Source organism: Adiantum capillus-veneris, chromosome 27 (genome assembly GCF_014529385.1).
Source record: "Adiantum capillus-veneris isolate H3 chromosome 27, ASM1452938v2, whole genome shotgun sequence".
In the NCBI taxonomy this organism is placed as follows: domain Eukaryota; kingdom Viridiplantae; phylum Streptophyta; class Polypodiopsida; order Polypodiales; family Pteridaceae; genus Adiantum; species Adiantum capillus-veneris.
This window is the reverse complement of record NC_140957.1, coordinates 15,489,654-15,633,832: the sequence shown is the minus strand read 5'-3', so window position 1 is coordinate 15,633,832 and position 144,179 is coordinate 15,489,654.

Below are 144,179 nucleotides of genomic sequence, written 5' to 3'. Positions count from 1 at the left end.
GGGAAGAGAGAGAAAGAGAGAGAGAGAGAGAGAGAGGAAAAGGGGGAGTGGAGAGTTCGGTTGGGGGGGAGAGAGAGAGAGAGAGAGAGAGAGAGTTAGAGAGATAATTTTGATATAATTATAGTTCAACATCATGTCCCTATTATAATTTTTATATAGTCTTGTTGTGAACATTATTCTTGGTGTTAAATGACTTGGGTGTATACTTGTCCTCGCGCACGTGTGTGTGTGTGTGTGTGTGTGTGTGTGTGTGTGTGTGTGTGTGTGTGTGTGTGTGTAGGAGAGAGAGAGAGAGAGAGAGAGAGAGAGAGGGGAGCTTTACAAGAGAAGGGAGAGAGACCGTTATTGCTCAAGTGAGCACAATCTTTGATTGAGTTGTGTTAAATATTTGAAAGAGTGTGTATATATTTAATGATTTGGATGTGTTTGTTCCTTGTGTATGTGTGCTCGCCAAGGAAACAAAATCTATGAGAGAGAGAGAGAGAGAGAGGAGTGAGAGAAAAAGAGTGAATCTTTAACTATTAAAGGTTGAGAGAGAAAGAATCTTGTTGGAATCTACTCGTTGGATTCCAAAAAAGTGCTCCCCGTAAAATGCTCACCAAACAATTACGTTCGTTTTCTTGCTCGTCTCATTTGATATCTCATTTGTCTCCTCAATCTTTGGTTACAAATATCATAGAAGATTGGCTCATTTTATTTTTTTGTGTTTTTGTTTTCTAATCTGCTTGAAAGCTTGTCTTCAACATCATTTCCCAAGTCATCACTCTGCAAATCATGGAACTCTTCCTTGTCATTGTCACTCAGATCTTGAACAAAAACCTCATCAACTATTTGTTTGCAATCGATTGTTTTGTTAGGTTTTGTCGTTTTAGTCTCCTCTTCTGGTTCCAAGATAGCATTCACCATCTAGAAGGGTATAATGTCATAACCATCTTTGTTGCAAAATGTTGTGAGGATTATGTCATTTACACAAGCATCTAAAGTCGCCATTATCTGTTCCCAGCTAAAGGGTTCAAATAACTCCTCTGGAAATGGCTCTTCAATATAGTACTTATCTTCTACCCAATGCTCTAAGATATACTCTTTCTTTTCAGGCTTCCACACTTCGATAATCCAAACATGCACTCCCTTCATCAACCAAGCATGCAACTGTGTTCCAAAATTCGTAGTTACATCAAAATCTTCCACTGGGGTTCAATTTACATCTTTGTAACTATGGTCCTTTGGGTTGACCCTCGTTGTTATGCCCTTGTGTCGCAAGTAGAGGTGATCATAGCCCCAATCTTGAACCATTTTGAGTTGACTCATAAATGGATGTTCCAAAATAACCTCAAAATTGTTGCTTTTTCCAAAATCTACTACAACAAAAGTATGCTCGTACTCGATTCCACAAGAGGAGACAATAATTTGTTCAAGAATTTTTAAGGATCTCTCTACAAATCCGTCTGCTAGTGGCAACTTCATACACATTATTTTGAGGGCTAATCTTTCCCACTTCTCCCAGATTTCCTTTGTAGCAATGGCCACCCTAGCCCTGCTATTTAGTATTGCTATCATCTTGATTCCCTTGTACTCTAGTGGTATGGTGATGTTTCCCTCTTCTCCTTCACAATAGTCAAAAACCCGAATCAATTGTACAAGCTCTGCTTTTGGTTTCTCTGGTTGTGTTGCTTCCATGATTTCATCTACAAGTTTATCCTGTGGTGAGATTTTCAACCCCATCTTTTCCTGGCTTTTGCTCATTTGTCCCTATAAATGTGGTATAAGCCTCAGAAGTTCTACGAGAGTAATGGTTCATCTTATAGGGAACAACATCAGATTGTGTATGCTTGTTATGTCCGTTATCTATGGAATTGGATTCCATTGAGATGGCACAACCCTCCCTTTTGGATTTTGTCTCATGTTTAGCTACAAAGGAAAGTAAAGTCCTTAAGGCCTTCGGTTTAATCTCCATGGCTACTTCCATCCCTACATCTTTGTACAATGAATGTATATCCCCAGGATAGATCTCATGATCCATGTTCATTTCTAAGATTGGTGCTGACTGCAGCAGCGTGGCAGTACTGTCTTTTCTATTTCTGATTGTCTCCCACAAGGATTGTGGACACGACTCATCCACCTCAAGAATTTATGGCATCTCATGAGATTTGGCCTCATGCTGTGTTTGCAACCACCCTCGTATCGAATGGCTCTTCCTTTTTCATTTTGTTAGGTTTTCCCATGTTTTCTTTTAGTGCCTTTGCATTCTCCTTTTCTGTCACATGCACAACTTTCTAAGGGATTTTTGATGTTTCCAGCTGCATTAGAGCTTGAACTATCCTTATGAGCCTTCTACACATTTTCATTCATTTGGTTTATATTTTAGGATGCGGATATGTGAACAATTTTTGTTCTAGTGTTTGGTTGTTCTTTAGCCTTGCCCGTAGGCTTGCAGCATGGCATCTAAGTGCTCATTCACTTTCTCAACCAAGACTAAACCGCCTGATATTGTTTTGGGCACTTTTGCTAGCTTGATGTTTTCTTTGTTTTCTTGTTCACGTTTGAGTTGTTCCCTTGTTTGGTTTAGTTCAATCTCCAAGGCCATCTTTTACATCAGTCTCTTTGCTTTCATTCTGTCTCGTTTTGCTTTCCATGATTTTTGTTGAGTCCACATTGATCCACTTTCAAACTTGGTTTGTTCTACAAGTTTTAGCTCGTTTTCCACTGGCTTATTTTTAGTTGCTTCCTGATCTTGAGCTCTCGTTACACGATTTTGACAAGAATTGTCGGCTCTGACTCAGATCTGCTAGAACACGGTAAAACTCCAATGACAATTATAGTTGCTTTTCCCTTGTTGTCTAAATTCTTAGCACAATGTTGGATTAGGTGTGATCTAATGCACGTCTATCATAGAATCCAAAGATTTTTGTTCCCTAGCCCTTATGCCCAATGTTCACCTCCACATAGCATGGACCTTCCGATTGGGTAGCTAGTAGTGCTTCCATTGGCTATCTTGTCCTATGAGTATATCCTCTAGGCTTGTAATTTTGATTTTCTATGAGAATGAGTGTGTTTTTGTCCATTGTGAGCTGGTTTCTTGTGTTTGAGCCACATATTAAGGTTCCATAGCTTCATATGTGCTTGCTCAAAATGGACTATCCTCAGTGGCATATGCTACACCCTCAGGCTATCTCACATGAGGCTCCTTGTATTAAATTATTGATGGCATCCTTGGCTGACTCATGAGTGGATCTAACGATTGCGTGTATCGAATAATTTCTCGATTGTCTTGAGGTAAAGGAGGTTGCTAGCCCATCACCAATTATGGTTTTGTCTTCTCCTTGTGCTGCATTGTTGGGTCCTATATGATACCTCGAAGGTGGTGTAAATTTTTGCATTGTTGGAGGTGTGTACGGCATTTTCCTCGCATAATTTTGGTTGTTAAACCACTCATTCATGTCATGGTTAGTGTATTTTTGTTCAAATTCACACCACTTCAATACTCTTGGAGCATTTGCCGCTTGTGGCGGCATTTGTCATAGTTTGGGATTCTGTTTGTACGTTTGGTTCATTCTTTGGATCACTTCCTTGAATTAATTGATCAAAATTTTGTGTGATTGAAGTAGGAGCACTACGTTTTGTAGCTGACTCACTAATGGCTAAAGAGGTACTATTGGTACTCGTGTTTGCATCTTCCATTACCTCTTCGTACGACTTGCAATTGTCAACTAGGTACAAAGCTTCTCTAGTGACTTGTTTGAATGTGGTGCATGCCTTCAAGCGAAAACCCTTCTTGAAAGTTTCATTTTTAAATCCCTCTATAAAGAGAACTGACAATCGACCATCTTGCGATAACTCTCACATAGGACGTCTCTAAATGTATTGTTTGAAGCAAAGCAAAAATTCCTTCACCTTTTCATTCTCCTTTTTCTTAAAAGCATAGATTTGGAAAACCGTGTTGTGCTTGATTCCTCTTTTAGAGAATTCCTCAGAAAAATCTCGCAAGAGTTGATCAATCTTTAGGAAATGTATGCTACTCAATGGCTAGAACCAAGTCAGCACCGTTCCTTTCAATGTCAAACCATATCATTCATACTGCGTATAGAAATAGCCAACTTGTTTTGAGACTTGCTTAAGGGAAACATTTGCATTGGTATTGCTACCATACATTTGTGGTAGTGATGTGTGTGAACACAATTAGGAACGTCGGGCATTTTTCTCCTAACTAGGAGGTTTTTCCCCCATGCGTTGTATATATGCCCAGCATTCTAGGGCTAACTTAATCTTTCATTGCACACTAAGTAATACTAATATTTTTTGTGTGCCTTGAGCTTCCTTCGTCTTCTCCAAGTTGTGTGTATTTCCCTGCAACCCTATTTCCAACAATTGGTATCAGAGCAGGTTGCGTGCTCTTGGCCTTAGTCATCAACATTGGCAGCACACGCTTGCTCACTTTCCTATATTTTAGTGAGCTTTGGTGAGCGTTAGTAGGTCAAAAAATACTTTGGGTGAGCCTCTAGAGCCCAATTTTCTCGGATTTTCCATTCAGACTCATTTTGGCCTCCGTTTCCACTACATGCTAGTGCACAAGTAATTTTGTCATTTTGTGTAGAATTTTTGTCAGTGTTGTTTTTGCATAATAGGTCCTTACAATATTCTACGGGTTGTGATATATAGCACATGTTGTTCTCACTTTGTTTCTCCTCCTTTCGGGTAGTTTTCACATCAAGTGCATGCATTCACCATGGCTGACAACAACACAGAAGTGTTCAAGATGTTTTCTCTTGAGGATAAATTTAAATGGGGACAATGACCCAATGTGAGCTTACATGATGCAACATGTTCTTGTGCCAAAGGGAATTTGGAATGTTGTGTAGGGCATTGATGTATGTCCTGGTTCTAAGGATGCAGACGATGTTGCAAGCTTTGGTGGAAGGTTTTCTATTGCCTATGGTTGAGCAAGCTCATTGGGATGTTAGAGATGCATAGGCTCATGCATTGATTGCATTATTTGTAAGTGCACTATTACTCCTCACAGGTGTTCAAATAAAATTTCAAAACAGGCTTGGGATATTTTGGCTAGTCTTTATATGCAAGTCGCAATGAGGCTAAAATTGTTTGTTGCGCAGAGCTGGAGTCAAATATTATGTATGAGGAAGATGAAATGGACAATTTCCTTCCTGGTATCAAGGATATTAATGAGCAACTTATTTCTGTAGGCAAAGTCATTTCCCTTGTGCAGACCGTTCTTGATGCTTTGCCAGATTCTTACCAGACTTTTGCTAGTACTTGGACACTTATGACCTAAGGAAATCCAAAAGTTGTCAAGTTTGATGCATTATGCACATTGCTATTGCAAGAGTCGCTTTGAAGAAAAAACATGGCTAAACAGCATGCAATTGAACATGCCTTTATTGCTACTCAAAGAAAATGTGGTAACAGTAATGTAGCCACTTCTCATGCTTCTTCTACAAGTGGGTTTCTTCTACGATTGGAAAATCACATGTTCCTAATGCTTCTTCTGGCAGAACTTCGTCTGGGAATTTTGGTGAAAAGGGAAAAAAGAAGACGCATTGCCATTACTGTAAAGATAATGATCACTTGATCAAGCAGTGTCCAAAATTGAAGACAAAAGAGGCTAAGAAGAAAGAGGCTGGCTTCACTACAAGTGCATCTATTGTAGAGTCTTCTATGAAAGGAGATTGTGATGCTGATGTAGATGCAAGATGGGAATTTAGTGCAGAGTGCACTTATGATCCTTATGTTCATGATGCATGTATGCCACTTGATGCAGATGCTCATGTGTGGTACTTTAAAAGTGGTGCTACAAAGCACATTACCTCTATCATGACTTTTTTTCCTCTATTGAGAATGTCCCTCATGGGAATTCAGCCACTTGTGCCAACAATGCCTCTTATCCGATCAAGGAAGATTGTGCTGACTGTTGTGAATGTCAATCCTTTCACACTTATTGATGCACTTTATGTACCTTGGATAAAAAAGAACCCTTGGTCTATATCTACACTTTCTAGACTTGGTCTTGTTGTCAAATTTGTGGATGAAGATGTAGAGTTCATGATCTTAGTTTTAGTGATGGAATTATTACATCAGGCATTTTATGTTGTGGGATATATACGCTCACTTTGTATGACAAGTGTGGGGAGAATTTTGCAACTGCAGTTGTGGGTTCAAAGGCTGTTTTAGATGCAAAACTTTGGCATGCACATTTTAGGCATTTGAATTTTGCTAATTTGCTACGTTTGCAAAAAATTGATATGGTTTCTTCTTTGTCACCTCTTGAGCACCTATGAAGCATGTTTGTGACGGCTGTATTTTGGGTAAGATGTGGCATTTGAAGTTTCCGAAGGATGGTTTAATAAGGGCTACATGCATGTTGCAGCATGTGCATAGTGTTGTTTGGGCCTATGCAAACTCTGTCCTTAGCAATTTCATGTACTTCATGACTTTCATTAATGATTACTCTAGGCATGCATGGGAATATCCACTTAAAGCTAAGTCTGAAGTGTTTAAGTGCTTCAAGAAATTTTTGGCTCTGGCTGAAAATGTCTCTAAATGTACTATGGGCACCCTCTATTCCGATTGAGGGGGGAGTATGTGTCTCATGAATTCAATGCATTTTTGGCTAGTCGTGTGATAAAACACCAATGTAGAGTGTCGTATACCCCTCTGCAAAATGGTGTTGCTAAGAGGAAAACCAAGTTGCTTACAAAGATGGCACGATGCATGGTCAAGAGTCAATCTTTACAACATGCATTTTGGCTTGAGGCTATCATGCGCGCTACTTATGTACTTAATAGGTGGCCTATAAAAGCTTTGTAGTCTATGACTCCATACAAATCATGGCATGATAGAAAGCCATTTATTGATCACATGTGCATTTTTTGTTGTTTGACTTATGCTTTGGTGACACAAATGTAGCACAAAAATAGGATGATAAGGCTGTCAAATGCATTTTTTTGGTCATAGTACTAAAAGCAAAGGTTACATGCTATACCATCCACAAATGAAGCATATCTTGGTTTCACATGATGTTGTGTTTGTGGAAGATTCTGTTTAGCCTTTGCTATCATGTACTAAAGACAACCTTGTAAGCTCACATGACATTTATGATAGTTTGTTCTCTTTTCAGTGGTGGAAGCTCGAATATTAATTGAAATGAGACAAATTTATAGCATATGGGGGTTTCAAAAAATTCTATGGACTAGCCCATTACTGATGTAGATGTACATGATGTACTTGATGTGGAGGTAGGCCAAAATGGTCAGTGCATACTTTGCATGACAGTGAGTTGTATGCACCTTTGTCTAGTCGTACTCGTTCAAATTCTTGCCAGGCATTTTATACATCATATCATTATGCTTTGGCTATTTCTAGCTTATGTGATGTATAGGAACATGTGTCTTTTAATGATGCATAGAATTCTCAAAATTGGATGGCCACTGTGCAATCAAAATATGATGCACTTATAGAAAATGACATGTGGACTTTATGTGATTTGCCTTCTAGAAAAAAGGCCATTGGTACAAAGTGGATTTACAAGTTGAAATGCAAGCTGGATGGTGAGATTGATCGCTATAAGGCTCAACTTATTGCAAAAGGCTATGCACAGCAGAAAGGCATAGATTATGAAGAGACTTTTGATCCCAGTTGTTGTATGACTACTATGCATTTTCTATGTGCATTGGAAACTCATTTTGGTTGGGATGTACATCAATCAGACGTCGTTATTGCTTTCTTGAATGTGACATGTTTGAAGAAGTTTATGTAATGCAGCCTCGTAGTTTTGTCAAGAAAGGACAAGAGAATAAAGTGTGTAAATGTAAGAAATCTTTGTATGGGTTGAAACAGTCTCCTCGTGCTTGGTATGAGAAAGCTAACACTCATTTGGTCAAACGAGGCTTTCGTAATAGTCCAATAGAAATCATTTTGTATGTAAAGCATGAGGGTGATGTACTTCTCATTTTTGTTTGTATGCGGATGATTTGCTGATCATTGGTCCAAATGAGGCACATATTGCTGAATTTAAGGCTGATTTGAATGCTAATTTCAAGATGAAAGATTTGGGGTTGTTGCATCATTACTTGGGCATATAATTTTATCAATGTGATGGTGGTATTGACTTGTGTCAAACAAGTTACATAGAGACATTGCTATGTAAGTTTGGACTTGAGGATTGCAAGCCTATTGCCACTCCCATGGTTTGAAAAGTTAAGTTTTCATGACGCTGGTGATATTGCCGATGTCACTCTTTACCAAAGTGCTATTGGATGCCTTATTTAGGTATGCAATGTGAGGCAAGATATTCAGTTTGCAGTCTCACAGGAGGTCAACATATTTATGCATAGCCCAGGCTCTAAGCATTGGCAAGCTGTCAAGAGGATCTTTTGCTAGTTGAGTGGCACTTTACATCTTGGGTTGTTTTATCCCAAGGGGGGATAATCGCTACCAAATTTACATGCTTTTTGGACTCAAATTGAACTATTTTTTATGACATGCGAGTGTCCACAAGTGGTTTTTGTTTCATGCTCGACAGTTCATGCATATCATTGTTGAGCAAGAAGCAACCTATTGTGGCCACTTCTAGTTGTGAGGCTGAGTACACGGCAATCTTCAAAGCTATGGTTGAGTGTGTATGGATCAGACGCCTTGTGGATGATTTGGGTGTTGGATAGGACACTACAAACATCATCTACACTGATAGTCAGAGCACATTGGCACTTGCAAGATGTAACATTTAATGGCCTACTAACTTGTGTGTAGCGGAAAATAGCATGAACATAGTGAGCATTTCATTAGAATAGATTCCTCATATGAGAATAGCAAGAGTGTTTGGGTGGAGAGAGCAACAAAAAGTGTAACACCTAGTTAGATAGCATGAACAATACTTCAAAAGAGAGAGAAATTAAGCTATTGACAATAGTTGAGGACCGGATTTAAAATGGAGCAGACAAATGCTCGTGTTGAGCTAAAGAAGTGGATAGAGGACATTCCAATTGGTTCCCACAAATATTATATGATCTATGAGCTCAAAGTACTAGAATGGGACTAGAATTGGCAGCTTTGTTGATGATCAAGTCATATGAAGTGGCAAAAAAATTTGGCCACAAGATGATACCACTTGCACTGATGAATCAAGAAGCCATATTGTATGAGAAGAATCTTTTACCAACATTGGGAGCCAAATGCAAAGGGTGACTACAAAGATGTGCCAATTATCTCAAACCAAGTGCTTTTATCTTGGAGAGTCAGCCCATGTGGAGAAAAAAGTGGTTTGAGAAAAGACCACAAGTTGAGACCATGTATAGAAATTCACCACAACACCTCAGGATCAACCTAACCTATAGTCCAATCCCTAGATGGAAATCCTAGGAGAGCTATTACACATGGAGGAGTAGGAAGCCCACAATTATGAATTAACAAGTTCTTTTGAATCCAATCAACAACTACAAGTTGACAAAGTCTTACACGGTCCATACCATGAAAGCAACGATTGTTCAAATGAGGGATGTGCCCAACACCACATGAGAGATACTAACAAAGATGATAATCACATGTATATAAGCTTTTGAAGATAATGATGTATCTGAATATCCTTGGCAGGGTGTTCCTTAAAGACACCAAAGGAATTGCATGGAACTTAGAGACAACAGAAACATTCTCATGGGGATGTACACAAGAATCATGTTCCTCCCCTTGGACTACATGCAGACATTTGAGGAATCATTTATATTGGGGTTCTTTGAGATGGACTCCACCATCTTCAATCCCTTGAACAAAGATCTGTAGGCAAGATACATAACATACAAGAGTGATGTACTCAACAACCCTTTCAAGGATTTATCAATACAAGCCAACATAGTAGATCAAGCTGCCTAGTCTACTCGCATCACAAAGACATTGGAAAAGTGGTAGTTCGACTACTGAAGAGTACCTGACAAAGCTTGAACGAGGATGTGCAACGGCTAGCAAGGGGGGAGTGTTTGGCAGATGCACTTGATGGGCACCCTCCTAGATGACCACAACTTCTCCGATCCCACAATCTTCATGTAACTCATATCATTTTTCCCAAAAAGCCTTGTATAAAAGATATTATGATTTTTGAGCTACAAAATTGCATTTTGTACACTCACAGATGTATTCTTTTGTCATGAGCCCAAAAAGCCTTGTAAGCCGACCATTTGGCCTTATGAAATCCCTAAGTATAAAGCATTATACCCTTGGTTCGAAGGGGGGGTGGTAACATTATCCAAGATTTTGAAGAGCTTTCTTGTACATACGATTGTGAGCAGCTACTCAGTAACACATTGTGACTTATTTTTCTCTTAATCTGGTAATCAAATAATTGCATTATGTTCCTTGTCTCTTCCTATTTTGTTGAAGTATAATCATTCTCTTTTTTTTTTGTGGTTCACGACTACCTGTTTGCGAGAAAATCTGCAATTTTGAGTAAAAGAATGGTTGTTTTTAGACATTTTGAGTGTTCCTAGACCATATGGCAGCCTATCTCGACTATTTTGTTGTCTTTTTAGGACCTGGACCATGATGGTTTGATATTTTGGTACCTTGTCAAATGATTCCTAGACTTTGTAGGATAGTGCCCTTTGGCCTATTGTAGCTCCTCCTAAAGTTTCATTGCATTCCAAGTTCATTTGGTCGACAAATGGCATGATGACTAGAGCCGTGACATAGGACATATGTAAATATCCCAAATTAGAGAGTGATAGTTTGATGGTGGTGGTGATAGCTGAGTTCACTAGGTTTACTTCTTGAGGTTGACACCCTCAACGAGTCTTCCCCATTTGAGCCACTTCCCTAAGTATTGACATTATTACTGCTAGACAACTATGTTGTAGACGTCCAATTGTGACGACCCGCTAACAATAGGGGACAAGTGAGAGAGAGAGAGAGAGAGAGAGAGAGAGAGAGAGAGAGAGAGAGAGAGAGAGAAAGAGAGAGAGAGAGATTTTATTATCAACCTTGGAGGTCAAATATGACCTATGGGACCAAAGTTACATGTGATGTAGTATGTGTAGGGCTAATGAGGGACTCTTGATGCTCCAAAATTGTGGTGATGAGAGTCGCAATGGAGAGCCCACACTGTGGCTGGGAGAGGAAAGTGTGTAGGTCTAAGTCTTGGCTAAAATGTGAGGGAAGCAAATTCAAATGTGACCAAACGCTAGGAACTCTAGTAGTGTGTGGTACTCAGAGTCTCAAACTTGTAGTGAGCATAATGTGCATATTTGTGTGGGACGATGTCTAACCTCACCATCCTATCTTATTGCAGTATTAGCAAGAACCACGATTAATTTGTCAAACCATGGGACGAAGCTGACTCGACTAGTGCATAGAGGCTACAAGAGGTTATCAATCTCTTGGAAAACAACTAACAACTCGCATCTAACTGAAGCTACACTCAAGTGACTGAAATCACCAAGAGCCAATCACTCATCGGCAAACAAATCACATCCGTTACAGCATCAAATGACATCCAAACGTCATGAAACTTCTAGGAAAAGCTTATAAGACCTAAGCACACATGTCTATGGCCTCAAACCCCACTTTTGGTCAAGTTCCAAAATCGCGATTATTAACAGCAATGGATTTTTGACCTAGTCGTTTTCAACCCAGAATGCATCTAAATGCTTAGCAATGATGCCCCAATACCCCACCTATGCTTAGTTTTTGATTTGAACATGTAAATTCCTAGTTATAATGAAATTAGGCCGCTGGTCGGTGACGCCAAAAGCTATGAAATACTGTGAATGGCTTACGTCAATGCGTAGAGCTCTTACCTGCGGTTGCAATGCAACAAACGCATTCGCAATGTGACAACCGGGGAGGGAGTAGGAAGCGCGAGAAGGAGAGAAGTGAGCAGCTCACACTGTGTATTTCTTATCCAAAAACTTATAAAAAACTTACAAAAATTGGCTTTTATACCTTAGCCAAGGGTTTTGGGTGGTCAAAAGTAATAATCTGGAGTTCTACCAAAGCTGGGAATTGAATGGCTGATACAATCTGGAAGCTTGTAGCCCCGGCTCATTAGTTACAAGGTTTATCAAGAAAACAGGAGTTACAATATTCCTGATTTATCAAAATAATGATTGTTTTTACAAGGAGAACTCCGAAAAATGGTGTCCACGTTATCTTGCTGCTAACATTCCCCCCCTCCTCGCCTGTGTCATCCCTTGACACAGCTTTATGGGCTGAAGTAATCTTCGGGTTGACGGCAGGCAAGGCGGTCCTTTAGTGCTTCTAGTGCTTTTTCATATCTGATTTTGCGTTCTTTTTCTGGCACTTGCAAAAACTGGATGGTGACTTTGTTTTTGAGTTCTACTACCGAGTAGCCTACAAATCTGGCTATGAGGTTGCTTATCACCGGTGCAAATATCTTCGTTCGCCAGGTGAAAAAGCCAGTGTAGAAGGCGTCCTCAAAAGCTAGCATATTATGCGAGGGCAAAAACATGCATCGGGCGTAAAAGCCATAAAGAATTTCCTCTGAGGGCTGCCCACTTAGATCATAGCAGAGGCCTTTGTTTCCATCCAAAAATGAGAGCCATGGGCTCCTGTCTGCTCAGGATCATTGAAGACTTGTATGCAAGTAAGTAGCATCCTGCAGATTTTGTAAAGCATTACGCAGGAGAGATCAAGTAGACTTTTGAAGAATTTCATGGCACCCGTTAGGGTTTTCACCATGTATTCTTCTGTTGCTTGACCTCTCTCGGGAGCTAGCAGCCTGGGAAAGTTTAGCCATGTTGGCCTCTTCTTCTGCAGTGCTTCGTGTGCTTGCCATGTCCTTGCTCGAGGTACAAGACAAAATGTTGGATCTTTCTGTATGGTCGCAGATGCTCTCGTGAATAGAATCAAGTATCTTGGATTATTGTTCAACCAGCTTAGCCGCCACTTCGGGTGGTCTTGATCTGCGCCATCTTCTTGCATATCTTGGTATAATCTTTTCTTTACCTATAAGAGTTCAACCTTGATGAGAGGGTATGGGAGGGATTGTTGGTTCCATTGAGCATTGATCTGATTGGGAGTGACCTGTGTGACGTTGACAGAGTGTAAAACTTTCAACTCCCAATCCATAGATGCCTTCCACTGCTCATCTACCTCCAAGGTGATATTCTCCTTTAGTGCATCTTCTTCAGCCTTTGACAGTTGGACCATCGGCACTGTGTCTTCCTCTGTGACTTGGATTTGAAAATCTTCTCCCCCACTCGGCTCTGCTGTAGACTGCGTCTCAAAGTCAGCAAATGAGATCGAGGGGATTTCCACTAGGGGCGGCTCTGAAGAGCTTGCCTCTTCCTATATGCCTAGCTTTCCATCTCTGAGGAGTTGGTTTACTCTTTTCAATTCTTCAATCTCTTTAAGGAGCTCCTCCTCTCTTTGGACTCGCATGAGCGCCAGGTCTCTGCGTTGTGACTGATCTAGCTTCAACTCTAGCTCTAAATCTCTGTTTTTCTTTTCAAGTGCTTTATAAACCTCATATGTTCCCTTGATCAAGGCCACGGCTGGATTTTCTCTTAATTGCCGCAAGAAAGTGGCATGATCATTAATTCTTTGTTCAAAATACTGCAGAGATGCGTTTGCTACATCTAATTGTACTTGAATCTTTTGAGCTGACAGAGAGGTGGTAAGAAGTTCATTGGTCACTTCTGTCAATTGCTCATCTTTCACCTTGCATGCATGAGATAGCTTAGTCAGGAAGTCACCCAACTCCTCTATTTCCTTCTGCTGGATGTCCATGGCTATCTAATGTCGTTCTGCTTCAGTCTTTAGCTCATGTACTTGATTTTGGAGATCAGTAATTGTAGACATTCTGTCTTCTAGCTCTCCTTGAAGAGCATCGATGACCATTTCTAATTCTTTGGCTTTAGTACTGCGGCGGTTAAAGGCTGCTGAGCAGAGTTTCTCCGTCATGATCTTCATCTGCCTTGCATAGTCGTTCACTTGCAGAATGACTTCATCATTGGACTGCCATTCTTGTTGTCTTGCAAGTTGAGATGGACCAGCAGCCGCTTGTATTGCTTCTTTCTGTGTTGTTATTGCTGGTGTTTCTATAGAGATGGTTGCTTCCTGGCCATCCTGAGGTTTTGAAACCTCGGTAGTTTCTGGCTGAGTGGAGACAAGTTGTGTGGTGTCAACCCTTACAGTTTCTTCAGTTGTAGGCCTTCCTGCCTTCTCAATGTTAGTTTCTTCCTCATGTGTAGTGGTTTTCTCCTTTTCTTTATCTTCTTCTTTATCAGTTTCATCTGTCGGCTTGTGAGTTTCCTTGGCTGTCTGTTCTCGTGCTGGTTCAGCTTCCTTTTCTTCATGTTGCTCGACGTGGTTAGCTCGTTGTGTAGCTTCGGTTTGGTGGGTGAAATCAGACTCTTTTTCCTTGTCAGTCTCGTCCTCTTCAGTAGTCTCTTGGCCTCGGGGTGATGATGGTGGAGTGGGCATGGGATGATCGTGTTGTTCCGGTGGCGGTGAGGTGGGTCGGGGAGATGCCTGGCCGTGCTCTTGAGTTGCTGCTTCCTCAACTTTCTTGGCTGCTTCATTCGCCTCTTTCAGCTTCAAGGCCTCTGCCTCTTGGTGGATTCTTTCTAAATGATCCTTGGGATCCTCGGCATCTTTCCTTGAATGATGTTTCGTTTGAAGTCCCTTCAAGCCGGTGGGTACCCACTTTTTTGGGTCTTTTCCCTATGCTTTCCTAGTATGCTGATACGCCTGTTTTTCTCTTTCAAATCTCTCTTGCTTTTGAGTTGGCCCCTCTTGGTGAGCAGCCACATCTTTTTGCTTCATTTCTTCCCTCCTAGCTCTTTTTTCTTTGTTGTGAGATCTTTCACTGCTATGCTACTCGCATGAACTGTCATCGGATTCATCACCTGATTTAAATGATTGCTTACCAGATCTTGTAGATCTTGGAGAGGGTGGAGCTGCCAAGATCCATGTGTTCTGATCCGGGGCAGGCGGTAGGTTGTCGGCCATGCCGATGGCATGATAGGCTATTCTGGTCAAGACTTCAGGTGCGCCCAAGTAGGTTATCTTTCCCTCCTTCTTGGTGGATTTCAATGTTGTTAACACATATTGTGCATGGTCCATTGGTTGTCTGGTGGTTGACTTCATAACTTGTGTAAAAGTGGTGGCCATGGTGTGATTTGGTGTAGTGTACCTTGGTGGACTTTTCGCCAGGAAATGGAAATGTTGATGGTACAGACCGGCTGGCTCTTCCACCTGCTTGTGGATGAGATCAGCAAATGTAGCTGCAGCTATTTCCTTTGTAAACGTGCCCGCTGTTTTCCTATCTCTTGCCCACATGGTCATCCCTTCAGTGGGCAATCTGAGTGCCTCTACCACTATTTCCTTTGTAATCACAACCTCTACCTTATTTCCTTGGTTGTCTGAGATTTGGGCAGTTCCGTCTTCCTTGATGGTGGATAGAAGCTCGTAAGCTTTCTGGAAGTCTACTCCGCAGGGTTCCATTAGGAAAAGTTTAGAGTGCAAAGTTAGCGGAGTTGTTAGATTTTTCTCTAGAATGTCCTTTTAGACTGAAATGTTGATAATCTGGTCCAAATTGCTTCAAATCAATTTTTGAACAAGCAAAGATGCATAAAATCATGCAAGTAACAAAACTGTATGGGCAAAACAAAAATTTACAACCAAAGTAAATAATCGCGATTATTTACAGCTGGGAAAATTTTCAACTTTTTTACAATTTTGGCTTTATAGGCTTGAAGTATGTGGCAATTACATGCTCTGAGGAAAATTTGGGCTCATTTGGATGTACAAGGTGAAAATGGTACCAGATTTTGGCTTTAGGTCTCTGAAACAGTATATATAAAGGAAATTTGAGATTTTGAAATCCAAATTGACTCAAAATTGGCTAGTGGGCTTATCTCATCATGTACTTTGGATGTATGATGACAAATTTTCAAAATTGCCCCATTTTGGCCAAAAAGTAAATAATCACGATTATTAACTTTTCTTTCCAAAATGACATTTTTTGGCATAGAGTGGTTCTATGCATGGTATAGACCTTGGGTATGAATTATGAGGTGATTTGGATCAAGAAAAGTTGTTCATAACTCAAATTTTTGCTTTCACAGACTTCTTTGCGTTTTTTGGCAATTTTGCAAGTAAAGGGTGGCCATTTTAGCTCATACTTGATTTTTGGCATATAATAGGTGTGTACACATGATAGGCGAGGTGAATTGACAATTTCCATGCAAAAATGTTGCAAAAGTAAATAATCGCGATTATTTCCAATAGTGACAAATACTTTGCATTTCACATAAATTTTGACTTAAACATGTTTCATACACCTAATACAAGTCCTAAATTCAATTTGGTCAAGTTTGGTTATGCCGGCATCACTTTGTGCTCTGTTGACTCTGAATACACCGTTTTTTGTGACTACTCTGTCTGTTGGGTTGGTCGGTCAACTTTGAGGCTTTGGACTTGTCCGTAACATCATCGTGAAGCTAACTGTCCAATTTTGGCTCATTTGGATTCAATTTGGCCACGTATATCGAATTTGACGCTTTGTAACCTTCGAGCCGTTTTCCGTTTTTCGAGGGCTTTACTTGATGGATTTCTCTATACCAATCATATACATTGTATATGAACCTCATTAGCAAGCCATCTGTGGGGTTAGGACGGAATTCTGGCCTTTCTCAAAAAGCCCTAATTCTCTACTAAGGACCCCCTTGACCCCAGCCGAATGATCATCTGATGGTATGGAATGGTTCTATTATGTTAGGGCATGCTATGGTTTAAATCCCATCCGATTTGGTCAAGCTGGCAGGCCTCTATGGTAACTTTTAGGTCGGAGGTCTTCGTGCTCTGCTCGGCTTCTAGGGTTTTTTCTAGGGCTTTAGACTAGCTACCGGCCGTAGCTACCGGCCATACAAAATGGATCATTGATTAGTAAGGAACTTACCCCTCATGTCTCGTGTGAGACAACGTTGAAAAAGGTCAATTGTAGGCTCTGGAAATGACGCGCGAAAGAAGCCAAAATGCTCTCTCTGCAAAGCTCCAAGTGGAAATGAGGTGGTTTTAGCGTACTCTGGCTATCTATACCCGGACTTCCCGAACCAAATTTCCCCAGATTCCCCCGTTAGTCCTATTCGGCCGTGAAATCTATGTTACGCTCAAAAATCTCGCAAATCGGATTCATGTAGCTCATTCTGCAAAAAATTTGAAGAAGTAGGCATGGCCGCCTGCTTCCATCTTTTGATTTTGTTGAAAATTTTTGTGCTTGTACGCCTTGTCTTTCTGATCATCATTGTGTCTTCCGTTTTTCCATCTGAGCTTTCCTGCTAATTATTATTAATTTTTGACCTTTTTATTGGAAAAATCAAAGAAAATAGAAAAATGCTATAAAAAAGAAAAGTGAAAATCCCTTGAAAAACATAGCTTTATTTTTTTTTCTCGGATTTCTCCATTTTTAAGCCTTCCTATATTAAATATGATGAAAAATACCCAAAAAGGGACTATTTTTTATGATTTTCTTATAGTATATACACTATTTACACTCATCGGGAAGATATTATCAGTGACTTTTTCCCAGTTGATGAATTATAAGGGTATTATTAGGTAATTTTGCAAAAATCACATGTTACCATGAAACTTTTTCCTCCCTCTTCAAACATTGCCCTTAATTACTTAGTATTCAGTAGTATCCTTCCACCCCTCCTAGATGGCGTTCTCCGGGGCGACTGTGTACATGGGTTGAACAATTGTGTCTAAGCATAGCCGTGATTGGATCTACCACGATATGAAGATCAATGCAATTCAACTCAATATGTTGTGCAAGAGTTGGGTCTTGAGTAAATAATTCAAGGGTTTCCTGCTGGTGTCTTCGAAAGAGCAAATCTTGTAGCCTTTGTGCTCTCTGTTTGATAGTACCATCAGGGTGTTTAAGCATGCTGAGCCCTTTAGACGGTTGTCGAGATTTTTCTCACCATTGGTAGCTTGGTCTGCTTGATGCATGGTTCTTGAGAGTCTGTTGAGACTTAACTCGCCACTGTTTGATTTGTTTCACGTTGTGTGGAGAAGATAAGTGCTCCTTTTTCTTCCAAACCTTTTTCATGTTAGGTTCCTTGTTAATAGATGCTCGATTCTGTGCTTGAATCCTTGGAACCGTCTTCTGTTTCTCTGGTGAAATTTTAGGCACCCAGATCTGATTTGGTTTATCCACAAGTTGCGCCTTTGGTACCCAAATTTTCCTGACTCCTTGCATGCTACGTATAGCATTTTTTTGTCGAGGGGATGGAGAAGATTTACTTTGTGGATTGGTACTCTAATTGCATCTTTTCCATTCCTCTTTGCTAGGTGCAATAGGAACAATGAGTTGCCCTCCCTTAAGTGATAGCTTTAGCTGATTTGTATCCCAATCCGATACTTCTTTGTATGTACGCATCCAAGGAATGCCAAGAATCATCGTCTCATTCATGTGCTCATCTGGCAAGCATACAAACTGATGCGGACATGAGCATCCATGTACTACCACGTTCAAGTTGACTACTCCCAATGTTGGAGTTGGGTTCTTGTTGCATCCTTTGATTGTCGTTATTCATGTGGTCAATGCTTGACTTGTTGCTTTCTTGTATGTGGATAATTGACTGCATTCACTCTAGCTCCTGTGTCTACCAAATCATTGGTGCTATGATTGTTGAGCTATACTTTGATGCGGAGATCCATTCCATCTAACCAGTCATCATCTGTTGAAATTGCATCTTTAGGTAATTCCCATTGTTGATCATCTAGTCTTAAAGTGTTGATGGGAATCGGTATCTGTTGATTCTTGAGAGCAGCTTTACGCTTGAGCACCCGAAGTCTAGCTTCCTCTTGGGCTTCATCAATAACCTGATGTTGCGTCATCTTCCTTTGTTTGGTTGCATGCATTCTCTCTAGCAATTCATTGGTTAGCGGCAAATTGTATTTCTTTAAACGACATCCACTAATCCAATTAGCCATTGGTTCACCATCTATGGTTGACAATTTTACTGCTCCACTTGGAGATACATCTTCAATGATAAATGGTCCATTTCTCTTTTTCTTAAACTTGGGAATGTGTTGCTTAAGGGAATAGGTTAGAACTAAGTCCCCTTTCCTGAAAATTTTGGTGATTAAGTGGGAATCAAAAAACTGTTTTTATTTCCTCTTTTGTGCATAGATATGAGCTACAACAGTTAGCCTTTGCTCTTCTAGCTTTTTCAAATCTTCTAGTCTTTCTGACAATTCATGTCCAGTCCACTCAAGAGTTTGTGCTACCCTTAATATCGGCAATAGAAATTCTATTGGAAGTATGGCATCAAGACCATAAACAAGGTTAAAGGGTGTAGCATTTAAAGCCGTTTTGAATGAAACTCGATAAGCCCATAGAGTAGCATGGAGATTCATTTCCCAGTCTGTTCTTCCTGAACTAACCACTTTGGTTAGTATCGAGCTAAGAATTTTATTTGTAAGCTCAGCTTGTCCGTTTGCTTGTGGGTGATAAGGAGCTGATTTGTTATGGATAACCATAAACTCATTAAGCAAATACTCTATTACCTCGTTGAGGAAATGAGTTCCCCGATCACTGACAATCTCTATAGGCAGTCCATACCTTACGAATACATACTCATATAAGAATGCATCAGTGGTGGCATCATTCCTTTGAGTCGCTTTAGCCTCGGCCAATTTGGTCAAATAGTCCGTAGCTACAATGATATATTGAGCTTGGGTTCTATAAGCAGGTGGCTGTATCGGTCCCACAAAATCTATACCCCATTTTGCGAAGGCTCTGGCCCCCATCATTGGTCTTAAGGGCATGCTATCTACTCGTGTTGGCATTTTTGCTCATTGACAAGCATCACACCTTCAAACATATTCTTTGGTATCTACAAAAAGTGTTGGCCACCATATGCCTACCATCAAGATTGCTCTTGTGATGGTCTCACTAGAAAAGTGACCTCCAACTAATCCAGCATGTGCTTGTTCTATAATCGGAATATACTCGTTTTCATTTGCACAAAGACGCAAATGTTGATCCTTACCTCTCCAATACAATTGGTTTCCAATGAGAGCATAGTCTCTTGCTTCCGTTTCAATTGCTCTTTGACGGCGTTTACTCATATCCTCATAAAATGTTCGGCTCGATAAGTAAGTAACCAAATAGTTACTCCACGTAGGAACAGGTGACATTTGAAACAATGTCACATGAGGAATGGGTGGTTGTTTTTGACATTGAGGGCAATCTTTTACAAAATATAGAACATCTCTTCTCATAGTTGGCCAGAATACTCCAAGTCGTAAGATTCGTTGCATAGTTTGGTCTTTCGCAAAGTGAAGTCCTACTATGGTAACATGTGCTTGACTTAGGTTCTAATCCCTTTCTTCAGGGTTAATGCATAAAAGCAATATCCCGTCTCGATTTCTTTTATATAGCCTCCCAGCTAGTAATTGATACATAGCCGATTGCTCAATTAAGTCAACTGTGATAGGAAGTGGTGAATCCACTTGAGCTATTGTCATCAATGACACAATTTTTTTCGACCATCTAGGTATCATTTCCACGGAGAACAAATAGACATCTGTTCGATCATCATCTACCCCTTTAGGTGATTCCCCTAAAACAATCCTGGACAAATGATCAGCTCGTTGATGTGTAGTGCCTATTTTAACAACCATTGTGAAATCAAATTTGAGAAGAATGATGAACCATCTCACTATTCTTCCTGTGTTGCATGGCTTGTTGACCAAATATAACAAAGATTGGTGGTCCACAAAGAACACAAACTTGTTGGCCAATAGGTAATGTCTATACTTTTTAACGGCATAGATCATTCCTAGTCCTTCTCTTTCAGTGGTGGTGTAATTCTTTTTTGCCATATTTAATTGTCTACTAGCATAAGAAATAGGAAAGTCAATGTTCATATCTCCTGGTTGGGCTACTATACAACCAATACCAAAATTTGAAGCATCTATGTGTACGTGGAATACTTTATCCCAATCGGGTGCTTTCAATATTGGAGCTGAGGTGAGAGCTTTCTTAAGATTCATGAAGGATTCTTCACATGCCTCGGTCCATTCAAAGTGCGTAATCAAGCTATACATGGATTTTGCAATTATAGCATACATGTAGATGAACCGTCGGTAATATCCACAATGTCCCATGAAGGCTTGTACCCCTTTGACTATTGTTGGTCTAGGAAAATCAACAATGTCATGGATCTTTTTGATATCGATAGCTATGCCATTTTTAAACACTATGTGTCCAAGGATTTTCCCTTGTCTTCCATGAATGTGCACTTTTCCGGGTTTAAGTAAATCCTGTAAAGTCTACATTTCTCGAATAACTTTTTGAGGTGTTCAAAATGATCAGCTCGGATTGACGAATGTACGCATAAATCATCCATGTATACTTCCAAGAATTTTTGAAGATACTCTTTGAAAGCATGGCTCATCAATCTCTGAAATGTGGCTGGAGCATTAGTTAACCCAAACGGCATAACCCGATAGGCAAATATACCCCATTCTATTGCAAAGGCAGTTTTGTGCTGATCTTTTGGGTCAACCAAAAGTTGATTGTATCCGGAAAATCCATCTAGGAAGCTGTAAGCTTCTTTTCTTGCCAATCGTTCTAAAACGTGCTCAATTATTGAAAGAGGAAAGTTGTATCTAATGGTAGCTGCATTCACTTTTTTGAGATTAACGCACACTCGTAATTTCCCATTCTTCTTAGGTACTACCACAATTGGGGACACCCAATCAGTGTGTTCAATTTCGTAAATGAATTCAGCTTCCTTTAGTTTTTCAATCTCTTCTTTGATCTTTCTGGCAAATGTTTTGTTATAAGTGTATGGTCTTTGTCTACTTGGTTTTGTATCATCTCTCATGGGTATGGTATGTTGGCAAATTTCTGGATCAACACCCTTGAGATCCTTGAGATTCTTCTTCTTTTAGGTCATTTGCAATGTAGGCTGGTTTAGGCTCTTCTCCTGGTTCAGCCAAGTCTATCCTTTTAGCGTTTTCAGGTCCTTTGTAAGACTCGCCTTGTTTCCGTAGTTCCCTAACAGGTTGTTCGATTATGATTTTTCGATCTTGGAGAGTATACTTTTTGTAATGGGATGGAACATGCATTACATCCTTACCATCCTCTTCCGTGGTTTCCATTTCGGTGGTGTATATCTCCTTTAGAGCTTTTTTCAACTCGATATTACTTTTTCCGCTCGACTCTGGTCATGAGTGGTTTTTTATCCTAATGTTCTTCTTGAGTACCCTTCCTTGTTTTTCTCAATGTCTGAGACATTTTTGAGTTTTCGTTCGAAGGATATCTACCAGTTATTTTGTCCTTAACACAATCTTTAGCATCTATCTGCATCTAGAATTGTGTTTTACTGGAGACTAATGGCATAGGTCGTGCTTTCACAATTTTAGTGTCCCTCTTTCTTCTATACCATTTTTGTCTTCTTGATTTCTGGTTTGGAAAGTCAAAAAACTTTTCCTCCCTTCCCCTTAAGAGTAGTTGAGCTCTCCTATGTTCTTTTTCGGATCCCGAATCTTCGGAGGTAGCTGAGTGTTCATCCAACTCATCAGTTGCATCGTAATAGAGGTCAGAAAAGACTTGTTGAGCTTTCATCAAGTCCTTTGTTTCCTCATCCTTGTTTTCAATGTTAAGGACTGACATCATTTAGATGGGAATTATGTCATAGCCATCCTCATTGCAAAATTGAGTAGACATAGACGTATTCACACATACATCCATTGTCGCTAATATTTGAGTCCACTCAAATGGTTTGAATAAATGCTCTGGAAAGGGTTCAGGTATGTAGGCTTTCTCTGTACAGTCCCTTTCTAGGATACATTCCTCTCGTCTTAAGCTTCCGTTTTCTGAAGCTCCGCACATCCAAATAGGAGTGTCTTTGTTTAGCCAAGATGGAAGTTTAGTTCAACCGAAGAGACAGAATCTTGGATGGGTGTTTTCAAGATGTCTCTATAGGTGTGGTCCTTTAGATTGACCCTTGTTATAGATCCCACCTGCTTTAAGTACAGATAGTCGTTTTCCCAATCTTGGATAAGTTGTACCTGTTGCATGAAAGGTCTTCCCAATATGATTTCATAGTTGAGTTTTTTCCCAAAGTCTACTATGGCAAAAGTGTGTTGATATTCAATTCCACAGGAGTTGACTATCACTTTTTCTAGTAGCCCTAGCGGTCTTTCAATGTGTCCGTCAGTCAACTGCAATTTCATTCGCGTTTGTCTAATGGCTAGCTGTCCCCAGGATTCCCATACTACTTTAGTGGCTATGGCTATGCCAGCTCCACTATCCAATATTGACATGGTTTCAATGTCATTATATTTCACTTGGAGGGTAGTGTTTCCTTCTTCCCCTTCATAATATTCTCCGACCTTGTTCATAGGAACTGATCGTATCTCTTTGTATTTCGTTTCATTTTTCGAGTTTCCAAGATTCTTAGAGGTTAACCCCGTTATCCCCACCTTTTCTAGGGTTTTCTATAAGTATGGCCTGAGTTTCAACAGTTTTCCCAAGGTAAGAGTGCGTGGGATAGGTGTAGACATGATTGAATGAATGTTGTCTACTTTGAGGGTTTGTTTGGCTCTTTTGACTTGAGCGGTTTTGCAAATGATAGACTCATCTTAGTTATCTCCCAAGTAAGAAGGTAATGTTTTTAATGTCATCGATTTAGATATTCCTGAAGCCTCTGACCCGCAATCCCCGTACAAGGATTGTATATCCATGTTTAGATCAGATGGTAGGTTATCCAACCAGACTTACTCTATAGGAGCTAACTTTAAAGTTAGGCTTCCATCATTGATCTCCCTTACCTTTTCCCATAAGTGTCCTGGCCAGTCTTCCTCCACGAATGGAATTTCGTCTAAGGCATCTTCACTGTCCGGCACCATGAGATCTGGTTCATTTGTTTCAAGGTGGGGTTCTACCACCACATCGGATTTTTCTTTCGTTTCTTCTACCGCCAGCTCTTCCGGTTTTGCAATACTTTCAAGCTTGGGTTTTTGTTTATCCTGCATTTCTTACCAAATTTTGATAAGCTTCCAGCTTAGCTGCTTCCATGTCTGGAGATGGATAGTTTTTCCATCTGTTTTCCATGTTTTGGCCTGCATTTAGTCCGGCTTGGTAGGCTTCCAAGGCAGCATTGATAGGCTTAAAAATTTTATCAACCAAAATGGATCCTCCAGATTTCACAGTTGTTTCCTTGAAGTCACTGCTATTTTCTTTCAACTTGTCCAAGGCTAAAATTTTTGCTTTCTCTTCGTTTTCAACCCGTTGTTTTTGTTTTCTCATCTCATATCTTTTGCTTCTGCTCCTTTTGATTCTTTGAGAAGAAAATTTCGTGTTCTCCAAATCATCAGAGGAATTGTGTTTCTTTTTCCTTGCCTGGCCTCTAGTGACTACCTTGATTGGAACAATTGTTTCGCTCTCTGATGAGCTACTAGGCATTACTTGGACTACGTTGACTACATTTTTTCCTTTGTTCAAAGGATTCTTAGACAATCTTCCGGAAAGTGTCCTCCCTTTTTGCAACATTGTATGCAATAGGCTTCAATTGGTTTGAGGTTTTTGTCAGGCTCTGGACATTCGTTCTTCCAATGGTCATCAGCACCACAGTTATGACAGTTTCCTGTTTTGGGCTTCATCATGCGTCTTCCCATAGGAGGTCTGACACCTTGATTAGCTACATAATACATTGGTGCGAGCTCTGGTGGAGCATAAGTCATGGTTTCCTCCATTGGTGATGGGTGTGGACTATACCAATCTCCCTCTACCATTACGGTAGATGGACTAGGCTCTGCATAGGGTGTAACAAGCACACTAATGCTTGTTCATTTATGACTGCTTTTGAGTGCATGTACTTTACAGACACCGCATTATGTCCTAGATAATGAGGTTGTTGTCCCAACACAGGTTGAGGTCTCTCCATACCCATTGGTGGTCTTTGAACTTGAGCCATATTAGGCTGATATTTGTACATGGGTTGTCCTTGTGGCCTCATGGGCACGTATTGAACATTCCCATCATACTTTGTTCTAAAGTAGCACTCGTGGGTCTCGTGGTTGGTCCATTTACCCTCGATTGCGCACCATTTTTGTGGCCTAATTGGTTGTCCTTGTGGGTATATCCCCTGTCCTGGTCCTCTCATAGGTGCTTTTTGCATATTTGTTCATCATGTCGTTCATCCTTTTTAGCATATCTTCTATGGCTGAGAGTGGTGCCACAGCAGTCGTTCCCACTTGTGCTGGTTTTGTAGATGAAGTCTTCTCGCTTTGGTTATCCTTAGGGACATCCTCTTCATTAAAGATCTCACAATTGTCTCCTAGGTCGATAGCATCAGACACACACGCCTCTAGGGTTGTATGCTTTTTACTATAGAGTATAGCATGAAGTCCTTTGTTTAGAAGTCCCTCCAGAAACAATGAAACAAGTCGCTCCTCTGCAGGTATCTCCATCTCTGGGCATTTGGCAATGTATTGTTTCATTCGAGTTGCACAATCCCGAACAGACTCACCATGCTTCTGTTTGAAGCTATAGATTTGAGCTACCGTATAATGTTTAATCCCCATTTTAGAACAAGCAGCTACAAATCCTTGAGCTAATGTATTCAAATCCATGATTGACCTTGGTGGAATGTTTTGGAACCATGTCAAAGCTTTTCTTTCTAATGTCATTCCAAACCCTTCGAATTGAGTATGGAAATCGAATATACGCTCCGCTCTTAGCACTTGCTTGAAGCTTGCTAAGTGGTCATATGGATCTCCTAATCCACTGTATTTTCTGACCCATTTTTGGAAATCAGCTGCTGGTCTAACACGTCTATTTGGTTCAACTCCAGGTCTTCTGGGAGTTGGTCATGTTCCTAGTCCTTCAAACCAGTCTGTCGGAATTAGTGACTCATGTAGCCCTAGGCTGGCCTTAGTGTCACCCGTTTTTCTACGTGATGAGGTGGTTTCTGGTTTCTTCACATTACTCTCGGATGATCTCTCACGATGTTCGTCTCTTGGAGTGGTTTCTGGTCCTTGACCCAATATCCAATCCCGTATGGAATACCCTGGTATTTGGTTTGTTCTACCTCCTCAGGAGTCATCATAACAAATTTGTTGATATAACAATCCCTAAACAAGTAAGTTGGTAGATCCACAGATCTATTATCTTTGATTTTGAAGATATAGATGATCTTCATGGCCGTTAATTGTCGTGGTCTAGCATGAGAAGTCCACAAAAGATCTTTTATGTTTCTATCTTTCCAACAATAGACTCCGATCCTAGGATTATCCATACTAAGCCGTTTCAAGGGCTTCAAGTCTACTTGATCATATCCCTCGAATTCCAAAGTTGGTGGTCCTTGTTTTGCTGACATATCCGGGATTATAGTGTTCACTTCTAAGCCGCATTTGTCTACCATATCAGGATTTTCAACATGTACATATTGAGTTCCGTTTTGATCCATGTAAATTTTTCCTTGTTTGTTGGCCCTAACTTCTTCTTCGAACTCAATACCATGATCATCAATGTGAATAGCATACTCTTCGTTAGGATCCAAGTAAACCTAGGCTCCATGACGATTAGTCTTGTAAAAAGAGAGTATATGCTTGTAGGGCATTGTCGTTCCGGTTTTCGAGTGAGTCGAGTAAGAAGACATTTCGGATGTTGAATCTGAAAAAGTGTCCGAGACTTCTTCAGGAATTGTGTGGAAGGAATTGCCTTGATTTACGCTTTCTTCAGTGGATACTCTACTGGTGTTTTCTCCAAATAGGCCTTGATTTCCTATTACACGACCGGATCCAAGGTTCATATAGACTTATGAAGCCCTGGATAGAGTACTCACCTTAGATTGACTTATAGTCAATTTCCACTTGACTCAATTGCAACTTTCTGTCAAGCCATTGATTCCTCGTCTACAACCTGATTCCTGTACAAAGTTTGTTAAATTAGCTATTTTTCTATAAGGACATTAGAGCTCTTGAGAACTCCAGTGATTGATCTCTGTATTTCACTTCAATTCGTACTATGGAAGTCGAAATTTTGACTTTCAGATTCAGCTTAGCAAAATCAAAGGTTTAATCTGCAATCTGTAAACTGAGTGTATATGTACCAAATTTGATCCAATTGAACCCAAAACTTCCCAGTGGCCTTATTTTATGTTGATCTAACACTGTATAAGCTCAAAAGTCAAATTTGAAGTCTCTAGATAGAAAAAGTAAATAATCGTTTACTTTTGTCACTTTTTTGCACTTTCTGGATTGGTTTGGCAAGTATACAACTTGTTAAAGCCCTTGGGCAAGTTTCAACAAGTTTGGACAAAATTTGATCAAGTTTACCCACTGTTCCGTATCCGCAGACTCTGATTTCGAGAATCTGGCTTAGGTTTCACTTTTGTGGTCCAAATTTCACCAAAATTGATTTGTGGGGTTCAATTGATGTGCTTGACCTTGTGGTATACTCAAATTTGCAAAATCACCAAGTTCTGAAGCAAATGTAAATAATCGCGATTATTTACTTTTGACACTTTTTTGCAAATTTTTGTCCCAATTTTGACACAGATCTATTAAGCACCTTATATTAAGTTCACTAGCCAATTTTCATCAAGTTTGGACAATTTTTGGTCAAGTGGTCATCAATTATCTGTCCGCAGACTAACTTTGCAATTTTTGCCACAGTTTTCACCCCAGTGATCCAAATCTTACCAAATTTGGTTTGTGGACTTATTACAACATGGTAAAGCTAGTGGTATGCCAACTTGGTCAAAAAAGTTCAAAAACAGGGCAGATGTAAATAATCATGATTATTTACTTTTGTCAATTTTGTAACTTTTTGGTCAACTGAGCATATACACATGCTTATCACCTCAATATAAGCCTATGAATCAATTTTCACCAAGTTTGGATAAATTATTCTTCTATTCACACTCAAGATTTAAAAAGTCAATACAAACTTTAGTTTTCACCCAGTTTTTTGCCAGTTTAGTGATCCAAATCTCTTGGGCCTTTACAAAAGTTGTTTGTATAGATGCAATGAGTCAATGGTATGAGCCTTGGCCAAATTAGAGCAAAAAATTAATAATCGTGATTATTAACTTGAGGCTTGAAATGAGCACTTTTTTGAAATTTTCTCAAGGTGAGTCCTTTTATGATGTGTTTTAAGCCTATGAATCAAGTCAAAACTTAGTTTGTCCTAAAAAGTCAAGAAAAAGTAAATAATTTGAGTTTTGGTCAACTTCTTGAATTTTTTACCTCGAAGTGTCCTTGAGCTTACCCATTGGTTCAGACAACTCTTAGGCTTACTCCCCCGTTGGATTGAGTGAATTCGAATCTTTTCGTGCTATTTCTAGCCGTAGACCTGAAATTCTGCAACCTTACACTTGATTCTTTCAGAGAGAGCAATGCTATGAAATCCATCTTGGATCCTACTTACCCTACTCTTAGTTTCTCATGCAATGGGGTTGTAGAAAGTGTCCACAAACACTCATTTTCTTGTGTTTTTTATGTTTTTCAAAGTCTTGATCTTAAGATTTGTTTCGTTTACCAATCATTCTCCAAATCCTAATCTAAATCAACAATCCTACAATCCTAAAGGTACTCAACAAGTACGATTACTTCCAAGCTACCTCTACACAACAAAAGACGACAATCTTAAGCTATGCGGTTTCTAAAAGAGAGTTTTGAACTCTAGGCGAACCTAAAGGAAGTTAAAGGAAAATTACACAAGATGCTCGTGTTTTTTCCTAGTTTAGGTCTCTTCGATCCCTGGCAGCGGCGCCAAATGTGAGACGCATGTCTAACCTCACCATCCTATCTTATTGGAGTATTAGCGAGAACCACGATTAATTTGTCAAACGATGGGATGAAGCTGACTCGACTAGTGCATAGAGGCTACAAGAGGTTTTCAATCTCTTGGAAAACAACTAACAACTCGCATCTAACTCAAGCTACACTCAAGTGACTGAAATAACCAAGAGCCAATCGCTCATCGGCAAACAAATCACATCCGTTACAGCATCAAATGACATCCAAACGTAGCGAAACTTCTAGAACAAGTTTATAAGACCTAAGCACACATGCCTATGGCCTCAAACCCCACTTTCGGTCGAGGTCCAATATTGTGATTATTAACAGCAATGGATTTTTGACCTAGTCGTTTTCGACCCAGAATGCATCTAAATGCTTAGCAATGATGCCCCAATACCCTGCCTATGCCTAGTTTCTAATTTGAACATGTAAATTTCTAGCTATAATAAAATTAGGCCGCGGGGTCGGCGACGCTGTGAGCGGGATGAAAAACACACAGCGCCTTTATAACGACCCGACACACACTCTTGGAATGATACACACACACACACACACACACACACACACACACACACACACACACTAAGGGGCACCACTCGGCTTACACAACAGACCTGGCCGAGACAGGGAACACACCTCTGGAGTGAGAGGAGAGAGACTATCCACTTGCCCACTCCACACAGACACACACAACACATACCCAAAAAACTCAGCTCAAAAGAGGAGAATTTCTGATGTTTAGATACAATTGAGCTTGGGCCAATACCAATGGGGCAAATAGCTCACACAATATGGGTAAAAGATACCAGATACAATCACAAATTGGAGCAGAAGCTTCGCTCATAGGAGAAACTTACACAGCCAAAACAGTAGAAAAATAGTAAGGAACTTGGAAAAATGGATAGCGCCATCGCGTCCGTAACGGCCCAAAACCCCAGTTTACAATGTCAAAGTGCTCAAATCCGACATAGGATGAGCAGTTTACGACCAAAACAGGCTCCAAAAACCCCAAAAACACACCTGCGGCTGTTCCTCCTCTCTTCTCCACATTTTTTCTGGTCTTCTCTCAGTTTTTTCAGTTCCCACACTTAGCTTTATTAGTTGGGCACCCTTGGCCTTTTAGATGACCTCAAACGGACCCCGAACAGGCCAAAAACTGACCTCGCAGTGCATAGTTGTCACCTTTTTGCATCATCCGCACACCTGGCACTCATTTCTTTTCAATAATGCGTCTCGCAACCACGTGAAGTGGCCCCAACAATTGGTCCTAATGATGACCTTTCTGCATAACTCTCACAAGAAAACACCCACGTTGTGTCCGTATTCATCCACGTGCAAATATTGACCCCGTTCGGCCTCCTGACGCCACTAGATGCCATCTGACGCACCTGCTTACCTCATGTCATCGGCCCGTGGATAGCTTCCTCGAGAAGTTTTACGCGTTAACAACTCCTCTTTATTATAGAAAAAACACAGTGGTACTGGTAATAGTGAAAATCGATGCACTATGTACACCATGTCCTACCTGTACACATGTGGGCATCACGTAACCACCTAGCTCTGAAAAATGGGCAATTCTTTATTTGATGCACCATGCATGGATATGTACATATGCACGATCTCTTACTCCAAAAAACTCCTGACATAATTTGCCCATCCCCTAGCTTGCTAGATCATTCATGATCAGCAGCAGCAAAAAGAGATATGAGGCTCGCCTCATCACAGGTCTCATCATCCCTCACAGACATCACTTGCTCCACAGACAGCTCATCCTACTCCACCATCATCAATCTAGCATGATATAATTTAATACGCAATCCATTTACCCTTGACTTATGTAGAACCCCATCCAGGTTAGCCAACTGATATGTACCATTCGAGAAACACTCCACTACCTTGAAAGGGCCTTCCCACTTAATTTGAAACTTCTTTTGGAAGGTATTGTCCAGCTTACTGTTGTAGCGCAAAACCAATTCATGCTTCTTGATACCCTTAATTTTGACCTTTTCATTTATCTTTGTCAAAGCCTTATCATGCATCTGCCCATAATGCTCCAATGGCTCATCCTATCCAACTGAACCTCTTGTAACTGCAAGAGCCTCTCTTTGAATGCATCACTAGGCGGCCCAAGCAACTTCTCTAACATCTTGACCGCATGCAACTCTACCTCCACAGGAAATACTGCTTCCTTTCCATACACCAAATGAAATAGAGTAAACCCTGTACCTGTCTTCACCAAGGTACGGTAAGCCCATAATGCACTAGGCAATTCCAAATCCCAATTCTTTCCTTGGTGCTCTGTCACTTTAGAAAGAATTTGTACCAACTCACCATTGAATCTTTCATTTAAGCCATTACACTGCAGGTAATAAGGAGTGGTATGCTGGTGCCTAATCTTCATCTTTGTGCATAAGAAGTCTAGCAGTTTAGCTCTAAATCCTGGCCCCTTATCTGAAAGTAGCTCTAATGGCACCCCAAACTTGCAACATATTTCATCATACACAAATTTTGCCACATCATTTGCAGTGATCTGTTTTACTGCTATAGCCTCTACCCATCTAGAGAGATAGTCCACTGCCGTCAAGATATAGCTTTTGCCCCTGCTTGTGATAGGTAACGGGCCTATTGTATCAATCCCCCACTTTTCAAACACATCAAACGCCATAATGGTTTTTCGTAGCTCTAGCTTCAGCACTCTCTTCCCAAATGCTTGACACCTATTGCAAGACCTACACCAATGGTGAACATCCTTGTGCAAACTAGGCCATACATACCCCTCTTGCAAAATCTTATGCAAGGTGATATTTAGAGAAAATGGCCACCACATGCGCCTTCATGATTCTCTTCCAACACTCTGTAAAGCTCCTCCCGCCAAGGTACACGTCTCAACATGAGATCAGCCCCTTTCATGTATAAGACATCACCAATCAATTTGTACCTGTATGCTCTACGCACAAAGCCATACTTCTTAGACTTCTAAATGTCCTTTGGAATGATTCCTGTTAGCAAAAACTCCTCTTCTTGAGCCAAACTTTCTCGGCCATGATAAAGAGGTAAAGTGGTCCTCAACACAAATAGCTCCCCAATCATGCCTTGAGCTGCTTCATGTGCCTCTCCATTTAGAGCACGTTCAATGTGTCTGATGCTCCATGCTTCGAACTTTTTTACAGGCCTTTAATTCTGAAGCACATTTCCTTCAATGAGGTGTTCTTGCTCTTCCACACACCCAGCACTTGCTTCACCACTAACAAGGCATCACCTTTTATGCTCAACCTTCAAACCCCATGCTTCAAAAAAATGTGTAATCCGGCTTCCAAAGTAGCATATTCAGCCTCATTGTTACTATGAGCATCCAATTTGAACCCTCTCTTGCATACTAGCTTCCCCTCTGGATCATAAAGTGCTATACCCCCTGAAGCCGCATCATGGCTCTTTCTGTATGAACCATCAAAGAACAACACATGTGCATTGCTGATCTGTGGCACTTCTTCAACTACCTTTCTCACCACCTCTTCCTTAACAATAAGGGGATTCTCTTTGTAGGTCAACAAATCAGCTAGGGTAGCCCTTGTACTATCTTCCACTAGAAAAGAGAACTCAAATTCTTGCAGCTCAATTACCCATTTCTTGACCACATTTGACATGTTAGTGCCATTAATTAACTGTGGCAAAAAGGCATAACTCGTCAAGAAAACAAAAGGTTGTGGTAGCAAGTAATGACGAAATCGTCGACAAGCAAATATTACACTGGCCATCACTAGCTCTACTTCCGAGATTTTCTCTCTGCTACCTGCTTCACACGGCTTGCACAATACAGTGGCCTCATATAATGGCTGCCCTTCCCCTTTTGCAATAGCATGGCTCCAATGGCATCCTCCCCTACTGATTGGATTTACATAAAACACTTGCTCCCAATCAGGAGCCTGCATGGCTGACAACCCCCCTAACACCTCTTTCACCTCTTGAAACACTTCTTCCCACTTGTCATCCCATTGCAATGGATCATGCTTTGCCACTTGTTGTAATGGATAAAGGAGCTGCGAAGACAATGGAATAAACCGTGCCATGTACTTTACTTTGTGTATAAAGGTTGCCAATTGCTTTGTACTCGTACGTGATGGAAGAAGAATAATAGACTTAACCTTGTCTGGATCAGCCTCAATGCCATTTTCTGGCACCATATGGCCCAATAACTTCCCCTTGGCTGTACTAGATGACATTTCTTTGTATTTAGTTGTCCTCCACATTCATCATATCGAGCCAATACCATCTGCAACTTCTCATGGTGTTCAGCCCTACTGCTATAGACACAGAAGTCATCCATAAAAGCTTTAACAAAAATACCAATGAATGGTTCCAACACCCAATTTGCTCTCTCTTGATAAAAGGAAGGTCCATTTGACAACCCAAACGGCAATACTGTATAGCAATAGCAGCCCCATGGCATAATAAAAGTTTTCTTTGTGCGGTCTTTAAGAGCAATCTTCAATTGAAAATAGCATGAAAAACCATCACACACACTGTACATCTCATAACCTGCCACTGAATCCAAGATCTGATCGATGAATGGAAGAGGATATGGGTTCTTCTTAGTGGCTGCATTTAAGGGTTTAAAATCTACACAAATTCTCCACTTCCCATCCTTCTTTGGATAGACTACAACTGGACTCACCCATTCTGTGGTCTCCACAGGGACTATGAACCCTACCTTCAATAACTTGTCCACCTCTTCTCGCAAGGCTTCCATTTTCTCTTGACCCATCCTTCTTAGCCTTTGCCGCACTGGTTTAGCACCTTCTTTCAGCTCTATATGCATCTCTTCACCCTTGAACCCTCTGATCTCTTCATATGAAGTAATGAACAAATCAGGAAAACTAGCCAGCATTTGCAAATATATCTCCTTCTCCATAGTTGAGAGGTCTCCACTGATCATTTGTGTCATCAATTCCTACTTCTTTGACAATTCAACCTTGGTTTGCATCAGCCCTTCAATCACTTCATAAGTCCCTTCACTTTCATCTTCAACTTCATTCGCAAATGCAACTAAACCAGACTCCTGGATTTCTTTATCCATCAAAAGAAATGAAACATCAGCATCCTCATCACTGCTGGTAGTGTTATCACTGTCCTCATCTGTCACCGTGGAATAGTCTTCATCACTAGACTCATCCTCATCTTCATAAAGCTCCTCTAATCATTTCATTGTGTCCATATTATAAAGCTTCTTGGTACCTGTCTTTCCATAGAGGCTAATCGTACCATGTCGCCAATCTTGAACAGCTCCCACTGCACGTAACCATGGTCTGCCCAGTATAATAAGATATGCTCCCAACCCTGCTGGCATCACATGAAAATCAACCACTGCCTTTGCATCATATGCCTCCACTTCTAAGCTCTTTACAACACCCAAGCATTTTACTTTTGATGGTTTGCCAATCGATCCGAAAACCTGACACCCCAGCCACTGTGAGACCCATCTTCTCAACGCATGAGTCTGTTATGATGCATATTTGGGCTCCGCCATCCACATAACCTTGTCCCAAATTTTTCCTTTTATGCCACACATCTACTATTGGACAAATGTCTGGTAGCTCATCCATTGCCAACACCTTTACTGAACCTCTCTCTGGCTCTTTCTCCATTGGGTTAGCCATCCTCTTCCACTGTCGCTTTAGCTTAGGCACCATCTCTATAAGCTGCCCAAAAGTAACATCTGCCTTCCTGCTTGTCAGATCCTCCTTCAAGTCATAGCTTAATTGCCCATCCCCTAGTGAAAAATCTGAAACATGAAACTTTCGACGAGATCTCCTTTTCCTCTTGGCCTTGACATCCTCGCCTTCATGGCTCTTTCCTTTCTTCTTACTAGGACCTGGGGCACTTCTTCCTTCCTTATCCTCTGTGGTCCTCTTCCCAATAGGCATCACTAATGTATCCTCTAGCTTTGATGCCTTCTCCAAGGTGACTACACTTAGCACTTTTGTCTTTCCCTTTTCCTCTTGGGTTAATCCACTGGTTCCTTCATCTCCCTTAATTTCGATGCCATAATCATTTGACCTAGTTAACACCTGTCTTGGCAATGGATACATGTCTCCCCCCATCCTTGGTGACTTATCACATTGCGGGCTGATGTGACCCAACTCTCCACAATTGTAACATGTGGGCGTCTGCCTCCAAAACCTACCATTGCTTTGTCAAACACCATTCCTAGGCCTTTCTTCACCTCCTGGCTGATTTCCAAACCTCCCTCAACCTCAATTATTTCCCACTTGACCTAGCATGTTTAGGCTGAGATTCTTCATCAAATCTACCACTTGCCTCATGTCTTGCCTTAGCCCATCATCTGGCACCGATGTAGTGACCACTGCTGGCATAACTTGAGTAGTAAGAGGAACCACTGGTTCATGATGAACCCCTGACATGCGACCTTGTAAAGACTCTATAGGCTGAAATTCAGACCTCATGGGCAAAGACTCCACCCCTAACTGGCTCATTTTCCTCAACTTCCACTCTTTGTTCCTTGCTACCTCTAGTGCATCTTCATATGTCCTAGGCTTCTTTAGCTCCACTCTCCAACGTATATTCTCCCAAAGACCAGCCAAGAACCTGTCCTTCTTCATCATGTCAGGCGGGGGTACCTGTGGTGCTAAGGCCTTGCACATCCGCTCCCATGCCAATGAGAACTTATGTATGTACACATCTACTGGCTCATCTTCCTTTTGCACCAAACCTTGTACTTCTTGCCACACTTTGTCAGGATCTTCTATCTTCACAAACTCCACTTCCAACCCATGCCTTAGATTGTCTCAACTCAATCTTATAGGTGGATCCGTTGCACGCAACTCCTCTTCAAATGTTTTGGACCAGACTCGTGCATCACTCTTCAAACAAATTTGGAGAAGACGTAACATCTACGCAGGGTCATGAATCTGGTTGCTAATGCAGGCAACCTCCATCTTTTCCAAAAAATCTTCCACATCCTAATCACTTCTTCCATGAAACTCCGGATAAGAGAAAGCCATGGCTACCCAAGTTACAATGCTTTGAGAACCCCTTTGAACACACGTACAAGAACCCAAAACTTTTATTGACTCAATTCTCAGAAACTTCAATGGAGCTCAACTTTAGATAAGGACAAACACATGCACATCAAATGAGTTTTCATAGTTGATCATCGGAATTACAACACGCAAAGGACATTCCAAGATCCCTCGTAATCTTCTTCGCCCGAACATAAAGACTATATGCTGCTGGAAAAAAATCTTCCTGGACACATGAACATTTATCTGGATTCTTTGAGTTAAATGAAATGGAGTGAATTGAGGGCCATTTTGATCATCCATTAAAGCCAACCATGCAGCTCCCAAGAAGGAACACCTGACTTATCCTCTGATTTTGCCAAAATTTCAGCAACATCATAGTATAAATGGCTCAAAAGACCAAAAAACCATCCATCACAACTCGGAAAAATTTTGGCAGAGTTTCCCCAGAAGTAGAGCAGTAGGAACCCAAAATATAGACTGTATATGTATGCATAAACTGTCAACAATAGAACCCGAGCATCAAATAGGACTCACTAGTACATAGCCTATGGCGAGGTCACTAAAAGGGTGCTCCAGCTACCTGTATCACCGAAAGGATCTCCACATTTGAGAATCCCCCAGCTCAATAAAACCTCACGCTATCGACCCTCACACGAAGGCTAATGCAAATCGCGTATAGCCAAGTCTCAGAAATGACTATCTTCCAGACCAAGTCTCAGAGATGGTGGGACTACCAAATAAAACCATATATGGCTCCACAAAAGAGTACCATGGTAGTTTCCACAAGTAACGTACAATCCAACAGACAATGCACTCAAACAGGCGCCAAGTGATGCATACCCACAACAACTGCAAGTGACACCACTGCTAGTATATCATTGTACTCCAGCTACCTGTACCTGTGTGAATCACCTATACATGTACCTGTCCCTGTAACCTATAACCTGTAACCTGTAATCTGCAACCTGCAACCTGTAGTCCCGAATCTCGAAGCTTGAAGCTCGAAGCAGAAGGTACTCGAAGAAGATCCTCCGTGGGGGCGCCAAAAGAATGTGAGCGAGATGAAAACACACACAACGCCTCTATAACAACCCGACACACACTCTTGGAATGATACACACACACACTATGGGGCACCACTCGGCTTACACAACACACCTGCCCGAGACAGGGAACACACCTCTGGAATGAGAGGAGAGAGACTATCCACTTGAAAAAAGAATGCGAGCGGGATGAAAACACACACAGCACCTCTATAACGACCCGCCACACACTCTTGTAATGATACACACACACACTATGGGGCACCACTCGGCTTACACAACACACCTGGCCGAGACAGGGAACACACCTCTGGAGTGAGAGGAGAGAGACTATCCACCTGCCCACTTCACACACACACACACACACACACACATACACCCAAAAAACTCAGCTCAAAAGAGGAGAATTTCTGATGTTTAGAAACAATTGAGCTTGGGCCAACACCAATGGGGCAAATAGCTCACACAATATGGGTAAAAGATACCAGATACAATCACAAATTGGAGCAGAAGCTTCGCTCATAGGAGAAACTTACACAGCCAAAACAACAGAAAAAGAGTGAGGAATTTGGCAAAATGGACAGCGCCATCGTGTCCAGAATGGCCCAAAACCCCAGTCTACAATGTCAAAGTGCTCAAATCCGACATCGGATGAGCAGTTTACGACCAAAACAGGCTCCAAAAACCCCAAAAACACACCTGCGGCTGTTCCCCCTCTCTTCTCCATGTTTTTTCTGGTCTTCTCACAGTTTTTTCAGTTCCCACACTTAGCTTTATTATTTGGGCACCCTTGGCATTTTAGATGACCTCAAACGGACCCCGAACAGGCCAAAAACTGATCTCACAATGCATAGTTGTCACCTTTTTGCATCATCCGCACATCTGGCACTCATTTCTTTTCAATAATGCGTCTCGCAACCACATGAAGTGGCCCCAAAAAGTGGTCCTAATGATGACCTTTCTGCATAAATCTCACAAGAAAACACCCACGTTGTGTTCGTATTCATCCACGTGCAAATATTGACCCCGTTCGGCCTCCTGACGCCACTAGATGCCATCTGGCGCACCTGCTTACCTCATGTCATCGGCCCGTGGATAGCTTCCTCGAGAATTTTTACGTGCTGACAGCTCCTCTTTATTATAGAAAAAACACAGTGGTACTGGTAATAGTGAAAATCGATGCACTATGTACACCCTGTCCTACCTATACACATGTGGGCCCCACGTAACCACCTGGCTCTGAAAAATGGGCAATTCTTTATTTGATGCACCATGCATGGATATGTACATATGCACGATCTCTTACTCCAAAAAACTCCTGACAACACCAAAAGCTATGAAATACTGTGAATGGCTTACGTCAATGCGTAGAGCTCTTACCTGCGGTTGCAATGCAATAAACGCATTCGCAATGTGACAACCAAGGATGGAGTAGGAAGCGCGAGAAGGAGAGAAGTGAGCGTCGTTAGCTCACTGTTAAGGCGGTTACGCCGCTAGCGGAAGCTAAATAGCGAGAACTCAACCAACAACAGAATTTGTCAGACGAGGACGGAGCTTGACCCGCAGGCGCATGGAAACAACTAGGTGGGTGTCAAATCACCTACTCGACCTTCTAATGACAATCACTACTAAGGAAATCAAATCTAAGTTCTAAAATACGCAAGTGACTGAAATCCGTACTACGAACGAATGCTATACGAAAAGGATCTAGAATCATTGAATCGATCTCAAACTCAAGGGGAAGTCTATACACTAGGTAAGAACAACACCCTAAAGACTTGAACTGCAAAATCAACCTATAACCACTCCGTGCGGCAAACGCGTATGAAGACAGGCCGAAAAATACAGGTGACCGAAACTTGACCCCGATGGTACTAATGTGTAGCTCTACTCGTTGTGGTTCTATAGATATGCTGCACACTCTATTCCGACACACGAGTTGGAAGAAAACTCACACCGAAGCTCGTAGGAACTTACCACACGTAGAAGCCGATAGCGCGCACTCTTGGTATCTGTGCGTAGCTCTCACCGTTGCTAACACAATGGCGGTGTCGCTTCTCCAATGGCGGCCCCGTAGCTCGCGTAGCAAGAAGATAAGACTCTCTCTCTCTCTCTCTCTCTCTCTCTCTCTCTCTCTCTCTCTCTCTCTCTCTCTCTCTCTCTCTCTCTCTCTCTCAGACACAGTCACGGCGCTCAAAAACTCACTTTGATTAATAATTGAATCTCCTTTAGGTTACAAAACTTTGGCTTATATACCTCAGCCTTGGAGGTGAGAACATCTCTAATTATTTACATCAACAGGTGAAATTACTTCGGGATTACAAGCTGGAAACTCAATTGAGTCCCGTTACTTAATGAATGGCTCAAATCAAAATTAATGTCGGAAAGACATTTATTACAATCAATGGTTACAAAATGATGGGTGTGAGCAAAAATGTGGGTGTATCCTCTGCTGGCTCAACACTTCCTCTGCTGGCTCAACACTCCCCCCCTCCGCGTTCATGTCGTCCCTGACATGACTTTTAGGCTTGGTCAATAGAGTCCTGTCGTCTTGAGCATCTGCAAATGTGATTCGTAGCGTAGGTTGCCGATGGTCAAGGTTGGGCCGAATATTTTGCTTTCGTGAGTGAAAAAGCCGGTGTAGAAAGCTTCTTCGAATGTTTGCATGTGGAAGCTAGGCAAAAACATAATTCTTTGGTATAAGAGATGTAACACCTTTGGTGATGGCTGCAATGAAAGATCATACATCATATCCGTCACTGTGTCGGCCGTCGATAGTAGACTCGAGGTCGTGGCTTTATCTGGCGCGAACACTTCAATGCATGCTAAGAGAGTCCTGCAGATTTTCTTTAGCATCTGACACGAAAGGTCAGGAGAGCCAGTAAAGAGTTTGATGGTGCCCGTTAGGGTTTTCACCATGTAGGCTTTACCTATTCTCTCTCCTTCCTTTGGTCCTGGCATCCTGGGATAATTAAGCCAATTTGGCTTCTTTTCTGCAATCCTGCCATGCTCTTTCCAGTTTCTGACTCTTGGCACCGGGCAGAAGGTTGCATCCTCCCGAATCTCCTTTGGAGCCTCTACCAAGTAGATGAGGTAGGCTGGGTATTTGTTCAGCCAACCTTTCCTCCATCTAGGTTGAGAATCTACAATCTTCTTTGATTGTTCATCCTTTGTGATGTCGCCTTCGTAAAGAGCGACATACTGCTCCTCCTCTATTCTCTTTTTCGTCTTTATCACTTCAAATTTCATCAGAGGGAAAGGCAGGCTGGGTTGCATCCACTCTTCATGGAGCACTTTTGTGTCTAAACCTTGAAGTCTAATGGAGATGAGGAGTCTCCTTTCCCATTCCATTTCCGCCTTGGCACTTTCCTCTGTTGACTTTTCTATTTGGTCCTGGAGCCTTTGTTCTTCTTCTTCAGAGATTCCTGAAGTTGAGGCCACTTCTTGAACTGGGGCTGGATCTTCAATTGTGGTTGCCTCTCCAGTTTCTGGTAGCTCTATGGCTGCTCCCCCTGCTTCTTCTTGTGGTGTCTCTGTTTCTCTTCTTTGTTGCTCTTGGAGGTCTTGGAGCTGTTTGCGGAGGGCCTCATTTTCTGTCCTTAGTGTTTGGTTTTCTGATGTGAGCCTCTCCTCTGCAGCCAATGATCCCTCCGCCATGTGCAATCTTTGCACTTGCTCTAACCTTAGCTCTCTTTGCAAACTTCTGACCTGATCTTCCAGAGCTGGTACGAGGGCTCCCTCTTGTTCTGTTCCTGCTCTGCTAGCTCTAGGGGTGGTCCTGAGTCTCGTGATTGTCCTTTCTTGAAGTTCGACTCTTTCCCTTAGCTCAATGAGCTCATCCTTGGCTGCCTCCAGCTCATCTTCTATTCGCTCCTTTGCTTCCTGTGAACTTGTTACCTCTCTTGAAGCTTCGGCTAGTTGGAGTATCAAGCCGTCTCTCTCGTTTTTTGCGTCGTAGAGTGATGCTTTATGACTTTCAGATTCAGTCATAGCATTCTCTAACTTCTTCTGCAACTCTGCTTCCTTTTGTTTTGCTGTCTCAATTGCTACTTCCTTTGCTCTGGATCTTTCTTTAATCTTGCTGAGCAGTTCATGCACCATGTGCATGTCTTTTTCATCTTCATCTGTCAACTTGACAGCTCTTTCTGCCACCACCTCCAATGGCTTTGGCTCTTCTAGTATGTTCTGTTCGTCCATTTTCTCTTCACTCTCCATTGTACCCTTTGTCTTTTCCTTCGTCCCTTTCCGATCATCTTGTTTTCGTAGGGATATCCCATAAACTGCCTCCAGGGCCTCTTCTTCACTGTATCCGATCGCTACCAGATCCTCATAATCATCTTTCTTTTGCTGAACTGGATCTATCTCCTTTTCCTTGGTCCCGGCCTCCGGCTTTTCCATAACTTCTGTTTCTATTTCTATTGTGGTCTCCTCCACAATAATTTCCGTCTTCTTCGGGCTTGGTACATCAGTAAAGGAGGGCTGATTGTCCTCAGTCATCTTGGCTTTCCCTTTGTTTGCTTGCCCGTCTTTCTCTCGAAGTTCAGTAGACTCATCTACTTCCTTCTTCTCCTTGTCGTCCTTTTTCAGCTCAGCTTTTAAAAGCTGTACTTCCTCTTCAGTATAAGGCTCGACAGGTTGCTGCTCCAGTATGGCCTCCGACTCCTCATAAGCTCTAATATATTGATCATATTGATCAACATGTGGCCTGGCTGAGCTGGTTCCGACTTTAGTGGGGTCTGGCACCCACATTTCTTCAAAGTCCCCCTTTAGAGCTCTTTCCGCTCTAAACTGCTCCACCAGCCTTTCCATTCTTGCGGCTTTTTGACTTTTGGTTTGCTTGGGATCAGCCTTCTTCTTCGCTTTCTTCTTGAGCGGCTCGTCCACAGCCTCTTCAGGTTCTGAAACTATTTCTAGTTTCCTGCGTGCTCTTGTGGACGCCCTCTTGGATACTTCTTGCTGTTCTTCCTCTTCATCGGCTTCTCTAAGCCACTCATTCTGGGAACCTTTGGCCTTGATCTCTGGCTCCAATAGCTTCATAAGCTATTCTTGTCAGAACTTCAGCTCCTCCTATGTACTTTGGCTTCTCGTTGTGCATGGCAATTACTTGCTCGTGGATGTATTGAGCATAATTCACCTCTTTTGGCATGTTGCTCTTCAGTGCCCATGTGATGGTAGTTGCAATGGCATGGGGTGGTGTCGTATACTTTTGCGGTCTTTTACTGCAAATATGGAGAAATTGGTTGTACAGTCGGCAAAGGGTTGCCGCTCTTTGGTCTGCCATATCTCCATAGTTGCATTCTGTTTCTTGGACCCATAAACCTCTATAGCCTCCCTTCTTTCCCTGACAGAGCTCCCTTTGTTGTGCAGCTTCAATGCATCTGCAATGAGCTGTGGAGTGATCTGTACTTCTACTTTCTCTCCATCCATGGCTGTCAATGTGGCTTTCCCATCCTTCTGAATGGATGTTGCCAACTCATACACTCTTCTTGTATCCACACCTGATGGTCTCGAGGTGAAGAACCTGTGTAAGTCAGCCCTTTCCAGGTATCTGCTGATGTTCTCTGATCTGCTATAATCCACTAATTCTCGTGGGATCATAGGTACATCGACCGATTGCCCTTGAGGATCTCTGAAAGTCCCCTGGTAGATCTTTATTCCCTCTTTTTCTAGTACTGCTTCCTCCACCCAAGTCTTGGTTGGCTTGAGGGTTTCTGTTGGAATATCAAAAGGTTCTGCTTCTGCAAGAGCATCCTTGATGGTTGGTCTTTTTCTCTTAGTTGCCGATGACTTAGCGGAATCCATGGATCCTGTAACTCCAATTTCAGAAGTTAGCGTCTTTTTAGTACTGAAAGCCGAAATGAAGCTTTTAACTATTCAAATGACTTGAAAATTGAAACATGAGCTATTCAGGGCCTAAGGATGCAATGTAGGTGAAAAAATATGCAAACTGGGCTCAAAAACATGCTTGAGACATCATACGCGTATGATGTCTTTTGTGTCAGAATGACTTCATATTGGTTGTGCTTGTAGCTGATAGTGTATACATGAGTATCATATGCTTGGATTTGAGTTTGGATCCCATTTGGTCAAGTTTTGGCCAGTTTAGTCCAGTTCAGGCTCTTGGCAAAATTTTGAAAGGGAATTGGATTTTATGATCCAAATTGGGTAAAACTTGGTGGATTACTTTCAAATGGCATGTAGAACACTTCTGTTTGGTGGTTGAAGCCCTGAGGTGCCAAAATCACATAGTGAGACATCATACGCGTATGATGTCTTTTAGTGCATTTTTGGACCAATTTTCTCTATAAGCTTGGTTTTGGCTTTAGATAGGCTTATTCAGTGGATTTATCAAGTTTGGATAGAATTTGGACTAAAAATGGCTCTGGAGACATCATACGCGTATGATGTCTTTTTCATCAATTTTTCATGGGATTGGTTCTGTGGACTCTCCATGTGCTAGTGAAGGACTGTTTATACTCAAATCTTGGTTTGGACTTGAATATGTTGGATTTGGGACAAAAATAGGCTTTGTATGAAGGATTTTCTCTTAATTGGGCTAATGGGGTGATCCACTTGACCAAATGGTTCCAAACTTCATATGTAGCATGTATTAGATATATATAATGGATGTATGATGACAAATGAGCATTTTTGGCTCTGTAAGTGCAAATAGACATCATACGCGTATGATGTCTTTTGTGTCAAAATGGTGCTTTTTGGTTCCAGATAGCTTGTAGATGTGTTAATCAACAATCCTACAAAGTTTCAATGAGTTTGGAGTTATTTTGACAAAATTAGGACCAAAAATCAATTTTATGGCCTACTTTGCGTCTTTTTGGTTTTCCTTGGGTTTTCTAACTCCAATTCTCATGATACTTGGTTCATAGGATGTGATTAACATGTGGAATGAGGCTATGCACTCAAATGTTGAAATGGATGTGAAAATCATGCTGTGAGACATCATACGCGTATGATGTCTTTTCTTGAAATGTTGGTCTTTTTGTGCAAAGAATGCTTTGTGCTAGTGCCCTAAGCCCTGCTAACTAGTTTTCAACTTAAAAAGTCATCAGTTTAGCTAAAAAGCCCCCTTATAGGCATTTCAGTCTCCGAAGTCGTCTTTTTGCCTTGGAGTTGAATTTCTTCAACTTTTCTTCTCGAGAGTTGCATTTCCAGCTCATTGGATATGTTGTGAAGCCACCTATTTGGTTGAACTTGACTTTGGCTCCCCGTTCTCCATCTTTCTCCATTTGGTTGCCCGAAAGCGTCTTTTTCACCATCGGTAAGTGAATCAGCTTTCTTTTGGGTTTTGCTTGCAAACATAAGTCATCCATGTATATTTGAAGCTGCTTGTGAAGTTTCATGTCATTTGGTCGTCAATTTTAGCCGTTATGCCAAAATGACGCTTTGTGTGTCCGCACCGAATCGGTTGTTCCGACCTACTTTTGGTGATCCAAACCCGGAGATACTCCATGGTTGCATTGCCCTCGATGTTGTTAAGCTTCCTGAGAAGTTTTGTGTCGTTCCGACAACTTTTTTCTGTTTGCCTCTTGCAGGCTCTGTTGACCTAGGGTTTTTCCAGTCGTTCTTTCTCGAGCTTTGAGTGCTAGAAACTCATCTCCTATACTAGGGTAACCCACCTCTAAGTTCTTGCAAGGTTTGGTTAGGCGGTTGTGCCCCTACCTAGCGTTCCTCCCCATTCCCCGTCTGCTCTTGTTTCTTGGTTTTGGTGAGTTTTCGCGACAAAAGTTAACGATAAGCATCAAAAGCTTATGGCAACGAGTCTACCTCTCATGTCTGGTGTCCTCTGAGCTCTCGTAGCAGTCGTAGAAGGCGGTAGAAGGTCGGATGCTCCTGTGTGCTCTTTGCTCTCTCCAAGAAGGTAATAGTGGAAATGAGCTTGATAGTGAAGTGAAAAATACTTAACTTCGGGCTTCCCGGATCACTTGTTACCAAATTTGACATGTGCTCCTATCTCGTCGTGAAATGCACTTTAGGATTTGAAATTTCTCAATTTGGACTCCGTTTGACCTGTTTCTGAGAAATCTGTCCACTTTGCCAAAATTCTGTCATTTCGGGCTTTCCGCAACTTTTTCAGAATTGTACCCCATTTTTACCATGGGTTGCCCTTGTCATTAGGATCATCACCGTCTATTCTTTTCTTTTTTCCGATCTCATTTCACCTGCTTTTTTATTTTTCTTTTATTTTTATTAAGAAAATCATAAAAAATAAAGGAAAATAGCAAATTGAAGCCAAAAAATTCCAAACATACACGATAAATAGCTGGTAACCCTGTGTATATGAATATACACTTCTTTGTGATTTCTGGACTTGGATTACCACTTTTTTCCACTTTTTAGCTCCAAAAACACTCTTATTTAGTGATATTTACACATCTAGAGACCCAAATTCATCATTTGATCTCTTCTTGTTGCAAAACAAGGTATATAAGGGCATAAATATTATCAATATCCGCAATCAAACATAAAAAATTGCAAAATCATGTAAGACACTGCCCTTGTAATATAATTTTTGTTTTTCTTTGTTTTTTCCGCTTGTAGCTGCTTTGTAGCTCCTGTATACCTCCCCCCCTCCTAGTCTGAGTCCTCCCGGACGACTATGAAGTGTCTGTGGGTGAAGCATTGTAGTTGTTTTGGTCATAAGTTCCCAATGCAATTGTAGAGCGATGATACAACAGTCTTTCCAATAAAGCTGCTCTTTGTTTGATTGAAGGATTGGTGGTCGGGTTTTGGGTTGGTTTTGGCACTTCGGTAGTAGAATCAGTAGATGGATTCTTCGTTACCTTGTTGTCTTTTTTCACAATCCAAATCTGCTTCCGCTTTGCTTGTACTTGCCACAAACTCTTTGCGACCCAAACCTGCTTTGTTCTGTGTGTTGATTTCCTCGCCTTGAAATACCTAGGAGTTTTCGTTGATTGTATTGAAGGGAGTTCCTGTTTACAAATCTTTGGGATCCAAATTTGCTTGCTATAGCTTTGTGCCGTCATGAACTTCTTTGGAATCCAGATCTGTTTCACTGTCCTTGATTGTCTGGAATCACTCTGTTGTCTGGTATTGAAGACTCTGTTTTCCACCTTTGTGTTCTCTGGCACAGCCTTTTTTGGTCTCCATACCAGCTTTGACTCCGTTTTTTTCCCAGGTTGAGCTGTTATATTATTGCTTGTCTTCCTTATCCACTGTTGAGAATTCCTCGTCGAAGAGTAATCCGGTTGTATAGAAACTTTTGGTTGCCATTGCTTCTTCTTTTTCTCTGGTTGTTGTTTACCTTTGTCTTTGGATTCGTCCTTTGGAGTTGGCTCTTCTCCTTTGGTGAACTTAACTGATTGACTTTCACCTTCGTATTTGATAAGCACTGATTTAGAACTCCAGTCAATCATTGCATTGTATTGCTTCTGCCATGGTTGTCCTAGCAATAATGGATGTTGTGTAGCTTGGTCTTCAACCACGTAAAACATATGAGGATACACATATTGGTTAATCTGTATATGTAAAACTGTGCATCCGACAGTTTTGATTGAATTCTCAGAGTAACTCTTTAACTCTTGCTTGGCAGTTTGTAGTTTAGTGTCATTTGTCAATTGTCTATACAAACTGAGTGAAAGTAGGTTAGCTTGAGCTCCTGAATCCAATAGTGCTCTGGCTTTGATTTGGTTGGTTCCTACTTTGCATTCAATGATGGGTTCTTCTTTGTCATTATCCATTTCTGTTATACTGACTGCGTTTATTCGTATTGCTCCTTCATTGCGCTGTTTCTGACGCAGTAGTCTTCTTTTCTCCATTCTTTCCTTCGCCTCGGCTTGCGCTTCCTCCTCAATCTTTTTCTTTTTCTGGACACGCAGCTTTTCTTGATGTATTTTGAGAAGCATGTCTTGTGTTAGCGGCAACAGATACTTTTTCACTCTGCATCCACTAATCCAATTGGGCATTTCTTCTCCGTCTAATGTAGCAAGCTTGACGGCTCCACTTGGTGATAGATCTTTAATCACCAGAGGTCCCATCCCTCGCTTTTTAAGCTTCTTAGCATGCTGTTTCAGAGTGTAAACTAGGACATAGTCCCCAACTTTAAACTCTTTAGTCCGCACATGCTTATCAAAAAATTCCTTTTGTCGCCTTTTTTGAGCGTAGATGGAAGCTACTGCTTTTAGGCGAAGCTCATCTAGCTTTTCCAGGTCATCTATTCTATCAAAGAGCTCGTGCCCTGTCCACTCTAGATCCTTAGCCACCCTTAAGGTTGAAATCAAGAATTCTATTGGTAAGATAGCATTTAGCCCAAAAACCATGTTATATGGGGTCGTTCCTATTGATGTTTTATATGCTACCCTATATGCCCATAATGTTGAATGCAACTTCTGGTCCCAGTCAGTTCTCGACTCAGATACAATCTTCGTAAGGACCGTGCATATGGTTTTGTTTGTTGCTTCAGCTTGTCCGTTTGCTTGTGGATGATACGGGGCTGATTTCCTATGGATTACCATGAATTCATCTAGAAGGATCTCTATCACTTCATTTATGAAATGTGTGCCTCGATCACTCACAATTTCTATTGGCAATCCATATCGTACAAAGACGTATTCATATAGAAATTGTGCCGTGGTCCTGGCATCTGCTTTTTGAGTTGCCTTTGCTTCGACCCACTTTGTTAGATAGTCTGTAGCCACAATGATGTATTGTGCATGAGTCTTATATGCAGGAGGTGAAATGGGTCCGACATAATCAATCCCCCATTTTGCAAAAGCTCTTGCCCCCATCATTGGTCTAAGCGGCATATCATCTCTTTTAAGTGGTACTTTGGTCCGCTGACAGTCATCACACCGTTTAACGTATTCCTCAGCGTCCATATGTAATGTTGGCCACCATATTCCTGCGGCTAAGACAAGTTTTGCTGTCTTATCACCTGAGAAATGGCCTCCACCTACTCCTCCATGAGCTTGCTCCAGGATTATCACATACTCAGACTCTGATGCGCAAATCCTAAGCTGGTTGTCTTTACCTCTCTTATAGAGTTGATCTCCTATTAAAGCGTAATCTCTAGCTTCTGTCTCTACAGATTTCTGACGAGCTTTTGACGTTCCTTCTGGGAAAGTTCTATTTGTGAGATATTCAACAATATACTGACTCCATTCTGGAGCGATCATTATCTGATATAATGTCGAATACTCTGCTGGCGGTTTTGATGAACATACAATACATACAGTGACATATTCATGTACGCTTTCTTTCATTCCTGGCCAATAGACTCCCAATTGTAACAAATTCCTATATGTGTTCCTTCTTGAACAATGAAATGCACATTCCTGAACATGTGCTTCGCGCAGATATATATTATATTCCTCAGGATTGATGCATAGTCGTAAAACATGATCATTTCCCAATTGATACAACCTTCCTGCAACCAATTGAAGATTCTTGGATTGCTGAATAGCAATATGTTTCAGGTTGTATTCTCTTCTATCGAACTCTCCTCCATAGGTTAATAGGTTAACGACATTTTGAGACCACTTCGGTATCATTTCTATGTTGAACAAGTACGCGTCTGGCATGTCGTCATCTACTCCTATAGGGTCTTCTCCATTCGTCAATCGCGAAAGATGATCAGCTCTAAGATGTGTTTTTCCTTTCTTTACTACTACCGTGAAGTCGAATTCCAGTAAGATAATGAACCATCTCACTATTCTCCCGGTATTGCATGGTTTATTCACTAGGTAGAGCAAGGCTTGGTGATCCGTAAAAAACACAAACTTGTTGGCTAGAAGATAATGCCGAAATTTCTTCACAGCATAGATCATTCCTAATCCTTCTCGCTCTGTTGTGGTGTAATTCTTCTCTGCATGTTGAGCTGTCGACTGGCGTAACAGATAGGAAAATCCATGTTTCCTTCTTCTGGCTGAGCCAGAATGCATCCTATTGCATATGCCGAAGCATCTATATGCACATGGAATATCTTCTCCCAATCTGGTGATTTCAAGACTGGAGCAGTAATGAGTGCCTCTTTCAATTTCTTGAACGATTCCTCACACTCCTCTGTCCATTCAAAGTTCACTATTAGCCTGTAAAGTGGTTGGCCTATTATAGCGTACATGTAAATGAATCGTCTATAATATCCACAATGTCCCATAAAGCTCTGTACTTGTTTCGCATTGGTTGGTCTAGGCATATCCACTATAACTTTTATCTTCTCTAAATCCGTGGATATTCCGTTTTGTGAGACAATATGTCCCAGAATTCTGCCCTGTCGGACCATAAACACACATTTCTCAGGATTGAGACAAATGCGATATGTCCTACATTTCTCAAATACTTTTCTTAGGTGTTCTAGATGCTCATCTCTCAGTAGAGAATGTACACATAAGTCATCCATGTATATTTCTAGAAACAGCCTTAAGTATTCTTTGAAAGCATGCGTCATCAGCCTCTGGAAGGTTGCGGGAGCATTGGTTAGACCAAAAGGCATAACCCGATAAGCATAAATTCCCCACTCCGTTGCAAAAGCTGTTTTATGTTGATCTTCTGGTGCTATGGCTAGCTGGTTATATCCTGAAAAACCATCAAGAAAGGAGTATGCTGTTTTCCCTGATACACGCTCTAGAACATGATCAGTTATCGGCAGGGGATAATTGTCCCTGATTGTTGCAGCATTCACTTTCTTTAAGTTGACACACACTCGGAGTTTTCCGTTCTTCTTAGGTACTACCACAATCGGAGATACCCAATCGGTGTGTTCAATCTCGTATATGAATTCAGCTTCCATTAGCTTATCTATCTCTTCCTTGATTCGCTTAGCAAAAGTATCATTATATGTGTATGGTCTCTGTCTGCTAGGCTTTGCGTCTTGTTTCAGTGGGATTGAGTGTTGGCATATCGATGGGTCAACTCCCTTTAAGTCCTTATAAGACCATGCAAACACATCCCTATACTCTCTGAGAAGACTCAAAAGTCTCTCTTCCTCGCCTGGAGACAAATCTGTGGCTATGTACACCGGTCTAGGTGTCTCACCTGGAGCTGCTAAATCAACTTTTTTTGCATCCTCCGGTCCGTCATAAGATTCGTTCTCCTTCCTCTCTCGAATAGGTGGGGTTAATATCACCTTCCTATCCTCTATTGTGAATTTCCTATAGTGAGAGGGAACATCCATGTTTTCCTTGATTTTGGACGTTTTCGTCCTCTCCACTCTCAATTTCTGTCGTCCAAACTTCCTTCAGAGTTTTCTTGAGCTCTCTGTACTTGTTTCTACGTTCTAACTTGGACTCCGTGTATTCTCTGTTGCGCTTGTTCTTTTCTGATTTTTCTGTTTCAGTTTTCGTTCCATTCTTTTGAACTTGATTTCTTGAGCCTCTTTTGTCTTTTCGTAAGCTCTTTTGATCACTGCCTCTCATTCTTCCAGAAATCTTATCCTTAACACAATCTTCAGCCTTTACTAGCATTAGGAATTGATTTTTTCCTCTTATTCTAGGCATCGGATTGGTTCTAACCCCTTTTGTTTTTTTCTTTGCTCTATAGTGTTTCTGGCGTTGTTTAGTTTGGTTCGGAAAATCATAAAATCGGACATCCGTTATAGTTTCTTCGTTTCCGCTTGAATTGTCCGTTGACTCGTTGTCTGCTTCATTTCCCCACTCTGGATGATTGGGAATGTCGTGAAACACCTCTTCTTCATCTTCCTTTTCCAGTGTATCGTTCTTTTCAGTTTCTTTTTCGAGTACAGTTCTCAACATGAAATACGGAACCACGTCGTACCCGTCCTTGTCGCAAAATTTCGTTGTGGGACCATCCGGAATTGCACAAACATCTAGGGTTGCTAGAATGTGTGTCCATTCTAATGGTTCAAACGTGTCCTCTGGAAAGGGTTCTCCTACATAAGTTTCGTCTTCGATAGCCCTTTCTAAAACACATTCTTCTCGTTTCAGACTTCCACATTTCGAAGCTCCACACATCCATAACTCCTTGGGTTTACCTAACCAAGCTGGAAATTCGGATCCCGCCAAAGTAGCTGAATCAAACTCCTCTACCGGTGTTCGGTTCACATCTTTGTAGCTATGGTCTTTCAGGTTCACACGTGTAGTGGTTTCCATATTTCTCAGGTATATGTGATCGTAGCCCCAATCTTGGACCATTTTCAACTGTCTCATGAATGGTCTTCCCAATATGATATCATAGTTATTCTCCTTGCCAAAATCGACAATAGCAAAAGTATGTTCGTATTCAATGCCGCAAGAAGTCACTACAACTTTCTCTAATAACCCCATAGGTTTCTCCATGTGTCCATCTGCTAATTGGAGTTTCAACCTAGTCTTCCTTATTGCTGGTTTCCCCCATTTTTTCCAGATTTCTTTTGTAGCAATGGCTACCCCAGCTCCGCTGTCTAGTATTGCCATCGTGTTCACTCCTTGGAATTCAACTGGTAAGGTTGTATTCCCCTCTTCACCTTCGCAATACTCTCCGACCTTGTTTAAGGGTACAGGCTTAGCGTTCTTTTGTGGCTTGCTCAGCTCCTCTATGCTCTCTTGCAATCTCGATGTTGGATCTTTTATCCCGAATTTCTCCAAGCATTTTCCTACAGTGGTCCACATATGTGGTCTTAGCCTCAAAAGCTCAGCTAGAGTGATAGTGCATGTCACTGGTGTTGACAAAATCTCTATCAATCCTTGCGAGTCCATGACTTTTTCTGATGAGATTTTTCGTGAGGGAAGTGCTCTAATCTCGGATTTTGCTTCATACTCTCCTAAGTATGAAGGTAAGGTTTTCAGTGAATGAGGTTTGCTCTCCATTGTTCTAACAGAGCCCCCATCTCCCCAGTAAGATTGCAGATCCAAGTCCACTTGAGATCCTGCCTCAAATTCCACTATGGGAGGATTCCTGATGTCCTTTTCCCAATTTGTCTGATTAGCTTGGCAACTTAGCTCGTTTGCAAAGTTTGCCTCTCTCACTTGTTTCCAAAATTCATTGTAATCCTCATCTTTCCGTAAATCCTCTGTATGACTGGATGAAAACTCTCTATCTCCTGATCGGTTGTGTTCAATACTATGCGGTCATCCTTTTGTGTATTTTCAGGCTTTTGTGCACTGGGAGTCTTTTCAGCTACCCGTGAAACGATAGTCTCTTGCTGAATTGGGTTTTCCTTTCCACAATTCATTGTTTCTTTTGGTGGTTCTAATAAGGCTTGTGCAGTCTCGATCATTCTCTGGCACATTTCAAGTCTCTGCTTTTCCAATTCCGCGTTTGGGTATGTCATCCACCTCTGTTCTTGTGTTTGGTTGTTCTTTAACCTAGCTTCGTAAGCTCTCATCAGTGCGTCCAATGGTTCGTGTACTTTGTCGACTAGCACTGATCCCCCTGAGCTTAAGCTCGTTGTTTCTTTGATACTCTTTTGTTTCGTTCTTTCCGGGCTCATCTCTCGTTTCCCGTTTTGACTCTCAAGTTTTTCTAATCTATCTTTAGTTTGCTTTAGTTCCTCAGCTAGAATAGCGTCTTCACGTTCTTTTCTCAACTTCATGCGTGCTTTTCTAGCTTTCCATGTGTTTTTCTGACTCCGCGGTCCTTGACTAACCACTTCAGTCGCTAACTTTCCATTCTCAGGTTCTCTAGTGGTTTTCTTAGCTTGAGCTCTAGTAACAACTTGCGTTGGTATCAGAGTTTCATTTTCAGACCCACTGCTGGTAGGAATAGTTTCTAGCATATTCAATGTCGTCTTTTGCACTTTGTTTGGATTCTTTGAACAATCCTCAATGAAGTGAGTAACCCCACACTCAGTGCAATAAGCGTTAATTCTAATGATTTCCGTATGTGGGCAAACATTCATCAGATGGTCACCTCCACACTTGTAACAGGGTCCTAGTGCTGGTCTTGGTCCCATTTGATTCGTCCTTTGTGGATAGGATGGTCTTTGTCCTGTTAACCCTCCATGAGCTATGAACATCAATGTTCTTGCGTCCAAATTGTATCTCTCTTCATCAGAAGCACTTGTAACTGTTGGTATTCCAACATTCCCAATCATGCCCCATGGTTCTGGTTGTTTGGGTTCTTCTGGTGGGTAATACACAGTTGGAGACATGTGTGCACCAGATTCTTCATAATAGGCTTGAACAGGCACTAAGGCTTGTTCTTCCTGATTCTCTAAGGTTGGTGCATATCTAATGCCCACTGGTCTTGCTCCTGGTAAAGGTGGTTGTTGTCCCAATACCGGTTGCGGTCTTTCTATCCCCATAGGTCCTGGTACATTTCCCGTTGGGTATCGAGGTACTGGATGTATCTGAGGTGGTGCTAATTGAGCAGGAGGTGCATACTGGCGCTCCCTTACATACCCTTTGTTGTAATAGCACTCCTCTGTTGGATGATTTGTCCATTTTTGTTCAATAGCACACCATTTCAGTGTTTTTGGCAATGGTTTTTGGTATGGTGCCATCCTTTTTAGAGCATCTTCTATCATTTGCTCTACATTTGGCATGGTTGTTGTTTGAACATTCTTTTTAGTGGTAGTCTCGCTCGCTACGGAGGAGAGCTACTGGATGCAAAATCTGTATCCGCTGACACCTCTCCATAAACCGTACAGTTATCCACTAAGTACAATGCCTCTCTCGTTACTTGCTCGAAACTTGTACAAGCTTTCAAGTGCAAGTCCTTCTTGAGAGTGTCGTTCCTCAGTCCCTCAATAAAGAGAACAGATAGTCTGTCATCTTGTGGTCGTTCACGTACTGGACATCTCTCAATGTATTGTTTGAAGCGAAGTGAAGCTTCCTTCACTTTTTCGTGTTCTCTCTGTTTAAAAGCATATATTTGTGAGACCGTATTGTGCTTAATCCCTCGTTTTGAGAATTCCTCAGCAAACTCTCTTAGCAAATGGTCAATGTCATGGAATCCCCCTATGTTCATTGGTTGAAACCATGTCAATGCAGTACCTTCTAGAGTAAGACCAAATCCCTCGTATTGTGTATGGAAATCTGTTATCTGCTCAGCTCTTAAGACTTGCTTAAAGAGTGACACATGTGCATACGGATCTCCTGAACCACCATACTTCTTTGGCATACACTTGGCTACTTGAGATGGTCTCATACGTCTATGGTCTGCTACCAATCTCATTGCTCCTGTGTCCCGGCTAAAGCTTTCTCTAGCATCATGGACTTCATGGGTTACCCTTGTCGGTTCCCTGCCCTGAATCTACTACTAGGAGGTAAATGTGATGGTTCCGCTTCAAACCTTGGACCTGGAGTGGTATAGGTGGGGATTGGAACTGCACTACCTCGATTCGTATCCATTGACTCTCTGGAATGTAATGATCCCATTGGTCCGAGCTTCGAGTCCCAAGGTTGACTGAAAGAGTCAGCAACCTGAGTTCTTTGTCCTCCTGTTGTCATTGAGTTTTGCACTCCATTTGTTGGTGCTGGTCTTTGTGAGCTAGAAGTAACATAATACTGATGTAGTGGTCCCCCAAAGTATGTATATCCTTCTAATTCTTTCTTGCCCATTGTTGAGTATTGCCTGCCATACTTATCGTAAGCGGCAATTTTCACTTCCGATCCCTCTGTGTAGGTAAAGACATAAAGTCTTTTTTTGTCTGTCAACTCTCCGTGTAGGGTTCTTCACATCTATAATAGAGATCTTGCTCCCCATTATTATATTTGTATAGCCCCACATAGATGTTATCAGTGTTGATCCTTGTAGTTTCATTCTCTCTTCTTAACCTCGCATCAGGGAAGTTCATTATTGGTGCTTTCTCCTCGAGTTCTTCATCTATTTTGGCTTTGGTGCCCATCAATCCCCACTTGTCCACAATGTTAGGGTTTAGGACTACCAAGTACATGGTACCCTCGTCATCTAGATATCTATCTCCGCTATAGCTCACAGGCACTAAGTCCTTGAACTCACTAGGTCTATCTTCTATCTTTACACAATAGCGGTCCATTCCATCTTTGTAGATCTTGGCACCTTGCTCATTGTCGTACTGGTATTTTATGAACAATAGCTTCATTGTGGCGGAAGGGTTTGATGATCCTGCTGCCATATTTTCTCTGTTGTTCAGGTTCAAGTGTTCAAGTGTTCGGTGAAAATCTCGTAAGATCTCTCCGAAGAAGTATCAGAAACACTTCCTTCAAAGATCGGCTCTAATGGTTGCACCCAACTTTGGTTTACACTTCCCTCGGTTGATATGACACTTGCTGGTTCCCCTTGTTTTGGTTGGATTATTCTGGAGATTCCTGCCCGATCTCAAATTCATCAATTCCCCTAAAGGACTTTAACTTTTCCGTCTCGGCAATTTGTTTTCCCAAGTTTTTGTGGTCAGAATTGATCCAAACTGATTGATACTTGGTCAATTGTTTAATCTTGTCAGTTGGACAACTTCTGTTTCATCAAGTGAGAATTTTGTTGCAGTTATGCTGAAAAAGACATTATACGCGTATGATGTCTTTTTTCACAGATTTTGACTATTTTGGTTATGCTCACTCTCAGTGGCCCCCTTATGCTCTGTTCACTCACAAAATTCAGTTTGAACTCTGTTTGAGCAAGTTATGGCTAATTTAGGCTTTTCTTGGCAATTTTCCGCTTTTGACTTGTTTTTTTTGGTCAATTGTGATCCAAATGGGATGAAACTTGAAATATAACCTCTAGACAGCTATTACAATGGATCTGTGTTGGCAAAGTATCAAAATATGTCCAAATTAGGTCAAAGACATCATACGCGTATGATGTCTTTTTCATCAATTTTGGGTCTAAACTTGATATTTATGCTTCCTACAGTGCCTGTAACAATCTTGTCAGGTCAGATATCAAAAATAAGCAGTGGATGTGTCAAAAGACATTATACGCGTATGATGTCTTTTGTCCCAGATTTTGACTATTTTTGGGTTTAAGCCTTCTCCAATGTTTATAATTGAGTTTCAAGTGTTTTTGTCAGGTTTGAATGTAAAAACAAGATTTGAATCCAAAATTTCCTATTCTTTGCGTTTCTTGGACTCCGACTTGTCTTTTTGGGTTTCTTTGAGTGTTAATGCTCTTGTTTTAAGTTGATCTTAGGGTAAAACCCCCTTCTAAACACTCTGGCAATGTCAAATTTTCAATTTTAGTCTCTGTTTAGGTCCTAAGACATCATACGCGTATGATGTCTAAAGTTGCAGATTTCCAGTTTTTCAGCACAGAACTCTTCCAATAGCTCTTTTAAGTGCTCAGCAACAATCAGTTACACAGAAAATTTTCTGAACTTTGTTTATTGCATATTTCACTACCAAAGCGACTTTTTCAGTGATCTAACATGCAATCAAACACATCAAGCAAATAGAACACCAATTGATAGCTCTAGATCAGGATCAAATCAGGCCCTACCTAAGCTACTTCTAATCATAAAATGGATTTTTTGCAATTGAAAATATAAAGAGATTTACTACCACACAAGGAGTAGCAAATGCTTTTTATGTCAACAACCACTTAAACACCATCAAAAACAATCTAATCTAAGCTAAACTAAAAATACTGTCAACACGGAAGACCCAGGAATACCCCACTTCCTAGTATCTCTCGAGACCTTCGAAGTCCACCACTCCTAGATCTTTTCTAACTAAAGTACACAAAGTAGTTTATACGACTCACCTCGTAGGATTAGTCTAAGGTCACCTACTTAGGGCTCTCGTCCCCGGCAGCGGCGCCAAATGTTAAGGCGGTTACGCCGCTAGCGGAAGCTAAATAGCGAGAACTCAACCAACAACAGAATTTGTCAGACGAGGACGGAGCTTGACCCGCAGGTGCATGGAAACAACTAGGTGGGTGTCAAATCACCTACTCGACCTTCTAATGACAATCACTACTAAGGAAATCAAATCTAAGTTCTAAAATACGCAAGTGACTGAAATCCGTACTACGAACGAATGCTATACGAAACAGGATCTAGAATCATTGAATCGATCTCAAACTCAAGGGAAAGTCTATACACTAGGTAAGAACAACACCCTAAAGACTTGAACTGCAAAATCAACCTATAACCACTCCGTGCGGCAAACGCCTATGAAGACAGGCCGAAAAATACACGTGACCAAAACTTGACCCCGATGGTACTAATGTGTAGCTCTACTCGTTGTGGTTCTATAGATATGCTGCACACTCCATTCCGACACACGAGTTGGAATAAAACTCACACCGAAGCTCGTAGGAACTTACCACACATAGAAGCCGATAGCGCGCACTCTTGGTATCTGTGCGTAGCTCTCGCCGTTGCTAACACAATGGCGGTGTCGCTTCTCCAATGGCGGCTCGGTAGCTCGCATAGCAAGTAGATAAGACTCTCTCTCTCTCTCTCTCACTCACTCTCTCTCAGACACAGTCACGGCGCTCAAAAACTCACTTTGATTAATAATCTCAATCCCCCTTAGGTTACAAAAACTTTGGCTTATATACCTCAGCCTTGGAGGTGAGAACATCTCTAACTAATTACATCAGCAAGTGAAATTACTTCGGGATTACAAGCTGGAAACTCAATTGAGTCCCGTTACTTAATGAATGGCTCAAATCAAAATTAATGTCGGAAAGACATTTATTACAATCAATGGTTACAAAATGATGGGTGTGAGCAAAAATGTGGGTGTGATCCTCTGCTGGCTCAACACTTCCTCTGCTAGCTCAACACTCACGCTGTGTATTTCTTATCCAAAAACTTATAAAAATTGGCTTTTATACCTTAGCCAAGGTTTTTGGGTGGTCAAAAGTAATAATTTGGAGTTCTACCAAAGCTGGGAATTGAATGGCTAATACAATCTGGAAGCTTGTAGCCCCAACTCATTAGTTACAAGGTTTATCAAGAAAACAAGAGTTACAATATTTTCGATTTATCAAAATAATACTTGTTTTTACAAGGAGAACTCCGAAAAATGGTGTCCATGTTAGCTTGCTGCTAACAATTTGATTTGACTCTTCTTCATTGCCCCAATGCCCTGTCTCGCATCGAAGGGAATGGGAGCTAAGTTGAATGGCTGCGATAGTGTGTATGCCGACAAGGATAGGCTCAAGCATGTAAGTGTGAATACAGTTTCCTCTTTCAACGAAGAACATGATTTTGTAGTTGGAGGCAATATGGGTGGTGTAATGTATGAAGTGTGATCCACCGGATTTCTCCCAAACCATAATACATTGGCATTGTAGAAAAGATTCATTCACTTGGGAGTCAATTGAAGCATCATGTAGCAAGTGTAATGCATCCCATCTCCTAAACCACTTCTTTATGTCTTGCATCCATCCCATGCTCAAGATCTTGCTTCTATGCATCTCTTAAACTTTTTTGCTTGCTTCCCATGCAGTTGTAGGAAGCTGATGTGAGGGGTTTTGACGCATCTTTATCATGTACTCCACAACCCTTTCCATGCCCATAACCTCAATTGGAAGACATCCCAACTCAAGAAGTAGGAGCATATATGGTGTTTGTGTCTTAACTTTGAGAAAGTTCGTAAGAAAATGCTTCTGGACATTCTCAAACTCTTTCCAAGTAGACTTTGAGATGCTCCCGCCCCACACTTCAACTCCATAAAGAAGAACCAGTGTCACCAATGCATCAAAAAGGTACTTCTTGAGAATCCAACACTTGATGTTGCCCGCAATACACATGTTCTCAAATGCAAAATATGTTCTCTTTCCTGCTTCCAAATGATGCATAGCACATTTATGCCACTTGTGATTGGACGGAACCTCAAGGCCAAGGTACTTAAAGCTCTCAAACAACTTTAAGTGTCTCATGGTTGTACACAATGCATGGTTTCTTCTTATGGTTGTTTTTCACAAGAATAGCCTTTGTTTGGATTCATTCATAATTAGCCCACTATACAAGCAAAAGCTCTCAAGGATAACCATAAGCTTTTGTGCATCTTCTAAAGTGTGTGCTAGAAGCACTACATCATCCGCATACAAGAAAAGCATGATTACCGCATTGCAAATATTGACCTCTTTGATGCCTTCTTCTTGCAGAAATTCAAGTACCATTTGTTCCAATTGATTGATGCATAGACCAAAGAGAGTTGGTGACAATAGACATCCTTGTTTAACTCCAATAGTGCTTACAATTTTTTTTGAAATTCCTCTTCCCATGCGCAATTGACATATCACCTTCTCATAGATTCGAGAAACCACAAGCATAAAATTACTTGAAACTTGGAGTTCTTCCATCCTTCTCCACAAATTGTTTTGTGGAATCATATCAAAGGCTTTCTTAAAGTCCACAAAACAACAATACAATCACTTGCCTTTCAACCGACTTTTCTCCATGAGAACATGAAGAGTAACAAGATGATCAATGGTGCTATGGCATCGACAAAACCCCACTTGTCCTCTTGCACGCTTGTCATTCTCTTCAACCCAATCACTCAATTTTATCTCCATTATGCAACCAAACAACTTTGCCCATAAGAGACTCAATCATTATAGTTTGATAGTTGTTTACATTCTTTATATCCCCTCCTTTATACAAAGGCTTGACCCAATTAGTACTCCAATCATAAGGCATACCATGTTGAAGTGCAAGGTTGAACATATCACACATCTACTCATGGGTAAACTCTCCCATCCTTTTGATAATCTCCGGATTGATACCTTGAATATCTCCTGCTTTACGAGTGTCCAACTTTTCAAGCCCACCGTATACATCCTCAAGAGTTAAAAAAGTGGGCATACATGGAAGTGAACCATAAAATGGCATTTTTTAGCATTTGGTTGCTCATATAATTGCCTACAATGTGTGTACATATCCACAACACTCAAGTTACCAAAATTCTCAACCTGCTTGCCCCTCAAGTTTCTCCAAAATCTTCCATATGCATGTGCCTTTTCTTGGACTTGGAAAAGTTGTTGCTTTACTTTCCATCTCTTTCTCTTCTTTTGAATCAATGTCTTATATGTATGCAAATGACTTTGATAATTGTCTTTGTCCATAGTTGCATCAAGGTTCATCAAGGCCTTTTGAGCATCTTGACATTCTTTATCAAACCACCTTTTGCATGATCTAACTTTGTTGACACCATGGAGATGCTTTATGGTAAAGCATTCTTCGGCACAAGAACAAATAACTTTCTTGAAAGCTTCCCATTTAGTTTCCAATGGTGCATCGTATTGAAGCTTTGCAATCCATAACTTTTTCTCAACCATTTCAATGTACACTAGTGCCCGTTTGAAATCCATACATAGTGATATCTTCTCTTCCCTTTGGCTGGGATTATCATGCTTAGCTGCTTATCCACATGCACGGTCAATACTTAAGGTCCAATGGTCTAATTCCAGGGTCCATTGGCCAAACATAAAACTCTTTATGCAATACATGATGGCTTTGGAGAGTAGCATATAGTCAATCACACTATCCCCATTATGTTTTCTATATGTAAATCCATTGGTTCCACTCCACAAAGATACACCATTGAAAATGAGCATATCGTGCTATTACACATGTGTAAAAGTAACTTTCCATAGTGATCCAGCTCTTTCTCATCCACTGAAGTACGATCATACAAGTGAACTTCCTCCAACTCCCTTGAAATGTATGGCATATCAAATTGTTGAGTATCATGTTGCAATGTTTTTGTGCGAGCATTCATATCCCCAAATACAATAACATCACCTTCGCATTTGAAATAAGCAATGTCCTCTTCTAAATCCACATAAGCATAAAAGGGGGAATCATGATGAGGAATGTAGCAACCGGCTACAAAAATGGGTATTCTTTTTGGTGCCATAATTTTTAGTCATACATAATGTTTGTAGTTGTCATCTTTCATAATTGATACAAAATCTTCCAATCCTTTCTTAACCATACATGCTACCCCTCCTTGCCCTCTTCGTTGCTTGAGATTCTTTGACCACATCAATGAATGTACATTGTAATCCTCCAAGTTGTTAATCCTTTGTGTGTCATGCTCCCAAGTTTCAACAAGAAGTACACCATCGACTTTGCTTGTTAGTTCATCAATGCTAATCCCCCCATTCCATGGGTATCCATTTCAATTTCAAAAGCATATTTTCAATTGTCACTCAGCCTCATAGGTCGCGTATCCCTATTTTCTTGAGGAACTTGCCTCCTCCTTGGGCAAATTGTCATCATGAGAGATCTACTTGTTTTTCTTATTCTTTTCTTTATATGCGTGGTGACGCATATTTTGTTGCTTAATAGTGTGATCTTCACATAGAAAACATTTTGTATTCCTCAAATAGATCCAACTATTATCAAGGATAATCTTTCGTTTGGTCTCATCCGGAATGGTGCATACAATTGTCTGTTCTCCCAAGCGAGAAGCTCCTTGCTTACCCACTCTATGTGCTCCATAGACCATAACTCCAGACATGCCAAAGTGGGTTCTGAAGAAATCTTTGATAAAAATGGTAAGAGAAAGAGATGTCTCTAACGTCTCCTCGAGAATTCCACGAATAACAATGTTCTTGGAACATTTCTATCATTCCTTCAAGTCCTCCACATCCACATTCTCAACATTCTTTGTTTGAGCCATAGCTTGCATGACAGAGGAATTAGAAACCACATTGCTACCACATACATCAGCCCAGGACTTGTTTGTGCATACATTTTTCGTGTTGCATTCATCTCGGCTCATGATGTCAAATATATCCTCTTTCAATACATGGTCATGCTTTACTTTGTTCATGCGCTCCTTCAAAGCATTCAAGTCCATAAGAGAGTGTATACATTCCTTGACTTCCTCTTCAAGTTGCATCAAATGTTTTGTTTGCATCTCAAGTGTCCTCTTGAGATTGTCATTCTCAACCACAAGAACCCTTAGATGCGTTCTCAACCAAGTACGCCATGATCATGGTTTCTGATGTTGTTTGTTGAGTGGTTGTGTTGCTATCCCACACTTAGGCAATATTGGATCATTTTCTACAATGGTTGTGGGCCTTGCTGAAGAAGAAGAATCCTTATGTGTGCCAAAAGACATTGTATGTAAAATGAGAGAGAGAGAGAGAGAGAGAGAGAGAGAGAGAGAAGAAGAAGAAGAATATTGTTTATGCATCATAGGAAATTATCCCAACGAGGAGAGTTGAAGAACTCAAGACCTGTTATTCAATAGGAAATGGCATAACCAATCTACCACACTTGGGTGATAGAAAGGTTATATGATTTTCCTCTTCTTATTAGCATGCATACATACACACACCCACACACACCAGAGAAGAAGATTGTTTTACCGTCACATGAAACTATCCAAGAGACCTCAAAGATCTTCCGACGAGGAGAGTTGAACTCAAGACCTGTTATTCAAGAGAGAAATGGCATAACCAATCTAGCACACTTGGGTGATAGAAAGGTTATACCATTTTCCTCTTTCTATTAGCGTGCTCACACACACATACACACCTCTTTTTATTAGTGGAGAGAGAGAGAGAGAGAGAGAGAGAGAGAGAGAGAGAGAGCTTGCATAGATACACAAGAGAATCACAAAACAGAATCTTTTAATGGCCCATCTAAATGAAACAAGCAAACCATGAATTTATGATATCAAAATTGGGTATACCATAACATTAAAATGATTAACTGGAACATGTGAATAGAGAGAGAGAGAGAGAAAACAGTGAAATAGACTCTTGCATAGATGAAACATGAGAATCACAAAACAAAATCTTTCAATGGTCCATCTAAACGAAACAGGCAAGCCATGAATTTATGAAATCAAAATTTGGTATACCATAACATTAAAATTGTAAGTGATTAAGTGTGTGGAAGCATTGGACCGTGTGTGGCATCAATCAATCCACTCATCCACATTTGCTCCTACTATAGACAAAGAGAATTTTTATTTTCCAAGAGTGAGCCAGAGCACCTCCAACTTACCAGAGTCAGACATAAGCCGAGGCCGCTTTGCCTCCCTCCATGAACCCAAGCTTTGAAAGGATTCTAAACACTAGCAGGTGGTAGGATATCAACTCTAGCCATACTAGTCAAGACACTGTGCCTCTTTGGTGCCACATCAGATATTTATGCCAAGCCAAGGAAAGATCCACGAAGTGTTATCCATGTATTTCATTCAACCCCAAAGGACTAATCGTATAGACGAGCCTAACTTCTAGGTTCTACACACATAATCCAGCAAAGACCCAGGTTATCGATCCTTTTGTCTAAGCAATGTAGGTGGCCTAATCTTGTATCGATGTTATCATGAGAAACATAGCACATGAGTCCAACCATATCATAACATCTTGCATATGCACAAACAATCCTTCCAAGACAATCAGTTGTACAAGGTCTCTACCCTTACACACGTGACATAATCTATCAAAACCACTTCATAATCCAATCCACAACTATAAACCATTGTTTGGTAGTAGACTAAAACGTAAAAGGTGGATGTACACCAACCTTGTAGTACTCGCTCATTTTTTTGAAATAAGAAAAGTAATTCAGCTAATGAGGATTCGTAATTGTAATATATTATGTCATGCCTTCTTATCCTCTCTCAGTCTACACCCCTTGTAAGTGGCCAAATGGCCGCGGAAAGTCCCATTAGCTCTTAAGTCAAAACCCTTAGTTTTTGAAAACACATTATCATTAGCTAACGAAGGATTGGACGTTCACTTTGAGAGCCTCTTGTTGCTACAATTTGTAATCCACTTTTCTCCTTGTCTGGTAATCAGAATTCATTTCTGAATAGCACATTGTGTTCCTTGTCTCTTGCTCTACAATCTACGCGTAATCATTCTGGATTCTGGTGTAGTTCGCGAAGTCTTGCTTGTGAGCTAAATGCATTGATTTGAGGCCTTAAATGGTTGTTTTTTGATGTTTTGGCCTTGGATAAGTGTTTCTATGCTTAAGGGGGACCTTTCCATATAGTTCTATTTTAGTTTTTTACACATTTTTTGTGATGGATTGTGATTTGTGTACCTTCTCAGTTGACTGTAGAACTTGGTAGGATTGTATCCCTAGGTGTTGTAATACCTCTCCTTAAGTTTTGTTGCATTTCAAATTTGTCTGGATGTCGAAAAGACATGATAACCTAGAGCGGTGAGATCGAACATAGACTGATTTTTTGACCAGGAAGTCGTTGACCCCTGAGTTCACTTTGGTGAGATTGACACTCATTAAGTCTCTGTGTCCCATCCTGAGTCGCTTCCTTGCATATTGACATTATGTTAGTACCAAAAAGCTATGATGCAGATGTCCGTTGCGGCAACCCGCTAACATTGGCACCGCTGTTGGGGAAGTGAGTGACTCACCATACAAAAAATCCCCTCCAAATCTTTTGACACCCATTCCGCTTAGACAGTAAAGCATCTAAACGTAGGTTTAGTGCTTAGTAGAGACTGGAGTCAGAGACTAGCCAATGCTACTCCTTATGAGCAAAGAAAGCTGTGAGTGAAGCACAAGAGAGTATTTTGTTATTTGATTTTTCCATGCTTGGAAGAATTGTTTCACCACACACTTCATTTTCTTTTCTGTAATGTTGAATTCATTTATGTTTGTGCAACTCTTTTAGTTTATAAGAGTAGGTTAAGTAACAATTTCCACCATCAAATTGGGCCAAAAGGATCAAGAAAAAACTATCCAAAAACCTTATTTTGGTGCCAAAGACCATAACTCTAAAAAGTTGAAAAATTGATGGTCAGAGCCTCAAAGCTGAACCAAACCCAACACAACTTGCAAAAAGGGGATATACAAGCTTGCTAGAGACAGACTATGCAAGATTTTTCCAGTTTGCCTACCCAACATGGATCGCAATCCATGTACCTTTCTTGCAAAATGAATAGAAATTGTTTCCTTTGCTTAGAACAGACTCTCAGGCATGAGAACCTTGAGTTTGGCCAGAAACCGAGTGCTAAAAGCTCATTTAAATCAAGAAATTGAGCTAAGCAGAGTAAAACCTTGAAAATTGAGAAAATTTGGAAAACTAAACTTTTATTTGTCCAAATTCAAAAAGGGATGAGAATTGGGATCAGCTAGAAGTAGAGAACAAGTTTTTAAAAAAATTCATGACCAGATATTGCCCAACATGGATCGCGATCCATGTACCTGGAAGATATTTCCAAGGGAAATTTGACCAGTGTACTCTTGATTACTAAGGAAACAACTTTTCCAAAAGGAGCCACATCAAAAAAGTGAAAAAAGCCTGATCAAAATACCAAAAAAAGAGTTGTTTGCAAAAAATCGCAAAAGACACAAAATCTTGCTTTTGACTCAGAAAAAGTTGGTCAAATCCAAAAAGATTTGGGAAAGAGCATCACCATACCCTCTATCACAAACTCACAAAAGATCATTCCAAAATCTTGCCAAACATGGATTGCGATCCATATACCTTTTTGGAATTTTGAGCTGATATTTGACAGGTAGAAAAGTGATAATATTTAAAGTACTTTTTTCCAAAGAACTCTTATTAAAAAAAAGGTCAAAAGGTGGGCCAAAAGGGAAAAAAAATTGATAAAGGGGAAAACCACTAGAATAGGCCCTAAAATTGATTTTGGGTTGATCTAAAAAACTCTAAAACACTTAAAAACCATATAGCCAGCATCAAAAGACCAAGGACTAGTTGTGTGTCAAGTATCAGTACATTCTGGCACTGAGGTACATGGATCGCGATCCATGTTCCTCTGACACAATTTGATACAAAGCTTACACCATAGCTAGAGAACATCACAAGGAGTCTAGTGGCCCTTTCAAAACTGAATTTGGATATGAAAAACCATACCAAAAGCCCAAACTTGTCAAGAACTCTGGCAAAGTGTCAGAATTGACCTAATTTCCAATCCAGAGGTCCATTTCCAGATATTTTGATGCCATAGTATCTACTATTCATGTTGATCCTAATGGTATCAAGAAAAGTCAATTTGGCTTCCCAACATGAATCGCAATCCATGTTACTCCGAGTCAGAATAAAAGCAGAATTGTACCACACAGAGAGGTAGCCTATGAGAACCTGGTGGCTTTTTCAAATTTGGAATTGGACTTGAATTGTTGATGTTGTGAGTAAAATTATGTACTATTTAACAACCTCGTAAATTTTGTTGATTGAAAGCTAGAATTAATAGGAACGGCTATAAAATTACAGTTATCAAGCATTTTTTGACAGATTGCGGGTATTGAAGAATACTACCCAGCAAGTAAGATAAAAATGGGGAATTCAGGCTAGCTAATGAGGTAACCCGGTTTGGATTTTCCGATACCAATTCTTCATGAATTTGCGATCAAGAAGATTGTACCAGAATAGTAATCCCAGCATTATAGACCAAGCGAGCAATCACTCAACTGAAGGTAGCGTGAATCAAAGACCACTGCATCCTTTAGAACCCATTGTAGAGGAAAGCCTTTCTGACACCTCGTTAAAAAGATCGTACAGCCTAATGACTGAGGACTCCAACACATTGAACCCTCAAGAAACAGCTTCCATGGGGGCGGGTCCTTCTCAACTTGCACTTGATGATAAATTGTTGTACTTGAATTCTCAATTTGAAAATCTGCTTAAGGCCAAAAATCTATAAGGATGGAATGGACCGCTACTATGTTAAGTTGGAAAATAATCCAAGTGAGTTCAAAGACCTTGTAGATGTGGATTATGATGGGGATATGTATTTTTATAGAGAGGAAATGATGTACTTAGTGGTTCACAACCCCTTTATTGTGGACAAATGAGGGATGATTGGCACCAAGGACAATATAGATGAAGAGCTAGCAGATGAACCACCCAAAATGGACAAGCAAAATGTGGTCTCAGATGCACCAATGAGATAGAGCAGCTTAATATAGACAACACTTACGTGGGGCTATATAAATTCAATAATAGAGAACAAACACTCTATTATAGATGTGATGAACCCCGCATCAAGGAACTGACAGACCGCAAAAAACTAAACATTTTCACTTACATAGAGGGAGAAGTATTCAGGCGGTCCTAATAGACAAGTATGGCCAAAAATACTCTGCTATGTAACGTAAGGAGTTATAACGATGGTATACATATGTTGGGGGACCACTCCACCAATACTATGTAAATCTTGAAGAAGTGAAAACCACGACTACTCACACGAGACCAGAAACTGGGCATGTAATTCCAATGAGAACTCAACCTCTAAACAGCCTGGAATTTCCAAGTATTGAGCAACTTCTCCAAGGATTCATTGAGGAATTCTCAAAAAGAGGAATTAAGCATAATACTATCTCCCAGATCTATGCATTCAGACAAAAGGAGAAGGAAAAGGTGAAGGAAGCCTCGCTTCATTTCAAGCAATACATAGAAAGATACCATGCTAAGGAACTACCCCAGGATGAGAGAATATAAGTCCTTTTCAGAGAAGGATTGTGAAATGACACTCTCAAAAAAGACTTGCACCTTAAAGGCATGTGTTACTTTTGAGAAAGTCACGGAAGAGGTGTTGTATATGGTAGACAATTCCAAGGAGTATGGAGAGGTGATAGAAGACACACGTCAAGGGATGAGTAGCACCTCTTCAACTACTAGTGAGTCCACAATGAAACTGGGTGGGCAAAATCCAATTGTGCCAGACGTTGATCAAATGATCGAGGAAGTGATCAGGAGGATGAACAAAGAAAACAGGATGAACCCAAACACACGACAATCGCCCACCTGAAAATGCGACACTTGTGGAGGAGATCATCCAACTCAGTGGTGCAACCTTCAACAGAGGCCAGGAGTAAATGTACCACGTGTTGTAAACGTACCACGTGTTCTAAAGTGGTGTGCTACTAAACAAAAATGGACAAACCATGAAACCCATGAATGTTTCTATAATAGAAACTATGTTAGAGAGAGACAATACGGGCTACATGGACGGCAGCATTTTGCACTCCCTCCAAGATACCAAGTAGGGCCAAATAATACAATCCAAGGGTAGGAAAAATCTCAACCTATGTTGGGGCATCAACCTCCTTTACCCCAGGAAAACAAGGCCATGGTAAGCATGTGAGGTCCCCAACCCCGAGAAGATTGGGGTGACTTGATAGATGGCCTTACTTTATTCTCCTTTTTCATTGGCGACATCCTACTGTTTTTCCATACAGTAGAGATACGAGCGACAAAAGAGAGAGAGTCTTCTATCCATTGTTTTTGTGGTTATAAGGGTCATATACCAGAAGCCAGGTCGATAAATTAAGGATTCTAATGAAAACTACTTCCTAACATAAAGATGAAATCCCATTGACATATTTAAAATCCATAAACAATGTCTTTTTCCCCATGTTTAAGAGGCACAGCCGCCATCTATAAACCATAAATATGATATGAGACTTAATCTAAACCAACTAGTAATTTTGTGGAAAGTACCTGACTAATTCGGTCCATAGCTTTTAGGGGCATGTAGATTTGGGACATCTCGACTCTTGGCACAATGAGTCTCTAATTTCACTTCTCTTTATAAGAGGAAGTGGAGAGTTTCTTGATTAATCGATACCACCCATCCTCGACTGGCAACCTGAGCCAGCCCCCACTTTGCACCCCACACTCACACTTTTTAGCTTGTTTTCTAATTACTACCACATTGTTTTACATATACAAACAATGTTAATTTCCTAATTTCTAAGCACAGATTCTTTCATCTAGCCCTTCAAACATCACCAAAACATTTCTTTCTCAAACATGGTCTAATGCAAACAGTCCTATAATTTTTAAAAAATGAATCTTTCAATTATTCTTGGAGAAAGTTTGTAAAAAAACACTTTTGGACATTCTCAAACTCTTTCCAAGTAGACTTTGAGATACTCCCGCCCCACACTTCAACTCCATAAAAAAAGAACCGGTGTCATCAATGCATCAAAAAGGTACTTCTTGAGAACCCAACACTTGATTTTTCATACATTACACATGTTCTCAAATGCATAATATGCTCTCTTTCCCTCTCTTTGCCACTTGCAATTGGACGAAACCTCAAGGCCAAGGTACTTAAAGCTCTCAACAACTTCAAGTGTTTCATTGTTGTACACAACGCATGGCTTCTCCTTATGGTTGGTTAAGCATAACCTTTGTTTTGGAAGCCCACTATGCAAGAAAAATTTCTCAAGGACAACCATAAGCTTTTGTGCTGCATCTTCTAAAGTGTGTGCTAGAAGCACTACATCATCTGCAAACAATAAAATCATGATTGCATAGCAAATAGTGATCTCTTAAATGCCTTCTTCTTGCATAAAGTCAAGTACCATTTATTCCAACTGATTGATGCATAGACCAAAGCAATTTGGTGACAACGGACATTCTTGTTTAACCCCAAAAGTGCTTACAATTTTTTTTTAAATTCCTCTTCCCATGGCAAGAAAAGAGAGAATCTTGAGAAGATCTTGAAAACGTCTTCCTTTGGGGGTGAACATCTGTAGTCAAAATAAGGCTGAGGATGAATATATATTGCAAGAAGCCAACTTCAACCATGAGCTAGCGCTTCAAAGCTTAGAGATCTCTTGTGCGTGTTTAGTGGTCCTATACTTTTTGAGCAGACAAATTTGTACCCAGGGATTATGGGATAAGGCAATAGTGGTGAATAACAAGAATGCTATCTACCATTTCACAATGGTTTGCAAAGGTTTTTACATGGCAGTGTGTCTTTTCTCCAAGCACATTGTGCAGGATTTGGTGCTCAGAGAAGGTATCTAGGGGGGTTTATATTTTGCTTGTCTGATGCCATGGATGCCCGAGTTCTACGAAAATGATGAGTTCATAAATTTGTTCCCAGTTTAGGTAACACTCAACAGCCTAGGGCTTCTCTGAGAGGAATGGACATGTGGATAATTCACCATTCAATTAGTATGCTAGGAAAATGTTCTTACAAAAAACAAAAATGATGTATAATTCACCATTTAATTACTATGATAGGACAAGGTTCTTACAAAAGACAAAAATGCAATTTCTTATAATAAAAGAAGGTGTGTGGAAGGTCATAAAACAAGAAGAGCCCATACATATATTCATTAATATGGCTATGTTGGGCTTTCTAGGGTTTTTCTCATGCTTTGTACCTTGTTTGTATGTACCTTCTCTAGTCTACTAGGATGCCAATGCGGCTAGAATCATGTGATATGCGATGTGATAGCATGTGCCTACTTTTCACTGAGGATGATGATGTAGCAGTTACATTGAGAGTCTCTCTCTTTGAGTATAGACACAAACACACACACCATGACGGCTACTCTCTTGCATCCACCTTGATTCAACAAATAGGTATCAGATTTTGAAGAGGATTTATCCCTCTTAATCTACTATTTTCTTGTTTTATTATCTCTCAAACACCTCTCTCTCTAAATAGGCCTTATGTAATAAGCATTTATTGCTTAATTATAGATTACTTGTTTGAGATGGTGGAGATGTTCTTAGAGCCACTATCTATGCTCAAATTGGTTATTCTGGTTAGTGTGTATATAGCCATCAGCTTGTAATTAATTGCAAACTATTATCAATAATTGCATTTTTTATCCTTAATTGCGTTTTCATAACTCAACTAGGGGTTTAAGTGCTTATGAAGATCTGACATGTTTGAGATTCTTTTGGGAGGTTTGTTTTAAGGCCAATGTTTTTGCAATAAAGCAAATAAGTTGACTTCCATAGTCAATCAAATAAGCCAACAACATATGCAAAGGCTTTCATTTAGTATCCTTTCTTGCTAGATTGGCTTTCTCACTTCCAACATTCACAATAAGGTTAATGTGCAAGGCTCAAATTCATTTTAGCAACAACACCAATCAGAATCCAAGTAGCAGTTTTGGAAGTAGTAGCAACATCTTGTGCTTAGCATGGAGAGAAAATCATAAGAAGCATTTGTAACATATGTGCTTCATAATCAGCACGTCTAATAGAATCTACTACTTATAAGTGGCACTCTATAGGGTCTTAGCAAGAACGACCTAGAAGAGAAATACACACTTTATTCTTGGTAGGCCTTGTCAATTCTTTTTGAAATCTATGACATCAACAAAATGCGAGGAGATTTAGGATCCGGATCCTCCTCACCAATAATTTATTAGTGATTTTAAAGATTAAAATGGTAGAATCTTGGTCTTCATTCTTGGTTGTCTTCGAAAACTACATCTTATTTAAACTTTGTATCTCTAAAACCTTTTGGGTCATTGGCATTCCCAATATGATGTTATCTATTAGATCTTTTGCTGCAATCACATGGAATTGGGTTATGATGGTTTTTTCACTCATCTGAATGGTGGTGAAAATGATTCCCCAGCATTTTGCTCGTTTGTTTCTAGATATGCAAATGAATTCAAGAGCATCTTTCAGTTGTGGTTGGCCATATTTTTTCCAAGTGCAAAAAGACATGAGATTCTTGTTTAGATGAAAATCTAGTTTTACTTTACTTGACAGCTTTTCTTCATGTTCACCAGTAATGTTGCATTTGATCCTCTCAAGATTTCTTTCTAAATTGACTGATTTTGTTGTGGCAGTGTCCCTAGGTTAAGATTTTTTTGCATCTTCTTGCTTTGACCATTTGCTTCAGTTGATGTTGACGCGTATGACTGTGATACAACACCTTTTGCTTGCAACTATTGAGCATTGTCTTCCTTTATCTAAGTAACCTTTGAACTTAGAAGACCCACTATACTTTCTGGAAGAATTTATGTCTTTGAAGAAGATTTTGGTGATGACCTTTGTGTAGCTTTCTGAACTTTAACTTCCATTGACTTTGACCTATAGGTCACCTGTTTTGATATCTTGAGGCTTTGCATCATCTGGAGCTAATCTTTGACTTCACTTTGGCTATCTATAGGGGTTTGTACAAGGTCATGAACCTATTGGTATTCATTTCCATCTACATCTCGATATGCATATGTGAGCTTGGTCACATGCAATTGCTTGAACACTATTGGTTTGGTTGGCTTTTGAATTTGACTTAAGTCAACTGGAGCTTCTATCCTCGATGATCTTCATATTGGCAATTGTCTATAGATTTTGATGGAATTTGGGTCAACTAGAAATTTCCAACAACCATATGATCTTTCAATGGTTTTTGCTCTGAAGGGGTCTGCTGGTTAGAGGCTCTAGGGCTTCTAATTGTTGTTGTGTTTCCTAGTACATGAGCTGAACTGGATGGATTTGTAGCTCCCCTCTTCTTAGGGTGATTGCTAAATCATTCTCCATGATCAGATTTCAAAACTATTTGGATTTGGTTTAATCTCACCTTTTGGGACTCTGAAGGCACATTGTGGGTAGCACTAATGATGTGTGGCATATGTAAACCTTTTGCATAGTTTCCTATGTACCTTCATAAAACATGAAAAATAGTTCCCAAAGTCAAGCTATACATAACATTCTCCTTACCTTCATGTTGTCTATCCCCTGGGTCTCCTATGATAGGAGCTTCTGTGGTTTTAGGACCCAAGGCATCATAGATTATAGACTCTCACCTATATCTACAATTTTTTTGATCAAAGTAAATGCTAGTCTGGTCACAACGTCGAAGCTTGATTTTTGATGGGGGAGAGTTTGGCTCTGAACAAATTTTTGGGTTCACTCGGGTTGTATTATTCAACTCTAGAGAGGATGGGCTATAATAGATTCTTTTTTTGAAATGAACCATCCTTCATTATCTATCACTGGGTACAATTCTATGAGCTGGTATGTGGACCTTTCAAACACTGGTCGATCCTTTTTGTATAAATTCCCTTTTTGGTCTACATAGAGTGCATATGAATTATGTGTACCATACAATGCTAACATCATTCTCTTTGATGTGTCCCTTAGACTCGTGAATGATTTCACACTAGTGATAGTGGATGTGGAACCACTTGCAAACTTAATACTATTTTTGACCTTCGATGATAGTTGGACGCTTTCACCAAATTCATGCAAGAATTTGTTGTGCAAAGAATCAATCTTAAGATTTTCAAGTGCCTGTGCATCTTCATACAAATTCTGAACTTGCACTGCTTTTATTGGTACTTCTAATTGTAATGCAAAATCATCTGATTGCACCAAAATTGACAAATTAGATGCACTTACATCAAGATTTTCATTTTCAGTTTTCTCCACGGTTTGCTTTGCAATTGTTATGTCCCTGTTGGTTGGATTTCTCTGACAATCCTCTGGGAAATGTCCACCTTTTCTTCCACAATCTAAGTAACATACATGTAATGGAAACGGCCTATGAACTTTGAGAATAGCATAATTAAGAGAATAGAGTGAGTAATTTTGTGCGACTACTTTGAGAACATAGAGGGTGAACTTAATTAAACATAACCATTATACTTAATTAACTAGCTAGGGGGTATAATTCCCAAGCTAGTCCCCCTCCTTGCTTTGGTCGATCCCCTCTTCTAGCTCAAGGTGGGAGCTCATTGGACCCTTCAAGCCTGGCCAATCATATGCAGAGTGCATATCAAGAAAGCATGCTAGCCTTGGGACAAGGGTCCCCCTTTCCCCTTTGAGAGAGAGAACTTGATAAATGCATACATAGTTAAATTAGCCAAATTATCATTGGACCCCTTGAGAGTCCAACCAATAGGCTTGAGGCACCTTATGATGGCAACATGGAGAGGAATTGACATGTGTCCATGTTGCTTCATTAGGCAAGGCTTGACTTGTGTGAGGGTGTGTGTGTGTTCTCTCTCTAGCTCCTACAATGAGGGCTCGCCCCCTTGTGTACTGGATGTGCTTTGACTTTTTGAAACACCTTAACCCCTCAAGCACCTTAGTCATGGAGCACCTTAGCACCTTAGTCATTAAGCACCTCAAGCACCTTAGTCAGTAAGCACGATAAGCACCTCAAGCTTGGGCTGGGTTCCCACCTCAAGCATAGCCCTAGCTTGCCTGAGTTCAAAGGACTTTTTAACACTAACCTTTGGAGGTCTTTAATGAAGCTAACCCTAAGGTCTTGAAACTCCATTAGTTAGCATTGATCTTTGACAAATGATCTCTCATTTAAACACTTTTACCTTGGCACCGTGTTGAGATAGATCCATAAGCACATTTCTATATCCTAACCCTTGTTCCTGTTTATTCTCCCACATTAAATGATCATTTTAACATGAGAAAATCATTTGGGTTGGTTAGATATTAGATTTTATGGCATACCTTTACTGGTGATATTTCAATTGGTCCATCCCTCGCAAGCTCTTGTTGAGGATTTTCTGCCTTGATGTTTGCCACTTTGTCCACATCTTCTTTTAGAACACCGAGCATCAAGTTGTAGACTACTTTGTCTTGACCTTTGTACTGTCTGTGACTAGGTTCTCCAATTAGACTAGCTTCTATTGGTTAATGTATTGGATCTTCCGATTCTGGTTCTCAACTATGAATTCAACCACTATAATCCATGTATAATTATCCTAATTGCATATGCACCAATTGTATGGTTTGTTGGCTTGTGTAAATGTCTGGATAACCACTTGGATCAATTTTTTGTACTTCTATCTGCACTTCATCTTTGAGCTTGCAGTACCTGGCTCTACTTAAATCTATGAGCATCTTGGAGTTCTCTGGAACTATATTTACTTTGGTCAATTAGATCTTGGCTCTTGTGTTTCTTTTGCTACTCACCATAAGATACCTATGGCCTTTCGAATCTGCATAAATGGCTTTATCTCCATTGTAGCGATTGAGCTGTAAGATCTGCTATGTTGCACTTGTGCTTTTGTTGTTGCTGCTACTGGCTAGCTTTGTTGTACTTTAACTCTCCACTTGGATTGAATCCATGTTGTGTTTGGTCTATAAAGGTGTCTCCTGGTAGATTTTGATGTTGCACAATCAAATTCTCTTGCTTTGAGTTGACAAGATTGCTTGTGCCAAAGAAATTTTGGCAGTTGAATGCTTTTTAAACTTGAAAGAGTAGTAACTATAGCCTGAATTTGTTAGAATTGATTACAATTTGAAACAATAAAATATGTGCTCTAAATAGCCTAATCTAAAATCCAATGTGAATTGTGTCCCTGGTCGTCCGATCTTAGCCCGATTTGAAATGTAGATGCTTGCACTTGCCTATTTTTGGTCGGCACAATCACTTTTAGTTAATTGACTGAATTGTGGCACCACAATCAACAATCGGCTAGAACGATGCTATTCTTGGCCGAATTGATAAGTCCCGATTCGCTAGGGTTTTCACTGATTCTAGGTCAAATTCTAGACTTTGGCGAGACTTACGACTCAAACTTTTGCCAATTTTTACCAAAGCCTGCTAATCTGAGCCTCGATTCGCAATTTTGGATTGTGTGTTAGGAAATAAGACGTAGCTAAATAGATAATTGAGTAGATTACTTAATGGAGAGAGAAAAATTTATATACACGAGATTATAGAGTAGAGAGAGAGAGAGAGAGTACACACGATATACGTGGTTCACCCAATGTGGGCTACGTCCACGGGAAAGCAGCCACTCAATGGCTTTAGTACTTCAAGGCAAGAAGTAGTTTACAAAGGGATTATACCCTTAATGGAGCTCCCGCCTTGCTTCACTCTCACCACCTCACACTCACCTTGTTGCATCAACTTCACACTATGAAATGTGTGTAGAAATGGCCTCCCTTTATAGGCCAAAAGGGTTGCCCTCTCTTATGAGAGACAGCCATGTGTAGCCGCCCTTGTGCGAATAAGTCCAAATCGGACCCTCCAATCCCGCCCATGTGTGGCCGCCCTTGAGAAGACAAGTCCACTTTTGAATTCGTCCACCGGCCACCGGCCACCGGCCATTGACTTCCGACCACCGGCCATCGACCATTGACTACCGGCCACCGGCCAACCGACTGGTTGTTTTCCGACCACTTTCCGGCCGCCGGCCGGCCATAATATTCCGGCGAAAAAAAAGTCTCGGGGGACTCCGCCCCCGAGGTCTTTAAAGTTGCCCCTGATTCTTGTCCGTGATAATTTTGGTTTCCGGTGAGTGATTTTCCTTCACGCACAATGGCTTCTCCTCATAATGGGGGCCTTACAAATGTGCACTTTTACCACAGAAAATTACAAGGGTAAATCAGGCTCCATACTTAACATTGTGAATAATTCCCTAATGACCCAATTTTACTGTAAATTCAATTACAAACTGAGTTTTTTGTGAACGTTTCCTAACTGGTGAGCTTTTGACGCAAATCCAATTTCTCGATTCTGTATGATTCTTTTCACTTGTTTTTGACAAATTTTGAAATTTTCATCTATCTCGGCTCGATTCGACTATTTTTACACTTCACTGTTTTGTAGGCTTTTTTGGTTGCTCTCCTCGTTTTTCGATAAATTTTTGAAATTTTTGCAATTGCTCGTGGCTCACTTGGGTCTCCTTTTCTCGCTTTTTTGTTATTTCTAGCTTTTCAACTTTTTTTCCTCATGGTGCGATCACCTCCTTGGAATTTTACTTTTTTGCTTGTTTTCTCTTTTTCGACAACTTTCCTTTATTTTTATTAATTTTTGTGAAATTTTTGAATTTTTTTGTGGATATTGTTGTGATTTTTTATATGATTCTCTCATAATTTTTAAATTCAAAATTTTGCTATTTTCTATGGAATTGTACATTTTTAATGATTTATCCGTACAATTTTTTCTTTTTTAATGAGCTTTTGGAGCCTTTTGTGATTTCTTACGATATTTTTATGACTTTTTTAATTTTAAAATCTCTTACTTGACTTTAATGATATTTCTTTACTTTTTAATATTTTTTAAAAATATTTATTCTATTTTTCCTCATTTTTTTAATGAATTTTTTGGCTTTCTATTGTTTTATTTGAAAAATATTTTCTCTTTTTTCCCTTTTTGAAAATATATAATGATTTTTTTGCATTTTGAATTATTTTCCTTTTTGTGGGATTTTTAAATCTATTTTCCAATTTGTATTTGTTTTTTCTCTTTTTAAAATTTGTTTTATGATGGTTTTTGGGTTAATTAAATAAAAATTGATGAAAAAAATAAAATTTGAAAATGAAAATCATTAAACTACCATAAACTTACCTAAGCCTTGACTAGCAATGACAAGGTCTAGTAGGCAACCAACGAAGGTGGTGACAATGATGGACGTGCAGGGAAGCAGCGTGCAAGACGAGTAAGCATCACAACGCAAGGCGCAAAGGAGTGATGACTGGGCAAGGAGTGACGTGGCGGGGCAGGGCCTGCAGGAGAGAGATAGAGAGAGAGAGAGAGAGAGAGAGAGAGAGAGGGTACTTTAGGTGGAGAGAGAGAGAGAGATAAAAGCGACCCTCGCCTTTGTCAGTTGCACGGGAGGCGAGGGAGAGGAGAGAAAGAGATTCCACGTTGGAGTCGGTGCTCACAGAGGGGAAGCAAGGGGGAACGAAAGGGAGAGGAGCGAGGGAGTTTCGACGCTGAGTACGTTGCAAGCGACGGTGGGAGAGAGTGAGTCACACCATCAACGTCGTGCATCGGGACAAAGAAAAGGTGTGTATTATGTGTGTGTGTGTGTGTGTGTGTGTGTGTGTGTGTGTGTGTGGGGTCACGCTACAAGGCACGACGAGAGAGGAAAAGAGAGAGAGAGAGAGAGAGAGAGAGAGAGAGAGAGAGAGAGAACGTGGACATGGGGTCAAATCTCAAGGAGAGAGTTAGAGAGAGTATGAGACTCTTTATGCGCCTAAAGGGAAGCAAGTGGGAGGAGAGAGAAAGAGAGTGTATGAGAGAGAGTATCTTAAGCGTTTGGACCAAGGGGGGAGAGAGAGAGTGTGAGGGGCGGGGATGAGAGACAAAGTCCAAGGAAGGAGGGAGAGCATCTGAAGCGCGCCTAAGATGGCAAGGGAGGATTCTCACCTAAAAAAGCTATCGAAGTCGATTTTTCGCGTCGAAGCCGAAAATTTGAACGTCGCTTGTCGAAATTGTTAAAGTGTACACCCAAGCTGACGATCAACCATCGACGCTCTTTGAAACCAATTTTTTCAATTTTTATTTTTCAAATGCACAAAAATGCCAAAAACAAGCCGAAAACGCTAAAAATCACCCGAAAATCCAAAAAACTCCGAAAAAAAATTCAACTTTTTTTATAACTTTCAAAAAATCATCGGCAATCTCCCTAAGAGTGATTTGGCCCGCTTAAAGAAGAGTTGGACTCCTTATGAGTGAGCTTGTTGCTCAAAGTGCAAGAAAAGTGCTTGTACTACTCTGAAATTTCTGAGAAACTATTTGAGCTATGCATGAGTGGTTATCATGATAAATAAGATGCATAGAAAGTGCTTAGAGATAGCTTCATAGTGCTTATGAGGTGCTTAGATAGTATCGAGAAGTGCCTCATATTGCTCAATGGAGCTTAGAAAATGCTTAGAAGTGCTTAGACACAACTCAAAAGTGCTAAGAGGTGTTGCAACTTCTTAGATCAATGAAGCACCTCCTTAGCAGTCCTCAATGATGCTTAGAAATTGCTTAGAAGTGCATAGAAAGAGCTTCAAAGTGCTTACAAGGTCATTGAAAACTGCTTAGCAAGTAGTTAGAAACTGCTTAGCAAATGGTTAGGAACTTCTTAGAAGTGCTTTATAGTGCTCAATGGTGCTTAGAAGTGCATAGAAAGAGGTTCCAAGTTCTTACAAGGTCATTGGAAACTGCTTAGCAAGTGGTTAGAAACCGCTTAGCGAGTGGTTAGCAATTGCTTAGAAGTCTTTCATAGTGCTAACGCTGCTAAGAACTTAGAAGTGCTAAGCAAGTGCCTCTAAGTGCTTCAAAATAGCGGCAAAGTGCTTAGAAAGAGCCTCAAAGTGTTATGGAGGGATTAGAAAGTGCTTAGCAAAGGTACAAAAAACAGTGTAGCAACTACTTAGAAGTGCTTTATAGTGGTCAATGGTGCTTAGAAAGTACTTTAAAGTGCTTAGAAATAGCTACAAAGTGTTGTGAGGTAATTAGAAAGTGCTTAGAAAGTGGTGACAAAGTAGTGTAGCAACATCTTAGAGGTGCTTTGTAGTGCTCAATGTTTCGTAGAAATTTCATAGAAGTGTTTAGAAAGAGCTAAAAGAGCACTTGTGCTTTAGAAGTGCTTAGTAGGCGCTTGGAAGTAATAAGAAAGTGCACAAAAAGTGCTTTGTAGGTGTTTCAAAAGTGCTTCCCAAGCATTCTATAATGTGCTTTAAATTGTTAAGAATAAGCTGGGTAGCAGCATTAAAGTGCATTTAAGTGCAAGCAAGCATCAAATGATCTTATTCTATGTTGTTGTCTATGCTATGGTTGGCGGGAGAGCAAGAATTCCTTTGAATGTGAATCACGGTTCTTGACGTCTCAAAAAGCGTTCATGGATACAACAATCCAATATATGCAGCAGGAGAGTAGTAGAGCCTTCATGGTGGCTTCACCACCTACAAGGGCCTCTTTTTTGAAACTACTTGCACATATTGGTGGCGAATGTGTTATGTGTGGAAAACCCTTCTTAGCTAACCACAAGGCACAAGTTTTCTTGTTGGAATGTCAACATAAATATCACCCATTTTGCTTTGCAGTATTGTGCACCACCATGTCAGAGTGCACCTACCCAATGTGCACGATAAAGATTCCATAGATTGCCAAGTGCTAGGTGCTCGAAATTGCATACACAGAGGGTAGGAGTGAGTTCACTATACTCAGCTTAATTCTGTTTACCATGAGATTAGTCCATCAAGAGTCTAACGTTATCATTTTGTCACAAAAACCAATGCTAAGAAAAGTTCTTCTCTGCTTGCAGTTGACGAAAACAACACAGAACTACATGATGGTTTCAGTTGTTCAAGGACACAACCATGGATGAGAGCCCTCCTTGCTTAATGGATGTTGTAACAATAGTGGTTGAGGAGAACCATAGCAAGGTTGCTATTGTGGATGAATCCAATAAGCTCTCAATCCACAATCAAGAAGGTGAAAAATAACATTGCTATAACGTTTCAATTTCTATTGTTTACCCTAAATCTTGATGTGATCCCAGAATCAAAAACTTATGATAGCTTGAAGGAACCTAAGGTTGAACCAATAGTGATTGAGGAGAACCATGACAAGGCTACCATTGTGGATGACTCCAGCAAGCTCTCAACCCACAACCAAGAAGGTAAAAAATAACATTGATGTAGCGTCCCTACTTGCTGAACAAGCTTTCTATTATTTTACCCTAAGCCTTGCTATGATCCTAGAATTGAAAATAACACATTAGGAGAAAGTTGGACTCACTTTTGGGCCCTGTAAGAAGTTCCACGTCGGCTAAGAGAGAGAAAATGAAAATGTTAAATTGTTAATTTTATGTGATACTTGTTTACGCCAACAAAAAGCCAAAATGACATTCTTTGGTAGGTAGCCGCCGTCTTTATCATTCTTATCCTTCGTTCTCTTGTCAGGAATCCAACTAACCGTATGACTAATGATTTGAAATGCCAACTTACAAGCGTTCCCTCTAGAAACATAAGCCACACGAACTCTATCAACTCTAAACATGAGAATATGGTCTTCCCTCCCAAAACGTGAGATATTTCATGAGTTTCGAGTGTTTGTCTTTTTCTCTATCAACTCTAGGAATGGAGAACGCTTCTTCTTTTTTATGAAAACACCAATTTGAACTTGCAATCCTCAACCCCTTCATCTTTAACACTTACCCAAAGAAAGAACACACATCATCTTCATGTTGATATATTGCAAAAGTACGCACCGTTGTAGAAACGAAGGAGGGAGTCTTTCTTATCTCAACGCGAGAAAGAACTTAGAAGGACAAACAAGGAACATCATTTGGACCGATGGGTCTATTTATCCAAACGATCCTACGAAAAATGTGACACCTCCCTTTGGTAATATTACTAACCTCTTACATTTCACAGGCGATGGCAAGGATGGGCTATTGGGATACACCGAACATTTGGAAATGAGAGGATTGGATGCGGAAAGGCAAAGAAACTTCATGGCGATGGAGAACATGCAGCTGAAGAAACTTAATGAAGCATGCTCTCAAAAGATTTCATCAAACAAAGAGACAATCCAAGACCTTGAGAATATGATCACAAGTTTGCGAGAGAAAGACACTGTGCTTGGTAGTCGAAAAAGAAAACGAGATTTTTGCAACATTGAGAACATGAAGATTGGTAGTGGTGGCCTGAAAAAATGAATACGAGCTTTAAGGTAACTCGAAGTTTGTTTTTGCTTTTGTATCTTCAATGTGCTTCACTAAGAAATGGATACACTTTCCTATACATGATCATAATGCATGGTGCTTTTTTTGGCAGGTCTTTACTGCATCCAAACTCGAATGGTGCACGCTTCAATGCTGGAGTGCATTACAGCTGTCTAGTTCCAAATGAAGTAGTTGAGGAGATGATGAGTCAGAAAAAAATTTGTAAGTTGAAAGGGAGGCTCCTTACCTCCTTCATGAACGAGAATCAGTATGAACCAATGGAAGTGCAAGCAATACTTGATGAGAGTGGCATCTCGTAGATGGGATACAGGGCACTCTTCAAAGCATTAGCTAAAAAGTCTCAAAAAAAACTATAGAGAGGATCATTACTGCCAAAGCAATCACATGTAAATGTTGCTCGCCGGCACGTAAACGATGAGGTGTTTGAGAAACTTGGGTCACCATTCCATATTGAGGCAACGTTCTTAGGCAAGGGCGACAGAGAGGTACAGTTTAACGAGCACAACAACCTCTTTGTTGATCTTGAATCATTGCAAGGTATGCAGTTCACTTCTTTGACATCAGTTGAGAGGAGTGTGGTGGGATTTTCAAGTTTGTTTTGAAGCTCGACGAGTGCGAGGTCCTGAAGAACAAGAAGTTGGAGAGAGTCACCATTACCCTCATGAACAGAGCTGTGGATCCATCAATAACGAAAGAGGATCCACGATACTTCAACGTGCAATCCAAAAACAACATTCTAACTCTAGGATCATTTCAGATATACTTCGTTCACTCTATAATAACAAAAATATTGATTATTTGGTTGTTGATTTTGTGTTTTCGTTTTTCACTCTGCAGGTTGATAAGAAAAAATTTGAAATCCTCGATTGGGTTTTTAGTCAAACCCAAATTCCTTCTATCATCAATAAACAAAGAAACGGAGTCGTTCTTTCAGTGGAAGGATTTGGTGACTATATAGTGGAATGGCACATGGCATGTGACTTAAATACTCTTAAGTGTATATACAACATAACACACGGAGCAGCTGTGGTGAATCCATGCTTATATTGCGTGGCTGATGCACAATCTCTTGAGAGAGTGCAATGGAATAGAGCTCCCAACAGACATCTTCAAGATAAAACTTTTAGGCTAGTGCTTGATATTCCTCTGAGTAGAGTTCACGTCTATACACTTCATGCACTCTGTCGAATAATTGAAAAGCTTGTTCATTTGTACATATGTTTTGCATGGACATTAAAGCCAGAGAGTGAGTCGAAAAGAGTGATCAAGGCATTAGAGGGAGTGCTCTCAGACATTGGTTTGCATGGAGGCAATGTCAAAATCGAAGAGGACCCTAAGATGTCTCAAAGTCGTTACAAGGTACCTAGGAAAGCATCGATAGGTGGCGTGAAGGCCAGAAGGTTTCTTCGGTTTGGCCTCAAAGATTTAGATAGAGAAGAAAGGAGAAACATGTTCACAAATGGAAATAGTTATATAAAGTGGTTAAAGACAATGTTGGTGGTGGGCCAATCCAAAATCACAAGACAAACATGTTAGAAATCACTATCTAAAATTTTCCACTACGTTGAGCAGCATTCTTGGGACCAAAGTAAGCTCACATCATTTCAAGCAGCCTTGCTGGATTGGAAGAAGGCTTACCTTACAGGGTGGGGTGGGCAACATATCACACATTACATGGCGGGTTAGCATTCTACGTATACAAAACAAAATTTTAAATTGTACTCTACTGACCATTTTGTTTTATTTCAATGCAGCACATACTGTTCAACCATGGTCCATATTTTTCCAAGACATACGGCTTTACTATCAATATGGTCCACACAAGCCATGGAAAAAATCCACTACATGGCAAGAACAGGTTATTTTAAGCACACTAGACATGGGGGAGGAAAGGATAAGGCCAATAGCCTATTAGAGTTACACCAATGGACTTATAGACGACTAATTCATAGAGCAAGGCAGAAGGATCTTCTTAAGAGTTCAAAAATTACACGGTCTTTACAACACATCCGCAAAGAGAAGAAACAGATGGCTCGGGGAAATTCAAATGCGGGGGAGTGGCCATGCGAGGTGGCAACAGTCACGAGTCAGAAGCGGGAGAAGATGGACCTAAGGGAGAAGATAGATCTGAGACCGTCGTTTTTATCCTCTTCGATGCACCTCCTTCTTCCTCACTTTGCACCTCTTCGATGTGCAAGCTCTGTAAACGAGCTCGTTCCTCTATTGATGGTAGCATCCCCACGGGCATCAGGCGTCTTCTTTCCCTCAAAAACAGCCACTTGTTGTATGGATCTAAGCTCTCCGGGTCTTCAACCCCTGCAGCCAGAGCTTGAGCTGTGTAGGACATGAAATAGGGGGCTTTGAGTGCTTGGCACCCATACCCAATGCCAAAGACGCGTAGAGCAAACTGCTTCTCAATTAGAATTAGTATTTTTGCATTTAGTGGGAGGGGGTGCCCACCACACAATCTCGTAATAACTTTCATTGCAAATAGTGGGAACTTTGCATTGTCCTCTGAGTATTCCTTGTGGTATATTATGATCTACAAAAAAATAGTAAAGCATTTATTCGCCGTAAGTGAGATGAGTACAATTGCCAAGTACTTGAATTCTTTCTACAAACCTTTTTAGGGTTGAAATGCCCGATGTAGTGAGACAACGCCGCATCCTTGCCTTGTACTCCAGTGACAAGCCCTTGCCGTGACCCTCCCGCTCTTTTAAGGAAACTATCATCATACACTAGCACCTGTCAACAAAAAGATTGATCATGATATTTTATCACTAGGCCATCTCCAATACCATCTGAATGCCTTTAAAAATTACCATATGATTCTCGTCCATTTCCAGCGTCGACCTTCCCCACAAGTGAATCATTACCTGAGCTCCGGGTGCCACGGGCCTACCCATGTTTTCCAAGCCGAGTTGTTTTGTTGTCGATTGAAACTGCTCATTTGTTGGAAAATTGGCCTCTCCGGACTTCGCTTCGTTGAATGTATATTTGATCAGTTGCCACCCTGAAGTAAACTGTGAGTCGTAGAGAGCTGTGTCAGCAGTAAGATGTTGGTCCACTCCATCATCATCCACAAATCCCATGTCTGCCTCACAAAAATTTGCAATTGCAACTAGGCAGTAGTCCTCCCGTATATTCAGCTCATGCATGATATCTGTGAGCAGAACGTAGTGGGTGTCGCTCGCCATAGCAAAGCTGGGAGCGCAATTCAGAGGCAAAGTCACTTCCTTATTTGGGCTTTCTTGCTTGCACCCTATTGTTGTATTTGCAAGAGAAGCAAGAGTTAAGCCCGACCAAATGTTTCATTTAATACCTCTGCCCACTCTTCTTCTGGGTCAAACTGCACCTCCACATCCTCTACCTCTTCCTCCGGTGCCAATGGAGAACTACCGAAAGTTGATGACTGGGAAGTCTCTGAGTCACCATCCATCTACAAGTATAAGTAACAGATAAACCCGTGGTAGAATTCTACCAAGTGACACTTTTTGAAGTGCTTCATACAGCTGTCTTGTACAAGCAGTGCATTGGAGGGACACTTTTCTAGATTGTGATTTAGTCTCCTTGAAGCACTCTTATCAGGGTCAGGGTCGGCTGGGTGCACATATCTCATGCCATCAACTATCATGGAATTGTCACAAACGACTGCCTTATACTATTGCAAATGGGTTTGTAGGTACTCAAATGAGCAATTTATTAGAAAATTCTGCATTAAACATTCCTGATAGTTCTAGTGCACAGTGATGAGCACGGGCGTTGTATCTGAACGTGAATAGTTTTTCTTCACATGTATCCTTGCCCACAAATTCTGTCTCCAGGCCTATGATCCCCATGACTGAAAGAAAAAGCAAGCCAAAACTACTATTCAAAATTGGTCTATATTTGGTGTCATAACCAAGCGAATATTGAGCCTCGATTATCCCTCAAGGTCTCTATTCGCTTGGTTCTGTCCGGTGCGCTAATGTCATAATAGGTGAAGACACTTGAGTCAGAACCAAGTGAATAGGGGTCCCTAGAATCTTTGAAGGGCCCTATTCACTTGGTTTTGACCCAAGTTGAATTTCCGTTGTACCCACAATGTCTGTCTCCAGGACTATGATCCCCATGACTGAAAGAAAAAGCAAGCCAAAAATACTATTCAAAATTGGTTTGTATTTGGTGCCATAACCAAGAAAATATTGAGCCTCAATTATCCCTCAAGATCTCTATTCGCTTGGTTTTGTCTCGTGTGCTAATGTCATAATAGGTGACATCACTTAAGTCAGAACCAGGCGAATAGAGGTCCCTAGAATCTCCAAAGGCCCTATTCGCTTGGTTCTGAACCAAGTTGAATTTTTGTTGTACCCACGTCCATTTGGAACAGGTGGATTAGAACAGAGCATTTAATGTTATCAATAATAGATATATAGGCCTACTCATGCACTATGCCCAAATATAGCATTGAATAACAGCTCAGGCATGGTCACATAAGGAGTATTTATTCCAACCATGTGGTGCGAGACTTCAAATCTTACCCTAATGACCACTCTTTGGCCCTTGGAGTGTTGTTCCCATTGTGCTCTAACCCCGTAACATAGTGGCTTCGGTGCGCACATAGTTAACAGCACACAGGAAGGGGAGAGAGAGAGAGAGAGAGAGAGAGAGAGAGAGAGAGAGAGAGAGAGAGAGAGAGAGAGGGAGGGAGAGGGAGAAAGAACCTATTTTTGCAATATCCAATGGCGGTAAGTTGGATGGTGATGTCACAGGTCACTGAGAGCAAGAACCAGAAGGTGGCCAGGAGGAAGAGAAACAAAAGGCAAAGGCAAGGGCGATGGCAACACGGCAGCAAAGGACTCAAACCAATGGAACAAAAGGCGAAGGCAAGGGTGATGCTGACGCGGCAACAAAGGACTCAAACTAGTGGAGGTTTCTCAATGCAGGATCACGAAAGGTGGCCAAGGGGAAGAGCGTAGAAAAGGAAAGGCAACAATGATCTGTTTGTTCTACTTGGAGGTGGAGATGGCGTCTGCAAGAGCAATTGGTGTCTGACTCTAAATGGTCACTCAAAAAAGGCACGTAGTTTGTGCTCACAAGGACAACCAGTAATAAATGGGTTCAGATTCCCATGCAGTACGATCTACCAACCACAATCTCGGGTGTAATCATGCACATAAGTGAATTTGTCACCCTCGCCAAGGTAAGCATTCTAAAATTAGAGGCAGTACCCCCGCCAAACATTTTAACTATACCCTCACCCCAGATGAGCGCTCTTCTATCTCTTTTTGCATCCTCTATTGCCCATCATTTTAACTCTACCCCCATCAAGGCTACACGGTAAGAAAACCATCTCTTTTGTGATCCCAACCCTTTTTGTGCATCTCCTCTTACTCTCTAGTGCTCCTCCTTTTTGTGTGTCCTCCTCTTACTCCTGTTCTGTAGTGCTTTAGTGAACTCTACACACAATGAAGAGGTATGCTACTACACTTTTGTGCACTTATATTTTGGGTGGTCAGTACCAAGCGAATAAGGGAAGGTAAACCCTGTTTGTTGCACCTGTTTGCTTGGTACTGAACATCGTCTTTATTAATAGTGTTTGCTGTTACACTTTTCTGAGGTCAGTACCAAGCGAACAGGTGCAGGCAAACTTTGTTCGATGCACCTGTTCACTTAGTACTGACCTCAAAAAATATAAATGATGTTTGCCATTACACTTTTCTGAGGTCAGTACTAAGCGAATAAGGGAAGGTAAACCCTGTTTGTTGCAACAATTTTTTTTAATACCAAATACGGGTTTTGAATTTATAAGGGAGAAGAAAAATAACAACTTAACACCCATGGAGGGGGATGAGAGTTAGAAAACACTAGGGACAAACCCAAAGGCCAAGTTTTAGACTTTACAAAAAGTGGTCTACTAATTTTCAGGGGATACAACTGGCAATAAACAGTTAGAAGTTAATCCTTTTTCTTCACAGCCAGTCTATCTCTTCCTAAAGCTTGTTGGCAAAGTTCAAGGCTTCCTCATATTTACTGGCTAGCTCAAGCACTTCATCCTTCATCTCCTGTACCCAATTATTGACAACATTTAGAGAGACATTGTCGTCGAGCAATCCCTGCAGGTCTTCAGCCGTTCTTGCTTCCAAAGAGTCTTTGAGGATTGAGACTTTATGCCTGTAGATCCTCATTTGTTCCAGCTTGAGGTTAGCATCCTGCACAGAGCAACCATCAAATAAGATCTTCAAACTAGGATCTTGAAAATTGGGAACAAAAAGGAAAGAATTTTTGAGCTTCCAAATAATCCATAAGAATTCTGCCCTAAACCTATTCCAAAAGTCAGAGAGGAGGCCAGGTGAGTCCCCTAAGAGTAGCTGTTTCCACCCTAATTGGTGGCCAAGGGTTTTGACTAAGGGTTTTGACTAAGGGGGAAAGGATGGGGGTGTTGGTTTGGCAGTTGAGAAAAAGGTGTGGGATATCTTCCATTGCTCTTCTACACCTGAGGTAGGCAGAATTAGCAGCGGCTTACCTCGAGGATTGACTCCGGTGTTGACAGCATCCACTGCCGGGTTGTGTCGGTGGAGATCGCTAAGGGTACCATCGGGGGAGGACCAAGGGGGGACCTCATGAGGAGGGCTCGGATGCGAGCCTGCTGGCGCTGCGGGAGTGTCCCTTGGAAAGGCATCACCACTTATCCAAACTTCCTGTGGTTGCTTCGCGAAACCTTGAGGGAGGTTCTCAAAAAGCTACTGGTTAAATGCACTAGACGGACATGCCTAAAAAGCAGGGCCTAGGTTATGGCTGTTGAGTGGTCTTTGAGGCGGTGAGTTGGAGTACCATCATTTATTTTCATGAGAGGTAGACGTGGGAGGGAGAAGCAGGGGTACCACCCCCCCCCCCCCCCCCCCTAGATTAGGGGAGGTGATGGGAGGGCACGACATGACAGTTAGGTCAACATGGACTCGTCTTGAGTTCACTGGAACACCTATTCGCTTGGTACTAACCTCAGAAAATATAAATGATTTTTGCTATAACACTTTTCTGAGGTCAGTACCAAGCGAATAAGAGAAGGAAAACTCTGTTCTATGCTCTTGTTTGCTTGCTACTGCCCTTAGAAAATATAAATTATGTTTGCTATTACACTTTTTTGAGGTCAGTACCAAGCGAATAAGGGAAGGTAAACTATGTTCTATGCACTTGTTCGCCTTGTACTGACCTCAAAAAATATAAATTATGTTTGCTATTACCCTTTTCTGAGGTTAGTACCAAGCAAATAAGCGAAGGTAAACTCTGTTTGTTGCACCTATTCGCTTGGTACTGACATTTTCTAAGGTCAGTACCAAGCGAGTAGAGGCAATACAAACGTATTTGGTGCACTTCTTCGCTTCATGCTGACCCTAGTATGACATGTTGTTTTCTATTATTCTTGTAGAGATGCCTCGTGCAAAGGCCACACCAAGAAGGGCAACATGTGACTCTTTGAATGCTCAAGCAAGAAGATGCTGATATGAGGTGCACATAGGTGTACTGCAAGAGCTATGAAGGATCAAACAACACATGCTGACCCTAGTATAACATGTTGTTTTCTATTATTCTTATAGAGATGCCTCGTGCAAAGGCCACACCTAGAAGGGCAACATGTGACTCTATGAATGCTGAAGCAAGAAGACGCCGATATGAGGTGCACAGAGGTGTACTGCAAGAGCTATGAAGGATCAAACAACACATGCAACCATCCATTCCACGCCTTCCTTTCCAACGAGTAGTGCAAGAGATTTGCAAGCAGTGGAGAGTTGGCATGCGATGGGCCAGCAGTGCAATTCTTTGCCTGCAAGAAATTGCAGAAAACTACCTTGTTGAATTCTTCAGCAATAAATATATCCTGGCTACCCATGCACACCGCATTACTATCATGCCGCGGGATTTTGACACTCTTCGGAGGCTGTGCTTCCGTTACAATGGGCTGCTTCAGCCAGTACCTGCCCGGGATAGTAGAACCATGGATATTCTAAACATCCCCCCTCTCCATCCTCATGCACGACAGACAGAGCCTTCTAGAGCTGAATTAAACAGCAAAAAGACACGATCACGGGTTGAGAGGGATGACACAGATGGGCAGGCTGATGAGAGGCATGAGAAGGTCAAGGTGGACCCTGAGACGGTCATTTAAGAAAGAGAGACATTTATGGAGAAACCAATTATTAAGGAAAATGAGGAAAGCATGGAGGATCCTATGCCTGTCAGGGAGGATCCTGTGCCTGTTAGGGAGGACCCTATGCCTGATCTTGTGCCTGTTAGGAAGGACCCTATGCCTGATCCTATGCCTGTAGGGGAGGAGCCTGAGGCAGCCACGGATAAAGCCAAGAAAGGAAAGGGAAAGGCTCTGCCTACAAGGGCCATCAAACAGGGCGCCTTTATCAAATGAGTTGATTATTATAGAGCAAATCAACGAAGAGAATGAAGAGAAGTTGCAAGTTCTGATCAGGTCAGCGCCTCTGCATGCACAGATACTACTGCCTGGAAGGTCAGAGGAGGCCTGCATTTTCAACCTTGATCAACAAGACTTCCTATGCATGCACAGTTTCTCCAACTCCAACGCAATGGATGCGGTCGTCAAGATTTCTTTGTGGTACTTCTCAAGCTCTTTATAAGTCACGGTTGGTTCATTAAATGGCTTACTATCAAGACATGGGTCAATACCAAGCGAGTCAGTGGCTTATGGAATTGGATAGTGATACCACTCGCTCAGTATTGACCCATGTCTTCGCGGAAGTCGTAGATGTTGTTGTGTTATGTATCAAGTTTATGTTTATAAGTCACGCTTGGTTCATTAGATGGATCACTACCGCTAAGACATGGGTCAATACCAAGCGAGTTAGTGGCTTATGGAATTTGATAGCTGCCCTAGTCGCTCGGTATTAACTCATGGATTTGTGGCAGTGAGGACAGCCCACTGAAATATCTTAAGTCTAATCTCTTCCATTGATTCATGTTAGGCACGCTATCTCGCTTCGACTCGTTGAGGTTCAAAATAAAATATACATAATAGATCCGCTGATATCACCTATGCTGCAGAACATCGGAGTTTTCTTTTGGCTCTGATGGGCTGGTTTAGCAGAGTCAATTTTGATCTAGCGCGCTTTCTGGTCACTGCATACAATCAATCGTGAGTTTCTTCTTGCCTTGTAAAAACCATGTTGGATTTAGGATCTTTCTCCTCATCTTTGATGGTTTTGGTGTAGTGATCATTGGAGTCTGTTGTTATTTGACATTGAAGATAAGATTGTCTACTACGCAAACTCTGGGCAAAGCAGGTTGTTTCACGATCATGTAAAAATGTAAGGCACATCTTGGTACATTTGGAAGTATTGTCTCTTTGTAATGTGTTACTGACTCAAGTGGTTACGTATGTAGTGCCACGAAAAAACTTGTATGTTGTGTAGAGCATGTTTTGTTAGAACATCTAGAGAATACCATACGTCCCGAGCAGGTAATTGTGCCCACGCAGGCTGATGACTATAGCTGTGGGTGGAAAACTTGTTTGAATGCCTTGTTGCTCCTGAGTCAAATTTGGATGTACCAAATGTAAGTAATCGTGTCGTTTCATTGTTTGTTGCAACGTTTGTCTTAAAAGAAGCAACATCTTTACTTACTTTCCTATTATCACACTTCTACAGGAACTTCAATTACATAACTACACCCCCAACGATGTGCGGCATTTTTCTGTAATGGCCATCCAGCATATTATAATCTCGATAAACAGACATACAAGAGAGGAAGGGGTAAGAGTTGAGGAGTTCGAACAGGCACGCATTAATGAAATGACGTAGTACTACAATTAGACTTAAAAAGAGGTTCGAAATATGCAAGAAGCAATACATCAATATTATGCGGACGCCGCAGAAGTAGAGGAATGGGTTACACATCAACGAAAAGAGCAAGAACAGAGGGAAGCTTCACAAGTGCAAGATGAATGGGAAGCCATGGAAGAGGCCCATGATTTCGAACAACGTGAAAGGATGCCCGAGACCAGCATCCCCAGAGACAGAAGTAGCAGCAAACCGGGGAAGAGGGCAGGGGACCAATGGTAGCAACCGAGGAAGAGGACAGGAGAGTGGTGGCAGCAACCAGGGGAGATTGTAGGGGACCAGCAGCAGCAACGGGGGGAGAGGACAAGGAACCAGTGGCACAAACCAGGGGAGAGGACAAGGGACCAGTAGCAAGGAAAGGGAGCAATAACTTGTATACATCTTGACAGAAACAACACAATTTGTAAAGTTTTGAGACAATGAAAAGTGTACATTTTTTAAACATTGTTTGAGCGCACAAAATGTCTCTGTATTAGTCATTTTGAAGAGTACATCATGGTTTGCATGGCATCAAAGCTCATTGCATGCACAAGGTATGTGATCTAGCTTCCGGTGGAAGCAATTAAGTGAAGTATATTTGAGAGTGACTCCTTGCACAATGTTGTTTTCTCCTTGTGTCTTGGAATATGAAAAGAAGAAAGTTAGATTCTATGTCTTAATGTATTAAAGACAATCAAAATTCATCCATTTAGTAAGCACCTTTCTGTTGTTAAGACTGAATGCATACAATTCCGACAAAAGTGGAAGTTCTTCACATGTAAGATCTAGCCTGAACTGTGCAAGAGTTGTGCTTGACATTGTCTCCATCATAGTAAGTAGGTTGTCTCGAAAGTAGAGCTCCATTGATAAAGGTTTGTTCTGGAGGCTAGACTCTATATCTTGGTCGAGTGGAATAAGCTACCCTCTAAGAAGATGATATCTAAAATAGTAAAATGACACTATGAAATTTTAAGAGCTTATATTGAACTTGCAAATTATGGACTTCTTTTGCAAAATACAGATTTTGCTTTGTGACTATTTTCTATCCCAATTATCATCTAAAAAGTCCAAACAGCTCTCAGACTTGCAAATGAACATTGTTGCGGTAGTTCTTATTTGCTCATCAAAGAAGAAATCTACAAACACTTCAAGAGGCATAAATAGTGCAAGCCGAACTATTTTTGTGGCAATTGAATACTTGAGGGACTTTTGTATATCCTAAAACAACCTATTCCTAAAGCTTTCACTAGTTTGCGAAGCTGGCAGAGACCAATCCTTGATATCAAAGGATGAAAGTGACAAAAGAACTACACGACCCCAAACAAAGAAAGTTCTTGGTTCCAAATATGACATATCATAAAAGAGTACTCCATTATTTGCAAGTTCCTTGTGTTATCTTCCTTGGTACATTTGCTCACCAATAAATGCATGGAAAGCATAAAAAATCCCAACTATGCTCTCAACTGGTTGCCAATCCGTCCTATTCGATGGATATATATCTGAAACATAACAAAGATGATATCCACCACTTAACCTTTGAATATAATCATGCACTGAGATGCTCAAAATAACTTACAGTTGGGTTGATGCCGTGGAAAACTTGGAGGAGATGTTTGCAACCTTAAGTCTGCATGCTGGAAAGCATGTTGTATGAGGACCTCTTTCACCCGCTTGCTTTGTGCACACACTTTGAAATCTTTAACTTGTCCCTTGAAAGCCTCCACGAAATCATTGTGTTGCCTCCTCTTCCTCTTCCTAGTTTGCAGTAGAACCCAACTTCCGATAGTTATTCAAGATTGTATCCATGCTTGATCACCTGTAGTATAACTGTTAAAAAAGCTAACAGAGTCAATGGTAGTGCTAGGCCTTCGAGAAGTAGTCATGGTGTGCACTACAATACATAGAAAGGTTAGCGCAAATATGAAAAAGGTAAGAAATTTTGAGAGGGATGTAGAGCTACTCAAAGTCATATTTGGGCAGGAACATAGATAGTAGATAGAGTCTTCAATGAAAGTTCTGAAATTCGGTAGAGAGTTAGTACGACTTATGGCATTTATGCCTTGAAAGCGTGAAATTGTGCAATTTGATGAACAAGAATAATATTTTCTCCCTTTTTGCTAAAAGAGTTTGGCTCCAAAATGTTAATTTTCAACGTAACATTAGCCTCTTCCTCATTGGTCGAGCACCACACTCTCTCTCTCTAGAACTGAAAGGCCCAAAAGTGAGTCCAACTTTCTCCTAATGAATAAAGTGGAGGGCCCCAAAATGCTAAAGAAGAAGTGTAAGCGAGACCTGGAAGAAGGAGCGAGATCCAAAGAAAAGTACTAACCACGACCCCCCCAAAACCCTGCACATCAAAAACTTCAAGTTTCCTGTGCTATTTACTTTTTCCAAATATAAGATATAGTTTTTGTCTCGTGTGTCAATCTCCACTTCAATTTACTAGGTGGTTTTTTGGGCGTTGTAGTAAAAATACAAGTCATTGGTAATGTTGGGCACGTGCAGTGTAGTGAAGAAGACCTGGGGCGTTTTGATCGCGAGTTACCCTGGGTAGTTTAGTTTCGTGTCCCTCAACTCGGTGAGGACAATAGGCATGCCTTGATCATTATATGAATGATATGCTTCTTGTCACTCATAACAAAAAAGAGCGGCGAACCTCGCCTAATGTCTACATGGTGCACTTTGGAATTGTGAAGCAGGACAGCTCTATGTGCACCACTTTGCAAAATGGATTGCTATTGGGGCTAGCCAGATTGCTGAAGTGTACATCTAGAACACGTGCAACGGGGGAGAGAACTTGAACAAAGATTAGAATTGTGCTTGCCTTAGTCCCACAGGTGCTTGAGTGGGTGGATTCCAAGAGAGGCGTGTAGTAAAATCTCATGTCTTGTCAAGCGGCTATCTGAACAGATGCTCTTTTTAAACTTGAGAACTTTTTGGAAGGAGTTTCCACAATTCAACAAGGGTAACACCCTCCTGCTAGATGAAAATTATTACAAGTGCTACTTGAATGACAAAGACTCCTATGTTATCTTGTCTCTCTAGAGGACCAGGCAAAAGAGAAATGAAAAAAAAATTCTACATCATGAGGTTTTGCCATTTGTCTATGAATGGAAGCTATCAAAAAATAGATCAGAGACAGTCACTACCTGTGCATTGGATGTAAGAACAAATCAAGAGCAGTCTCAGTTAACTGAAATGGAACATGTCATGTGGGGGCAAAGTCTGGCCTCAAGTACCACTTTACAAGAGGCCTTCTAGTAGTGTAAGGACATGTGATTCTCAGCGAAAATCTTAAGTGCTCGATACATGTGACTATGTATGCAAATATCCATGATGGGTTTGATAGTGTAACTCATGATGGAGAATTTGACATTTCAAAATGTAAATGGATTTGACCTTTCAAAATATAAATGAATTTGACATTGTATTGCAGAATTATACGTTGATTTGTAATGCAAAACCCAATTTTCTATTCAATCAACTTTTTCATTGGGCCTTACAGGTTGTCTCATTATAAGTTGGTTTCATATTGTTTTAGATGTTTTTCTTTTGGATTTTGTAGATGATTTAAAACTACCTATAAGTGGTGAGAAGTGTAAACTATACCTCTTGTAAACTAGGGACCACCTGCAAGTGGTTGAGAACCATCTACAAGTGGTTAAGAAATCTTTTGCAAGTGGTGTATCAGATTAAAAAAAAGATGTATAAGTGTGTTCAATCAACCACATGTGAACTGGGGACCACTTTTAAGTGGTTGAGAATGACTTTCAAGTCGTTGAGAACCATTCAAAAGTGGTTGAGAAAGATTTTGCAAGTGGTGTATGAGATTAGAACTATCTGGATAAGAGTGTTCAATCAACCACATGTGAACTAGGGAACACTTGCAAGTGGTTTAAAATCACTTGCAAGTGGTTGAGAATCACTTGCAAGTGGTTGAGAAGTGGTTGAGAAACCCTTTGCAAGTGGGGTGTATGCGATTAGAACTATCTAGATAAGAGTGTTCAATCAACCACATGTGAAATGGGGACCACTTGCAAGTGGTTGAAAATCACTTGCAAGTGGTTGATAATATCTTGCAACTGGTTCAGAACCATTCACAAGTGGTTGAGAGAGCCTTTGCAAGTGGTGTATGAGATTAGGCTTATTTATTTAAGAGTGTGCTGGTAACCACATGTAAAATGGGGACCACTTGCAAGTGGTTGAGGAAAAATTGCAAGTGGTTGAGAAAGCTCTTGCAAGTGTTCTTTGAGAGTAGAATTATGTGTATAAGAGTGTTTTGGCCACCACTTCTAGAAGGTTTCAAGGACTAGTTACAAGTTTTATGAACTAGTTGAAAGTAGTTCAAAGCACTTGCAATTGAATGTCAAATTTTTTTTAAACAACTAGCAAGTGGACCAGCCATCTGAAAGTGTTTAACATAGGTTGTGAGTGGCTATAAGTAGGGTCAAAAACATAAGCTTTTGTGAGGAAAAGATGCAACAAAGGGGTACCCAACTATAACTTAAGAGTATAATGTGTTCTAATAAGGCATGGTATCAGAAGGCATGCTATTATAGATTTTCTCATACACAGTATCACTCAAGGTGTAGACATTAGGGTCATCTTTCTCAGGATACAAGGGGAACTTAAGGCATCTAACCAGAGGTGAGTACATAGAAGCAGGAGATATATCATCTAATAACACGTGTCGATTGGAGCATCCCTTGACTTTATCATAAAAGTTCCTATGGGCATAAGAATTCAAATGATATGGTTGAAAAGAAAGCATGTGTTGTGCAATGCCTTGGACAACTTGTATGCCAAATGTGGTGTACATTAGAAAGCACACAAACTGCTTGAGTAGATTTGTCTCTGGGATGTCATCTCGTACACACATTGATTGCAAGTCTGTTGGAGAAACAAATTGAACTTGGTAATTATTTGGCTATGGCAAGGAAGCTTTGGGATGTCTTATACGAATTCCAAATAAGGGCCTTTTTCCAAATGAAATCACATATGCTTGCATAACATGGCTATCACAAGGAAGGTGGTCCATTATCAACAACAAATTGAAGTTTTTCTCTAGATGAAGCCACCTAGGGCTGCACCCTGAAGCATGAGATATTGCACAAACTTGTTGACATGGGTAAGAGAATCCACAATGAGATTACCAGTCTGGGGATGTTACGAAAACTTATTGTGCTTGATGGCCTTGGTTGAAATGTATGCCAAAATCCACATCTTCACAAAAACACAAAAGATTCTTGAGTTTTTCTTATCCAAGGTATCATCATCTGGAGTAGTTGACTAAAAAATACCTTAACATGATTTTAAAAGGATGCACTTACATAAGCACAAGAAGTTTGTGATTGAAATCCACTCTGGGATCTCATCTCTCTTGGAGCATGTTTAATGCGGAATCTATGAGTTGTCTTTTTTCAATGCAAAGAGGGCCTTTCTCTAAATGCAATCACATATGCTTGTACCATGAAGGGAACACATTGATTACAAGACATGCCAAACATGGATGGGTGTGTTGTTGTTCACAAGATGTGAAGGGAAGGCTTCTCACTAAATCATTTATTCTTCAACCGTAAAGTCATGTGACCTTACACTAGGCATTGAGATGAATGAGAACATTCATGATATTGTTGGGGGCTATTGTAGAAAGATGTCATTCTTGGCATTATTTTGTTTGACTTGTATGCCAATTGTGGTGTCTTTATAAGTCACAAAAAGTCCTTGATGGGTGTTGTCCCTTGCAACCAATGCATTGTTTACAAGAGATGACATACTAGAGAGGATACAAGGTGTTGGGCTATAGGATATGATGAACATGGCTATTTCAAGAAATCTTTATTCTATATTAACCGAGTGTCAACTCAAGAACTTTGTCCACATACAAGCACCTATGCTTGCACCTTGAAATCATGTGGATGTATGTAAGATCTTCGCATGGGTGAAGAATAGTCAAAGGCTATTCGTGACATGTGTTGTGCTTTTGCAATGCTTTGGATGATATAGATGCCAATGGTGATACCCTATTAGAGCAAAAAAAAGTTCTTGATAAGCTTTGCATGCAAAATGTCACCTATCGGAACACGTTGAGTGTAGGCTATGCCCAGCATGGATGTGGCAAGGAATCTCTAGGTTAGATTCAAAGTGAGGGTGTCTCACTAGACAAAGTCTATTTCAATCCTCTTATAGGAGGATATGCCCAACAAAAAAATAGGAGGATATGCCCAACAAAAAAATTGTCGAGGAAGCCTTGTATTGTTTTTATTGGATGCACCAGTAGGGAACTCCCCAAAGTACAATCACTTTACTTAGAGTGCTAAAATCATTTTAGATACTAACATTTGTTGGATGAGAGCCAAATTCTTTTTGATAGCATCAGGAAAAAATTTGGCATCATGTCCTACACTTGCATGGTTGACATTTGCTGGGTGGGCAAGGAATTTTGAGAAAGGTATGAGAGTAATCAAGATGATAACATCATCTGAGTATCCTCTAGTCTTGTGTCCAATGACCAATGCATCACCACCCTTTCGGAATGTCACTGAGCTATTGCCTTTTGTAGGAGATGGAAGAGACGGTTTGTTTGGTTATTGTTGCTAAAGATTGTGTTTAGCTCTCATCCATGAAAGAGAAGCAAGAAATAGCACTTTGCTACATATTTGGCATTGCAAGAGAAGAACTTGAAGGACATTCAACAAGTTAGAGAGGAATCCAATGAGAAGCCAAAGCAATTGAACCATGTTATGGCGATGCTTAACTAACAAGTAGAGCAACAAAAAAAGAGCAAGAGTGTCGACTAGACAAATACGTTCAACTACAACACATTGCACGTAATATGCGCCGACAAATTGATTATCTCACACATGTTCCCTTGTGCTACCACATTCTAAGTGCAAGACACAAGTGATGTCTATGCTAAATTTAAGTGGTGGAGCTTGAAAGAAACAAATCTGTGAAACTAGGTAAGGGTAAGAATGCAAGCTTTTGATTTTCTACATTTTTTGCAGGTTGTTGTAACTTTATTTCAATATGCAAGAATTTGGCTTGAATGATGATGGGAATTGATTTCAATTCTTAAACAACAGGATATACTCTACTGCAGCATATCATCAAGCCAAAGGAGTCGGTGGAGCTATTGGGTGATCCATTCAATGTTGGCATTGACAATGTTATGCACCACAAGTATTTCAGTGAACTAAAGAGCATTGTGACATCTCAAGAGATGATGGAGCATTAGGAAGAGAATGGGGTCTATTAGGGCCTCTTTATTTGACAGACTAAGGGAGCCAAACCTTTGATATTAAGAAAGCAATCAAAGGACGACTTTTCAATCCAAACAAGCAAAATAGCTAGTTTATTTGAATTCAACTTTTTCCCCCCCAAAATGAGACATAAAATCTAGCATGAAAAACCATATAATGTTACATATCTACAAAAAGAGCTTAGCATGTAAATTATAGATCTATAATCTCCGCTCAAATCTAAGATCATATGTAGGAGTACATCCCTTTTTTTTTCTTTTTTCTTTTTCTTTTTCTTTTTTTTCTTTTTTTTGGGGAGGAGAGGGGGGGAGTACATCTTTGACCACTCCTACACCTCTCTTACAAACCCATCATTCTTACACACATGACATGCATCTCTATTTCTCAAAATATTAGTCACCTCCATAATCTCATGGCAAATAAAGAGGCCCTCCTAGACCCCATTCTCTTCCTAATGGTGTGTGATAGTGAAGGAATAAGTTTCAAGGTATACAAAGCTTTGTACAAAATTGTCACACTAGGACACAGGGCAAAAGTGTTACCATATACATGTGGTAGTGATGTATGTGAACACATTAGCACCGCCAGGGCATTTTTTTCCTCTTTAGGAGGTTTTTCCCCATGCATTGTATATACGCCCATCACTCTAGGGCTATCTATCTTTCCATTGCACACTAAGTAACACACTCTCTATTGTGTGCCTTGAGCTTCCTTCATCTTCTCCAAGCTGTGTGTGTTTCTCTGCAACCCTAATTCCAACAATTGGTATCAAAGTAGGTTGCATCCTCCCGGGCTTAGTCGCCAGCAGCTCCAGCACACGCCTGCTCACTTTCTCCAATTTTAGTGAGGTTTGGCAAGCGTTTGTAGGTCGACAAATATTTCGGGAAGGCTCATAGAGCTTAGTCGGCTTAGATTTCTAATTCGGGCTCATTTTGGCCTCTGTTTCCACTTTAGGCAGGTCTGCACAGGCAATTTTGTCATTTTGTGCAAAATTTTTGTCAGTGTTGTTTTTTGCATAACAGGTGCCTTACAGTCTTCTATTGTTTGTGCTATATAGCATGTGTTGTTCCCACTCCGTTTCTCCTCCTTTTGGGCATTTTTCACATCTAGTGTAGCATTTACCATGGCTGACAACAACACAGATGTGTTCAAGATGTTTGCTGATGAGGACAGGTTGAATGGGGACAATTACCCTATGTGGGCTTATATGATGCAACATATTCTTGTGTCAAAAGGCGTTTAAAATATTGTGCAGGGTATTGATGTACGTGTTGGTTGTGAGGATGTAGGCACTGTTGAGGATGTTGCAGGTCTTGCTGCAAGGATTGCTGCTATTAGAGTTGTTTTGCCTACGGTAGAACAAGCTCGTTGGGATGCAAAGGATGCACAGGCTCATCCATTGATTGTGTTTTCTGTGAAGCGCACCATTGTTCCTCACATTTGTTCAACAAAATTTGCAAAACAGGCTTGGGATATTCTAGCAGGTCTTTATGCAAGCTGCAATGAGGCTTGGACACTTTCCTTGCTGGTGTCAAGGATATCAATAAACAACTTATTTCTGTAGGTGAAGTCATTTCAGACAATTCCCTTGTGTAGACTGTTCTTGATACCTTACCAGATTCTTACCAGACTTTTAGTAGTACTTGGAGACTTATGGCCCAAGGAAATCCTGAAGTTGTCAAGTTTGATGCATTATGCACATTGCTATTGCAAGAGTCACTTTCCAAAAAAAACAGGACTAGGCAGCATGCAGTTAAACAGGCTGTTATTGCCTCTCAAAAAAAGCGTGGTAACAGCAATGCAGTCACTTCTTATGGTTCTACTGCGAGTGGCAAAACTTCTGTTCCTAATGATTCTGCTGGCAGCACTTCATCTGGCAATTCTGGTAATAAGGGCAAAAAGAAGATGCGTTGCCATTATTGTAAAGCTAATGATCACTTGATCAATCAGTTTCCTAAGTTGAAGGCCAAAGAGGCTAAGAAGAAAGAGGGTGGTTCCACTGCAAATGCTGGTTCCACTACAAATGCAGCCATTGTTGAGTCTTCTGTGAAAGGAGATCGTGATGTTGATGTTGATGCAAAATGGGATTTTAGTGCAGAGTGCACCTACAATCCTGATGTCCATGATGCATGCATATCAATTGCTGTAGATTCACATGTGTGGCATTTCGACAGTCGTGCTACAAATCACATTACCTCACATCATGAATTGTTCACCTCTCTCGAGTTTGTCCCTAATGGGAATTCTGTCACTTGTGCAAACAATGCCTCTTATCCACTTCAGGGAGTTGGAAAGATTGTGCTTACTGCTGCTAATGGCAGTTCTTTCACACTTGTTGATGCACTTTATGTACCTGGGATCAAGAAGAATCTTTTGTCTCTATCTGCACTTGCTAGACTTGGACTTGTAGTCAAATTTGTGGATGACATATGTACAGTTCATGATCTCAATTTTGGTGATGAAATTGTTGCATCTGGCCTTTTGTGGCGTAGGCTATATAAGCTCACTTTGTATGACAAGTGTGGACAAAAGTTTGCAAATGCAGTTGCAGATTCAAGGGCTATTTCTGATGCAAAACTTTGGCATGCACGTTTTGGTCATCTGAATTTGCTAGTTTGCTGCGTTTGCAAAAATCTAATATGGTTGCTTCTTTGCCGCCTCTTGAAGCACCTATCAAACATGTTTGTGAAGGCTGTATTTTGGGCAAGATGCAGCGTTCTAAGTTTCCAAAGGATGGTTCAGTTTGGGCCACATGCAGGTTGCAGCTTGTGCATAGAGATGTTTGTGGGCCCATGCAAACTCCGTCCTTGGGCAATTACCTTTACTTCGTGACTTTCATTGATGATTACTCTAGGCATGCATGGGTATTTTCGCTTAAAGCGAAGTCCGAAGTTTTTATGTGCTTCAAACAATTTCTGGCTATGGTTGAAAATGTCTCAAAATGTACTATGGGCACCCTCCGTTCCGATTGAGGGGGGAGTATATGTCTCATGAATTTAATGCATTTTTGGCTAGTCGTGGGATAAAACACCAATGTACAGTGCCTCATACACCTCAGCAAAATGGTGTTGTTGAGAGGAAAAATAGGTCACTTACAAAAATGGCACGATGTATGGTCAAAATTCAAGCTTTGCTGCATTCTTTTTGGCTTGAGGCCATCATGTGTGCCACTTATGTACTAAACAGGTGTCCTACAAAAGCTTTGCAGTCTATTACTCCATATGAATCATGGCATGATAGAAAGCCTTCTATTGAGCACATGCGTGTTTTTGGCTGTTTGGCATATGCTTTGGTGCCACAAACACAGCGCAGAAAATTGGATGATAAGGCTTTCAAATGTATTTTTGTTGGTTATAGTGCTAAAAGCAAAGGTTACAAGTTGTATCATCCACAAACAAAGCGTATTCTTGTTTCACGGGATGTAGTGTTTGTGGAAGATTCTATTCAGCCCTTGTTGTCATGTATTAGAGAGACAGTAATGTAAGCTCACAGGACATTTATGACACTTTGTTGCCTATTTTTAGTGGTGGAAATAAAAATGTAAGTTTCGATGAGGAAAATGTACAGCCTATGGGGGTTTTTGAAAAGGTTACAGATCAGCCTATTACTGATGCAGATGTACATGATGTACTTGATGAGGAAAGGGCTGAAAATGAGTCGGCTAGAGGTATGCCAAAGTGGCTGATGCACACTTTGCGTGACAGTAAACTGGATGCACCTTTGTCTAGTCGTACTCTTTCAGGCTCTCGCCATGCATCTTATGCATCAGATTGTTATGGTTTGGTTGTGTCTAGCTTACATGATATTGAGGAACCTCTGTCTTTTGATCAAGCACAAAATTCAGAAAATTGGATGGCTGCCATGCAATCAGAATATGATGCACTTATAAAAAATGACACATGGACTTTATGTGATTTGCCTCCTGGCAAAAAGGCCATTGGTACTAAGTGGGTTTACAAGTTGAAATGCAAGCCGAATGGTGAGATCGATTACCATAAGGCTCACCTTGTTGCAAAGGGTTATGCATAGCAAAAAGGCATAGATTATGAAGAGACTTTTTCTCCCACTTGTTGTATGACTACTGTGCGTTTTCTATGTGCATTGGCAGCTCACTTTGGTTGGGATGTACATCAATCATACATTGTTACTGCTTTCTTCAATGGTGACATATTTGAGGAAGTTTATGTAACGCAGCCTTGCGGTTTTGTCAAGAAAGGACAAGAGGACAAAGTGTGCAAACGTAACAAGGCTTTGTATGGGTTGAAGCAATCTCCTCGTGCTTGGTATGAGAAAGATCACTTTGGTTGAGATGTACATCAATCAGACATTGTTACTGCTTTCTTGAATGGTGACATATTTGAGGAAGTTTATGTAACGCAACCTCGCGGTTTTGTCAAGAAAGGACAAAAGGACAAAGTGTGCAAATGTAACAAGGCTTTGTATGGGTTGAAGCAATCTCCTCGTACTTGGTATGAGAAAGTTGACACTCATTTGGTCAAACAAGGCTTTTTTAACAGTCCAAGAGAAAGCACATTGTATGTAAAGCGTGAGGGTGATGTACTTCTCATTGTGGTTCTTTATGTAGATGATTTGCTGATCACTGGACCAAATGAGAGACATCTTGCTGAATTTTAGGCTGATTTGAATGCTACTTTCAAGATGAAATATTTGGGGCTATTGCATCGTTACTTGGTTATACAATTTAAGCAGTGTGATGGTGGTATTGCCTTGTGTCAGAAAAGTTACATAGAGACATTGTTATGTAAGTTTGGACTTGAGGATTGCAAACCTATTGCCACTCCCATGGAAACATGTTTAAAATTGAGTCTTTATAACGCTGGTGTCCTGCTGATGTCACTCTTTACCAAACTACTATTGGGTGACTCATTTATGTATGCAACACGAGGCTGGATATTTAGTTTGCAGTCTCACAGGTCAACAGATTTATGCATAGCCCAGGGTCTAAGCATTGGCAGGCTGTGGAGGATTTTTTGCTACCTTAGTGGCACTTTACATCTTAGCTTGTTTTATCCCAAGGGGGGATCATTGCCGCCAGACTTACATGCTTCTTCGCACTCAGAGTGGGCTGGTTGTTTTGAACTTGAGTGTCCACAAGTGGTTTTTGTTTCATGCTTGGCAGTTCATGTATATCATGGTTGAGCAAGAGGAAACCTAGTGTGGCCACTTCGAGTTGTGAGGCTGAGTACAGGGCAGTCTTCACAGGTACGGTTGAGTGTGTATGGCTCAGACGCCTTATGGCTGATTTGGGTGTTTGACACGACACGCCCAACACTATCTACACTGACAGTCAGAGCGCATTGGCAGTTGCGAGGAACCCAATTTTTCATGCTCGCACAAAGCACATTGAGGTGCATTACCACGATGTCAGGGAGAGACTCTCAGCAGGAGAGATCAGCTTGGCTTATGTGCCAACACAGGACAACCTTGCATATCTTTTCACAAAGGCATTGTCTTGCGAGAAGTGAGAAGCTTTCCGCAAAGCTTTGGGCTTACTCCCCTTTGTGGACTGATCATGTCCTCAGGGCATGGCACTTCCCTTTACTCATGTGCCAGCTCTCGTTCACCACCCTACTCCAAGGGGATTTGTTACCATATACATGTGGTAGTGATGTGTGTGAACACACTAGGACCGCTGGGGCATTTTTTTCGTCTTTAGGAGGTTTTTTTCCCCCCTGTATTGTATATACACCCATCACTCTAGGGCTATCTATCTTTCCATTGCACATTAAGTAACACACTCTCTATTGTGTGCCTTGCGCTTCCTTCGTCTTCTCCAAGCTGTGTGCATTTCTCTGCAACCCTAATTCAACCAAAAAGGGTTGTTTAGGTTGTTGGCAACACCTTACAGTGTCAGCATTGCAAAGAAATGTGCCAATAATAAAGTTGCAAGCTTGTTAGGTGGATTTTGATATGTGAAGTATGTCATGCCATTAGAAGACAACAAATCCTTCTGCTACAACAAGTTCAACAAATGTGTATGTTGACTTGTTGAAGCTCAAGAGTCAATCATCAGATTTTATGGGTTGACACAGTAAGAGTGTGATGGTAAAGTTATATTTGTTATGAATCTTGATGAGTGCCATATTGTCAAAGGTCAACGGCTTGAAAGGGTAAGTGGTACACTGAGGATGAGCAAGGACTTGGTGGGCATTAATGTTGAGCTAGATGCTAACAAGAAGGGAAAAATGTGTTTAGGTGTCCAATCAGAGAAGAATATTTGGTGGTTGGAAGATTGTCATCTCACGCATGAGACACATGAGTTCATGTAATGGTATTTCAATCACACACCAATCATTAACATCATTCGGCAACAACAGGAAGGACAAAACTTGCAAGTTTCACGTTTGGGTACGTTCCAAGTTGAGTGGAATTTTCCGGGATACTTGTACTCAAGTGTATGTTAGGGTGCAAGCAAGGTGTAATGAACCTCTTTTCATGCATGTATTGCTTTCACAATAAAGTCTTTATGGGAACTGAGGGCAAGGGTTCAAAGGCCAGAAACTCAAAGGGTGAAAGGGTGGCAGAGTTGCAATCAACTGTGCGAAAGGTGTGCCCACTACACAAACAATGAGTAAAGCACTACAAAAATGGTTTCAACATATCCTTAGTTGTGACCAAAGTGTACCCCCTAATGAAAATATTGAAGATCCAAATTGGGATCCTATTTTGCTGATTCTATTGATAAATGTGCATGTGTGCACCCTTCATGTCCATCTACGAATTCTTGACAAGTTGTTAATGCTCCATATTAATTATGCTTCAAATATCGAGCCTGCAGAGAGAAGGGAAGATTGTATAAGTGAACTCAAGGCTATTCTATCGAGTGATGGTCTACATGGTGGTGCAGGTGAGCTATCAAAGGACAAGAAGGCATCTAGTATTACACATAATCACCCTAATAAAAAATGTATGGGTGGTAGTAAAGCTAGGCATTTGCTTTCAGATTATTTTGACTCCCAAAGCTCTTGCAATCATTGATTTCAAAATGAAGGGTGCCTACATAAGCATTATTTTAATCCCATGTAACCTCTCTTTATGAGATTTGTAATCTTTTCATATAATACCAATGACTCAAATTTCTACCATTCAATGCAATTGTAACAATTGATTATGTGCATAGTGTTCTTTTAGTATTTGAGTTTATCAAATTGTTAAATTAGACTCCCTCCCCCAGTCACGCACTTGGACGGCCCACAGAACACGACCGGTGAGCTTCTATCAAAATCGGACAACGGGGGGATTGTATGGGGGTGGTGGCGAGATGCCCACAATGCACCGCAGTGCATGATGGGGTCGGGGGGGGATCCATGTGCGCCATGGCTCACAGGGGGCAGTTTTGACGTGAGAGTCCTGCCACCCTCATATGGTCCCCCTGTTGCTTAGTTTTGACTAACGTTCATCGATCGTGTCTCGTCGGTTGTCCGGGTGCTTGATTGGGGGAGGAGTGTACACTCATTGCAATAATGAATTTTCTTTAACCAATATGAACAAAACAAAATATAAAGTACAAGTTGATAAAAAAATAGTAGAAAAGACGGCCGACCTAACGCCAAGTATTTTTACAATTTCTTCTGGATTGGTCACCCCTTAACCTAGGTGTTAGAAGCTGGACACACCCCACGGAAACTGACTACTCGAAAGATTATCATTTTTTGTAATTATTCATTTATTGAGGAAACCTGATTTTTCACCTTGTAAATATTGGGACTTACAGAAGTTTCTAGATTGTATCCCAGTTTTGATAGTTAGATGGAGTAGATGGTTGATTTGGAACTTTAGGGTTTGAGAATTGTAAGGTATATATACAAATTTTTGACCTTAATGAAAAAACCTTTTGTCATTTTTAAAAGAAGTTTTGAAGTTTGTGAGTGAGCGTATTGTGTACGAGAGAGAGTGTGAGCTTCATCTTGACGCTACGTGTGCACCGGTGGTCGGAATCGAGTGCGGAGAAGTGCAGCGTGTTGCCCCCGAACGAGAGCTACGTGCCGATATCTACATTGCGCACATATGGTCCGGTTTTGCGAGCTCCTTCTATGAGCTTCATCTGGTGATTTGGTGATCATATGTTTTCTGATTTTGCATTGCAGCATATCCACGCGTTCACATTGAATAGAGCTACACATTAGGCACTTTAGATTTCGGAAACGAAGACCTAAAAATTTCGGCCAGTCATCCTACGTGATTTTTCACTGGGTGTTTTGGGTTGGGATTTTGGTTCATAGACCTTAGGGAGAACGACCTATTGGTGTTAGTAGGGTCTCCTTCAAGTTCTGTGGTGTTTCGGGATTGTTTGATAGGTGTTCGGCTCTAGAAAGCGTTGTAGGAAGTTTCCTCTTGTGCACTCTTGAAGGCTGTGACTTAGACAATTGGTAGAGACCTCTCTAGGAATTAGTTAGGAGTCGGTTGAGTGTAGGTTGACACCTTATGCTTGCTTCCATGCACCTGCGGGTCGAGCTTCGTCCTTAGCTAACATTATATGTTAGGTGAGTTCTCGTTGTGCGGACATCCGTCGCGGCGTATCCGCCCAACATTGGCACCGCTGCCGGGGATGAAAACCTTAGGTAGGTGACCGAGACTAGTCCTTGAGGATAGGGATTTTTGGCTTGCCAAGAGTCTCGTTTTACATCTAGATAGGATCAGAGGGTGGAGGACTCTCTAGGTCTTAGAGGGAGTCTAAGAAGCGTGTGTCTGGCCTAGATCCTTTGACTTAGGTAGATTTAAGTAGACTAAGATAGTTTTAGGTGTTAGTTGAGTTCTTGAGTAGGAGTTGGAGTGGTAGAAGCGGTGACAGGAGAGCTTGAGAGTCTGGAGAGGCCAAAAAGTAACCACAACACCATTATCACCATTTCACATGATGAGTAGGAGCAGAGTAAGTAGGACATCATGATTCAGGATCTAGAGCACTTCATGCATGTATACTTGCTTGGTAAATTCATCACAAGTTTGTAAAAGACGTAAAAAGATGCAAAAGTGTGTTTGAAAGCCTAAGTGAAGTCCAAAAGTTACTGTGAGTGTTTCTGTTAGAGCTACAGAGCATCAGGAGCATTTCTGTCAGGAAAAAATTTAATTTCAAGCCAGGAGACATCCTACGCGTAGGATGTCTACAGGCTAATCTGGTGGGAATTTTGAGATTTTGAGTTGACCAATGTGTTCTGAAGGTGGGGTTTACCCTATTTTCAACTGGAAAGTGGAAATTTAACCATATCTTGATAGGATAAGTCCAGATAGATTGAAATTGCCAGACATCCTACCCAAATTGTGCCAAAGCATTATTTTAAAACCAAAACCATAATAGGGCTACATGAGCATGACTTGAATGATATATTGAGTGACTGAGAGGGGTTTCATCTCATTTGGGTGAGAAAATTGGGTTCAAAACAGACTTTAGTACTTTTAATTAGAAAAGGAAAGAACAGCTAAAATTGATGACTTTTGAAATCCAAACCTAATTTTAAGCATACCACTGGGTTTCTGACATCAAGGGGAAGTTGTGGGTCAAGTCTGGGATCAAACAGGCCAAAAAGACATCCTACGTGTAGAATGTCTTCTGTGTGATTTTACACTCCAAACCTAATTTTGAGCATATCAAAGTGATCAGCAACTCAAGGGGAGCCTGTGTTTTGAATTTGAAGCCCTTCTGATGAAAAAGACATCCTACATGTAGGATGTCTAAAGCAAGAAATTGAAGCCATATACTGACAGTGGGCATAGCAAGGTGTTGTATAGCCTGAGGCAAGCCCCCTAGTCAATTTTGGTCCAAATTGGAGTTGATTAGTCTGATCAAGATCATCAACAGGCTGTTGGAGCAGATTTCTGACCCATTGACTAGCTTATAGGTGTACAAATCAAAAAGTAAAAACAGTTGTGGGCTCAGCACATCAAGGGGAATCCATAGTGCAAAAATCGAGGCAAAACAAAGCAGGAGACATCCTACACGTAGGATGTCTATTGGGGCCTACTGAAGAGAAAATTTGATTGGGCTTGACAGTGAGATTCCATTTGGCTTAAGGGTTCCAGAACTTCTTTCAGAAGTGAATTTGGACCTTGTTTGTCCATTTGACGGATCAAAGACTGAATTTAGACTTTTTCACGTAAATTGACCAACATCCGAGGAAAGTACAGTTCCAGAATAGTAGACCTAATCCAAAACATCAGCAGTGTATAAAATACAGTAGTGGTTGAGATTAACTTCCAGTTATACAAATCATTAATAAGATAACCTCTAACAGATAAATGCTTTGATTCGATTGCTGAAATTAAACACTTGTGTACAGGTATATCAGCAGCAAAGCAAGAAGTTGTGCGGAGACTGATCCTTTGCCAGGTGAGTGGTTGGATTTGTGATAAATTGCATTGATAACATTGATGAATTTAAGATCAGGAAGATACATTTTTAGAGACCAGAAGGTGGCAGGTGACCAAGGTAGCTTAGTGTCCACCGAGGAGAGTGTAACTCAGGCAAGGCTAGATCCACTAGCACCGATTATTGAGGAAGGTAGTGCCATACTGATACTTCATCAGACAAATCTTTCTTCATGATGGGTAGTCAACAGCTAGGAGGTTTCACATATGACGGACCAATGCCAGGAGGAAGCACCTCCCTAAATCCTTTGAATGATTCCAAGCTCACTGTGATCTTCTTCGAGGGAACAAACTCAAGGGGAGCCCTAGTCTATTCTGACTATCGAGGACGCAAGTGCATTTGTATCGCAGAGAGGTCGGCTCAGATATTGGAGATAATTCGAGTCTATGATGATGGAGATAGATTCCGAGACAAAAAGGGGAACCACTATCTGATAGTTAGTAACCCTAAAGATTACAACAGATATGGAGATAACGTGGCAAAAGGGAAAATGGTTTCAGAAGCTCAAGAACCGCCACCAAACATTGATCGGCCCAGAGCTATTTTTATGTATGATAAGAAAACGACCAGGGTTCCAACTTATAATGAGGACGTGAGAATTTACAAGCATGAGAGTGAGGGTATAGTCCCTAACTTTCGCAGCAAAGAACCATACTTAAACGAATTGAGCAAAGACAAGGATCTTTACTTATTCTCTTATGAAACTGCTATGGGGAAGGGTATAGTTTTTGTTGATAGATAGGGCGAGAATACCAACGTATTCTCCCAGAGGAGGTAGAAAAGGCAACAGGTCCAGGAGCATCAACATACGCCCCAGACGACGTACCAAGAGCCACCTATACCCCAAGCAAGTCGACAAATCCCTTTTCTGAAGAGTATGACGCTACCTCACATTCCACCCAATCGCAGGCATTCAACAACCAAAACCAACCAACAAACTAACCATCATTGCAAGCATGGCTTCGAAAAAGTGCAACATTGGAACAAGAGCGAACCCGAGATGGTTATCAATCCGCACGAGGGATAAGGGATCTGCAAGAACCACCACTCTATTCAAGGTATCAAGAAGAGAGTAAGCCAAAGACTCAAGGGTCAACAGAGCCTAGAAGGCCACCCATAGAACGAGTTTGAAGAGATGAACCATCTCTGGCGAGAACTGTTAGAAATTATGGCCTAGGAGAACCACTGGGAGAGGAACCAGCCTACTACAGAAGACCTGAGGAGGTATATCGATTAGGACATGGAGATCCAATGATGAGGTTTGTAGACCATCGTAGAATTAGACCTTCTCAAGTGCAAAAATGGGTAAACAAGAAATACACAGGAAACAGAGACCCAAGAGATCATGTAGCAACCTTGGTGCGTGTAATTAGAGTTGAAGAGGTGTTAGACTTCCCTACCCAATTTGCATGGTTTGGACTAATCCTAGAGAATGGCGCTGCTACTTTGTTTGACTCTGTAGAGCAGAGAGACTTCAAGTCTATGGAGGAAGTATTGGACGAATTTATCGAGGAATTCTCACAAAGGGGGATAGCTCATAATATAGTCTCACAAATCCATAAATTCAAACAGAAAGATGGGGAATCCGTACGAAAGGCAACCCTAAGACTAAAAATATATGTTAAGTTTTGTCCTGTGGAAGGAGAAAACCAAACACCGAGCGAGTTTTTCCGAGCAAGCTAAAAATCCGAGCAAGACATGGCAAAAGTTATCTTTCGAAGCTATTATGATAATTAAATAATCTAGCATAATACAATAAAATAAAAATTTCTTTATAAATACATGGATGCTATTCATATCTATCATAACATCATCAAGGCAACAATATCTTACATCAACTTGGGATTCTTGCAATTGATGCAACACTAGTATTTTAATTAACTCATACCCTAGCACGTGTGTGTGTGTGTGTGTGTGTGTGTGTGTGTGTGTGTGTGTGTGTGTGTGTGTGTGTGTGTGTGTGTGTGTGTGTGCGCGCCCGCGCGCGCGAGAGAGAGAGAGAGAGAGAGAGAGAGAGAGAGAGAGAGAGAGAGAGAGCGAGCTTCATTCAATGTTACAAAAGAGTTTACATGTACTGTGTGACTTTGGAAAACATTAGATGATGAGAGGTTGTAGCACCCAAGGTGAGCATGGGCAACATCGTTTCTCCTTAAACTTGGTTGCACTCGCAAGGGAACAAGCGGGGGACACTGCTTGAGAGAAGTTCTCGATTGAAGTGGGAATCTACCTTCGACTTCCATTGGCAAGGGGCATCAGGCAAATATGTTGCATGCTTTTCTTCCTAAATACTAGCTTAATACCTTCATTTTTTAATGGCATGTGCAAAGCTTGCAGGGATATGAGAAGCTAGGGATTCCAGTATTTATGGCAAATTCAAGTCCTCCTTCCCCTTGGTATCCTCAAGTGCAACCTCGCTCTAAAAGATCTATATTTCAAGTAGCTCTTGTAGCGTAATTTTACAAGAAATCTTTCTATGTTTAATGTTAAAGAAATTTCCTCTTGAAAGGGCTTAGCAAGGTATGCTCTAGGAAGCTCTCTCTCTCTCTCTCTCTCTCTCTCTCTCTCTCTCTCTCTCTCTCTCTCTATCTCTATCTCTATGACTCTATGGCATTAAAACTTATGTTCTTCTTCTCCTCTTTGTGAGTATCGAGAGAGGTCTTGGGTTCAACTCTCCTTGCCGGATAGATCTTTAAGGTTTCTTGGGATAGTTTCCTATGAAGTTAAAATCTTCTTCTTCTTCTCTCTTTAAGTGGCATTAAAAAACTGCCCAAAAAGATACGAGCCAACGAGCCTGGTATAAGGCGTTTTTGAGTTGCACTCTCTCTCTCTCTCTCTCTCTCTCTCTCTCTCTCTCTCTCTCTCACACACACACACACACACACACACACACACACAAACATTCCCTCCAATGTTCGGGAAAATCAATTTTTCAAACATACAAAATTCCCTTTCTTGAATTTTTCAAGAGGAAATTCTAGAAAATAGGTTTATTTTTTTGGTTTTTACACTAATTTTCTCTATTTTAGGACGGTATTTATCCTTTTCCCCTTGCCTTCAACCGACATTTTTGAAATTGAAAATGACACGATATGAAGCTGAGAGACATTTTCTGGAACACTGATTCCTTCTATCTCTCTCCCACTACGGATGCTCATACTTAAAATACGGTGGTCTAGGTTTGGGGATTCTCAAAGTTGATTTCCTCATCGTTCACGCTCTCTATTCTCAAGATTCTATCTCTGCTCTCAAGATTCTATCAAGCCTCAGCTTCATAAAAGTTATCCACAACTCATATGTAGAAACGAGCTCCACTGTAGGCTGTTGCAATCGCTTAATGATGTCATGAAAATTTTCCAGAAACTCGGGCTCAATCACAAGCCACAAGTCCTGTTCCTTATTACATTGCTCTCCAAAGAGCCGCAATCTCTCTTTCATGAGCTCTTGAAAACGCTCCTCCTCATCTCTTTTCATCGAGCGCACCTACTGTGACGAGAAGTATTTCTCAAACACAAGCACATTCAATCCATCGCGGTTCGATCACGAGGTGCATAATATGGAAGGAGATGGCCCTCCGCCCTTCGTACATGTCTTTGGCGTTGGCCCTCAATCATGCTGTGCCCAAGCAATGTGTTTGCCAGGATGACCATGTGCGTGTATATGCATGTTCTGTGAGCCATTTCAAATGGGCTTCGCTGAATCCAGACAAGAAGGTGTCCATCTTCAAGTTCCCAACCCTCATGCAAGGATACCCAGCCACCATCATTCAAAAGAAGCTGCCCGTACTCCTCTCATGCTCCGACTCCCCAGTAAGCACGCCATGTCTGCTCAGCAGCCCGAGCAATTGACCCATTGCCATGGGCTCTCTCTCTCTCTCTCTCTCTCTCTCTCTCTCTCAAAGCGCCCACCATGTCTGCTCAGCAGCTCGAGCAATCTCCGACGCGAATTGGATTCAGAAATCTACAAATGGAAGGGCTTGACCTGGGGCCTTTCGATCTTGGGCTCCTCTCTCTCTCTCTCTCAAAGCGCCGTTCAGAAACTGCTCAAAGCAATGCGCACCGGCGCGCGCTGTTTTGGGTAGTTTCTGACGTCGCTTTTAGAGAGAGAGAGAGAGCCGGTGTGCATTGTTTGGTGAATGTTGCTTTTAAGAGAGAAAGAGAGAGAGAGAGAGAGAGAGAGAAGAAGAAGAAGAAGAACAAAGAAGAGAGTTTTAAGGTCCTAAGAATCTACCCCAAGAGACGTCAAAGATCTAGCCGACAACGAGAGTTAAATTCGAGAGTCGAGACCTGTTATTCAAGAGGGAAATGGCATAACCAATCTAGCATACTTGAGAGAGAGAGAGAGAGAGAGAGAGAGAGAGAAGAGAGAGAGCACTCGATCATACATAGTGCACACAAGTCGGTGCTTTGGAAAATTTGCTTCAGTACAGTGCCCCATCAGTTTTTTGGATGTCACTTTTGGAAGAGAGAGAGAGAGAGAGAGAGAGAGAGAGAGAGATGACAAGCAAGCAATGGAGCTGATTATAAGCAGCACAAGTAAATTGGAGGGTTGATGCACAAGTTGCAAGTTGCAAGCTAGCTGTTAAGATCAACAATGCATGCTTCAAGTTGTTGTGCAATCTCAAGAAGCAAATGGTGGGAGAGTGGGCTGTCTTGCATAAGCTGGCTGCCAAGCCCAACCATGCAAGGTGCCAGTTCATTTGCAATCTTAACAGTCAATCATGGGACTTGCTGTAAGGCGACTTGTGAGTGCATCAAGAAGAACGCTATGAAGCAAGGCATGAGGATGGGGACTAGGGCCATGAGTGCATCCTCTCACAAATTTCCTATTGAGAATACCTTCATCCTCTAATGCCTACATATTCTGGGATGCTGCTGCTCAATATTCAACACCGTTTCATTTCATATTATCACGATATTATCTTATCTCTTGCTATAGAATCACTCATGAAATTATAAGTTTCTCTTACATGCACATTCAAGAAGCCAAACGAGGGACTTTAATGTCTTAGGAACAATTCCAAGAGACTTGAAAGATCTATCTGACGAGTCTGAAAAAGAAGAACGAGAAGCAGAAGGGAGAATCCACTCATACATGTTGTCGTAGAAAAGTAATTGGTGGTGCTATATTGTGAGCTTTACTATGGGACTTGGGTGCATTGACAGGCTCCTCATAATTGGTTGCATAATAGTTATTCTAACAACCCATTACCATCATGATAAGATGTCTGAGATTGCAATCATGCCACTTAGAAATTGAAAAATGTCGGTTAAGAGCATCGACTTACTGACATTAGGCTATTGCACAGTGCAGACTCAAGGAGTTCACCTTCCAAGGGCAAGCCCCTTCCTTCAAAATAAATCAGCCTATACTCCTAGCTGCAATCCTTCATTAAAAGGCCCAAACTTTTCTTGGCTAGGCTAGAAGCATGGCTACCTCCAAACATACTAACCAAGGTCATGGGCTATGTAGGCTAGCCCTACCTTTTTGGTCCCAAATTTGAGCAAGTCTGGACTCTTTTATGGGGGAATTAAAGTACTCTACCATGATGGTCAATGGATTCAAAAAGCTTTACCTATACTAAATCTAGGCCAAAGCATTTACTAGGATATTACACTTTGTGGTTAAATAAATACTAATAGATTTGTCACATTTGGAGATTCCCATTATTGGAGCTTTACTCCTAATTGTGGAATGTAGGCATATCATCTATACTAAATAATCATCGTTATTTGTGGCCCTTTAGATAGTTTGAATATTTTGTGGTTTTAAATCAAGTATGATGCCAACGGGGGGGGGAGAGAGAGAGAGAGAGAGAGAGAGAGAGAGGTGACATGGCGATAAGGATAAGCCATCTAGCTAGCCTGTCTTACTCACGGTTTGATCTAATCTCACCATTCAAAATTGTTTGGAAACCATCATGTGGTCAAAAAATAGATACTCACAAAAAAGCGAGATATAGCCTTTGACTCCACGGCAACACTACCTTCTTCATGCACCCAAAAAATAGCCTCTTCACACACTTGATGATGCACCATCAATGTCTGTAAGGATGAGAGAAAAAAGCTTGATTCTAGATTGAGCACATGGATTGGTGCAAAGCGAAGGTTGTAAATGTGAGCCTAAGGGTGCAGCAAGAAGTTCGTTAGCGTAGTCCACATAAAGTTATATGGGTATCCTTAAAAGAAAATGCTACTTCCTCTCTTAGTGCCCACAATAGGTTTTGTGATAGAGTTTTCAAAGTTATTAACTAACTTTTTTGTAAGGAATCTCGAATTTTTGCTCGGTTTTTTCTTGACTCGGAAATATATGCTCGAAGAATGGTAAAACTAGATGTTGAGGACGGCACTCAAACCGCACCACATAGGAAAACATGGGCCCATGCCATATAAATATTCGCTCAGATTTTGGTTCGCTCGAAAAATATCGCTCGGTGTATGGTAAGACTCCCCGTGGAAGAACTGCCAACTCAGTCTAGACTTATGCTTATATTCATCCAAGGACTAAGGTATGCGGATCTCCAGAAAGACTTACATATGAAGAGGAGCACGGCATTGAATGAGTTGACCAAGGAGGCTCTTTACCTTGTGGACAATTGTGCGGTCTACAAAGAGGGGGAGTTCAAGGACCTTGACGACGATTCATCTTCACAACAAAGTGGAAGCAAGTCTTCTAAGACAGCACCGAAAGGAGAAGTATATGTAAACCAAGAGCTGCTTGTAGATGAAGTGCTAAAAAAGATTAACTTGTACACCAAACCCCAGGCTAAACAGCCCAAGTGGTGTGCTATTGAACAAAAATGGACAAACCATGGGACCGAGGAATGTTATTATAACAAGGGATATGTGAGAGAGAGAGAGAGACCTTACGCTCCCCAAGCTCCGTTAGCTTCTCCTCAAGCTCCACCGATGCCTAGGTATCAAGCAGGCAACCTACCAGGACCTGTAAGTGTAGAAAGACCACAACCGGTGTTGGGGCAACAACCACCCCTACCATGATTACGACCAGTCGGTATAAGATACACACTAACCGTAACGAATCAGAGGATAAGGCTTTGGTACCTATGCATGCATATTATGAAGATCCCAACAGATATGCAGCAAAATCTGTCTATTATCCACCGGAAGAACCCTCGACACCAGAACCATGGAGCATGATAGGAAGTACAGGACCACCAACAGCTGCACATACAGCAATAAAAGGAAGATATAGCTTAGATGAACGAACATTGTTGTTCATAGCCAACGGAGGCATGGGCAGATAGAGACATGCATACCAACAAAGGGGGGCTCAAGGAGCACCTCAACAACCCAAGGGACCCTGCTACAAGTGTGGTGGAGACCATTGGCTAAGAGACTGTCCTCATGATGAAATCATTAGAGTCAACGCATATTGCACCGAGTGGGGAGTTACTCATCTGATTCGCGATTGCCCTAAAAACTCGAGCAAAGGAGCAAAAACTACCATGAACATGCTAGAAGCATTACCTTCCAGTGGAGGGTCAGAAAATGAAACAATCATACCTATTTAGGCGGTGACACGAGCCCAAGCTCAAAGAATGACGAACGAACCCATAGTTGAAGAGCCAAAAACCGATGCCCAAAGTTCAGAAACGAAAAATCAGAGAAGCACTTGGAAAGCTAGAAAGGTGCGTATGAAAGCCAGGAAAGAACGAGAGCAAACAGCTCTATCCGAGGAGTTAAAACGTACAAAGGATAGATTAGAGAAGCACTTGGAAAGCTAGAAAGACGCGTATGAAAGCCAGGAAAGAACGAGAGCAAACAGCTCTATCCGAGGAGTTAAAACGTACAAAGGATAGATTAGAGCGGTTAGAGGATCTAGCTAGCTTAAGCTCAGACACCACGGCAACCATAGCACCCAAGGAAATAGCAGAGCCCAAAAGTGCAGGATCGGGAGGATCTGTACTGGCAGACAAGGTAAATGAGCAGTTGGATGCGCTTCTAAAAGCTTATGAAGCCAAACTCAAAAAGAACCAAACCCAGGAGCAAAGATGGATGACTTATCTATATGCGGAAATAGAAAAACAAAGGTTGGAAATGTGTAAAAAGATGATTGAAACAGCTCAATCATTGATGGAAGACCCGCTGGGTAAACCTGCAAATTGGCATGAGGCACCAGCTCCAACCCCTATCCAACCAACTTTAGAGGAACATGTAGAAACAAAGGAAAGACTCACTAATGCCTATGAGTCTAGAGGAGAACCTATCCTAGTGCCAAATACAACAGATGAGGCAAGTGACGAGTTCCAGCCTAAAACATTGACAGAAATGGGTAAGGACTGTAACGGTCTAGACGATTTGTGGAAGCAAATCCGTGAGGCCAACGAGGCTAATAGAATGAGTAACCACATGAATAGCACGAGAAAGGGAAAGAATGTGATCTCGCCTCCTATTGAAGAATTTGAGGCAAGGTCACAAATGAACTTTGAGATACATTCACAAGGGGGAGACCAAGGATCAATTAGTTCGGGGCACAGCCAACCAGACTCGCTGAAAACTTTACCCTCTTACCTGGGAGAGTATGAAGCCAAGTCCGAAGTGAGAGCAATCCCATCTCAAAGACTTTCTTCTAACAAATTAATGGATTCACAAGGGTTGATTGAGTTATTTTCCACCCCGGTGGTATGCACAATCACATTAGCCGAACTCCTCAGGTTACGACCAAACATGTGGACCACAGTAGGTAAATGCCTAGAAAAATTTGGAGTGAAAGACCCCACCTTGAGACTACAGGAAGGGATCAGAGAGTTGGACAGACCTCAACTAAACACTAGGCCAGTACCATTAAAGAAGGTTGGAGAGTATTGCGAGGGAGAAGATGGAAACACCACGCTACCAGTACAATTCCAAGGAGTAGTTTCCAAGGCTATTCTTGATAGTGGAGCGGGAGTTGCTATCGCTACCAAGGTAATCTAGAAAAAATGGGAAAAACCAGCTTTAAGAGCTACCAGAATGAAATTGCAATTGGCAGCTGGGTTCATGGAGAAGCCTGTAGAACTCTTAGAAAAGGTGATTGTCACTTCGTGCGGGATTGAGTATGAGCATACATTTGCAATAGTCGATTTCAACAAAAAGAACAATTATGAGATCATCTTGGGAAGACTATTCATGCGACAATTGAAGATGGTCCAAGATTGGGGTTACGACCACATATACCTCAGACATGGCGAGACAACAACTAAAATACACCTGAAAGACCATAGTTACAAAGATGTGAACCAAACACCTGTGGAAGAGATTGATTCACCTACAGTAGCAGGATCGAAACTCCCAGCATGGTTAGGGCAACAAAAAGAGCTATGGATGTGCGGAGCTTCACATTGTGGAAGCTTAAGAAGGGAGGAATGCATCTTAGAAAGAGCGATTGAGGACAAGGAGTATATTCTAGAACCTTTCCCTGAAGATGCCTTGGAACCTCTAGAATGGGAACACATACTAGCAACATTGGATGTCTATACCATTACAGATAGTCCAACAACAAAATTCTGCGATAAGGATGGCTATGATGTGCTACCCTACTACATGGTAAGCATTATACCCGGAGAAGATGAAACGATAGAACCACCAGAACAAGAAGAGTTTGATAACTCCTCTGAACATCTGGAAGTAAATGATGATGCAGATAATGAGTGTTCAGACACCTCAAGTGAGCGTGGAAGGGAAATCGAGAATATCAAGTTTTATGATTTTGCTAATCAGCACCCTAGACGCCAGAAGCGCTATAGGAGGAAACGAGCAGGAAACAAAGTGAGAGAGAATTTGATGCCCAGGACAAAAGATAAAACTCGCTATTTGATGCTTGTAAAAGCAGAGGATTGTGTAAAAGATCACATATCAAGAAGATTCTCAAAAGATCGCAGGGAAAGAACGCGAGAGGAAATAAAACGGGTACGAAAATCTAAAACAGAAACAAAATCACAAAAATCTCAAAAATCAAAAAAAGAAACAACAAAAGACCAAGAGTGGACCAAACTGGAGCGTAAACAGAAATACCAAGAACTGAAACGGTCTTTACGTGAGATATGGACTACTGAGGAAGATAGTGATGGTAAAGGAGAGTCCGAGAAAGGAAACATGAATGTACCATCACACTATCGGAAATTTACCATCCAGGATAGAAAAATCATCATGACACCACCAGTCAGGGAAAGAACCAACCAAGAATCTTACGATGGGCCAGAAAATGCAAAAAGGATAGACCTCGCGGAACCAGGTGAAAATCCTCAGCCGGTCTATATAGCAAACGATTTAGAGCCTGAAGAAGAAGAACGGCTAACACAACTTCTCAGGAAATATAAAGATGTGTTTGCATGGTCCTATAAAGACCTCAAAGGAGTTGATCCATCGATATGCCAGCATACAATTTCTTTGAAATCGGATGCAAAACCTAGCAAACAACGTCCTTATACATACAATGATACATTTGCTAAACGAATCAAAGAAGAGATTGATAAGCTGATGGAAGCCGAATTCATCTATGAAATTGAACATACACATTGGGTGTCACCCATTGTGGTAGTTCCCAAAAAGAACGGAAAACCGAGAGTGTGTGTAAACCTCAAAAAGGTAAATGTTGCCACCATAAGGGATAATTATCCCTTGCCAATCACAGAACATGTACTTGAGCGGGTGGCTGGAAAACGGGCTCATTCCTTTCTGGATGGGTTTTCAGGATACAACCAACTGGCAATTGCAAGGGAGGATCAACACAAAACAGCGTTTGCCACAGAATGGGGAATTTATGCGGATCAAGTTATGCCGTTTGGCTTAACTAATGCCCCAGCTACCTTCCAAAGGTTAATGACGCACGCGTTCAAAGAATACCTGAGAATATTCTTAGAAATTTACATGGATGATCTTCGTGTACACTCTCTTCTACGAGAGGAACATATTGACCATTTGCAAAAGGTCTTTGAAAAATGCAGTACATATCGAATCTGTCTTAACCCGGAAAAGTGTATATTTATGGTTAAGTAAGGCCGCATCTTAGGACACATTGTCTCAAGAAATGGCATAACCACTGACCTAGACAAAGTCAAAGTCATAGTAGACCTACCCAGGCCTACTAATGCTAACAAGTGCAATCCTTCATGGGACATTGTGGATATTATCGAAGATTCATATACATGTATGCGGTCATCGCACAACCTCTGTATCGTTTGCTAGTCAATTTTGATTGAACCGAGGAGTGTGAAACTTCATTCCAAAAGCTAAAATAAAACCTTATATCAGCACCTGTACTTAAAGCACCGGATTGGGAAAAGATATTCCATGTTCACATTGATGCTTTTGCATATGCAATTGAGAGTATTCTGGCTTAGCCTGGAGACGAAACAATGGATTTTCCAGTTTGTTATGCAAGCCGATAATTAAATAGTGCGGAAAAGAACTACACAACCACTGAACGAGAAGGGTTAGGAATTATTTATGCTGTGAAGAAATTTCAGTGTTATTTGCTCGCAAACAAATTTGTGTTCTTCACAGATCATCAAGCTCTTTTGTACCTATTAAATAAACCATGCAATACAGGGAGAATTGTACGCTGGTTTATTATATTGCTAGAGTTTGATTTCACAGTGGTGGTCAAAAAGGGTAAAACCCATCTACGAGCGGACCATCTTTCAAGGATACACAACGGGGAAGCTCCTGAAGGAGTAGATGATGACATACCAGATGCTTATCTTTTCAATGTTGAAATGATACCCAAATGGTCTCAGGAAATTGTTAGCATTCTTTCCTTTGGAAGTAGGTTTGATAATATGGAATACAAATCCAAACAACAAACAATTCAACAAACAAAAAACTTCCAGTTAATAGCAGGACAGCTGTATCATCTAGGATCGGACCAAATCCTACAATTATGTATAAATCCGGAAGAATTCGAGTGCTACCTTGAAGAAGCACTTGTCCAGAATTGTGCATTTCATTGTTCAACAGTGAAAACACACCAGAGACTGAAACAGTTAGGGGTTTATTGGCCAACTATGTATGCGGACACACATTCTTATGTTACCAATTGTACTATATGTAGTGCCAAACGATCAGTGGATCACGCGACATTGTTTCAGGTAAACATTGCAACTACATGGAGTCAATATATCATTGATTTCTTAACCACCAGGACGTTTCCTGAGAAAATCACAAGAGCACGAAAAAGGGCTAAAGAGCTGGAAGCTCGCGACTTTCAGATAATTGAGAACCAACTCTATAAGCTAGGAAAGGACAATCAACTTAGAATCTGTGCAAGTGAAAGCGAATACCTTCTGCTGATTTTAGAACATGCACATAGCGAAGTAAGTGGAGGCCATTTTTCAGGCGATAAGACGGCAAAAATTGTCTTAACCGCCGCAGAAATTTGGTGGCCTACATTGCATATGGATGCTGAAGAGTTTGTAAAGCGTTGTGACGCATGTCAGCGCACCAAAGTGCCGATAAAGAGAGATGAGATGCCACTACAGCCAATGATGGGAGCAAGAGCATTTGCAAAATGGGGCATTGATTTTGTGGAACCTATCTCACCACCTGCATATCGCACCCATACCCAGTATATCATTGTGGCTACGGACTATCTCACAAAATGGGTGGAAGCCAAGGCAACGCAAAAAGCAGATGCACGGACCACTGCACAATTTTTGTATGAGAATGTTTTTGTACGATACGGTTTACCAATAGAAATTGTCAGTGATCGTGGGACACATTTTCTTAATGAAGTCATTGAATATCTGCTAGAGGAATTCATGGTCATACATAGGAAATCTGCTCCATACCATCCACAGGCCAATGGACAAACTGAGGCCACAAATAAAACACTATGCACGTTTCTCACTAAAATAGTGTCAGAGTCAAGAACAGATTGGGATCAGCAGCTACACTCAACACTATGGGCATACAGGGTAGCTTACAAAACATCGATAGGAACAACACTGTACAACATGGTGTTTGGCCTAAATGCTATACTACCCATAGAGTTTTTATTCCAACTCTACGAGTAGCGAAAAGCTTAGAATGGACCGGGCATGAGATCTCTTCAAGAATAGATGATCTTGAAAAGCTAGATGAACTCCGCCTAAGAGCTGTAGTTTCAATCTATGCTAAAAAGAGAAGACAAAAAGAGTTTTTTGACAAGCATGTGCGCACTAAAGAATTCAAAACAGGTGATTATGTACTTGTTTATACTTTGAAGCAACATGCCAAGAAACTTAAAAAGCGAGGGATGGGACACTTTGTGATTAGTGATCTATCACAAAGCGGAGCTGTCAAGCTTGCTACATTAGCAAGAGAAGAAATGCCAAACTGGATTAGTGGATGTCGACTGAAGAAATATCATTTACCACTCACACAGGATATGATTCAACAAATTCATCAAGGAAAACAACGAATGAAGGAAAAACAGAGAGTACGAGAAGAAGCTCAAGCAGAAGCAAAAGAACGCATTGCAAAACGAAGACTTCTGCGACAACAACAACTAAGTGGAGCACCATTGCGTATCAATGTCATTCGACTAACGAAGTTGGATGAAGACACAGTGGAGCCAATAATTGCAGTCAAACTGGGGATCAATCAAGTTGAATCGACGACATTGCTTGATTCTAGAGCTCAAGCAAATTTGATCTCTTACGGATTATACCAATAGCTCAAATCCACAAGTCAACTTCATCCTACTCCTCAAGTGCTGGAAAGTAGTACATCACACTCGTTGAAAACATTGGGCTGGACTATATTGCATGTTCAAATACATCAATATATTTACCCACACAAATTTTATGTAGTCGCGGATGAAAGCACACAACACCCAATGTTGTTGGGACACCCTTGGCAAAAAGAGTACAATGTGCAGATAGATTGGAATGCGAATGCAGTCAAAATTCAGCGTGCACAAGAACAACAGGTGATAGCCTTTGCTCAGCAATACCCGAATAATCAGCTGCTGCAAGCAATGCAATCACTGGAAAAAGAGCCAAAAGCAAGAATGCCACCAAAGAACAATATGATACCCAAGGCCAACAGACAGGTAAAAGCCAACCATGCTAACTACATGCATACGAAGTCACCTACCGCAATGCAAAGTTCTAGGTTACCAAAACAAGGGAAACAAGTATGGATGCGGAAGGATAGAAATGACATGGCAGACAAACAACGATGCAACGAAAGAATTCAACCGAAACAGATAGTTCAACCAAAAAACAAGGGCATAAAACAGATATGGATCCCAAAGAAAATGCTCAGCAATAACCCAAATGTTACTCGCATTTGGATACCAAACAAAAGAAAAAGGAACTCCCTTCAGTACAAGCAACAACGGAAGGCAGACAGCTGCATTTGAAAAAGGACAACCGACTTATGTGGATGCCAATCTGCAACAAAACAATGGCAACCAAGGAAGCAGCAAAACACCTACAAAAACCGGCAAAAACAAGCTACCAATGGAAAGCAAAAGAAATACGGTCCAAGGCCATTCCGGCCAAGCCAATCCTCTCCATAGAAACAACTACGGTTATATCAATAGTAGCGGCAAAGCGATTGCCTTTTGCAAAAAAGACAATTAGACAGAGAGCAGTAGAGTTACAACTGTTACTTGTTGCAAAGAAAACAGGAAACCTCGACGGCGAATGTCAATAAACATCTTGCTTATTCCCTTCTCTTGCACAGCATTAATTTTTCCATGCATTGACCGAGTATGCATAAATTAGGGCCACATTAATCGGCCAAGAATTAGCACAAATTTTTCAACCTATGCACGGCACATACTCCGAGGCGATACCTTGTCATCCGAGAGGACTCCGGCTAGGAGGGGGGGAGGCATTCTCAAATGCGGAACCAATAGCAGAAAGAGCAAAAAAGGACATGATTTTCGACTATTTTAAGGGTTGTTTGATTGCGAAATTTTCTGGACTAACCCAAGTATATATGCCCTTATACAGCATGTATCTATAGGTATATGGGGCCAAATGTCAAATCAAGCCCCTAGGTGTGTGTGTGTGTGTGTGTGTGTGTGTGTGTGTGTGTGTGTGTGTGTATATAGGTAGAAATAGCCATTTTTCGAGCAAAATATTGGTAAAACGGAGAAATCCGGCCATAAAAATTGTATGTGAGTATATATAATGTTTTGCGGTGATGTTTGTGATTTATTATAATTTTTGGGGATTTTCTGGGTTTGATTTGCTATTTTTCTTTTAATTTTGCTAATTTTTGGTAGAAAAACTTCAAAAATACAAAGAGCAGGTGAAAAACGGTCGTAATGAAAAACAAAAAATATGGGGATGATCAGTGACTATAGGACAACCAATGGTACAGTGGGGGTGCAAATATGAGACTGGAGCGAAAAGCGTGTTTTGGCCAGATTTTGACCGAAATGCCATTTCTGGTAAACAGAGCAAATGGAGTCCAAATCAAGAAATTTTTGAGCCTAAACCGCATCTTGCAAGAAGTTGGGAGCACATGTCAAATTTCATGAAAAGTGGTTCGGGGACCCCCATTATAAGAATTTTTCACTTCATTTTTAGCTCATTTTCACTATTGACCTTTTGGAGAGAGCTTCTGCCACCTAGAGCGAACGGACCTTCCAGCAGCTTCTACGACACGCACGACTACCCGACAAGCTTCAGACGTGAGAGGTAGGCTCACCACTTGAGCTTTTCGCACATGTTTGTCGTTTTGTCGCGAAAACTAGCGTAGGGTTCACACACAAAGCGGGCGGTAGAGACCTACAAGTAGAAGTGGCCACCTAACGGCTAACCCAAAAGCAATGAGACTTCATCGGCAGCTTACCCTAGCATAGGAGACCAGTCTTGGATGTCCAAAGGCAGTAGAAAACCATCGGGAAAAACCCTAATTCCTAGAATCCCGCAAGAGGCCACCAAATGGGAAATCGCCCCAAAGGCGCCCAAATGCTACCAAATTTCATGGGTAGGAGCATCTCGACATGCTCGACAAGTCTATGTGGCCCACATGACCAAAAAGTGACCCGAAGCGGCACTAAACTTCAGAAACGGCATCAGACACACAAAGCGTCAAATAGCTCTCGCGGCCAAACCGCATGCCCGTTTACCACCAAACTTCACGAGCGGCTTTCCTAGACCATCAACAACCAAGTCCTATGGTGGTAGACCACCACAAATCATCGAAAATATGTAAACGCAACCACAGGTGCTTCTAGAGCGACAAATTGCCAAATGAAGCTCCGATGAAGCCAAAGTCGACAAAAACCATACGGCAAGGATCCCCAAGGGATCGGGAAGCTATGGAGACCAACATCAAGAAATTTCATCGCCAAAAAGCACTCCAAAAGTTAGAAAACGGCTCAGAGGCTCTGAATTCCACACAGGGAGATACTTTCTATCCATTTGACTTTTTTGTTGAAATTAGGCTTAAAAGGGACTCACGGGGACCAAGGGCAGGCACTAGTGGCACATTCCATGAAAAAATCATCAGGAGACATCCTACACATAGGATGTCTCAAGGGAATTTCTGGGCACAGATCCCAACATTTTTCATCACACACATTTTCTGAATGACCTTTACATGCTAGCCACCAAGTTTCATCACATTTGGACCAACATTGACCTCATATGCATGAAAAAACTCAAAGTTAGGGCATCGAGGCAATAAGGGGCCATAGACGTATCAAATCTTGTCCAAATCACATGAAACTTGCACAACACATTCACAAGCACATCACCAACCAATCTGTGTGGTCAGAAGCAAAAATTGGTGAAGTAGACATCCTACGCCTAGGATGTCTATTTGATATTTTTTGGCCTACAGAGGATGTTTGTCCATTCCAGATCCAATCACATCATCATCAAGAGCTCATATACCAATTTTGAAGCCATTCTAATCATTTTTGACCCCAACACCTTCAAGATACACTTTTTGAGCCCAAAAACACTACACAGGCTCTTACAAGCATCAATCCTTGTCCAAATCCAAATCCAAGAGCATAGCCATGTTCCATAGGCCAAGGACTACCCACAGAACAAATCCCGTGCCATTTTGATGAAATAGACATCCTACACGTAGGATGTCTCCAGCATAATTTAGACCTTCTGTGCAAAGAGTGACATCATGGGAGCCAATACCATGGTGCAATGAGCCCATATACCAATTTTCAACCCATTTGGACATCACTTGCTACCTATTATGGACTTTCTACCCAATTTGTGACCTAAAGCCTGAATCAGCCCAAAAAATCCACTTTTTGATGCCCAAATCCATATCCAAGCACATAGCCATGTTCCATAAGCCATGTACGACCAGCATGTCAAGTATCAACCAATTCTGATGAAAAAGACATCCTAGGCGTAGGATGTCTAAATGGAGATTTTTTGCCAAAATGGCATTGTGAGCACATGCACAGTTTCACAAGTTCCTTTTAAGATTTATTTTCAATTTTCAAGTCATTTGGATAGTTAAAACTCAGTTTCTCAGCTAATATGAAAAAACGCTAACTTCGGACTACTGAGTGCAAGAGGATCTATGGCAGCCGCGAAGTCACCAGCAAAGAAGAAAAGAATGACCATTAAGGATTACCTAGAAGTGGAGCCCTTCATCATACCAGAAGGAACATTAAAGCCCACCAGCACATGGACCCAAGAAGATCTGCTAGAGTCCAACGACCTAAAGATCTACCAAGGAGTGTTCAAAGACACTGAAGGGAATGTGATCGAGCTACCAATGCTACCGTGGGAACTCAATGAGTTCGTAAGAAGCAAGATGGACGGGTACTTGGAGAATATTGATCTCCACAACTATTTTGAAGCAGTGCCGGCAGGGGTTGACATAAAGAGAGTCTTGGAGTTTGTGACGACCATCAAAGAAGATGGAGTGGCCAGAGTAACCGATCTGCAAGGCAGGCCAGAAACAGAAATAATCATCACCGAGCAAGTTGTAGCAGATGCACTCGACCTCTCCAACAAGGGGGATAGTGTAACTAAAAGAAGAGATGATGTCATGGTGTACACTGAGAAGAAAGGTAACTACACTTTTGAAGATATTGCCAACCCAAAAGTGGCAATCATGAGTCAATTGTACAACCAATACTTCCATATGTGTACGAAGCGGCCACAAAAGTACCGAATTCCGCCAGGAGCAATTGCCACGACATTCACTTGGGCAATGATGAAGAGCACTCCAAAGATAATCAATTATGCAGCATATATACATGACAACCTAGTGAAGATGGGTAACAAGAAGCCAACATATATTGTGCTAGGAGAACTAGTCACTAAGGTGATTTATGGGGCATTGCACGCAAAAGGAAGATGGCCTCACCCCCCATCACAAAACGACTGGCTAAGGCTCAAAGAAGACAAAGAAGACGAGCCACAAAAAGCACCAAGGGTCACCACCAGATTGAAAAGACGGCTAGAGCCTATTCAAGAAGAGCAGCCAGAGCAAAAGAAGGGAAAGAAAGAATTTGCCCAAGTACTGGAAAAAGAGACAAAGTCACAAAAAGCGGCAAGACTAAAGCAGCTGATGGAGAGCTTCAGAGCAGAAAGGGCCCTTAAAGGCGATTTGAGTGAACTCTGGAAGCCGTCTCTAGAAGCAATGTCGGGATCATCTTGAAGGGTACAAAGAGACAGATTCGAAGATTATATTAAAAATTTTGAGATTCTTGATGCCACATCAGAAAACATTCCACATGTACCTTTTACAGAGAAGGAAGTGGAGCAGGTACGACAGAAACTGCTGGACAAGCAGGAGAGCCAAGAGAGAGAAAGGAAGACTAAGGCAGACCGAGATTTATCGCGATTTCGAGACCGAGATTTAAAGAAAAAGCCTGATGCTTTGCATTCTCTCCTTAGGCCCTGTGGAAGAGGCTTCCACAGTCGCATTCGACTTTGCAAGCACAGGGCCTAAGGAACAAATGCAAAGCATCAGGTTAGTATAACTAAAAGAGATGGCCACAGATACAGTGGACCTGCACCCGCCCTCCAACGATTGGGATGTGGTGATGACGAAGTTAACCGGGTTAAGAGCGGATTCCATGGCCTCAGAAAGTGAGATGGCATCTCTCAAGGCCACTGAAGTGAAGATAAAGCTGGAAGTAGACTCTTTACAAGGACAGAGTCAAAGGCAGAAAGAGAGAGAAGCGGAGCTAAAGGCCAGTCTAGCAAGGGCATTGCAAAGATGCCAGGAAATGGAAAAAGAAAACCAGGCAGCAGCCCAAAGAATGCAAGGAGTTGAAGAGGAATGTAAGCAACTCAGCAAATCATTGATAGATGCCGAGAGGGAAAGGGATAACCTGACCCTACAGCTGGCTGAGGAATCCAAAGAAGTTGAAGCAATGCAAAACGCCAAAGAAAAGGCGGAGATAGATCAAGAAGCCAGCCAGGATGAGGTCCTTGAGCTCAAGGACCAACTCAAAGTGAAAGATCAAACCATCCAGAGGCTACGAGCATCTCCTGCCAGAGTCAGAGCTACTAGCTCGACTCACATCACTACGAAAAGCCAAATTTATGAAGAACAGATGCAAGAACTTTAGAAAGAGCTGACTCTAGAGAAAAAGTAACGATTGATGATGGCAGAAGGGTCAATTGTTATGTAAACACGAATGGAAGAAGACCAAAAAGCCATGCAAGAGGAATTAGAAAGTATCAAAAGAAAGCTCGAGGAGGCGGAGAAGATAAACGCTGAGCTAAATGACCTCCTCGTGAATATGGGAGAAGAAGCTGAAACAAAAAAACAGAAACTCCTAAAGCAGATTGAGGAGCTGAGAGGACAGCAAGCCGGAGAGCAAGAAGGCACATGGCCAACGGCCAATGAGGGCATAGATTTAGAAAATGTGGCAGATCCTATGGACACACCTATGCAAGAGGAAATCCTAGAAGGATCCTCTCAAGAGCCACAAGATCTGACACAGGAAGTGGAAGAAAAGCTGCGTAAGGCAATAGAGGTGGAGATCAGAGAAACGACTAAGGAAGCCTTGGAATGGGAGCAGAGGGTTTTCAAATCCATGACTATCCAGAAGATTGATGCCAGCAACCTCAGGCGTGAATGGCTTCAACCCTCTCTCCCATATCCTTTGCTAAAATATAAAGCCGCCACCATCAATAAGAGGATTAGAGAAGAGCTGACAGTGCCACTCTACAACGGAGATATCTCTCAGCCAGAAGGAGCCAAGTTAATAGTTGACTCTCAGCCAAAATGGAGGAAGGCTTGGCTGATGAAGTACCCACAATACCTAATCCATTTGGTAGAGGCACCGAAAAACATCAGAGACAACTTCAGCTTTTGTCCTCTACCAAGGATCGGGACGTGGAAGGCCCAGGAGATATTACAAAGGAGCCAACCCACTTGGCTGAATTATCCTAAGTTGTTGGGCTTGAAGGCAGGTGAGAGAATAAGTGTCCAATACATGGTGAAAACCCTAACGAGCGCCATCAAATTTTTCACTGGCTCACCTGACCTTACGTGCATCATGATGAAGAAAATCTGCAAAACTCTTCCAGCAGTATTTGAGACATTCAAGCATGGCCAGGTGACAGACAGTATCTTCTTCTTCCAAGATACTTACAGATGTGCCTATGATCTGTCTGGTCACCCTTCCAAGGAGGTGATACATGCGTTGTATCAAAGGATAATGTTTTTGCCACCATCATATCACCTCCAAGCCTTTGAAGAAGCGTTCTACACTGGCTTCTCCACAATAAACACTGATATTTTCGGCCCAACAATGATAAATCTACATGCAAGATACGAATCACTGATCAAGATGCGTGAAACCATACGATGAAGAAGCAGCTCAGCGGCCATGTCGGGGACGACATGAGCAAGGAGGGGGGGAGTGTTAGAAGCTGGACACACCCCACGGAAACTGACTACTCGGAAGATTATCATTTTTTGTAATTATTCATTTATTGAGGAAACCTGATTTTTCACCTTGTAAATATTGGGACTTACAGAAGTGTCCAGATTGTATCCCAGTTTTGATAGTTAGATCGATTAGATGGTTGATGTGGAACTTTAGGGTTTGAGAATTGTAAGGTATATATACCACTTTCTGAGCTTAATGAAAAAACCTTTTGTCATTTTTAAAAGGTTTTGAAGTCTGCGAGTGATCGTACTGTGTACGAGAGAGAGTGTGAGCTTCATAATGACACTACGTGTGCACCGGTGGTCGAAATCGAGTGCGGAGAAGTGCAGCGTGTTGCCCCCGACGAGAGCTACACGCCAATACCTACATTGCGCGCGTACGGTGCGGTTTTGCGAGCTCCTTCTATGAGCTTCATCTGGTGATTTGGTGAGCATACGTTGTCTGATTTTGCATTGCAGCATATCCACGCATTCACATTGAATAGAGCTACACATTGGGCTCTTTAGATTTCGAAAACAAAGACCTGCAAATTTCGGCCAGACATCCTACGTGATTTTGCACCGGATGTTTTGGGTTGGGATTTTGGTTCATAGACCTTAGGGAGAACGACCTATTGGTGTTAGTAAGGTGTCCTTCAAGTTCTGTGGTCTTTCAGGATTGTTTGATAGGTGTTCGGCTCTAGAAAGCGTTGTAGGAAGTTTCCTCTTATGCACTCTTGAAGGCTGTGACTTAGACAATTGGTAGAGACCTCTGTAGGAATTAGTTAGGATTCAGTCGAGTGTAGGTTGACACCTTATGCTTACTTCCACGCGCCTGCGGGTCCAGCTTCGTCCTTAGCTGACATTATATGTTAGGTGAGTTCTCGTTGTGCTGACGTCCGTCGCGGCGTATCCGTCCAACACTAGGCTTAAGGTACAATGGGAGAGGACTGGCCCAGGGTGCTTGCATGTAAAGGCATACACGGCCGCCTCACTATCTACCAAAACATTTTAAAGGACTTTAACACTTGTTGAAAGAAACCATAGACAATTGATTAGATTAAAAAATGTTTACCTCAGTGTCTTCATTCATCTCTTCAAGAGTTCTCCTAATAAGGTCGATGCTAGAGCGATCATCTCCACCCATAGGAATCAGCAATTTGTGTGGATGGAAAACGCTTCTTGGGATGCTCTCATAAAAAGAGGCACATGATTTGATTTCCACAAGGGTACTTGCCACCTTTTTCACCAACCTCTCTTCATTTTCACTAGGGAGAAAAGGGAGGCTTGTTGGGACTTTGATCTTCAAAATCAATTTCAAACCTAACCTTCTCTTCCTTTCCACTGGGATCCTTCATGCCCGCATAGATAGCAAGCACTGGGAGTGACTCATCTTCTCTGCTCCTTAGTGTTTTGGCAATGTTATCAAGGAACAAAAATTGATGAACATCCACCACCAATGCATGCAAAGTGAGAATTTGGAGGTCAAGACTTCCGCCAACATCTTGTCTCCCTTTATCATCCGATCTTCCTACTCAATGGAGCTAGGCTCTTGAAAGAGGACGAGTGCCATGGATGCTTCACTTTTCTCATCAACTTCTTTGATTGATTCATTTGATTCCTCCACAATGGTCCCATTTGGTTTCTTGTTGGCCTTTTCCTTTGATTTTTCCTTCTCTATGCCCTCAAGCACAAGTAAGACAAGAACCATGTCCCAAGAAATGAATTGGGTGCCTATGCACCCCATGCCCAAATGTATGATGTCATCCTCATCCTCTATCCTATAGTCCCGTTCAGTGAGCCCTTTAATGTTACCATATACATGTGGTAGTGATGTGTGTAAACACACTAGGACCGCCGGGGCATTTTTTCCCTCTTTAGGAGGTTTTTTTCCCCGTGCATTGTATATACGCCCATCACTCTAGGGCTATCTATCTTTCCATTGCACATTAAGTAACACACTCTCTATTGTGTTCCTTGATCTTCCTTCGTCTTCTCCAAGCTGTGTGTGTTTCTCTGCAACCCTAATTCCAACAATCGGTATCAAGGCAGGTCACGTCCTCCCTGCCTTAGTCCCTAGCTGCTCCAGCACACGCCTGCTCACTTTCTCCGATTTAAGTGAGCTTTAGAGAGCGTTCGCAGGTCGACAAAAAATTTGGGAAAGATCAAAGAGCTTGGTCTGCTCAGAAATTTGATTTGGGCTCATTTGGGCCTCCGTTTCCACTACAGGCAGTACTGCACAGGCTATTTCGTCATTTTGTGCAGAATTTTTGTTAGTGCCGTTTTCTGCATTACAGGTGCCTTATAGTCTTCTACGGTTTGTGCTATATAGCACAGGTTGTTCCCGCTCCGTTTCTCCTATTTTCGGGCAGTTTTCACATCAGGTGCAGCATTTACCATGGCTGACAACAACAACACAGATGTGTTCAAGATGTTTGCTGCTGAGGACACGTTGGATGGGGACAACTACCCTATGTGGGCTTATATGATGCAACATGTTCTTGTGTCAAAGGGTGTCTGGAACATTGTGCAGGGCATTGATGTACATCCTGGTTCTGATGATGTAGGCGATGTTGAGAATGTTGCAGGTCTTGCTGCAAGGATTGCAGTTGTTAGAGTTGTTTTGCCTACGACAGAACAAGCTCGTTGGGATGTTAAGGATGCGCAGGCTCATGCCTTGATTGTGTTGTCTGTGAAGCGCATCATTGTTCCTCACATCCGTTCAGCAAAATCTACAAAACAGGCTTGGGATATTTTAGCAGGTCTTTATGCAATCCGCAATGAGGCTAAAATTGCTTTGCTACGTAAAGATCTGGAGTCGAAGATTATGCATGAGGAAGATGATATGGAAACTTTCCTTGCTAGTGTCAAGGATCTCAATGAGCAGCTTATTTCTTCAGGTGAAGTCATTTCAGACATTTCCCTTGTGCAGACTGTTCTTGATGCCTTACCAGATTCCTACCAGACTTTTGTTAGTACTTGGAGACTTATGACCCAAGGAAATCCTGAAGTTGTCAAGTTTGATGCATTATGCACATTGCTATTGCAAGAGTCACTTTCTAGAAAAAATAGGACTAGGCAGCGTGCAGTTGAACAGGCTTTTATTGCTTCTCAAAGAAAGGGTGGTAACAGTAATGCAGCCACTTCTTATGGTTCTGTTGCGAGTGGCAAAAATTCTGTTCCTGATGCTTCTGCTGGCAGTACTTCGTCTGGCAATTCTGGTGATAAGCGCAAAAAGAAGATGTGTTGCCATTATTGTAAAGCCAATGATCACTTGATCAAGTCGTGTCCTAAGTTGAAGGCCAAAGAGGCTAAGAAGAAAGAGGGTGGTTCCACTGCAAATACTGGTTCCACTACAAATGCAGCCATTGTTGAGTCTTCTGTGAAAGGAGACCATGTTGCTGATGTTGATGCAGAATGGGCATTTAGCGCAGAGTGCACTTACAATCCTGCTGTCCATGATGCATGCTTGTCAGTTGCTGCAGATTCACATATGTGGTATTTTGACAGTGGCGCTACAAAGCATATTACCTCACATCGTGAATTGTTTACCTCTCTCGAATCCGTCCCTCATGGGAATTCAGTCACTTGTGCCAACAACGCCTCTTATCCAGTTCAGGGAGTTGGAAAGATTGTGCTCACTGCTGCTAATGGCAGTTCCTTCACACTTGTTGATGCACTTTATGTACCTGGGATCAAGAAGAATCTCTTGTCTGTATCCGCACTTGCTAGACTTGGACTTGTAGTTAAATTTGTGGATGACAGATGTACAGTTCATGATCTCAGTTTTGGTGATGAAATTGTCGCATCAGGCCTTTTGTGTCGTGGGCTGTATAAGCTCACTTTGTATGACAAGTGTGGACAAAGTTTTGCAAATGCTGTTGCAGATTCAAGGGCTATTTCAGATGCAAAACTTTGGCATGCACGTTTTGGTCATCTGAATTTTTCCAGTTTGCTGCGTTTGCAGAAATCTAATATGGTTGCTTCTTTGCCGCCTCTTGAACCACCTGTCAAACATGTTTGTGAAGGCTATATTTTGGGTAAGATGCAGCGTTCTAAATTTCCAAAGGATGGTTCAGTTCGGGCCACATGCAAGTTGCAGCTTGTGCATCGTGATGTTTGTGGGCCCATGCAAACTCCGTCCTTGGGAAATTATTTGTACTTTGTGACTTTCATTGATGATTACTCGAGTCATGCATGGGTATTTCCGCTTAAAGCGAAGTCCGAAGTTTTTATGTGCTTCAAACGATTTCTGGCTATGCCTGAAAATGTCTCGAAATGTACTATGGGCACCCTCCGTTCCGATCGAGGGGGGGAGTATATGTCTCATGAATTGAATGCATTTTTGGCTAGTCGTGGGATAAAACACCAATGTATAGTGCCTTATACACCTCAGCAAAATGGTGTTCCTGAGAGGAAAAACAGGTCACTGACGGAAATGGCAAGATGTATGGTCAAAACTCAAGCTTTACCGCATTCTTTTTGGCTTGAGGCCATCATGTGTGCCACTTATGCACTAAACAGGTGTCCTACGAAAGCTTTGCAGTCTATTACTCCATATCAAGCATGGCATGATAGAAAGCCTTCTATTGAGCAGATGCGTGTTTCTAGCTGTTTGGCATATGCTTTGGTGCCACAAGTGCAGCGCAGAAAATTGAATGATAAGGCTGTCAAATATATTTTTGTTGGTTATAGTGCTGAAAGCAAAGGTTATATGTTGTATCATTCGCAAACAAAACGTATTCTGGTTTCACGGGATGTAGTCTTTGTGGAAGATTCTGTTCAGCCCTTGCTGTCATGTACTAGAGACAGTAATGTAAGCTCACAGGACATTTATGACACTTTGTTGCCTCTTTTCAATGGTGGAAATACGAATGTAAGTTCCAATGAGGCAAATGTACAACCTATGGGGGTTTCTGAAAATGTTCTAGATCAGCCTATTACTGATGCAGATGTACATGATGTACTTGATCAGGAAAGGGCTGAAAATGAGCAGGCTAGAGGTATGCCAAAATGGCTGGTGCACACTTTGCGTGACAGTAAATTGGATGCACCTTTGTCTAATAGTACTCGTTCAGGCTCTCGCCATGCATCTTATGCATCAGATTGTTATGCTTTGGCTGTGTCTAGCTTACATGATATTAAGGAGCCTCTAAATTTTGATGAAGCACAAAATTCAGAAAATTGGATGGCTGCCATGCAATCAAAATATGATGCACTTATAGAAAATGACACATGGACTTTACGTGATTTGCCTCCTAGCAAAAAGGCCATTGGTACGAAGTGGGTTTACAAGTTGAAACGCAAGCCGGATGGTGAGATCGATCGCCATAAGGCTCGACTTGTTGCAAAGGGTTATGCACAGCAAAAAGGCATAGATTATGAAGAGACTTTTGCTCCCACTTGTCGTATGACTACTGTGCGTTTTCTATGTGCATTGGCAGCTCATTTTGGTTGGGATGTACATCAATCAGACATTGTTACTGCTTTCTTGAATGGTGACATATTTGAGGAAGTTTATGTAACGCAACCTCACGGTTTTGTCAAGAAAGGACAAAAGGACAAAGTGTGCAAATGTAACAAGGCTTTGTATGGGTTGAAGCAATCTCCTCGTACTTGGTATGAGAAAGTTGACACTCATTTGGTCAAACAAGGCTTTTTTAACAGTCCAAGAGAAAGCACATTGTATGTAAAGCGTGAGGGTGATGTACTTCTCATTGTGGTTCTTTATGTAGATGATTTGCTGATCACTGGACCAAATGAGAGACATCTTGATGAATTTTAGGCTGATTTTAATGCTACTTTCAAGATGAAATATTTGGGGCTATTGCATCGTTACTTGGTTATACAATTTAAGCAGTGTGATGGTGGTATTGCCTTGTGTCAGAAAAGTTACATAGAGACATGGCTATGTAAGTTTGGACTTGAGGATTGCAAACCTATTGCCACCCCCATGGAAACATGTTTAAAATTGAGTCTTTATAACGCTGGTGTTCTGCTGATGTCACTCTTTACCAAACTACTGTTGGGTGACTCATTTATGTATGCAACACGAGGCTGGATATTCAGTTTGCAGTCTCACAGGTCAACAGATTTATGCATAGCCCAGGGTTTAAGCATTGGCAGGCTGTCAAGAGGATTTTCCGCTATCTTAGTGGCACTTTACATCTTGGCTTGTTTTATCCCAAGGGGGGATCATTGCCGCCAGACTTACATGCTTTTTCGGACAAGCAACATACTGTGGCCACTTCGAGTTGTGAGGCTGAGTACAGGGCAGTCTTCACAGCTACGGTTGAGTGTGTATGGCTCAGACGCCTTATGGTTGATTTGGGTGTTGGACGAGACACTTCCAACACTATCTACACTGACAATCAGAGCGCATTGGCAGTTGCGAGGAACCTAGTTTTTCATGCTCGCACAAAGCACATTGAGGTGCATTACCACTATGTCACGGAGAGGCTCTTAGTAGGAGAGATCAGCTTGGCTTATGTGCCAACAGAGGACAATCTTGCAGATCTTTTCACAAAGGCATTGTCTCGTTAGAAGCTTGAAGCTTTCCGCAAAGCTTTGGGCTTACTCCCCTTTTGGACTGATCCTGTCCTCAGGGCATGGCACTTCCCTTTACTCATGTGCCAGCTCTCGTTCACCGCATCACTCCAGGGGGGATTTGTTACCATATACATGTGGTAGTGATGTGTGTGAACACACTAGGACCGCCGGGGCATTTTTTCCCTCTTTAGGAGGTTTTTTTCCCCGTGCATTGTATATACGCCTATCACTCTAGGGCTATCTATCTTTCCATTGCACATTAAGTAACACACTCTCTATTGTGTGCCTTGAGCTTCCTTCGTCTTCTCCAAGCTGTGTGTGTTTCTCTGCAACCCTAATTCCAACATTTAATAAACCTCAACAAGCAAAAGCAGAGGTTTTTGCCGTTTTGATAGAGGTGTTTAAGGAAATCCACTGGCAACCACACCATGCCGGATCCCTCGAACACTATGGCATATTCTTCCATATGTTGCGTCATCATGTAGTCAAGAAAGCTTTGGAACGCCTCTGTATGCAGGTTGGTAGTGGCTTGCATGTTGATTGTCCCCTCAAACAAACAAACTAGCTCATGTGCTCAATTCACAAGTCCTACCAAGTTTCCCCAGTTGTGCAAGAAGTGCATCACAAGACGTTGCCATGGGTTTATTCGTGGAAAAGATGGCAAGAGATCTTAGAGCAAGAGATTTTTGATTGTGAGAAATGAAGTTTAAAAACCTAGAAAGTCACTTATATACCCAAGGTAATTTTTAGAAAGCACTTAAAATTAACATCAAATAAAATTAACACTATAGTTTTTAGCAAAATCACGCGACAAAGCATCAAAAGACACCAACGTTGAAGGCATTCACGTTTGAAATCAATGAAATTGCACATTTAAATCAAAATCTTGAACAATTTGAGAATGAAAAAGTATGCTTCGAGACGAGATTCAAAACACCATATTCATTACTGGAAGCAAAATCCGCATCAATTACAAGCTTTTACAAAAATACATCGCGGGAATGCAATGTTCTCACACAGAATTCTCTTCTCTTTTTTGGAACGAACAGCCTTTCCATTAATTACAAAGAGGTATTGCTTGGGAAAGGTATAGTTGAGATTAAGATACTCAGGAAGATGATTGAGGTGCTAGTCTTTATTCATAGAGATGTCGTGCACTGCATCATTGTGGAGGCATATCTACAGGTCAACTGATTCTCTAGCAGCAACATCAAAGTCTAGTGCCTCCCATTCTCCCATCCTCAGCTTCCATCTTCTGTAGGGAAAGACCATTGACAAGCTTTGCTTTGTAATATGGTACTTGAACACCACATTCTCATCAACTACATAGAACTTGATTCTATCTCCCTGGTGGTTGACCACCTTGGTCTCCCATCGAACTGCAAGGAATCCGTTCATTGCCCTTCCCCCTTTGCAAGTCCACATATTTGGTGTCATGTGAACACTTTACAATCAAAAGATATACACAAACACATGAAGAGACATAAACCATGTTGCCGTTGCTTTGTGGGAACCATAGGTGTACTTCATTGTTGCATGCACATCCGCCTTGATTCTCCTTTTGGTTGCTGCTATCAAGACACTATTTGTCTTGGGCCATTCCAGACTTTGCAAGGTTGGTGATTGAACTGGAGAAATATTACCATACCCATTTCGCCTAGGTGTGACATAAGTATGGCTATTAAAAAAAAGTCCCATGAGGCAAGCTGAGAGGATGAACAACCAGCGTAGAGCAACTTGCCAAGGTTAGTGTGGATGGCCTCAAAGGTTCGTGTGAAGGACTCTATTGGCTCCCACTCTACAAAATTGAAAGGGAAAAATTTTGCAAACATGAACAAGCAATGCAAATCTTACATTCATCAAAAGAAACACATACGAAAAAACTACAAAATAGACAATCTAGAAACTTGACGGAGGAGTGAAATTACTGTTGCAAGAAACCTTTATGGAGCCAATGATGTCTCTAGCTTCAGTTGTGAAGAGACATACACATGTTGCACCTTCACAAAAGCCACTTGCCTTCTTGGGTTTTCTTGAACTCCACGATTCTTCCCTTCTAGTGGTGTGCTTGAGAAGCCACGTGTCTCCTTGAGATGTATGCACCTCTTGAGATGGGTTGCATTGTCACCCACATAATTATTTGAACTCCGTCGTCACCACTGTTGTCTTGTACATTGCTGCATGAAATGGAGTTAATAACACTCCTAGGTCATTGAGTACCTGATGATGCCATGGGGAATAGTAGCAAAACCTACACACAAACACTTACTCTTAATCTATGCTTCCTTCTGGGCCGTCATGATGGTCTTGATGAGGAAAGTTTCTATTTTGTGTGCTTTTGCAAGCAGAGGTAGGATCTCTACTTCCTTTGTATTTTCAATCTTTACTAAGCAATGTTTGATTTTCTCATTCTCTGCAATGAGTTCTTAAATTTGTACCTCTAGGGCTGAAATTCTTGCTTCTTGATAGGCGACGGGATACTTTCTTGGTGCAACAGCCAGTGCAAGAAAAGTCTTGCATGAGAATGGAGTATCAAAAGAATCCATTGGTGCTTGCTTCAATGGGACTAGCTTCCTTATTTTTGTTTAATCAACTCAAAGGCTTGAATGCTCAGTCTAATGAGCCCACATACAAGTTCCCCCTCCCCAAATGGGTTTCCTTAATTCAGTCTGAGAGAGCACTTCAAAGGCTCACTGTTAAGACTCCACAGACCTGCAGCTTGGGATCTGCAAAGTGCGAACGTGGTGCATTGGCAGTGTCAAATCAGCAAGCAGAGGGGCCGTTGTTGCACGCCAGAGATCTGCTATTCGAGATATGTAGTGTGCACAGTAGTTGATGTAGAGTGCCTCACATAATAGTGGAAGATTAACCAGATCAATTTCTGTCGGACGACCTTGCACAGATCCGAAGTCAAGGTGTTGTAGGGCAAGGTTGAACCTTAATGCCCCTCCACAGGGCTACCCCTCACCCTGGGGAGACAGTGAGAGGAGCAAGGTGCGAGACTTAGAGAGAGAGAGAGAGAGAGAGAGAGAGAGAGAGAGAGAGAGAGAGAGAGAGAGAGATTAGAAGGGGAGGGAAAGAGATGGAGAAAATGAAGGAGAGAGTGGGAGAGAGAGAAATATGAATAAATAGGTTTTAAATTTTAAATTTGGGGCACTAAAGGGAAGGGGAGAAACAGAGAGGGAGAGATGGAAGGAGATAGATGGTGAGAGATAGAGAGAGAGAAGGATAGAGAGGGAGAGATAGAGATAGAGGCAGAGGGAACTTTTAAAATTTAATTTCTTCATTCTCTCTCTCTCTGTGTGTGTGTGTGTGTGTGTGTGTGTGTGTGTGTGTGTGTGTGTTGTGTGTGTGTGTGTGTGTGTGTGTGTATCTATCTATCTATCTATAACTCTCTCCTCTCTAACTTTCTCTCTTGCCCTCTCTTTCCTTCCCTCTCACCCTATTTTTCTTTCTCCTTCCATCTCTACCTCTTTCTATCTCTATCTCTCTCTTCCTCACTCTCTCCCTCTCAATCTCTACTTCCTTCTCTCCCTCTCTCTCCTCCCTTGTGTTCTAAGAGAGAGAGAGAGAGAGAGAGAGAGATCTCTCCTCCCTTGTGTTCTGAGAGAGAGAGAGAGAGAGAGAGAGAGAGAGAGAGAGAGAGAGAGGGAGGGAGGGAGGGAGAGAGAAAGGGAATAAGAAAGAGACAAAGGGGGCAGAGAGAAAGTTAGAGATTTAAGGAAATTATGATAGGGATGCATAGAAAGTGAGACATGGGTAAAAACATGGGGGGGGGGGGGGGGGGGGGGGGGGGGGGAGAGAGAGAGAGAGAGAGAGAGAGAGAGAGATTTCATTATCGTCCACTGAGGTCAAATATGACCCATGGGACCAAAAGAAGCATTACATTTGGTTTTTCGGGGTAAAGGCATCAGATACATATCAGTTAGGGACTGAGGGTCCATCTAGGGGTGAAGGGAAAATGAAAATGAAATCGGATAAAGGAGAAGAGCCTAAGGAGGGTCATGTGGAGGCAAAACTGGCTTGGGAGTTCGGAACTCCTGGTTGATGGCTTTAGCAACACGGTAGACTGCCCATTTACCTTGTTTACGAGCTTCATGCATCTTCTTAAGCTCGCTTGCTTTAAGCTTGAGTTGATTTGTGGTTAATTCCTCAGCAATCCAAAGCTTTGTCCCCTTGAGGCGATAAGATTGACGTAGTAGCCTCGTCCGTTCTTCTTTGTTTTTGAAAGTGAGGATGCATTGACCAACTGGCACACGCCTATGGTTATCGTTGATCCAAGAGATAGTGTCGGGCTCGATGTTGATTGGTTGCACAATGTCATTGAGCTTGGTGATGGCTTCTTCAAGAGTATCCTCCTCAGTGCACCATGGTGAGCAAAGCCCTCCAATCCGAATCTTGAGGCCGGGGGCTTCTTGTAGCCGGCATTCTTGTAAGGCTGCTTGTATTTCGCTATTAATCTTCTTATGTATTTCCTGGTGGTCTTCTTTTTGGGATTTCTTGACCGTCTCAGTGAGAGAGGCTTCGACTTCATGTGTCTTTGCAAGAAAAATTTCACTCTCCTTCGCCTTCATCTCGAGCTTGCTCAAGCGTTCTTTGATTTTGGCATTCTCCAAAAGAAGTTCTTGGATCTGATCTTCGAGGGGCGTGAGCCTTGCATCTTGGCGAGTGGTGGGATCTTTCTTGGGTGCTGCTGCCACCGCAAGAAAACTCTTGCGTGCACTGGAAAGTGGTGTGCTGAAGGAGGACATTGAAGTCTAATCTCTGTTTTTTGATCCCTCAGAGAATCTAAAATCTCTGTTATGTGGGCAAGCCTCTATAGAGCTAGGAAAACGTTGACGACTGTGCTTGTTGCTTTTTGGGGGGGGAAGCTATGGGAATAGTGTCCTTGGAGGCTTTTGAAAGTGGGTGGTACGCAGCTTGTAAATGGACAGAGCCAGAGCCAATCGACTTACAGGTCCCCGTAGTAGGTCGGGTGGGCCAATGAACTGCAGAAGGCAACAAAGCCGTAGAAGACGAAAAAGCTACAGGTATGTCAGGTGGGCGGCCAATGAGCTGCAGAGGGAGAGCAGGCTACAGGTAGGTCGGGTGGGCGGCTGGTGAGTTGCCGAGAACAACAGCTTGCAATATTTGCAGGTCCTCACAGCTCGCGAGATTTGAACCAGTAGGTCAAAAAGCTTGAGAGAGAGAGAGAGAGAGAGAGAGAGAGAGAGAAATGAGCTGCAAGAGGTCTTCTTTGAATCTATGATAGTGGGCAAACTTGAGGGCTTAACGCCCCTCCACAAGCATGCCCTTGAGCTTGGGAGCGACAGACAGTACGGATCTAGGGTTTCAGAGAGAGAGAGAGAGAGAGAGAGAGAGAGAGATGGAGGGCGGAGAGTGATTGACTCAGAGAGAGGGAAGGAGAGAGAAAGAGAAATAAATAGAGGGAGAGAAAGAGGGAGAACAAGAGTGTTATAGAGGGGGAGAGAGAGCAAGAGAGATTATGCATGTAAGAAAAGATGAATATATATAGGATAGAAGATATAAGTTCTATAAATTGTCTATAAATACACCTTCATAGTTAACAAATTTCAACTAGCCATACACCTTCACTTTCTCTCTCTCTCTCTCCTAGAGACATGGCTTCTTCCTCGACCTGCAAGGTTAGTTTGTTTTAGGATGCAGCTTGTGTTGAGCCACTATTTCTTGATTATCTGGCAAGGTTTGCAATGGTCAACCCTAGAGACGTGCAGATCGCAACAATAGCAAACTATTTTCAATCTTGTCTATCCTTGAGATAGACATACAAACCCAAGTGAAAGATGGCCTGTCATTTGGGGATTAGTTCCAATTCATATTAGACTCTTCCTTATCTACGAGATTCCTCTGGATGTTAACAAGGGTTCAACTAGAATTGTGGGGAGAGATATCTCCATAACTCCAAACATAGCAATGGTAGATCTATTTGACATCTCGTTTTGAAGAAAAAAATGGTTTTGTTGATCTTTGTAACCAGGAAAAAACACAAGATTCTACCTCAATATGCGAAATGTGACGGAATTAAGCTAATAATATCAACCGTAACGGAATTATATTGATAAGAGATGAATATTTCATCAAGGAGATTCCTTATGAGAAAGAGAGAGTGCTTGGTTGGAGTCTACAACAAGAAACAACATAACTAGATAGCTTGGCATGAACAATAACTTGAAAGAGCGAGAAATTAAGACTGACAGCATTTGAGGACATTGAGAAAGAATTGAAAAATACAATATTTATGCTCTTCAAAGCCCATTTGATGCCATGAAGATGGATACCTTTTTGCACCAACAAGTACATTTGGTTTGGCCTCAATCCCAAGACCTCAAACACCTTCAAAGGTGAAGATGGCTAGTAAGGAGTGAGAATGGAGAAGAAGAAGAAGAAGTATTCTTACTAGAAAGAAGTATTCTTCTCACATTAGTTCACTCACAATCCCTAATGCCTTACAGGAAATAGGTGACCTCTCGTGTGTGTGTGTGTGTGTGTGTGTGTGTGTGTGTGTGTGTGTGTGTGTGTGTGTGTGTGTGTGTGTGTGTGAGAGTGTGAGTGTGAGATCTCTCATCTCCCTACATCTAGGACTCGCCCCTTGCAAGTGGGGGGTGCCACTTGCCCACTTGGGGTCTCATGGTAACCTTAGGAAACATTTTAGATAGTCTAAAATACCTGGTATTTTAGAGTTGGCATTATAATTTCCCATTAATCCAAAGCCCAATGGACTTTAGTAACATCCTTTTGGAGGCTTAATGAAGCTTACCCTAAGGTCATTTCAAGCTTGATTGGGTTCACATTGCTCTTTGGTAGACTATCTCTCCTCCTGGTCCCCTACTGAGATAAGCCTAGCATCACATATTTAATATTCTAAATCTTGTTCTCATTATCCTCCCATTTTAAATGGCCAGCTTAAGATAAGAAAATCATTTGAGAAAGTTAGATATTAAATTAATGACACGAAACTTCTTTGGAAGAAGTTTATATCAAAGAAGAAAAAAAAGATCACAGCATTCATGCAAGCTCGCACAAGAGCCGGAAGATACAGAGTACTCTAGAGCACATAGTGCTCAATAGCCACCAATACCTCCAGTTGAGCAGAATAATTTCAAGGGTGCTCGTTTTTTTTTAAAGGTGGTTACGGTAATTGTGTCTATGAGTTGGATGTTGCTCCACACGGTGTTTCAAAAATGGTAGGGATGGAGTATATGTATGATGGCCATTGTTGGGTTAAACCTCGACAGTCAAGAATGAAGTGTCCAGCTATCATCAGGCAACGAAAATGTGGTGAACACTTCATTTACAACAACGGTACATGCCTCATTAGAGCAATAAACAGACACCCAAATGAAACATCATGGACGGGAAAGTGGATAACGTCAATTGCGTCCATGGGTATGTTAAGCTTGACAAATGAAGTTGGGTTTGCTTTGACAACATACGCAGGGTTGTGGGTTGGACAATAGTGGGAACACATGTGTACGATCTTGTGTAAGTCTTTTTTAAGTAATCTATGATTCATTTTTCATTCATCTGAGCCATTGACCAACCGTGTACCTATGTAGAATTCAAGAAATTAAAACCACTGATATATGTGAGATGAAAGAAGAAGACACGTAGAACGCCAGGTCATGTTTTGGGAAATGATGAATGTTGTGCTTCTTGATAATGGACACCATCCATTTTAGAGAATTCATGGCTGATGAGGCAGGAGAAAACTGGAGAGTAATCTGCACGGTATTTAATGGTGGGCCCAACAATGTTATGGAGGGAAGAGAGCGTTCATGTTGGTTTCAGTGGGAGCAAAGCTTGCAAATTCACACTACTTGATATATACATAAGAATTTCCAAGATGAGCACAAGCGCCTGTGTGAATTATAGCGTTGTGCAAGAAGTGAGGATGATGTGACTAGCTTGTATAGAAATATACAAGCTTGGTGGGCCTCTGGCAGAGTGGAAAGACAATAATTTGTCACAAATGGATTGTTGGCTAAGTTGGTGACATGTACGGTACCCTCGTTGGAGGAAACACTTTGTTGGGGTAAACATGATCAGGCCATATTTTAAATAAACTTCATTCGTAACGTCTCGCAATGTCACTAATAAAAACTATGTTGCAAGAAGTGGAGGATTCATCATTCATTCCTCCAACAAACTTGGTAGAAACAAAGCACGCGAGTTGGTTAGCAGGTGAGGTCAATAAAGAGATGTTGAGCTTGTACGATGCATGCGTGTTCGATCTATCCAACTCTTTGCTTCAAAGCATGAAATGCTAGCTTTTGTAGAGGGAAAATATCATGCGACTAAACCATCTGGAAAAATGTTGGCTCATGTCGCGCAGAACAAGGACGGGCACCCACACCAACAGCTATTGCAAGTGAGGTTGAGGATCACATCGAAGGTACTCTCTATCAACATCCAATTGTTGAAGGGGATAATATTACAGTATCTAGGAAGCAAAAATAGGCCGGGTATGTCAACTTTGATGAAGAAAATGCTTCACATCGACCAGGAAACCTGAC